This window comes from Melitaea cinxia, chromosome Z (assembly GCF_905220565.1).
Source record: "Melitaea cinxia chromosome Z, ilMelCinx1.1, whole genome shotgun sequence".
Taxonomy (NCBI): domain Eukaryota; kingdom Metazoa; phylum Arthropoda; class Insecta; order Lepidoptera; family Nymphalidae; genus Melitaea; species Melitaea cinxia.
The window spans coordinates 17,632,723-17,749,051 of NC_059424.1; the positions used below are offsets into that span (position 1 = coordinate 17,632,723).

At 31.7% G+C, this 116,329-nt stretch overlaps 2 protein-coding genes across 2 annotated transcripts; both read right to left on the reverse strand.

Annotated features, from left to right (window-relative positions):
- Positions 1–19,756: 19,756 nt before the first annotated feature.
- LOC123668394 lies at positions 19,757–63,029 on the reverse strand. Its single transcript, XM_045602126.1, has 6 exons — positions 62,394–63,029; positions 40,983–41,136; positions 31,894–32,033; positions 25,223–25,459; positions 22,069–22,207; positions 19,757–20,759 (listed from the first exon to the last, which is right to left on the reverse strand). Exons 1-6 carry the CDS (start codon positions 63,027–63,029, stop codon positions 19,945–19,947), a joined length of 2,121 nt encoding a protein of 706 aa, XP_045458082.1. The 3' UTR covers positions 19,757–19,944.
- A 3,910-nt stretch (positions 63,030–66,939) lies between these two features.
- On the reverse strand, positions 66,940–83,728 carry LOC123668890 (carboxyl-terminal PDZ ligand of neuronal nitric oxide synthase protein-like). The gene is made up of 4 exons (XM_045602581.1): positions 83,669–83,728; positions 79,839–79,940; positions 73,563–73,748; positions 66,940–66,993 (listed from the first exon to the last, which is right to left on the reverse strand). The coding sequence occupies exons 1-4, from the start codon at positions 83,726–83,728 to the stop codon at positions 66,940–66,942; spliced, it is 402 nt and encodes a 133-aa protein (XP_045458537.1).
- Positions 83,729–116,329: the final 32,601 nt, after the last annotated feature.

Below are 116,329 nucleotides of genomic sequence, written 5' to 3' on the forward strand. Positions count from 1 at the left end.
GTGTTGGTGGGTTGGTCTGTTGGCGTGTTGATGGGTTGGCATGTTGGAGTGTTGCCGTGTTGGTCTGTTGGCGCATTAGCATGTTGGCGTGTTGGCGGATTGGCGGATTGGCGTGTTGGCGGGTTGGTGGGTTGGTCTGTTGGCGTGTTGGCGTGCTGGCGTGTTGGCCTGTTGGCGTGTTGGCGGATTGGCGTGTTGGTGGGTTGGCGTGTTGGCCTGTTGGTGGGTTGGCGTGTTGGCCTGTTGGCGGATTGGTGTGTTGGCGAGTTGGCGTGTTGGCGTGTTGGCAGATTGGCTTGTTGGCGTGCTGGCGGGTTGGTCTGTTGACGTGTTGGCGTGCTGGCGGGTTGGTCTGTTAGCGTGTTGGTGGGTTGGCATGTTGAGGTGTGTGCGTGTTGGTATGTTGGCATGTTGGCGTATTAGCGTGTTGGCCTGTTGGGGTGGTCGCGAATTGGCGTGTTAGTGGGTTGGCGTGTTGGCGTGTTGGCGTGCTGGCGGGTTGGTCTGTTGGCGTGTTGGTGGGTTGGTCTGTTGACGTGTTCCGGGTTGGCATGTTGGGGTGTTGGCGCGTTGGCATATTGGCGTGTCAGCGTGTTGGCATGTTGGTCTGTTGGCGTCTTGTTGTGACAGAGAATTGAGATGACACAAAACTTGGATAGAACAGAGCCTGATGAAATAACTAACGAAGCCCTCAAAGTAGGAGCTCCCTATTTAGCGGGACCTCTAACACAGCTTTTCAACTTGGTGGAAAAATCAGCAACTATACCAAAATAATGGACAGAGTCGGATATTATCCTACTATATAAAAAGGGTGACCCAAATGATATTAATAACTATCGACCAATAAATCTATTTTCTTCTATATATAAATTATTTTCATCGATTCTAGAAAAGAGAATCAGGAGCACAATTGAAACGCACCAAACCATAGAGCAAGCCGGTTTTAGGAGAGGTTTCTCTACTGTCGACCACACCCACTCTAATGAATCGCTTATAGATAAATATCAAGAATTCCATAGGTCCTTTTACTTAGCATTTATCGATTATCGAAAAGTTTTTGACTCTCTATATCATCACTCAATATGGCAGTCTCTACAATGGCAAAATATTGTTTCAAATTATCAGAAAGTTTTACAAAATATATATCAAAAGTGTAAGTAACAACAGAATTAGACTCGAAACACCCGGTCCTTCTATACCTATTAGAAGATTAGTAAGGCGTAAGGAGTAGGGAGTCATATTCCCAACAATATTCATAGCGAAATTACAACAAGTTATTGGACAATTAAATTGGGAGAAAGTCAGCTTAATTAAAAATGATCGATATATAAGTCACTTGAGATTCGCCGACGACATTGTGTTACTGTCAGAGAAAACAACCGAGCTACAGTCAATGATAAACCTAGAATATGGGCCTAGAATGAATGTATCGTAGTAAAACTAACATTATGACCAACTTATTAGACATCCAGTATAACATAGTTTTAGAGTATGTCGATACCTATATATATTTAGGAAAACAAATTTCGTTCCACAAACAGAGAAATGAACACGAAGTAGATAGAAGAATTAATAATTAAATAAATCTTTGGAGCCATTTCCGAGATTCAGATTATATATATATATTTATATATATATATATATACAAGAATTTTTTAATATAATACACTAACGGATCTAAAAAGTACTTAGTCATTGGTTACCATAACTGTTTCGTAAATTACATTTACAAAAGGGTTCCTTTTCAGCACTAAATCAAGAAGATACCTAAATACTCGTAGAATTATGTGGTTTTATAAAAATAGGTGGCCTAGAATTATGTAAAGAGACTCTCCATCACCGCGGCAGTCTCTTGACTCGCTCCCTGAAGTCAGTTTCATTCCTCATATATTTTTCATACATGGAGCCTTATATGAAAATCGATTCTTAAAGAATAAACTCCAAAATAACTGTGTTTGGTAACATACGAAAAAACCGACTTCAATTGCATCGACAAGTAATACACATAAGTAGACGAAAAAATAGTCAAGTAAATACGCGCTATCAAAGATTACTCAATAGGTCCTAGTGGATAATACAGCTACGTTATAGTAGATGCATCCTTGGATCGATTCTTCACTGAAGTAGTTTTAATGAAGTCAGATAGATGGCGTTGAGATGGCGTGGCGTTGCGCCGTCTCATAAATACGCGTCATTAAAGATTACTAAAAAAGTGCTCATTATATCTCGATCACATTTGAATAAGATCACATGACAAGTACGTGTATTAGCTTTAAAAGAAACATCAAAATCGGTGCTCCCAATCGAATTTAGAGCCCCCTCCTTTTTTGGAAGTCGGTTTAAAATACGATTCCATCATAGAAACTTCGGCGTCTCGTGTTAATTTTTCGGCGTCGTAAGCAATTGACTAAATCAGTACTTGACATCATATGCGACTCAGTTCTATATTTTAGTTTGGTGTTTTACCCACAGTTCATAATTATTTAAGAAGAGATGGCATTGATGTGGATGAGGTGAAAAAGTGAAAAAACAAAAGTTGCCTCCCCCCACCCTCATACATACATAAATCAAATTTGTAACATACGGAGCTATTAGACTATGGTATATATTTTTGTAAGGTGAGGCAAACCAATCCGCTAGTTTTTGCGTTGTTATTAAAACATAACGGACACACAATGTTGAACTTTGACAAAGGAGTGTTGTTGTAATTGTTGTGGAAAATATAAAAACTAAAAGTGTCTTTCAGTGATGATTACTTTGTAAAAGTATCCTCTTATAGAGATGATCTTATTGCCTAAAAATGGCAGTATAAAGGAGGCGCTTATAAGTAGACAACTCTATCCTCAGTAATCGTTTAATAAAAATCCTATTTCTGTACTCTTATTCAAGCGCCAGGACGTAACCATCTTGATATTAAAAATGTATCTGAAAAATATATTTTGTAAAGTCATTTTTCAAAATTAATCAGACAATTTATATATTTTATCTACACTAATGTTGTAACATTCTACTTATGTTTCCAATACTTGACTTATAATTACTACTGTTATAGCGCAGACAACAAAACACTCAATTTAAGCAATTTCACATGATGGTATAATATCCACATCGATATCGTAAAATCTCATTATAACATCGCGCGCATGCGCGCAGCTGCGCTCTCATTTGTTAGATTTTAATGGCGGCAAAATCACTGTGACAATACACGTACGCGTGAATTTAATTTAATAAATTAAAAGTTAAAAATGGATAGCGACGATGATATTTGTACGCCTCCGGATATTCTAGAATTGGCAACAAAATTAACTCACAATCTTTTGCCAGAAAAATCTAGAAAATTATATGAAAAAGAATATAATAACTTATTCCGACTCCGTCTACGAGCTCTACTGCTTGCCCCGCGACCGCTACAGCTGCTGGATCAATAATTAACATTAACTTTCAAAATTGTACCATCCAAAATTTGAACAATTATTATAAATAAACTATTGTCAGCTTTTACTCTTGTTGTTTGATTAATTGCATTAGTGAAGATAAAGTAGTGTATGCAACTGCATATAACACGGGTATTAAAACACTCGTTACTATTATGAAACTCGCTGCGCTCGTTTCATAAACTCACACTCGTGTTTTAATACCCTTCATTATATGACAGTTGCATAAACTACTATTATTCTATTCCGTACTAGCTGCCCGGACAGACTTTGTTCTGTCAATAGTTGATAGTAAAATAAATGTTAGTAACGTTTTCCGAGTGATGACATTTTTAGTTGTTTTTTTTTATAAAAACTATCTTTGGGACTTATAAAACATACATAAGAATAAATTAGCCGAATCGGTCGAGCCATTTTCGAGTTAAGCGCCTAGCAACATTCATTTATATACCTATATGTCATATTATGTCATGAGCAATATCAATTTCTAATCCTGAAAAGGCATCTGAGTTGTATTTTTTTGTGTTGTAATTCATATTATTGACTTCAAAATTGACATAAATCTAGTCTTACTTATTTATTCAACCGCTATTGAAAGCTATTAATCCAAATGAATGAATGAAGCTAAAGGATATATTTAGAAGAAAATAAAACAAAATATATCCGAATCAAATATATTTATACCTCGCTACATTCTTACACAATATCAAAGAACACAAAAATTATCATTTTAATATGTTATATAATCAGTCATTTGAAACAATCACTCAATTTAAAAATAACTTAATGTAGTTTAATTAATGATATAATATTAGAAACAATTGAATAGAAAAACTTACTTTAATTGTTAAAAAAAATACCATCGATGCTACTACGCATGATATGTTTCTAGACTTAACTCATAAAGAAAATGTGTTTTAAATTATTGCTATTGTATTAGCATTCATTGAGATCTAAGAAAATAATATTCTTTAGCGTTTTGAAAGCGATTATGAGGCTAAACAAAGCTGTTAATATCACCGCATCAGTTAAGTGCTAAATAAAAATTGTTGGTTTTCAAATGTTTGTAAAATGCATTGAAACATACAATATTGCAACTGTCACAAAAATCTGTTGAAAGACTTAGTTTCGAAATACGAAATTTTAATTGTAAACAATTATTTCAACCATGGTAAATATTAGTTACTTTTTCAACAGGAAGAGGGTTTTACTTGTGTTTCCATATTGATCTCATACACACTAAAACTGTGGCAATGATCAAGTTCTGTGTAACCTTAGTGTAATGAGGTATAGTTGCTACTGTATCACTGCTTAGGAATAATGAAATAATGATGAAAATAATATATCAGCACCGAATTTTAGTTAAATGAAATATGGCACCGTTTTTTTTTAATTATTCGATCACACGTTGTAATATTTTTAAATAACTAAATTATTAGTAATTTATTATAAAAATTAGTAAAATGTTTCAGTTACGCATTCTTATGTCGTCACGAGATTTTGATATTGACTTAAATATGATCATCTATTACATAAAAATACTGGGGATTGATAACAATTAATGATCTCACGAATCGAAGACATACTATACTTACTGATATTTCTTTTACTGATTCAGCATAAGTAGCGGTCAGAATTTTGATTACATCCCAGCATTTTCGAATGTCTAACAATAAAATGAAAGAAAAAGATTGTTCAACTCAGCAAACGTCAGTCTCGTGTGACCGGTGATTTAAGAGTAAGCTTACCAACGTTTGCGTACTTCGAGATTTTTTTTCTAGAATGACTAAAGTTTAAAGATTATGATTTCATGTCTTGATTTTTTTTAATATGCACTTTTAGTCATATTGTTCACAGTTTTACACCCTCGGATTAGGATATAATTTTTTCTGAACTCAAAACTTTTGAATGGAAATCCATGTATTGTATCTAAGTATGTTCATTAGGCGTTGATACGTTCCCTTAAATTTACTATCAATTAGTTATTTAAATATTACTTTTATTTATTTCGTTAATCTTAGCAAGTATGTCAGTATTACATATAACAATTAGATTTGACAATTTCTTTTAAAATATTTGGTCGCTGTATGCCATATATCTTAAAATACTCTTATAATTCTAATTACTTATAATATAACCTAGTAAATGTTATTCTAGAAATGCATTTTTCACATGGGCCGTGAATTTTAGATCAAGAATCTAGCTGACCCGACAGCTGTCTGAACTGTCATCATACACGCGAAAATTTAGCCGTTAACTTTTCTTGTAATCTTTAATTTTCATTTCATAAAAACCTTCTTCAAAGTATTAGAAAATTAAAAAAAAAGATGAATGTAATCAGTAAAGTCGTTCTCAAGTTATGCCGTGAACAAGGCAAATGGGGATTCATATTTATATAAAATTATTATTTGCATATAGATTATATTCGTCAATAAAGCCAAAGATATTAAACTTAATTTTTTTTAAATAAACTATAAACTTACAATAAACTATTGGAATACTTAATGTTATGAAATATTAACTCACAACATCATCATCTTATCTTTTTTAATGCGCACGGCCAAGGAGTGGAATTCCCTGTCCGTCTGTATTTCCGTGTTCATGCAACCTGAATATGTTTAAAGCGCGAGTGAACAGGCTTCTTTTGGGCAAGCTCGCTCCATCTTCGACCTCGTTTCTGCACTATTACGAGACTGGGGTCAAGAATAAGCCCAAAATAAAATTTAAAAAAAAACAACAACCAATAACCTCGTTTCTTATTCAGCAGTAAAGAAATATCGAAATCAGTGTAAAAAAATTGTAACTACAGTAATATTTAAACGTTACAATACGGAATGTAAAATAAAGCTTAATTACTAAAATATTATAGTGAATTAAATTATTTTTAACCAATTTAGGGTTATTTTAATATTCAGAAATTATTTAACAATACTTCATACTTAAAATAACGAAGGGTTCTATCTATTGACATAATTTTCACTGTTCTATATTTTAGTAGGTATTTCAAACAGTTTGACACATTCCACGTTCTGGCTATAATTTTCGCTTTCTGTTCTCCTTGTGTTTTCAGAATTATCTTTAAATATCTAATACAATTAATTATTAAAGATAAGAAACTAAAAAATTATATTGCAATATTAATTTAATATATATTTATATATTATTTTAGTTTTGATATAATTATCGGAGCTAATAATATTTTGGAAAAACGCGAAAACAAAAATTTGTATATCTAAATTTGTTCATTTAAAAATAACTTGGAAAGTATTTTTGTGAACCAATTTTGTATACAATTTTGGTGCACATGGTACATATGACATACCATCATAACGTAATGATTATTAAATTACAGATTGTTGTTAAAAGCATAGCATTTCTAATTGTGAAAATATTTTAACATGAATTTATATAATAGGTACTAAGAGCTTGTTCGATAAATAAAAATAATATTTGCTGTCATAAACCGATGTTTAAATTTATTAGACATGTCCCAGATGCATCTGAGCCCACTATGTTATTTGTAGCCGTTAATTTACAGAAGTTAATTTTATGATTGTAAAATTTTAGTTAGATTTATGCGAATAATCCCGTGTAAATTGTAGATAAATTGTCATTATATTGGTTTGTTTATTGACCTGCATTAAATAATACTTTTGTTAATATAATATAACGAGATTTTCTTGAATATTGATATTAATAATCGTTGTCGATCCGATAAAACATATGCTTAATTTTCTACATTTGTAGTAACATACCAATTAAAGAAAATAATAAAATTAGATACTAATTTATATATATCATCAACCAGCTAATTAAATCGTAAGACTTATTGGGCTTTGCTCTTTTGCATTCTTGTTACAAGTACAGAAGAGACTCGATTACCCGAACTAAGCGTTGCTCTTTAGTCATTTGGATAACTAAACGTTGATAAATTATACCCAACAATAATTTAATTTACTTTTATAAAAGAGAACATATTTAAACTTTCTTATCTTTATGTAGATTTGTATTATTATATTTATGGAGTATTGCTAAAATATATAAGTTTTGTACTTTTACTTTAAAATGTCAACATTTTATAAATTTTAACCTATTTTTTTTATTGTTATAAAATAAAATATTAGTTATTTTGATTGCGATTTAATCATAAATGTCGTATAATCGAGTCTCTATTCTAATATTACACATAAATTAAATTTTAAAGTACTTTAATTTCAAACAGTCTTTCACACTTTCTAGTCATATTACTAGTCATATACGTCAAAAAATTGCGAACACTTTCCGGTCGTAATACAAAAGTACATCAAACAGTTCCGAACATTATCTGATAGTAATATTAAAGCACTTTAATTACCACAAACAGTTCCGAACACTTCCTAGTCATATCATTAAAGTACTTTAAATACTTCAAACAATTTCAAACACTTTATAGTAACATCAAACAAATTGAACACTTTCTGGTTGTAATACTAAAATACATTGAAATACGTCAAAAAGTGTCGCATACTTTTTAGACGTAATATCAAAGTATTTTAAATCACGGCAAACAATTTCGAGCACATTCTCGTCGTAATATTAAAGTACTTTAAAGTACGTCGAACAGTTGTAAACATTTTGCATTGATAATATTAAAGCAATGTATGTCTATTAACTAAAATCTTCCTCCGCGTAAAACGCGGTATGAGTCGACGTTTTTTCTTTACTCCTAATTGAAGAAGAAGACTTTTCGCCTCAGCCAGCGCTGTATCCGCGCCATCTTCTACTCCGGAGACAAAACCGCTCTCGGGTCTGGACAGAGTTGGAGCGTTTGGCAGCAAAGAGAACCATCTGTCTATTTTCGCAGTCGAAGACAACTGGAATAAAATATCATGATACATAAAAAAAATGTTTAGTATTTATGAATTTCCTATATTATTTCTTGCAAATTTGCTAACAACTTTTTTCTTTCATTTTGATCGTTTAATGTTTTTTTTAAGTATAGCAATATATAAGTTTTACGCGTGGATTACATGATTTTGTCTGTTCTATTGTCTTTCGTTAAAATAGAGCCTACTACAACTCATTGGCCTTAATCCGTCTATTGCAGACGATTTAGACAGTCTCAGACAGACACTGTGTCACCTAGGACGCTCTTCAGGAAAACACAGAGTTGCCTAAGCTCTGCGCCACCCTCTCGACCTCACTGGCTAGGCCCACAGCCAGTTCGGCTGCAGGAGTCTTTCGCATTTTGAGCTATGCCACAAATGGTTGACGGAGACCCCTTCCAGGTTTTAAATGAAGTTTTCCTTCTCCAGGACCCTGATGATTTTGAGCCAGGTTTTATTCCTCGGTCGCCTTTTATGACCCTCACGGAAAGAAAGGGGGTGGTGCTATTCTACTCGGCCGAAACCACACGGCATCTGCTACAACTAGTTAAAATATATTCTACTGGTAAAGGAGTTTATAAAATTGATAAAGTGTGAGTTTATCCATTAAAAATACTCCAATAAAGATAAATATTATCGTGAATAGATCATCTTGTCGAAGGATGGATGGAGGATGGCACAAAAAACAGACTGAAAAGTCTGTTTACGTACGGATTTTTGTAATTTTTTTTATAGTCCTATATGTGCGTGTTTGCTATTTAAAAAGTGTCAAGTGTAAGTTATTTATAAAAAGTGTCAAAATACAACAATATACCTATATTGTTCGGAGTTATATCTCAAAGTTACGAGAGAAAATGCGATTAAATATAAGATGAAAGGATTAAAAGCTCAATTAGAGTACTCGATACGATAATATCGTGTTTCGGATCTTCGTCACCCCATGCAAATAAGTGATACGAAATTAATGGGTTTCTTTACATTTTTTAAGATGTATGACGTTAACGCTTCAGCCTGTAATAACGAATCGAATTGAAATTGTGATTCAACAAAGAAACTTCTATACCATTATTATTAATATTTATCTAAAACCTAATAGTATAGTAATTGTCTTGTAAACTTCGAAATTTTAAATAGTTTTAAATATTTGTCTCGTGTGAGTATGTAAATGTTAGATCTCCAATAAGTAAAATAATATTAAATTTTTTAATGTAAGTGTATTTCATTAAAGTATCGAAAAACTAACAAATGTAAGTTTGACACATTGTACACGCTTTAGCCTGTAATATTTGACTGATGGTCATAGGCCTCTTTCCCCATGTTGGAGAAGGATCAAAGCTTAATCCGCCACGCTGCTCCAATGCGGATTGGTGGATATATTATCTACTATGAGTAACGATCGCTATCAGGTGTCACACTGGGATAACAACTGGGACCGACAGCTTAACGTACTCTTCGATGCACGGTGGGGAGACCCACAAAGACTGCGCAAACACTCAGACCATGGCAAATATCTGTATGGCCAATACAAATATTTGTCAAGTGCGGGAATCGAACCCGCAACCGCCAGCGCAACAGCCACAAACTAGTTCTGTGACCGTTGCACCGATGCGTGTCACGTTGTGACGTTAACGCCCAGTCAATATAGATATCAAAGTCCATATATACAAATTCTGAATTACACTCCATGTAATATTATATAACAACACACATATGTTTATCATTCGTACAGGAAAAACTAGAAACGCAATTCTCTAATGAGGTGGTAAACTCATTACATCAACTAGGGCCCACAAGCTCGGTAACGGATAAGTTTGGAAATAGAACAGAAATAACTACTAATGATTTTGAGGCTTTGTGTCAATACTGTGGATTTAATAAGTCTTACGATTTTCTTGGTGATTCTTTTTTCTATTGTTAATATTATCATATTTACAGTTTTCGAAAACATTTAATTTCTGATTTTTAAAAATTAATTGCACCAGCAATAGCTTTATATTATGATAGTAATTAGCCTGGTAAACGTCCTGTTTTAAAAGCTAAAATACATTATATTCTAGAAGATTTTCAAAGTACTTCGTATTAGTACTGACTTCAGTTTTTCCAAATAACTATAACTTGGGTATCTTTAAATCAAGAGTGAATAGGCAACTTCTAGGCAAGCGCGCACCATCTTAGGCTGCATCTTCACTTATCATCAGGTGAGATCGCAATCAATATTAAAAAAAAAAACTTATATTTTCACTACAAACTTATAACGTTAGCCATAAGTTTAGTGTGACCAGTGTGAACTTGATTTACCATACGGTTTTACCTTCATTAAGTTTTGATACACCATTCTTATGCAGAATAGTACGTTATAGTATTGGATACACGAGGAAGGAGTGTAAAATAATAACTTCATTAGATTTGATTATTTATCGTAGAGTTCCACTCTTATAGTAGTACGGAAACTTTGCGAATGAAAAATAAAAAAATTGTTTATCAGCAGAATAACTCTTCGATATTATCATTTTATTTATTTAATATTTTCATCACGTACTTCATGTCCATTTAGTTACTGTCCTATGTCAAAGGACAACCTGTAAAAGGAACTGTTTACTAAAATAATTATAAATTGTAATTGCGTAGTGGTACTTCTAATTTTGTTTAGGTACTTTATATTTCATTTCACTACTGTAATAATTATGTCAAAACAAAATGGTCAGTAAATAAAGACTTTATTCATTTATTTATTTACTGTCATCATTGATTTATTTTAGTGATGTTTTAAAAAAATAATAAAAAGGGAAAATAAAAAGGAGACAATATTCCGCCTGAAGCATAACCAGGAACTACGTCGTACTAATCTGGTTTACAATGGAACAAATAGACTGCCCACGAATGAAGTTAGGGGCAATAAAACCAGTAATAGATTGTAGTCGATAGGCGTTAAGTGCATTAATAAAGTCTAATATAACAATTAGGTTCATATAATAGTTACTAGTGCCTAAAAAATAGGTACAACTGGGTTGTCTGGAAGAAATGGCTAATTAGCCATAAGTCCGCCCATTGTACTTCACTGTCTGTAACTATCTTTATGCTTTGTTTGTAATATATTTGTGGTGTACAATAAAGTATATAATAAATAAAATAAATACAACTGACGGTGTGACGGTTCAATAATTTTGGGTAAATAAAGTAATATATATAATACATAGCGATCGTTGCTCGTAGTAGGGAATATATCCGCCAACCCGCATTGGAGCAGCGTGGTGGATTAAGCTCTGATGCTTCCCCTACACGGAGAAAGAGGCCTATGCCCAGTAGTGGGATATTACAGGCTGAAGCGATAAAGTAACATAAAAACAGGATAGCAATTAATTGATAAAGATGAAAAACCTTGCCTCAATTATCGTGGTATCAAGATGGTGGCAGAGAGGTGTTTGTAATATAGATGTCACCTATACATGATTAGACCAATAAGTTAAAAATTATTTTAGACAATTGAAACATACAATAGTTAAACGTATTGTATCACTTACGATTCATCTCTCAAAGTAACACTGGTCTAGGAGATAAAGCGTAATTTTTTGACATAATGGTTTTAGCTGGTCATGACAATGAGTCAGAGAGTAATTGAAATTTTACTGTATTAGCTATTATTATTATTTTACTGTATTATTAGCTAGTAAGCTCTACCTCTCCGTATCGCTTTGTGATTTTAATCGTCGAAAATTTTATTAATAGACACGCTTTGTAATAAAAATATTAATTTCGAAAACAATATCTGTGTTTACAAACTAATACAAACATTTTTTTTTTCATTATTATTTCAGAATATAGAATAAAATATCAAAAAAATATTGTATGTTTATATGAGACTGCATGATTTGTTGGCAGTAAAGATCTATTGGGATTTAGGAGGCGACCAGGCGACTGTGTAAAGAAATAAAGCGAATATCAACACATTTAAAGCTTCAGTATATATTTAAAGCGGGTATATTGCTATTCGAGGAACAGTCCTTCGATAAAGTAGTAGATCATCCCTTCATATAAGTAATATAGGAATACGTAATAAGAGAATAACACTTATTTATTTTATTGTGTTAGTATCTAAGTACACAAAATATTTTTTTTTGTACGCAGTTACAAAATGCAAATAATTTATTAAATTAACTAAAATATAAAAATCTCGTATCTTGGTTTATAGTCGCACTTATCCGAAATGGTTCGGTTGATTTTTATGATATACTAGCTGTGCCCGCGACTTCGTTCGCGTGGAATTTAACAAAAAAGTTATTGCTCAGTTCACAGTTATTAAATAAATAAATTTGTAAATTAAAAGTAGCCTAAGTTACTCCCCATTACATATTAAAAACGACTATTAATCTGGCCAACATGGTCAAATTTAAATTATTTATATCCAAAAAAAATGGATTGATGATGATGTTTTTGAAATCTCATAGAATGCGCTGCTTTAAAATTGTCTTGATATTACTTATATTCAAGGTTAAGGTTAAAGAACTTTATTCTCAAAAAGACAATTTCACTTACATGAGAACAACACACTACAATAAAAGTAAAACATACATATCGTCGTCTTATAAATCCTAGTGCTCAGTTAACGAATATTTTAAATGGTTTTTTCTAACGATAAAGTATTATTGAGAATATATTGCGAAAGCCGAGATTTAAATTCGTTAACTGAGTTTATATTTTTATTAGACATAATGATTTGTTATAAAATTGTGCTCCTTTGAATGTGATATCCCTTTTGGCAAATTTCGTCCTAGTTTTAAGCAGAACCAACCGTCGATTGCTGCGCTTCGTGATACGTTTTATAAAGGACAAATTTGAACGCATAGAGTTACTGATAATTTTTTATTAAAATACATGAATTATACTATATATAAAGTTTTCGTAGGTTCGTGATTTTAGTTATAAATTAGTTGTAGATGTGTAATATGCATATCGAAATAGTATTTTTAGTATTTTATTTTGTTTTCTTTGAAGCTCTTGTAATTTCCTTTTGGAGAAATTACCCCATACTTCAATCAAATATAAATGCGAATGCGACTTAACCAACGAGTTGTATATAGAATGGCGCAATGTTTGAGGGATGCACTGAGAGATATTTTTTAGGCATATGATTAATGAGGACATTTTTTTTAACATGATCTATATGGCTATTAAAACTTAACTGGTTATCTAATCTTAGGCCAAGGTACTTTTCACAGGTTTTTTCTTCGATTGGAGTATTATGAACTGTTAGTGAATTGTGTTGTGAAATAATTTTATTTTTGGTTTAAATATAATATAACACGTTTTGGAAGCATTTATAGTTAATAAATAATTGTGTTTGCTCGCAAACGAAAAAAAAACCGACTTCAATTACATCAACGAGTAATACAACGTAGATCGACGCAAAAATAGTCAAGTAACTACGCGTTATCAAAGATTACTCAAAAAGTAGTTGTCAGATCTCAATAAAATTTATATGTGACCTGTGTGTGACATGACAAATATCAGCTATCGATTAAATTAAAAATTATCAAAATCGGTACACCCAGTAAAAAGTTATTGCGGATTTTCAAGAAGTTCTCTCGATTTCTCTGGGATCCCATCATCAGATCCTGGTTTCCTTATCATGGTACTAAATTTGGGATATCTCCTTTCCAACAAAAAAAAAGAATTATCAAAATCGGTTTAGTTATTAATAATACAACGTAGGTCGACGAAAAAAGCGTCAAGTAAAAACGCATTATTAGATATAACTCGAAAAGTAGTTGTTAGATCTCAAATAAATTCAAATGGGACCAATAGGCACACACCACCTTTCGATTAAAATAAAATTTGCCGAAATCGGTCCACACAGTCAAAAGTTCTGATATAACATACATTAAAAAAAAAAAAAAATAAAGAAAAAAATACAGTCGAATTGAGAACCTCCTCCTTTTTTGGAAGTCGGTTAATTATGTGAAACCAATCATTTAAAAGATCCAGATCATCCTGTGCGTGACTGATAATGTCATTTATTCTGTTTCCAAAACAAAATAAACATGTATCATCTGCATATAACGTTAGATGACCATGTAGTTTTAAATTTGCGATACCATTCATATATATTAGGAAGAGAAGTATGTTATGTGATTACGGCATCAAAGAATATAGCCACCCCCTCTCTTCCTGTGGGTGTCGTAAGAGGCGACTAAGGGATAACACAGTTCCACTACTACCTTGGAACTTAAAAAGCCGACCGATGGCGGGATAACCATTCAACTGATGGCTTTGAAATACACAGGCCGAAAACGGGCAGCAGCGTCTTTGGTGCGACAAAGCCAGACCCACGGTTACCAACTCGCCTGCCCAGCGTGGTGACGATGGGCAAAACACATGAGTTCACACCATTTTTGGCTCGAACTTGTGGAGGCCTATGTCCAGTAGTGAACTGCGAAAGGCTGCTGTGATGATGACTGTGATGAGGAAGAGAAGTGGTCCCAAAATTGAGCTCTGTGGGACTCCACAACTAATAGGTAAAGCACCACTTTCTTAGTTACTAATAATATTATAAAGCTGAAGAGCTCAGAAACTACTAGTCCGATTTGAAAAAATATTTTTGTGTTAGATAGCCATTATCGAGGAAGGTTATAGTCTATATATCACCACGCTAAGACCAAAAGAAGCGGAGCACAAATGAAGAATGTTTCGAATCGGGGGTTCTTTTTTCCTTTTGAGAGCTTTCGCTGCGTGCGCTGTGAAAACGGTTAAAGTTTTGCAAAAATCATGTATCACAGAATTGATCCTCCTTAAAAGTTCAAAAAAAAAGTTCGCGACAGTATATATCTATCTTTTAAGGTTGGCTCACTATAACCTTTTTTATGCTAACCAAGTTTGTTCTAAAATAATGCATTATTTGCGAAGATGTTTTTATAAACATGATATTAATCCTTAACAGGTTATTCATTACAAGTATATAATTTAAAACAAAATAGCCATTTAGATAATTAGATTTTAATGAGTATCTCAGGAGATATCGCAGTTTTAAAATAACATCGCAGCAAAATAATGATCAAGTATTGCGCGCGCCTCTGTTCCACGAGGACGAAGTTGCGCGGAAGAAGTAGTTTTTAATATTTGCAGTCGATCTGTCAGATAAGATTTTACAATTTTGAGATCACTACTTTTGATACCGATGTTTTCTAGTTTTCGTAATAAAAGTTTGTGACTAATGGTATCAAGGGCTTTTTTCAAGTCAATAAACAAACCGACTACAGTGTGTTTTTTATCTATATTTTGTCTTATTGTTGTTATCAGATCTACGATTGCAGTAGTGGTATTGCTTTTAGGCTTGAAACCGCATTGCCGCTCGGATAAGAAAATGAAAGAGTCTAAGTGTGTAGTTAAGCGGTTGTAAATTAATTTTTCCAATATTTTTGAGAGGACCGGTAGTACAAAGATTGGACGATATTCATTTATTTGTGTTTTGCCTAAATTAATTGTACTGCGTGATTTTTATAGTGTGAAGCTAGTTTATAGCATGGTTATTAACATAATAACAACAACATTCAAATATGCGTCGTTAGATTACACGTTGTTACAGAATGCGTTGAAGAAATAAAGGTTCACTGCTCGTTCCCCGTAGGTGATGGCATGATAATATGTAGCCTATGTGTTTACCCGATTTCTTAATAATTCGTGCCAAATTTGAAGTAAATTCATGCAGCACTTTTTGAGTTTATTTCGGACATACATACAGACAAAAGAAAAAACAGACAAACCGACAAAAATTCTAAAAACTATATTTTTGGCTTCGGTATCGATTGTAGATTACACCCCAAGTATACTTAAAAAAAAATATTTAATGTACAGTTTTGTCATTTTATTATTGTACGTATGTATAGATTTTTTATACCTGTATGGAAGATATGAGAATATGTTGTGAGGTATAATTCCTATCTCAAGATAATTAGGGTGTACTTATCCAGTATTTTTTTTTATTAGTAATAATTTATATGGCAGAAAAACGTTAGCCGGGTCAATTAGTACTCCTACAATCAATTATCTTTTTTAACACATTTTTTATTTTCTAAAATATTTATATAATTTTATTTAATTTAACGTTTGTCTTAAAGAGTAAACGTAGAATGTTTTAAAAACAGAACGTAATAAGAACGTATTTATACTCCAACAGAAAATAATCGTCTTCAATTTGATTCTAAGGACTTTCAAAATTAATTCCGTTATGTTTCAAATTACAGGGAAAATGGTTTTCAGAATTTAATATTAGACTTTGTATAAAAGACAAAGGTCTTCTAAATAAATAACAAATTTACAATATTATCTGTTAATTATAAAACGAAATAAAAATATAGTGTTTGTGTATGTACACTTTCGTTATTTTAAATTAATATTAATTGAAATCAATTTCAACTAAATATTACTTTACACTGTCCCAATACGTATTTGTATCTTTTGGTTGACCTCTTTTGAAAACTAGTAGCGTATCTTTTATAAAATATGTTTCGAAATTTTTTTGATGAAGCAAGTGTCAATGAATATATCACATTTAATAAAATCTATTTGGCGCTATTATTCTGATAAAAAGTTTCAAAAAAAAAATGTTTACTTGAGTTACAGACAATAGTGAGTAAGACCAGCATATATATATTTTTTCTATTAAATTGATTTGTTATTGGGTATTCCATGAACGTTTGTTGAGAACAGCGTTCATATATTATTTTTTTTTATTAATTATATATTTTAAGTAGATATATATATATAGTTTTTAAATAATAGATGCATATTTTTTAATATCAAAATAAATCATTCCAAGAACACTTTAACGCTCTTTTATAGACAAACTGACGAGTTTTACGAGAATTCAGCACACTCGGACTCCGAGTACGAGGCGAGTAAGTAATAGTAACAGTGCTGTATAATTAGTAGCATTGTGATTCGAAACTAGAACTAATACTCTATGTGGTTGTTGCACCGTATATGGCACAAATTTTTATGTCCCGTCGTCCTGCAGCACAAACAATCGAAATACAACCACGGCGTGTCACAGCTCCGAACTTTCGTGAAAGCTAACGCAAAAATAATGATTTTCTGTTTAAATCAAGTGTAATAACTTGTGTGTTAAATAGTTCTCAGACGATCAAATCGTTTTCTGCAAAATAATGTGATGGGTTCGCACTTTTTTGTTATCTTATCTTCTCGTTGTAGTCCACGTCAATTAATGATATTCTCTTCCTGTTTATTAATAAATACCCGATACGGGTACCTCTAGAAACTTGTGCCTACTTAGCTGAAATTCAATAATAAATACTGTATATAAATAACCGTAAGGACAATATAATATTTAAAGGGTTACCTGTTATCCTTATGTACAAAGGGTATATGTATGTATTAGTCTATAAGTGCCCGAGGCATTCGAAGAGATAAATATGATTGTGCTTGTATGTACTTGTAATCTTGTCTATATTAAATGGATAGTCTGAAATTTAATATTGTCCATTTCTGACATGTACTTGTAAGTTAAACGTGATGTTACCCGTAGGCTGTAGCTGGTAGCCATCACGTTAGGTTTTGCTATTTTGTTTCACCATTTACGAATGAATTCTATGTTAACTTAAGTTTCAAGGAACTTACATTTGCAAGCTATTTCGAAGTACTAGTAGTGATTTAAATATATAATTATTTAATTTTATTAATATACGTTTAATAGTTAGAGTCACAATTGTTTTAAGTCTCTATATTAGGTTCTTTGAAAATAAAATTAAAACAAAATAAAGGTACCACAATAAACATCATATGTCTAGTTTTATTTATTTTTTTAATATCCATTTATATGTTTGCTTTAACACTTGGACTAAAACATTTATATTGGTTGATTAATGATTGACATTTTTTCTGACAATTATATATATGTGAGTGTACATTTGTTTGTTTTTTTTTAATAGACATTAACAGACTTACAAACAAAACTTTTACACTGTCTTACGTTGTTTATAAACTTTTATTATTACAACTTTATAAGTTATACAGCTCGAGTCTACATTAACACATTAATACTTTATATTTTAATTTTGAAAATTACATTCATAAAGGAAACTTAAGTGTATTGTCGGATATTTTAATATTGTGACATCAAGAATACAGAAAATTTATATAATTTAATATGTACGATTAACATGAAATATGCTTATACCCTTATATAATAATATCTATTTGTACCAAAACACTGAATGATGATATAGTTATTTAATGTGCTATGAAATGGGTTTGAAGTTTTTAAATAGTTTTGCAAAAATGTTCATACATTTATAAATCGACTATGGTATACAATATTAGTATAATACCAATTTGATCGACTAAATTTCCTAACAAGGAAAGCTCAAATTAAATCAGTTCGTAATTCGTTTTATATAAAAAAAAATGTAAAACTTCAGTCCGAGACGCGAAAACTATTAGAACTGATTTCTATAAATCATCTATTTGATGTTTTATACACAAGAGATACAAATTTGATAAACACTTTACGTGAACTTCAAAAACAGTCAAGATTATACCACTAATAAACACAAAACCGCAGATAGATAAAATATTGAAATTGGCCATTAATCGTGCAATGGTCCATCCATCATTTTAAAATTTATTCTCAAGTAAACTGAATCAGTACGTCAAAGATTATTTAGATTTTTATTTAGGTTATACTATAAAAGTTTCCCATTTTTGAAATCCACCCTTCAAGAACACTTAGATTTGAGCTCACCTTCAGGCTTAAATTTCGGTAACATTAAATTCTATTTCTATATAATTAATATGTAATTATTTGTTAAACATCGCCTACTGAAAGATATATTTGGATGTATTTATGACATATACAGACACGTAATCTACACACTGATATTTTTTGATTGATCAACACAGTTCGAAATATTTATTAAGATGTTGGTTAAATATGATAGCTTATGATTATTAATAAATATGAATTATAGTATCTTCTAAAATAGTTTTTTCTATTTGATACGAAGATATATTTGTAAAATTTTTATAAAACTTTGGCACATTTTGTTAAAGTAACGGCAATAAGTTTCTTATTACCATCCATCATTGGCGAAGAAAAATTACTACATTGGTTAAATTCTTTTTTTACTAATAAATACTATGATAAGACTATGTTTATTTTGAAATTAAGATATTTTTTCGCTGGGTTCAATTTTAAAAAATAAAACTTGCTTTTTACATTAAAAATAGGATAACACTTAACAGTTTAAAACTGAGAGTATTGTCTTTCTTAAAGACTCATTGGTTACTATTAAATATTTTATAGCCTCGTAAAAATTACTATCGACGTGGCTCCAATAATATTCTAAATAACATTGCTCATAAAAAATAAGTTATATTTGATTTCGATATGATGAAGATATGTAATGGATACAAGTGTATTCAAATAAGATTTGGACTAGATTAAATTTGATATGTAAACTGGGTTACAACCTGTTCTTACGTACGACCACGAATATATTCTGTGTGCTATGTGGTGTATTCGTAATTTTGAGCTTTACAAACAAAATAATTGAATAATGGTGTGATAATTAGTTGACAAACTTAAGGTAACTTAAAATTAGCATAGGTAACTGGAATTTGCTAAGATAATATGTCTACTTGGTGGTATGCCGGGTCCATTGAGATCGCAAGGCCGTCATCATTTCACTCCTGTTCGGTACTTTTTCGCTGGTCGAACGGGTGATCGGTGCTGCTGGTGCCAGAGACTGTTCCATTCCAGGCACCTTGAGAGTCGCTCCTAGATTTCCCTTAGCTTCGTTCTGTGGCTCTCCAATATCCGATGTACTGTCTGATGGGCTCACAGGCACGATGAGCCTCACGCGGCCATCATTTCCTGTTGCAGTTAGTGTTCCATTATGCGAAAGCGGCATTATAAATGGAATACCATCATCAGAACTCGTGCCGTCAGGAGAAGAGTCTTTGGATGTTGTGTGGCTATACAATGAATTCTGGGATTGTCCGATACTCATGGCTTGAGCTATAACGCCCATTTCGTCGCCGGAACTAAGTTTGTCATTATAAGCCTGGTGATTTAACAGGCTCGCCAGATCAGAGTTACTATAATGGTTAGTCAGTGGTGGTATGTGAGGAAATGCATTAGAATTTTGGTAAAATTGTTTGCCCTGATTCGTTTTCGTTTCATTACCGTTGGTGAAGGCCATATCTTGAAATTTCGATATCAAGTAATTCTGAATCTGATCATTAGTCATGCTACCAAAGTTTGGCGCCGAGTTGGGTCCATTTGGCTTGTCCGCTGCGGTCGGGGTGAGACAGAAAGGTGATAGATTTACGTTGTTATTTTCAACATTCTGAGTTATTTTGTTATTCGGTGTGAAGAAATTGATCAGAGCGTCGTTGCTACATGGCTGACAGTTTCCATTGCACATGGCCGAATTTATCGCCTCGTTGCCTCCAGATTTCTGCGTGTATTGTTAATATTATTATTTTTTCTAAATTATTTTACTGCTTATATTGTATAAGAAAATAACAATATCAATACGAAACTTAACAAAAAATTCATGCCCAATGAAAAAGTAAAAAACAACATCGAAAAAGCATTAACATGACGTATTAGCAGATCATAAGTTTATGAGTTTGTAATTGTTATAATAATATTGACAAAAACAATACTTAGACTCTAGTTTTTCTATGTATATGTTATCAGTAACAATTAAGATTGTGTTACTGTATAAAAAAAATCAATTATATCTACTATTATAGCGATAGAAGCGGTATTACCGATATGTAAAAATAATTTTTATTCTAAATGAAAACTGTGATTTTTAACAGTTGTTACGGCTAAAAGTAGAAGCTGGTGAGATTTTTAAATTTATACATACACAACAAAAAAAAAACAAAAAAAAAAAACGATACCGTTAAATCTATTAAAAAATACATTAAAAGTAAATTTATATGTCAAGGCGAAATAGTTATACATACATCATATTAATATTGATGGTCTTAATGGGTTTAACGGTATCATTTCTGTTAAATATATCTGTCTGAAAAAAAAATACGCAAACAATGAAATAAGTTAGAGCATATAAAACAAAATCAATTTCGTTAGCAAAACAAAAGTTATATAAGCAAACACATAAATGAAAACTAAATATCGACTGTCCATCAAAGTTACTCATTAAAATTAATTGTATTTTCAAATATACGATTATTATTAAAAAATAATTGCGAGACAAATAATTAAATGTTTTTTATTGAACATAGAAAAGAGAAAAAGTCCACTACTGGTCAATGCAGCGCAGAGTTTCGTAGTTGCCTAAAAATATGCTATGGTCAGTTTAATCGTCCAAATATATTCATACTAAATTTTATTCGTAAATTGTCAACCTCGTGTCGTGATTTTTTTTCTCTGTGATTTCGTTCACTCAAACATTCTCAATTTATTTTTACATACTCTGTCGATATCCTGAAAATATTTTTAGGATGTTGTTTCACCGTCATCTCATACTGAAAAGCTTATTTGTTATCATACATAAAAGATTACTAAAAAAAACAATGTTATGTTTTTAAACGTAACAGAAAAAATGTGTGTATGTGTGTGTGTAATAAAGATGTTTCATGTTATCGTCATACAAGTTTTAATCTTTTTAGCAAAATGTAAAATGAAACAGCTGCGTGCAACGAACATGCAACTAAAAGGTAAAAATAAACTCCATAAATGCAATTTCGTATAAAAAATTAAAACGTTTACAAGTCTGTACGCACCTGCGGCAAAAGTGTCAGTTGTTGAGCGCTGATTGGCCGACTGCTACCCTTCTCTTTCTCTTGCAGGTGAGCGACGAGTGCAGCGATATGTTCCAACAGTTCTTTGTTGTGAACCAATAGCTGGTGAGTACGGGCCTGGAAGACAATTACATTTCATTGCTTACGTTAAATACTTGAAGGTGCTCGATTAAATGGTAATTTTTAAATGTTTTAACTTTTATAGTCATGTATCCCTCTTATATAATTTTTATCGTGATTTTAAAAAACTTACAATTTGACAAATTAGAGGAATTCTAACATTTTTTATTTTACTGTGATGAATGATGATTTTATTGTTTAAAAGGTAAGAAAGAAATAGACGGTGAAAATATTCAAAAGAAGAAAAGACATCCACATTATCCAGAACTAAGACAGGTTGCAAAATAGCAGGTTACAAATAACTTTTATCGTATGGTTTATTTTGCACTGTGTTCATATATGGTAAAAGTGAAAAATATGATACGAAGTATTTTACTTCTTCAACCTTAGAAAGAATTAAAAACTATACGTATTATTAGATTCGTTCGTTTAATCTATTCCAAAGTAATCTTTATTGTTCTCATTTTTATGACGTACATTACGAAACAACGAATTAGTACAGTTGTCACGCAAAGTAGCAGTTGGTACTAATGTTGGTTTCACAGAATAGCCTTTTCTTTAACGTACACATTAATATATTTAAGATTATTTGTGCCGTTTGTAAGTATAATAAGTTAAAATTTAGTTGAGACACATTTTAGTTTCAATCATAAGTTCTCGTATTACATTTATTTTGTCGTTTTTATATTTGACATAATTATATGTATTTATTTAACGGTATTTTTGATATTAATCAGTTTTGTATACTATAAGGTACAGAAAATACAAAAATATTTATTTACCAATATCGAATGATATCGAAAATGCGTTTGACCCCTTTTTTGTAAACCACACATTATTTTGGTTAGTAAACTCATTAGACAGAATAGAAAAACCATGTTTATTACGGTTATCTTTAAAGTTTATGCTTAGTTATTTATCCTTACGTAGATTATTTATTTATTTATTTTATTTATTCTTAATGTACACCAAAATACAGACACATATAAAGAAAGATACAATACAAGATGTACAAAGGCGATCTTATCGCTAAATAGCGATTTCTTCCAGATAACCTTTGGGGACTGGACACGATACAGTAGCAGCGGTTAGAAGTGTGCACAAATTAAGGAGGAAAAATCAATAATAAATAGATAAAACTACGATATGATAGACTTACTTACACGATTATTAAAGAAAAAAAATATATATATATATATATAAATACGTAAATATTTTAGTGTATACTATATAATATACATATACACACACATAAACATACATACACACATACATACATACATACACATATAAAAATATATACATATATACACACACACACATAAATATATACATATATGTACACTTAAAGTAAACTACAAATCGCGACAGTTATGACTTAATGAGCGACATATAATGCTTTTTAAGGCGTTGCTTGAAGCAAGCTTGTGTTGGAGCTTGTTTTATTGAAAGCGGAAGAGAGTTCCACAGACGGGCAGCATTAACAGTAAATGAATTGGAGTAGAAGGAGGTAGAATGGGGAGGAATTTTCAGAAGCAAATTGGATTCAGATCTAAGGGACCGCTCATGGGAATCGCAAAGAAACGTAAACCGTTCTTTAAGGTAATGAGGGGCATTAGGATTAAAAAGAACACAGTAGAGTAGAGTAAGTACATGTGTATTCCTGCGAAGGCGGATTGGGAGCCACTTGAGTTTACTGCGAAAATCGGAGACGTGGTCATATTTGCGAAGACCAAATATGAACCTTATACAGAGATTTTGAAGGCGCTCAAGCTTATTTAGTTGCTCCTCTTTGAGATCCAGAAAACACGTATCTGCATAGTCAAGGATTGGTAAAAGTAGTGATTGTGCCAGCGCAATTTTGGTAGGCAAGGGAAGAAAGTACTGGAGTCGACGGAGTGAACCGACGGCTGCAAACAATTTCCGGCTTAGCTCAGTTAATTGAGGTGACCAAGAGAGATGACGATCGAAAGTTATTCCTAGATTGTTCACTTTATCACTGACGTTCAAAACAACTTTGTTGAAGAGTACAGGAGGTAAAAGTAACCAATCAATGCTACTGACTAGTTTTGGACTACCCACGATAATCACTTGAGACTTAGCAGGATTAACTTTTAACCCGTACGCATTACTCCATTTAAAAATAAGGTCCAGGTCATTATTTAGTTGCTGGATACTCGTGGGTAGATCAGCCAGCTTAGAGTGAGTGTATATTTGAAGATCGTCTGCATACAGGTGATAGAGAGAAGATAAGTTGGTAGTTACTGAATTTATAAATAAAGAAAAAAGAAGAGGAGACAACACGCCACCTTGCGGTACGCCAGCAAATACGTTAGCCCAGTCAGAGAAAGTATCTTGAACTTGCAAACGCTGCCGACGCCCATACAAGTAACTTTGAAACCAGTCAATTACTGGTGGAGATATGTTAAAGGAACCTAACACAGACAACAGTATATCGAAGTCCACAGTATTAAAGGCATTACTAAAATCAAGTAAAGCCAGAACCGTAAGTTTTCGATCGTCCATTATTCCATCCATTACAATATACCCGATGTTTTATTAAGTAGGCTTGTCTTTTTATTTCAATTACATACATCAATCAGCCTATCACAGTCCACGGCTGGATGTAGGCCACAACATTTTCGCGCCAAACATTCCTCCTCCACCGGTTTGGCTGCTGGGAACTAAAGTCTAAAATGAGTTTTGCTCATAGCACCACGCTGGACAGGCGGGTTGGTGACTTCAGTGCTGCCTATATTGCACCGAAGACGCCGCTGTCCCTCTTTGGTCTGTACATTTGAAAGCCGGCAGTTGGAAGGTTATCTCACCATCGGTCGGCTTCACCAGTTCCAAGATGGTATTGAAACTTTGATATCCCTTAATCGCCTCTTACGACACCAATGGGAAGAGAGGGGTGGTTATATTCTAAACTACCGTAGCCACACAGCATTCCAAATAACATTAAGAGAATGCTTCCTTTTACATGGAAAAAATAGGAACATGGATACTCACTTGGGCCTCGCAACGCGCTGCTTGTTCCGCGGCGAGCTGGTCACGCAACAGAAGCAGTTGCGCGACCGCTGCCCGTGTTTGTTGTGCTTGTTGCTCGAGCCGCTCGCGCAGGAGTTGCAACTGATGTTGTGCGCTGAGAGGTGTTGCAACATCTCCCTCCGGAACACTTGCCATCTCCACTTTCGTTACGCATTCAGGTAACTCTGGTAGATTGATACTCGGCACTGGAGTTGAGCGCTGAAACAAATATTATTTTATAGATTTATCGTTGCAATACGCCACAATAACAGGTTTTTTTATGACCGCGTTCCGTTTTAAAAGTTTATTAAAAATATATTATATATGGCTGGGAATTGTGCTTAAAAGCATGTTCAAACCTCAGAAGATTCAAATTTAAAGTTTTATTATTTGGGTTATAATTTTAAATAAGCTGTTCGTAGAGAAGTATTTTCATGTGCCTGAAGGTGTTAGTATGTCATATATTTATAAAAATAAGAAGTCGCATGCACTTAAAAGTTATAATTAATTAATGTTAAAAACATACAAGCCTAATATTTAAATTTGCTGTATAAAAGAACATATAATAAAATAATAAATGATTTCGCTATTGCGTTCTTCATTCGATTTTTTAATCGAAGCTCATTCAACACACATGTACAAACTAAATTTCGTAAAATCATTCAAAGTCAAAAAGCGTTTGAGAGAAATCTCTGTTTCAGCTAATCCGCTTACGTCGACATGGACTGACGTCAGTGTCGCAATCGCTTCAGCTACACTTTGTTGCTTAGATATTCGTACCTATGTGGTAGAATCTAAAGCCTAATATCAAATTAAACTTTATGTTCCTACACAAAGTATATAATGTTTATAAATTTAATGCCATTTAATATATAGTAAAAAATTTAAACTCTAAGTGAGTATAAATACAATACAATTCCGGGTTACTTTTATTAAACATCGAAAGATGTTATGCAATGAAATACAAGAAATTCATAAAATTCAATTGTCAAAAAAGGGCATGGATTATATTTAACTAGCTATACCCGTGTATACAAGTATAATAATTATCACTTTACAAAATTACAAAAAATATTTATATGTGAGTTGATTTGAAATTGAACAAAAAATTTACCGACCGTCAATCATATGGACGTTGTTTCAAAATTAAAGCCGGCATTATTAAAATTATATAGATATATATCTATATAATTTTAATAATTAATTAATTTAAAAAATCAAAAGCAATAACAAATTTTTCGGTTGTATATGCTGGTAGAGCAAGCAATTATCTATGGTTTATTCTAGAAAGGGAGGTAAATATTTTAACCTTAGTGTATTAATATAATATATGATTTATTTTCAAAGAACGTCTGGTATGTCATCTGCAAGCACCTAAATTTTTTGTGCAAATAATTAGAAACAGAAAAATATACTAAACACAATTTTCGCTTCTAATTTCTTAATTGCAAATCATCTAACTGTGTAAGTATTGTCAGAAAGTTTTCTTTGTGGAGTCACGAGAGTGGAACTGTTTCTGTAATTTGATGGTTTTATGCAAAATTTAGATTTAAATTTAATGCATGTGTAACAGGCATTACAGTTGAAACAGTTCGTGTATCATACGTAATTAAAATGGGTATTATACTCGTATGACACACGAGTAAAAAGGGCATCATTAGTTCGTAATACGTTGTAATTATGTTTTAATAACGATACTATAATTGTAACATTAATATTACCATTTATTATTATTTATACATAATTTAAATAATCCTGGTTAAATTATTTCAATTCCAAATATAAATTATGTAACAAATTATAGAATAACGATTAGTCCATTCCCAAACATAAATATATATTTTTAATTTTAAGCTTTACTACACTGTTGATAGGATCTGAAACAGGATGTATACTATATTTGTCGTTAATTGTGCTAATTCATATATCTGATATTTTGGCACTACAAGTATCGCAGATACAGTGTGATAGTGATAATGATAGTGTTTTCAAAAATTCATAGCGTCCACTCTCTGTGTGTATAATATGCTCCTGTGTGAGTGTGTATTATCAAAGCAAATTTCAACATATTAAAAAAATCAGATACAAAGTTTCATTTCTATCAACATTTACGGTAATATCAATTTCAGCGAACTCACTATTTTGCCGACTACTACAACATACGTCAATAATGCGTCAAGAGTAAGAGCACGTAGTATTATTACCGGGTCGATGATATTATTATAGTTTTGATTTATCTTCACGATTCTCGGATTCGATGTGAGTGAGAGATCATTACGAGTATTCTATTTCCACAACTGATATTGTCTCTATTTTTATTCTATTTTGCATCATGTCGTAACTTTTGCGTGAATTGGACTCCTGTTGGTAGCAGAGATTTAAAACTTTGGTATAGATTATCCGGTTATGATAATTTTTATTTGAATTATATATAATTATTATTCATCTACATCATAAGAGAAGTTTTCTATTGTTATATTTAATAAGTCCTATCCTAAAAATCCCGATTAAATCAAGAACACGGGACACATAAATAGATAAAACAATAACAACAAAAAATATATTCTATATATACTTGTTACTCTTATATTATCCTATAAATAATTTATTATTTGATAAAAATTCTCAATACAATACACTCACTGCTAATACCAAGTTCATTATTTGCAAAATTTATAGTTAGAAACACAAGCTCCTCGCCCTAAACGAAGTCCAATTTTCCGTCCTAATCAGTAGCAAAAGTTTAACAAATAGGAGGAAGAGAGGAGAAAATAAAAGTGACTTTATCATTATTTTCTACGGAATATTGCTACACTTTTTTCTGAAAAAATATAGCGAAAATGAGGAAGCGTTTATCGAATGAATACCATTAGGCTTACTGATTGTTTTTATCATCCATCTATGTATATAAAAAGTTGCCTACACGATATTTCGAAAAATTACATATCAAAAACGGACAGGTACAGGCTTTAGTACCATTAGTGTCTCGCCCTATGGTAATATCACAAAAGGTATTTGTCTCTAATTGACAATGTAACGAAGAATTAATGCCATCAATTAATGGAATTAATGCTCTTCTAATGAAGAACAGAACTGTATTAATAACTTCGAAACTTAAATAAAGAGCATAATATTTAGTATTCTAATATAAATATATCCCGGGTAAAATGGAGCTAAAAATACTAGCAGCATTTTCTGTCGAGTGGCAATTATATGAATTACAATCCTAAGTTAAAAATGAACCAGCCCTGCTGTCATAGTAGGTGACAGTGAGAGGCGACGATATATCACGTTGCAATTTCTGTAGCGCTTCAGTAACACTTCTACTAATATATGAATATGTATCCTATATAATGACTAATTAAACCTTAAATATATGTATAACTCTATTTGTTTAGACTACAGGTAAAATGGGAAAGAATTCCACACACACACACATTCTGTGCACATTCTGTTCCAACTGTTCCTTTTTTGTTAGTTGTTGGTCAATAAAGAGTTTAAATAAGTAAATACATATAATAAATGTATTTCAGAATCCAGACCTTTACCGGTTCTTAAAATATCCGTTTCGTAAATTACATTAATATTCGTGAATGTTTCACTTACTCTTTTTAGTAAATTTGCAGATATGTCGCTTAGGTAGTTTTCTCTTTTCAACGTTAAAATATATCGCTTTGCGAAAGTATCGTAAAATTAAAACATCTTTTGCAAGTTCATTAATAAACGTGAGTGTCGATATCGTAAATCTTTCGTATCGATGTTAGGTGTTGATTTCAAGATTGTTCTTCGTTTTATTATTTGTTGATATTATTAAGAAATCATATTTAATATATTTTTGTGCTTTTTATCATTTATTTAACTAATTGAATGAAACAAAACACTAACTAAACTTCTGCCTTGTATTCAATAAACCGATATAATTATTATTAAAATACGGTAAATATTAAAACCAAACATAAACATGTAATGGTACATCGTTGTTTGTTAGAGTCTAATCTCGGGATCTTCCCGTTATTACGCCTATAATATAATAGGTAATTAATACATATATAAACGATTGTAGTAACATAAATAATTGTGTTTGCAGGCAAACACAATTATTGCTGTGTGTGTGGCTACGGCACTAAAGAATTTAGCCACCCCCTCTCTTCCCGTGGGTGTCGTAAGAGGCGACTAAGGGATAACAAGGTTCCACAACCACCTTGGAACTTAAGAAGCCGACCGATGGCGGGATAACCATCCAACTGCTGGCTTTGAAATACACAGGCCGAAGACGGGCAGCAGCGTCTTCGGTGCGACAAAGCCAGTACTGCGGTCACCAACCCGCCTGCCCAGCGTGGTGACTATGGGCAAAACACATGAGTTCACGTTATTTTTGGCGTAAACTTGTGGAGGCCTATGTCCAGCAGTGGACTGTATAGGCTGTAATGATGACATGATAATATATATATGGTAAATATATTGAGATGATTTTTTTTGTATCTTAAAAAGTAATATTATATATCGTAGGTGTCTAGACGTGATACGTTTATTATAAATGAATGTGTTTATTATGATGTGGTCATCAAATTACATCACACTTGAAAATTTATACGTTCTGAGAACCATATAAATACACTTAAGAGTCTATAAAGATAACTTACTTTGTATTAATTTATGAATTAATATATAATCGACTTCAATGTAACTTCGTGATATTTTAATATGCTTTGTTTACTGGAGAGATGTTTTTATTGTGAAATCAAGAAATTTGCTAATACCGCACTATCTACACGCGGTCTCCCAGTATTGTAAACAATATTAGGAGCCAACACATGATACCGTATTAGGTCTTTTATCGTTTTTCTATCCATAAAACTACGTAGGTAATTGTTTTTTATTTATTTAACGACAGATAAACGTGTAGACTTTGTACATGTTTTTGGGAAAAGGATGACTATGTATAATGTATATTTGTTATATGTATTTACGAGCTGACCTGGCGAACTTTGTATTGCCTTATTTTTTTACATATAATAATTACATGACCCTATCATGCTCGGCGAGTGGTTTAAGAAATGAAGAATCGAAGTAAATCCCGAAAATAGTGCAGCAGTGCACTTTGTTAAACATACCAAGCGCGTCTTCTGGACGAAAGGTCGACCCGGAACCATAACCCTATTCGGCCCTCCGATTTCTTGGCTAAAGGAAACAAAGTACCTAGGCGTCATACTTGACAATAAACTTACGTTCAAAGCCCACATAGACCAAGTCCGAAACAGAACAGCGTTCGTACTAGGTCGATTGCACACGCTGCTATGCGGGGGGAGTAAAATGTCTCTTAGAAATAAGACGATATTATACAAGGCCTGCGTACGACCTATTATGACCTACGCGTGCCTTGTCTTCGCTCATGTAAAGCCGACGCTCATCCATAGGCTTCAAATCATTCAGAACAAGTTTTTACGCACTGCCACGTACTGGCTGTGGTACGTGTGTAATGTCGACTTACATCGCGACCTTAAAATCGATTCGATCGCAAAGCACCTCAAAATACTCGCTACGGCGTATTTTGAGAAGGCACGCTGTCACCCAAACCCTCTTGTAGCAGAGGCTTGCAACTACGTAGGTAGAGGAAACGTACAGACAGTACAAAGACGTCCCATGCACATCTTAACCGACCCTGACGATATGATCACGGTGCTTAACGCCATATACACCACCACACACACACATCGCCTCCGCCGGCGAGGCCGAGGTCCCCGCATTCTGACGGCTCGCACGCGCCTAGGCGCGTAGCGGACCGTCCGTAAGCCACCTCAGCGCTCCGTATAGCGCCTCCTTCACTCCGACGACGCTCTAAGCCGAGGTACGATCTCGCTAGGAGACACCCTAAGGGCGTGCGTTTTCCCCGAGCCCTCCCAGAGAGCTCCTCTTCTCCCTTCGCGGCCGGTGTCTATAGTACCCGGCCCTTCTCACCGGTGACGCTGTAAAGGCCGATAGGGCCAACAGCAATTCGAAAAAAAATAATTGTGTTTGCAGGCAAACGAAGAAAAACCGACTTCTGCAGCCCAATAAGTCTAGTAGATTTATTGGGCTACTCCAAATTTTGAGCAGAGTATTTCCTGTTATATCCTACTTCAATAAATGTTATTCTAAGCAATATAAATTATACATTCTCTGTTTTTTTCCTTAAAATATTGATTTTAAAGATTGATTACTATCCAACTACTTACTGAAGTATCAAACCTATTTACAGAACTTGAAAGACATTTTTGAAGTAAAACTTATTTAGGCATGCTTGACTAGGGGAGTAAACTGGTGAATGCGTGACGATAGCGTTACGAAAAGCGTGATCAGCTCAGGCGAACGAAAGTTGAGAGGAAGATATAAGTTAGATTGTGCTAATGTAGTTTCACTTCAGTCGTGTGGTCTTAAGTACTCTCGTTTTTTTTTTACTTTTTAAGCATTTAGAAGATTAGGAAAGGCTAAAATTTGTTTTTATTTTATTATTGTAAAAAAAAACGCTTCGTATTCAGTCTTAAAAACAAATATGACACACTAATGTAGTTTTTTTTAATCTTTCATCCTTCTGTAATTTCGTGCACATTTTCAAAACGAAGAATATAATGTTATGGCATATAAATCAGAAGAGAGCAAGAGCAATGCATTACCTGAGATGTACGTTTCCCCTCCTTTCTGGGCGGCGGCGGCAGGAGATCCAAGTGATTTGGTCTATTTTGAGCAGGCTTCGGCTCCTCCTTGGAAGTGGAAGCAGCACCCGATTCCGATGCACCACATTCTGAGACTGGCTCTGATGATCAGATAGCACTTACATCGAATAAATTATTATCCGTTTGATAACCCTTTTAAGGTTATAATGTAAAATTGTTGTAGTGATAAATGCTGAACTTCAATATGTGGTAACGGGTCAAAAATCATTTACACCATTTATTTACTATCAATTTTATAGAGAAATAAAAAAATATATTTTAATACTGAACAAGATTTTTCAGTTGTTCAATGTACCTCAACAAAGTTATTGATGCCAGCTCCATCATAGTCTATAAGGTGAACTAGAAAGTATAAGTTGATGTTAACTACGATACAACTCTTTCCTCCACTTATATAAAAAAAAATCGTATTTTATGAAGCTAAACATTGCTTAAAATTTTATTTAATACTGGCTGTGTGGACTCTGTCTCTATCTTGGAAAAGTTACCGAAAGTATTATATAGGAGGTATAAACAAGGAAAGGATCTTACTTATAACATTATCTTTATGAATAATAAATTAAATCTTCGTAAAACTAAAATTATAAAATAAAGAAACTATAATGTAATAAGGTACTTTTAAAAATAGGATACACTTATTAAAATATCGAAAGTGAAGTACTTTGCAAAGGTTTCTATCTCTCGGAGTCTTTGATATTCAAGTCGTTATAGACATAGTGGTCACATAACATGTCATCATGTGCTAAGTTATTTAAATGGTTTTTGTTTTTGATAGAAAACTTTACCAATACTACTTTATTAATATGAGACGACAATTATGTTTAATTGATATTTTTAAACTTTGATTCAATGCCTTTATTTGTTACATGGGCCTTTATTTTCGTATTTGTGGTTACTACTTTTTTAAGGACCCAGCTCAACTTTGATCGCTATTAAATCGTTGTTAAACATTTAAGACTCCTGATCTGTTAAATACTATTATAACATTGTTTTTAAGAAAAAAAAACATCCAACAGTAAGGTATTTTCATATTTTTATAAAAATATAGAACTCAACTTAAAGTTAGGGATAAAAATACCAAAAGACGTCCTTATGTGTTCCTTAAATTACATTATTTCTTCCAAACGAATGAAATAGCACAAACGCGAAAGACATAAAAGTTGCACTTTGCAAGAACTCCTTTGAACGTCAAAGAATAAATTCGTATACATACGTGACCAATTGGTAATTTAAGTCAGCAACTAAAGCGAAACATGACAAGAAACGGGATTTTTGTTTTGAAAAAAGAATTCCTCTAAACTGGCAAATTTGCACTTTTAAAATCATAGAACACTGTAGCTGTGGTTAAGCTGTGTATTGTAATAAGAAATTGTGGATAAAAAAATGCATGTACCTACGCACAACATCAGAACGACTGCACCAAACTGGATAATTCTTTTTTTTTGTATTAGTTAACTTTTTTCTCAAATATATTTTGATACGAATAAGATGCGTTGGTAAAGGGCTCCAGATAATAGTTTTTGTCATTGTTTTTTAGATTTATTTATTAAGAAAAAAGGAACTAAATAACTGGGAAAAAACAATCGCTTATAATTTATGATGTATGAAAAATAGATGATGGCCGATTCTTAGACCTACCCGGCATGCACACAAAATTTCTTAAAAATCGGTCCAGCCGTTTCGGAGGAGTATGTTAACTAACATTGTGACACGGGAATTTTATATATAATATTACGACATTGAGTTTAACCTGATTTAAATATTAATAAAATAAATTTTTACATGTAAAACGTATTTATGGCATATAACTTATCGAAAAACGTTCTGTATTGTGCAGGTGGGCTATTATTCATTTGGCGGATTTTTTTAAAGACGAATTAGGCTATTTTGTACAAAATTAAACAATGGACTATACATACTTACAGTAGTCTGTCAGTCAGTCAGTTCAGCCTGTTGCAGTCCACTGCTGGACATAGGCCTTTCCAAGTTCGCGCCAGATATTCCGGTTTTCCGCAATCCTCGTCCAGCCTACACCGGCAATCTTACTTAGATCGTCGGTCCAACGGGCAGAAGGACGTCCCACACTGCCCTTGCCAAGATGCGGTCTCCCCTCCAGGACCCGTCTGCTCCAACGGCCTTCGGTCCTGCGACACTGATGACCAGCCCACTGCCACTTCAACTTGCTAATTTTGTGAGCTATGTTGGTTACTTTCGTTCTCTCGTGGATAGTCTCATTTCTAATCCTATCTTTGAGAGAAACCCCAAGCATAGCCCGTTCCATTGCACGTTGAGCGACTTTAAACTTGTGGACTAGTCCCTTCATCAGCGTCCACGTCTTGGCTCCGATGTTAAGTGTTAATACATGCAGGGCGTATTGCTCGAAGACTTTTGTCTTCAAGCATTGCGGAAGCTTCGAAGTTAAGACTCGACAAAGCCTGCCAAATGCCGCCCAGCCCAACCGAATCCTCCTATCAAAGTTGTTGCGACCTAGTTGGATAATATGGCCTAGGTAAATATAATCCTGAACAGCTTCGTGAAGAGAACCATCGACCGACACCGATCTCGGTATCACTTGGTTGTTAAACATAACTTCGTTTTGTCCAAGTTCATACCGAGACCGATACTTCGGGAGGACTCGTTTAGGCCGGCCAGCATTTAGCCGAGCTCATCCAACGTCTCCGCAAAGATGATGATATCGTCGGCGAAACGTAGGTGGGAGATGTATTCGCCGTTGACGTTGATGCTTCGTTCCCCCAATCCAAGGTCTTAAGGACATTCTCCAGCGCAGTGGTAAACAGTTTCGGTGATATTACATCGCCCTGTTTTACAGCAGTATCAGTTTTAAACGTTTTCACAAGCTGCTTCATTATATCAAAGCTAAGTATGAGATTATCGTTATGATTATTATAATTAATTTTAAATAGTAATTTTTTAAATGTAACTAGATCGCCAAACATGTGTACGGATCACCTGATAGTAAGTGATTACCGTAACTTATAGACTCCTGCAACACCAGAAGCATCGCAAACGCGTTGCCGACCCAATCTCCGATTCTCCCAAGGAGCTCTGGTCACCTTACTCACCAACGAGAACACAACACTGGTTGAAAACAGCATTATTTAGCTGTAATCTTCTGTAAGGGCGAAGTCCCTAGTCGGACTGCTCCATATTTTGAGCAGGAAATTTACTGTTGTGCACTACCTCAGTTAAAACAAATTTGCTTGTATTTTCTTTTTCTTAAGTAAATAATGAATATTTGTTATATAGGTTTTATTGACTAATACAGTACAATGAAGTTTCTTTTTAAATATTATAATATTAAAATGAAAGTTACTCATTTTATTTTTCGCCATTTTTACATTTCGCCTAAATAGTAAATTCATACATAGAAATAGTGTATATGATTATTTCTTGTGTTCATTAAAAAAGCCTACAAAGCGTTGGTAAAATTGGTAAAATTAGTTTTAAAATATTCTCTAATTATTTGCAGTAATTTTAGTTACTCCACTATGATTTTACCGTAAGATGTAACAATGTTTTAATTACGTATATTAATTTTTATTCAAACGAAGACAAAAATTATAGTCACATATCGATGTGAAATTTATTACAAACACTTTTCAATAAAGATGTACATTTGCTGTTTTTACTAAACTCTATCCGATTAATACATACATACAGTAAAGCGGGTAATACAGCGCGGGTAGCAATATTATAAAAAAATTCAAAACTAATCCATCTTCTCTGATTTAAAACGTGGTTAAAAGTTTGTACCCAATTCAGACATTTTTCTGCATTGCAGTATGAATAAAAATGAATTTTACATAACACTTGTGTCGTCACGTTGTCTTTGTAATATTTCATATACGCTTCAGCCTGTAATATCCCACTACTGGCATGGCTTCATGCAAAGGCCTCTTTCCCCATGTAGGAGAAGGATCAGGGCTTAATCCACCATGCTGCTCCAATGCGGGTTGGCGGATATATGAGTAACTCTACTATGAGTAACGATCGCTATCAGGTGTACATGATAACAACCAGGACCGAAGGGTTAACGTGCTCTCCGAGGCACAGTGGGGAGATCCACAAGGACTGCACAAACACCCAGACCACGGCAAACACCTGTATGGCCAATACAAATGTTTGTCATGTGCGGGGATCGAACCCGCAACCGCCAGCGCAACAGGTACAATCCATGGCTGTAACCGTTGCGCCAACGCGGCGTCGCGTTTCATATGGCATTGTAAATATTTGCAGACCATTATTTCGGAAATTGAAACAAGATACGATTGCACGTGGCATATTAACAGCCTTCTATTTATACGCGTGCTCTTGTGCATAGAATTGAAACGTCTTTCTTTGTATTTTTTAATTTTAAGTATACACTGCGTGCAGTATCAACACGTTTGATCAAATACGTATTACGAAATTATCTAGTCTTTTAATGTATCTCAGAGTTTATTTGAGCATTTATTTTCTTTTCAGTAAAAAATGAACCACATATATATTATTAAACATAGCTATATATTTTCCACGCGGACATGATTTGTACTAAAACTATCTTAAATATTTAGTTCTTAAGTTGTGCATTTTAAATATGTATAACGGTCACATAGGTAAAAATATTTATACGTAATGAAAAATATAAAACTTACGTTTTATATTTTAATTTCTATAATTGGTAATTACGTATCTTCGTTCTAAAAGGGAAACATAATCCCAGCGTACGTGCTCTACCTGCATCGACTTCGGTACATAATATAACTACACCTAGAGACGAACAATGTTTTAAATATAAAATGCACTAGTAATTAATATAAATCTCAGTGGTTTTTATTCTACTGTATTTATTACTAGCGACCCGCCCCGGCTTCGCACGGATGTAATGCTGATACTAAATATACTACAGAATGTCTTTATTTATAGTATGTAGCTAGCTTATAGCATGGTTATTAACATAATAACAACATTCAAATATGCGTCGTTAGATTACACGTTGTTACAGAATGCGTTGAAGAAATAAAGGTTCACTGCTCGTTCCCCGTAGGTGATAGCGTGATAACTTGTAGCCTATATGTTGACCCGACTTCTTAATAATATTTGTGCTAAATTTGAAGTAAATCCATGCAGAACTTTTTGAGTTTATCCCGGACATACATACAGACAAACAGACAAAAATTCTCAAAACTATATTTTTGGCTTCGGTATCGACTGTAGATCACAACTCCCCAAGTATTCTTTAAAAAAAGTGAACAATCATCGATTTTTTAACTACTGTATATCGTAAAATTTGCTATGCATAATAAGTATATAGTTCTTATTTATAATAACATTTATGACTTTTTGTAATACCGTTGTCAATAAAATCTCTAATTGAGTTAGGATATAGCAGCATATATCCTGCGCCAAACCTGGAGCAGCCCGACTGGGAAAGTACATCGACCTTACAGAAGATCACAGCTAAATAATACTGCTCTCAAGCATTGCTGTGTTGCTCTGGTGAGTAAGGTGAGCAGAGCTCCTGGTGGTGGGGGGAGTATTTGGGGGTATCGTCGGCAATAAGCTTATGATGCTTGTAGTATTGCACGCGTGTATAGACTACGATAATCGCTTATCATCAGGTGAGCGAACTGGTAGTATAAAAATTGTGTAAATAAGTCAAATCTCTCTCAGTTTCTTATTTTTTATCTTCGGAGTAGTCATTAATAGTACACGTCTATTGTTTTCATTAAAACGTTAGCGCATATTTATAGCATATGCGATAATAACATTAAAGATTCTCTACCTGGCTTTAAAATTATGACGTTCGTCACACCAGCTGTTATATTCACGTCGGATGTAATAAAACAGGACGTTAAACTAATTATAACACGCCCACGTGTGTAAAAGAATAGATCTTAGTTAAGATGCGGGTTTTGTGTAAACAATAGTTCAGGTGTTGGAAACCGCTGTGAATTTTTTTTAGTGTTTCGTATTTTGACGCGGAAAACTTATTGGGCATTCTTAACTGCTTAGTATCTTTTTATAAAATACACACACACACACACACACACACACGCGCGCGTGCATGCAAAGTCACACACAGGCTCATAAAATTATTTAACACGATTCCTATACAAACAAATAAAAAAGTTTATAGATGCTGCATTGAAAATAATCTTGTAAAAATACTAAGACTATCACTAATTGTAACTCTGCCTCAGATGAATTAATGTTCACACTTGTTTATTTAATGAGCACTTCACAAAAATATCCCCCGTGAAGTAAATTTGTATGTAACATTTCGCAGTAATTTTCTTTTTCAAATGTAACATGCCGTTTCATATTTGTGCAAATGTCACTGAATACTGTGTAATCTCCTCAGTACAATGGCCTGTCAACAGAAGGAGAATATACGGAGAAAATTTTCGGAGTAACATCATAATAAATTGTCTCTTATTTACAAGTATGATTATTTAGATGAAAACTGTCATATTTCAAGAAACAATATTGAGAACAAAATTGTTTTTTTTTTTGTTTAGACAAATATTATTAGGTACTACGAAATATGGAATTGTTAGACGTAAATAGACATTACTAGCTGGTACCCGCGACTTCGTCTGCGCAGGATTAGTAAGTACTTCGAATAGATTATTATCTTCTAAATATCTATCTTTATAACAAAATTCATCAAAATTGGTTCTGCGTTATAAAAACCAATTTGTTACTGTATTTATGGTTCACTGTTTTGGCGATAATGGCTTACTCATAAAAGATAGATGCTATTGCGGACTTTTTTGTGGGACTAATTAAGAAAAACATTTCTCTTGTACATTATATACGTGTAAACTCCACAGTTTTTGCAGCGTACGCCAGAATAGCTCGCAGATGGCAGATTTTTTTCCGATTTACTTGAAAATTATCGTTATATATTGGACAGTTTATACACTATTATTAAAAATTATAGCCTATGTGTTATTTTAATGTATAAGTTATACTATTTTTTTTTTTTTTAAATTTTAACATCCATAGGCTCTTGAGTGCCCATGCCTTTTTTTATTTAAATTTTAATTTTCAAGTATTGAGGCGTATTATTTTCAACATTGCAGTGTTCGTAGTGAGTCCAAAACCGACCGTGAGAGATATATATAATTATATAATAATAATAATTAGAATAATTATTAGAATTAAATCAGTTAATTAAAAAAAAGTTATACTATTGTAAACTTTCACTAAAATCCATTCGGTAGTTTTTGCGTGAAAGATGAACAAACATCCATACATCCATACGTACAAACTTTCGCGTTTATAATGTTACTAGGATTAAGTTTGACTCTCTAATTTGACAGGTAAAGCCTATAATAATTATAACAAATTAATAAAGAACGAATTCTGTGTTTGTGTATTTTATAATATTTATAACAAAATCAGCCACAACTAGACATGTATATAATTATTTCCAGTTGTGACAGATTTAAGAGCGTCTGGACAAAGACGTCATGCAACAAAACGCGTGGGCTTCCACCAAATAAAATTACGTATCTAGTTTTTTTTCCTTACAACAAAGAAAAATGTTAATTCAATTTGTATTCGCTTTTATTATCTGTTCCAAAAATAAAATTCGATATGGTTGATGCAAAGCGTCATTTCAACAGGTTTTATTCGTATGATACGAAATATATGTACGCGAAGACAGTAACATTTGCTTTGGTTACAGTCTGTAAAAATGTTCACGCCTTAAACTATTTTTACACAAAACGAATTATGTGGAAGTAAATGTCTACCTGAAATTTCTGTTACATAAAATAATTAAATAATTCATGTTCAATCGCCGTATGTTTTGTAAACAGAGTCTTCTGCTTTGTCTCAAAATGTTTGATTTTTTTTTCAAATTTCATAATCGTGTAATACAAATTACTACTATTTATAATGAATATTTATACCAGTGGATATGAAATCATAACTTTGACGGCAAAAAATAAATGAAAAACAAAAAACAAATCTCACGTATAGTCAGCATTGATCACAGCAACGAAGACATTTTAATGAAATATAAAATATTCAAAACGAGCATTGACCAAACTCACGAAGAATTAAACTAACATCGCACTTGATGATGTCTTTCCATAATTACATTTGAATAGTTGGCACAAATAAGTATCGGTTTTATGACGGTACGCTCATTGACCTGCATACGAGTGTGCGGTGTGAAAACGCTAAATGGAGCTTCAAACATTGAAAGCGATGCAGGGTATGCTTATGACCGTTCGCCTAAGATCTTAATAAAGGCCAATATTAAACTTAGAAGTCAATCGATGTGATTGCTTAGTAGCTTTCTATGTTTGTTGCTCTTTAGAGTGAACAGCTGAAAAAAGAGCGTGAGCGTAAAATTCGCGAACAGCAACGGACTTGTGTTCTTAAGAAGTATTGCATTCCTTAATTATTGTGACTATGCCGAGCAAAGTCAAACGCGAATTTTGTGTAAAACTTGATGTCTCTCTTTTATATTATTCATGGCATCATTTTGTGCTAACATTTCTATATTTCACGTACACGTCAGTAACACCGAGCGTTATCTGTCCCAAACAGCATATGTCATACAAACTATATGTCAAATTCAATATATCGTTAAAACTGTCGCAGTGGCGTTTATGTAAGCGGCGCAGCGGATGTACACATATCGCTTCTGAAATTCACAATGCAGATACATATATCTTATAAATGAATTTTTACCGCTAGCTCACAAATTGAAATGGATTAACCGTTAATAGATTTGAATGACAGTAGACTGCAGACGAAATGACACGGCAGTAATTGGAGTGTCTACTGGACGGTCTGTTGTCAACGTTTCGAGGGGGAATCAATTCGGATCTATTTCTCCTTGAAACGAGAACATTTAAAAATATTGTTCCATATTGGAATTTTGTGATCATTCTTTTCACTAGATTGGTGAAATATCGCTAGCATTTGTTAAAAAAAAAATACACAGAAAATAGATGTACAAACAGGTAATGTATACACATGGAATTATTTATCATTTACAAACAGACCTTTAGACGCTGGGACTTCGCTAGTGTGTTCAACTTGTACAATGTCAGCTGCGGAGGAGGTAGAAGGTACAGGGTTATCAGGAGTGTTTTCCTGCATCTTGTGGCAAACTTCGAAAGCTTGACCGACCGTGCGCACAATCCTCATCGCTTGACTCTGAAAAATAAATAAACAATGATTATGGGAATATCGACGCCGCGTTGGCGCAGCGGTCACAGCCATGGATTGTACCCGTTGTGCTGGCGGTTGCGGGTTCGATCCCCGCACATGACAAACCTTTGTTTTGCCCATACAGGTGTTTGCCGTGGTCTGGGTGTTTGTGCAGTCCTTGTGGGTCTCCCCACCGTGCCTCGGAGAGAACGTTAAGCCGTCGGTCCCGGTTGTTATCATATACACCTGATAGCGATCGTTACTCATAGTAGGAAATATATCCGCCAACCCGCATTGGAGCAGCGTGGTGGATTAAGCTCTGATCCTTCTCCTACATGGGGAAAGAGGCCTATGCCCAACAGTGGGATATTACAGGCTGAAGCGCTATGGGAACATCAAAAGTGTATCTTTACCATGTGTGAAGTGATATTTATGATTCATTGTTTCAAAATGTATTGATTGGTGGATTTGAAGATAAAATCACAAAGTCTCGAGCAGCATAAAACAAATAACATTGTCATACGTCCCGTACCACTTCATTTTCTTGAAAGACATAAACAACGTTTAGCCTTGCTGTTTGTCAAGTTGGCTGATATTTGCTTTTATGAACGGAACCAATAAACCTCCATTGACATATTGTGTTGTTGTACAAAACTTAAAAATTCTGTATAAACATTTATTCCATATATCCAAACTTTGTGTGTGTTCGAACGACAATATATTAAAGAATTTTGAATGAAACTGTAGGCCATTAGTTAGAGGGACTAACATTAATAACACAATTACAGTAATATGCATATCAATGTTTAACCGCTGAACTTTCTTGAAGAAGTTTGGTTGCTTTAGAATTATAAAAAAAATTGGAAAAATATTTTATATAATCGCAATATATATAAAAAACTGTGCATATTATTATTTTGGCATAAAATTAGCGTAGGTGGATAATGCGATCACTTCCATGATGTCTAGAATGAGTAATGAATACGTCGGTTATGAAACATGGTAATTATATTACTAAATATAGATTTAATATCTTTCCGCCTAATGTAATACTTGAATGCCATATTATTCAAGAAATAGTGCACATTCAAATAGCAGAACTATTTGTGATAGTGATTTTTTCAGTCTTCAAGAATTTATTTGATGTTTTATAGAATTCTGGGTTAGTGTCCGCTTATGATGTCAACATTTGAGTATGAGTTCAATGAACATTTAAATCTAGCGAGTTTATTTTACTACATACAATTTTTACACGTATTTATATTATAACTTTAAAAATTTTATTTTGCACATGTAATATAACCTATGCTTTTAGGGATATGGTGTCAGCATCCGTGCTTCGTCGAAGCTAGTAAAACCGCAGTGATTTTAAAACACAAATTAAAACGACGAATGACATCTTATACAGGGGTCAGTGTCAAGGTTTATTAGATTTCGAGCTTGACGGGTTTAATTTAAGTCCTCGTTACCATCTGACAGTTGACTAATTCTAAATACGTACCAGAATATATATATATATATATATATATATTCTGGTACGACAAACATTATGTTTCTATATATATATATATATATATATATATATAGAAACATAATGTTTGTCTGTATGTCATTTATAGAATCGTAAGCTATTTATTTATTGCATTGATCTATGCATTTTATCATGTCATAATCTTCAGCATAGTGTTTTTCATGAGCCCACAAAGGTTTCTGAGTTGGTACGACCAAAAAAAAAGTTTTGCAGCGCGCGCAGGGTATACAGCTAGTAAAATTTGATGAAGTGGTCGAGTGTATTTGTTTGACACAATCTTTTCGTTATTCATTCATTATTCGTTTAGTCAGTACCTGGATGCTTTGCTCGTTTTTTTATTTTTGATAAATCGTGTTTCTTTGGAAATTCTATTTAAATACGAATTACGTATTGATGAAATATGAATAATATTTTTCAATCTTATCGACATAATAATAAAAATATATTAACAGATTATTTATTTAAAAAGTCACGAGTGCGATTAGAAAAAAATGGAAAAATAATGATCAGGAGAATTGTGGATTCGAACCGTTTCTCATCATCTCGTTTCGGGACCGCCCGATTTATCACATGAGCTGTCATAACTTTATAGATAACGGCGAATTACTCTCACATTCTAATGACATTGTAACAGTTTTTTCTTGCCTGAAAACGCGGATAAAACGATATTTCCTAAAAATGAATCCTAGCTAGATCGATTTATCGCTCCCTAAACACCCTGCATACTAAATTTCATGAACATCGTTGGAGCTGTTTCCCAGATTCAGATTATATATATTAACTGAACCCGCAAACGTTGTTTTGCCATATGCTATTAACTCCATCAATATTTAGGGGTATAAAAAATAGATTTTGGCCGATTCTCAGACTTATCCAATATGCAGAGAAATATTCAAAAAAATCGGTCCAGCCGTTTCGTAGGAGTATTGTAACTAACACTGTGACACGAGAATTTTATATATAAGATATTCAAGAATTGATCGATTAAAGGTGATTAATAGAATATGCTCCACATTACATTATAAACGATAGGAGAGAGTAACTCCAATGTTAAATGTAGCTGAAATCACATGATTAATCTAACTATACATAGGCTATAAATATAAGTAATAATACTATGTTTTTAAAAAGTCTGACCCAGAAAGAGAGACATTGCTCAGTCTAATTGGAGTTAAAATGCAGTGTTATTTTTTAATAGTTTTCATCTTTCTAGAATTTTAAGGTTATGATATTTTGTACATACGTTCAAGTTAATGTATAGTAATTTATAAAATAAAGAAATGTATTTATTTGTATTTGGAGCATAAACTTCGGGGCCAATAAGAATTATTTTAACCTTTGAAAGGTATGTTGTTCAAGATAGATACAAATACAATATTTAATACACATAGTTACTCGCATTTACTCAAAAACCACGAGGAATTATTAAAATCTCACAATACCATACACGCTATTTTATCTCGAAATTTATATGAGATCGAAAGTTACGTTGAGGAGAAAATTTTATTTTTCTTTCTCTTTTCTTTTTTTTTCCTGCGAAATCTACTTTAGTTCTTTGCGATAATGCAAAACTTTGTAGTCACATCATCTCTGAAAAACTCCTTCCGATTGAAGTGGCAATACTCAGAAAGGATTTTTTTTTAAATAGAACAATGTTTAGAATTACAAATTTGTGTAAAACCGCAGTTGCAAAGTTCGCTATTTTCATTTTCGCGTTTCTTTGTATGACAGATTCGATATTCTATACAATTTCCAATACAAATATCTCGTATTTTATTCGATTTATTACATGAGTCTTATCATTTATCCGGTCATCGAACTTTACAGATTTTTCTCGATATAATAAATATTAATATACACGATATTAATAGATATATATTCTTGTGATTCCTTTTAAGGTAAAAGTATTTACCTTTTAGTAAAATTGTATAAGTAATTTGTGATGTAACCAGATGTTGGAATGAATAAATTTTGATTAATATTTAGTTGCAATAGACAATTATATATGTAATATATAGTCGCGAGTCATATTATAAGTTATTCTTGTTTAGAAAACTATTATTTTAACTTTTATGTAATGAATTTTGATTGTTTTATTTCAATTATTTGTATTTTTTTTTAACTTTCTTCTTATACTAGTCAATATACAACTCGTTTATTACTATAGATGCTCTAATTTCTTATTATTACATGAACAATTAAGCGATACTCACAATCAAATTTGCATTGTAGAATTAAGGTGCTGTAACTTATGTCGATAAATAAATATAAAAAATAGAGGGTTTTAAACGTACATTTTTGTGGAATATCGAAAGCATTAATCCGAACTACTTAATCAGCATTGTCAAGCGAATTATGTTAATTATAAAAATCTATTCTGTACTCAAAAAAGATTTCTAACAATTTCGTATAAATTTTTAAACGTTTCAAAATGCTTAGTGTAGTCTAATCATATGATTAAAACGTAACCTTTCAAAGATTTCGTGTTATATTTTAAAATTAATAAGCTTATAACAATATAGAAATGATTGCAAATAAAAGGGGACGTGTTAAATAGGATCAGTCATCCATAATTGATTCAACAGTCTTCGGAGAGCACAATGTTTTAATTGGATAAAAGCATTCAAGTTCAAAAGAGAGTTAACGATGCTACATCGCTCATTAACTGAGGTAAAGCACAGCAGGAATTTCCTGCTCAAAATATGGAGCAGCCCGACTGGGGTAGTACCTCGACCTTACAGAAGATCACAGCAAAATAATACTGTTTTCAATCAGGATTTTGTTCCTGTTGGTGAGTAAGGTGACCAGAGTTCCTGGGGGGATTGGGGATTGGGTCGGCAACGCGCTTGCGATGCTTCTGGTGTTGCAGGTGTCTATAAGCTACGGTAATCGCTTACCATCAGGTGAGCCGTACGCTTGTTTACCGACCTAGTGACATAAAAAAAAAACATCGATTATTCGTTTTGCTAAGGGGGCGTTCATAAAATACGTAAGATGTTTAAGGGGGGGGACAGAAAATTTAAAAAACACCTCACGTAATTTATGGCCGCCCCCTAAATTAAACACTATTTATTTACTTCATTATAATTATTTAAATTTTATTGTACTGAAATGTCTTCATGCGTGTTGTTTTAATTAATAACAAAAAGCCTTTTTTCTATGCATAAAAAACACTATATACTCTATACTATATATATATACACTTTTTTTATTATTATAGTCTATTAAGTCTTTGACAAGAGAACCTTAATAATGTTCAAACTTATAATTTCAATTAATTTTAGTCGAATTTCGACCACTGGGCAACCACTAGTTAGGATTAATGTCGGTACAAAAAGCACATTTGCATTGTATAATGACTTCGTTAAGATTGATACGTTTTTTTCCATAAATCTGTTTTATTATTTGTTTGTATTTATAATATGTTACCAATATTTTCTATATAAACAGGGTTTGTCTATAAGTCGCTATCATTAGTAAGAGCGCCTCTGCACTATTTATAACGCTCGTTTCTTTTTTTTTTACTACTGTGTAAGAAAGTATTAAAATAAATTATCATTAAATATTCGCTGATTTCGATTTTTAACGTGAATATGAATGTGACTACGTATATCGACGTAATTAAAAAGCAACATAAATCATACAGTGTGTTTAGTGTTAGCTTCGATGCTTTAAATCTTTTATAGGATTAACATATGATAACGAAAATCATTTACTGCTAATAATGATTCACGTTAATTACTTCCGGAAGTTTTTAAGTATCGTCAGTATAAAAAATTTAATTTGAAAGTCATGTTTTAATTAATTATTAAAAATTAATCACGGACACGGAAATTATATAAAGTTAAAAATCGCGTGTAGAGACTACAAGTCTTGGTACCTATATATGTATATGATATTCATTTATTTTGTATATTATTCGTTCTAGATATAAGATTTTCATTGTTTTTTTTTTGTTTTTTTTTATTGTTATGATAATTATAACAAAACGATACATTCACGTAGCACACATATACACGAATACACACACACACACACACACACACACACACAGGTGTGTGTGTTTACATCGAATAGAGACACGAAAAGCGTCATAAACATAAAGACAAATCTTTAAAAAGTGTTATAGAGAGGACATCGTAAAATAAACACGTACAGTGACCCGCACTTTTGGCTACTCTATTCTAAAACATTTCCCTTACTATAGAGTATAGAAGGATAAAAGCATTCGTACGTTGGGGAGGTTCGATAAAAGCGCAGGCGTGTTTACGATCTGCACTTCGTGTAATAAATTAAACTATACATAAAGGAAATAGCTTTGAAATCTTTACATCAAAAAGGTGTTCAACGAAGCGATGAAAAATGTCCAGATATATGGGATAAAAGATACAGCATTAGTCATAGCAATATTTAAGACACCTTTGCATTCTTTCTTTACGATCTTGCAAAGGATTATCGAACTTGATGATATGATAAATGAAGTATTTTCAGAAATGCAAGCAAATCGCACGTAAATCGAAATATACGTTTTTGCATTTGTTATGTATTAAATACAGAAGATATTCTGTTTAACGTTCAGACAATAAGTACACATCGATGTAATTGTATATTTTCAGAAGTTCAAATCGGATATATAACAGCTGCATATTGTAAACGAATTTACACACGCCGTTCTCAGTTCTATAATCCAAATCCGCGCACGTTTGATTAGTATCAAAAATAAATACGACGGTACCCGATCATAATCGATAGCCTTCATCGAATAAAATATTATTCTTAAGAACGCCTCTATTTTATACGTATTTCAAGATTTTAAAACAGCTGGAGTCTTTAGGAGAGGGTGAATAATGTAGGAATCATGAATAAGCGATTTAAAACTCGATCGAAAGCACGGAATGGTAGTGAATATTCGTTACAGAGCATCTGTTTATTTAGTTAAGAACGAACAATTGATTTACGAAACAGTTATAAAGTAAATTGAATATGGCACAAAACAACGCGTTTTGTTATATAATACGCAGTTACATAGTGTATTAAAATAAACTTGTTTACAAAAAGTTATTTTTAAATAAAGAAGATCTAAATCTAACTCTTATAACAGGCTTTGCAACCCATCAAAACATATTTAGCCTATATTAAAAATATTAAACCTACCTTAGTAAAAAATCATGTGTGAGTTTATAAATAAATGTTATTGACACGTGCTCTTAATATAAATACTTATTTTTTTCGAGAGAATTATTAACGGTACATATATATCTTAGATAATATAAGACCCGTGTAATGTACTTGTATAACTTAAAATTGCCACGCTCACCAACGAGCTGAATAAAGTATAACTTGTCTAAGATTTAATGGAAGCTTAAACAAATAACTATTAGACAGTGATAATTAGTTTTGTAGGTGTTTATTATCTTTAAATGAGCAAACAATTTGACAAATTATAAGTATAATATTTATACGTTTATAAGTGTGTCAAAAATCAGTTTGTCGAAAATTTGTTTCGTTATGTTTGTTATACTGAAAGAATGAACGATCATCACAACTATTTGAAGTTTTGGTTTTTATTAATTAAATTAGTTTTTAAAATGCGTAATGCAGTTCAACAAACATTTTATAAGTCTTTTTTTTTAAACGAAAGCAATAGAATAATTTAAAAGACCAAGATATAAAAACATTTCAATAGGAGGGAAAAATTAGAAAATTTCAGTATAACTTATTAAAAAATTTAAAGCCGGTCAAACAAATATTAAAAAAAGTAAACAGAATTTTATTATTTCACATTTCAATCAAATTCAGAGTTTATGACAGTTTAAATTGAAATCGAGTCGTTTATTATCCAGTAGGTTAGCGTTAGAACGGTACATTTAACTTTGACAATTTTTGTAGTCCGTGTCCAAATACCGCAAACGGAAGTTTAATTTTTAGATTCTATCTTTCTGTCATTTCAACGTTATGTCCCTCTCATGACGTCCGTTAGCTCACCGATATACCTGTCGCACGAATCTTTGGAACCGAAATAGGCGAACATGTTCAAATTAACACAGAGTTCAAATTACAAAATAAATGTATTTCTCATCCAAGAAACAGTTCATTTTTTTTTTGCATTTTTGTACGATTTAAAAATTAATGAGTGTTAAACGCTTGTACCATTGCACGAAAAATTTGGTACGTATAGTCTGATGTTAAGCAGATTAGCTCACAATTGAGAAACCAGCTCACCTCTATATTTCAGATAATTACTTTACAACAATTACTCAAATACTGTCAATATTGTCAAATTTATTGTTATTTAAAAATATTAAATACTGACAATAATTTGATATCAACGTGTTGAGACGGTAAAATATATTCCCACATAAAAATAAGCATACCAGAATATATTGATATATTAAATATACCCATAAACTGTATTTTAATATTTAAGGAAAGCGTCCTACACGAGTATATTACAGTGTGTCGAGATTGCCTGTTTAGTTTCTGAGGCTACACTTCGTACATATGTAATCCACATCTGCGCCGAGAGTTTGGAAAATAAAAATATTTTATGTCGAATAATATATGTATATACAAGTTCATACAAGTTACAATACGCGGAATATAATTTAAATACGAAAGATGATGTTATTAAAATAATACCGCTAGGATAATATTCAACTTAAATATTTAGTATAAGTATTTAAGTATATTATACAGGTAATATATATACTAAAAAAATACTGTAAATAACATATAAATATAAATATTTAATGCACTATTTTGATTTTACTTTCAAAACATCAATCCATGAAATAAATTTCTTTGTTAAAGAAAATTTAATAAAGCCTAGTACATGCTTGTGCTGTGTGGCTACGGCACTAAAGAATTTAGCCACCCCCTCTCTTCCCGTGGGTGTCGTAAGAGGCGACTGAGGGATAACAAGGTTCCACAACCACCTTGGAACTTAAGAAGCCGACCGATGGCGGGATAACCATCCAACTGCTGGCTTTGAAATACACAGGCCGAAGACGGGCAGCAGCGTCTTCGGTGCGACAAAGCCAGTACTGCGGTCACCAACCCGCCTGCCCAGCGTGGTGACTATGGGCAAAACACATGAGTTCGCGTTGTTTTTGGCGTAGACTTGTGGAGGCCTGTGTCCAGCAGTGGACTGTATAGACTGTAATGATAGTACATATATGTTTTGTATTTACGTTTAGATTTGTTAAGTTTCTAACACTTCGGAGACTGACAAACATCACCCGTATGTGTCATGATAGTGCGCTGAAATAGAGAGGTGGTGCCAACTTCTTTTAAATCTTCTAAAAATATTTTTGTATCATAAATACACGATTAAATATTAGAATTTTTAAAATTTTTAAATGTTTTCTACGTTGACAACAGAGCCAACGTCCTGACTTCTTCTCCCGCGATTTTATCGAAGAGTGAAAAGTAATTTACATATAAAAAATTGTAATAAGTGTTTTATAATACATTTTTTTAAAGATTTTTCTTCGACAGCCAACTTCTCGGATATCATTAACATTGGCTATAAGTAATTTATTTTATCCTTTTAACTTTTTTAGTATTATTTTATGATATGTAATGTTATATTATATTATTTGTTCTATGTTTTTTTTTATTGTACACCTACATACTATACTTTCTTGCACATACCAAGGTTGGCTGGTAGGAAATGCATTAGCGTTAAGCCCGACATTTGTACACACTTGTATTAGTGTATTTAAACATTTTTGAATATCATATCAAAAATTGACCGCTCCAGCGGGATTCGAACCCGCGTCTCCGACTGACCGTGTCGGCGCTCTAGCCAATTAAGCTATGGAACGATGTACCCGCTAGAGCGAAATTCTTGATATGATGATTTTTATTTTCGGTTTAAGCGAACCGTGGCGCCGTCTATAGTGAGTTCTTTACAGAGACCCGTAACTATTCAAAGTTTCATATTACAATGAAAATCTTTGACAGGAGACGACACCATGCTATTTTTAATATGTACGATTTTATTTTTGTGTTACCCACACATTAGGAATTCTAAACATTTTTGAATATCATATCAAAAATTGACCGCTCCAGCGGGATTCGAACCCGCGTCTCCGACTGACCGTGTCAGCGCTCTAGCCAATTAAGCTATGGAACGATGTACAACGCGAGACGCGGGTTCGAATCCCGCTGGAGCGGTCAATTTTTGATATGATATTCAAAAATGTTTAGAATTCCTAATGTGTGGGTAACACAAAAATAAAATCGTACATATTAAAAATAGCATGGTGTCGTCTCCTGTCAAAGATTTTCATTGTAATATGAAACTTTGAATAGTTATGGGTCTCTGTAAAGAACTCACTATAGACGGCGCCACGGTTCGCTTAAACCGAAAATAAAAATCATCATATCAAGAATTTCGCTCTAGCGGGTACATCGTTCCATAGCTTAATTGGCTAGAGCGCCGACACGGTCAGTCGGAGACGCGGGTTCGAATCCCGCTGGAGCGGTCAATTTTTGATATGATATTCAAAAATGTTTAGAATTCCTAATGTGTGGGTAACACAAAAATAAAATCGTACATATTAAAAATAGCATGGTGTCGTCTCCTGTCAAAGATTTTCATTGTAATATGAAACTTTGAATAGTTACGGGTCTCTGTAAAGAACTCACTATAGACGGCGCCACGGTTCGCTTAAACCGAAAATAAAAATCATCATATCAAGAATTTCGCTCTAGCGGGTACATCGTTCCATAGCTTAATTGGCTAGAGCGCCGACACGGTCAGTCGGAGACGCGGGTTCGAATCCCGCTGGAGCGGTCAATTTTTGATATGATATTCAAAAATGTTTAGAATTCCTAATGTGTGGGTAACACAAAAATAAAATCGTACATATTAAAAATAGCATGGTGTCGTCTCCTGTCAAAGATTTTCATTGTAATATGAAACTTTGAATAGTTACGGGTCTCTGTAAAGAACTCACTATAGACGGCGCCACGGTTCGCTTAAACCGAAAATAAAAATCATCATATCAAGAATTTCGCTCTAGCGGGTACATCGTTCCATAGCTTAATTGGCTAGAGCGCCGACACGGTCAGTCGGAGACGCGGGTTCGAATCCCGCTGGAGCGGTCAATTTTTGATATGATATTCAAAAATGTTAAGAATTCCTAATGTGTGGGTAACACAAAAATAAAATCGTACATATTAGTGTATTTATTTTGCAATGAAGAATTTAAATAAATAAATAAACTTTTTTTGTTCATAAGAAGATTAGATAGATAAGAGGTAAATGGGGTAAGTGTGAGTTTGAATTTATAAACGACAAACTTATTCGATTTAATATTATTTTATTTATTACCATAGGATCCAATGCATTGCAGTGTATCCATCTGTTAACCTGTAAGACTGCTACGTAAGGTTTCCTTTAGATCGTAATAAATGGCACTTTAATTATAACTGACTACGTATACGTTGCTATAGCAACGTCAGTAACTAACAACAACATAAATAATACCTCAATGAGGGTACCTTCTCCATGCATAAAAACTTACTCAACATTAATTCCTCGATTAAAAAATATAGTTTTTAATATTATTTAAACAGACTTTCTACATTTAATTTTTTATTTAATAAATGAAAATAAGGGGTGCGTTTGGACAGCTAATTACAGAAAAAAATGGGATAGTTAGTAATAAAATTAGTGTGATATAATTAAATGTAAATCTGACATTTATCTATTACATTTCACAAAAAGTTAATACTTGTAAACGTAAGCTACACCTACGTCACAACTACTCGAATTACGGTGTAGGTGATACTGAACCCGAAGGTATTGAGAGGTACAGGACGGATGAATGCCGGGAGCAGAACAAACTATCAGATTCAGAACCGCAGCTGTCTGTGTATCCGCAGTAAAAGGTTAAAAAATAAAAGCGATAGATAGGATTTTTTTCTCTTTCAATTGCTTCCTCTGATAAATCTGATAGGACAAGAAAAAAAATCAAAACAATCCTTTTGCTTATTACGAAAAAAAAAACATTCAGTTTTATTGCTCGTGCATCTGTACAACTATCATCCTATTAGTGAAATAACAAATATCACACAATATCACATTTATTAATAAATGAAACACACTAATATGATAAATAGATCTTTTAATGATTCTTTAGTACAATATTTACGCAGTTTCAGTTCAGCAGCACATTCAGTTGCTGGCGCCAGTTTTACTGACTCACTCCTATTGTGGTATTAGTGCAAGTTTGATTTTACTGCTGTCAACAAGTGTCATAACTATTAAATCTTGTGTACACACATACACATAGCTAAATCTTCATGTACTATATACTATAAGTTATGTAAAATTTTAAGTAATAGCACTATAATTTAATCGAGGTTTTGTGTATTTTTTTTTAAATACAGCATAATTATTTCGAAATACTTGTGCCTAACGAATTTAATTTGAAATTAAAATCGGTTAAATATTAATTATTTCGAATTCATATTTAGAATTAATAGCAGTATCACTGTCGTAACAAAGATATGCATTAAAAATGTTCCATTACAAATGATTACAATTTTTAACAAAATGTATGCAAATGTCTATATGAAATCCGCACATCGTGTCCGACAATAACTGTAGTTTTGTTGATTACACACATGTCGAGTTGAATATTTATGCGTGCGATTTAACTCAATATTTTATTATTTTTTAATATGATATTTTATTATTTTATCATTAAAAATATTTAAATAACCTATACATTAATACGTGAAGCAAAAACTTTTTATCCTTTTTTACAAAAATAGCGAACGGAGGAGTATGAAATTTCGTACACTTATAGTTTACTACCGAACCCGGCAGACGTTGTCCTACCCGAAAACAGCTACCAAATTTGATAGCTTACATACCGATAACAGCGCTACTACCGGGTCCAATTGAGATAAAAATTACTCTATCTTCTAAGTTGGACCAAATTACAGTTTCGGAGTTAATCGGTATAATTCAAATTAATAATGGTCGAAATTCGACTGATGAATAAAATTCGACTGATGATTCGATATATAATCTGAATCTCGGAAACGGCTGCAACGATTTTCATGAAATTTAGTACGCAGGGAATTTCGGGGGAGATAAATAAATCTAGCTAGGATTTATTTTTAGGAAATGTTGTTTTAAAAGAATTGTCGTTTCGAAAATATCGTTAGAAAGTTCTAGGACTAAAAAAAATATTATTCATATTTTATACATAATGATTTCCAAGGAACACGATTTACTAAAAATACCGAGCTAGGCTCGGTCACACAGGTAAAAACTGTCGCTCACTACTTTTAAGATATTTAATTATTTATAGCAAAAAGGAAAGGGTATTTGTAGGAAAGGGTATTGTTGTACCTAAGCATATTATGCTTACAATCTCACAAGAATTATGGAACATATTTTTAAGTAATAATTAGTCTTCACAATATACGTAAATCGAATTACTCTTACGGCAATTATTGTAATTGTAATTGACATACGCAAAATAATACGCAAGATAACGCTACTCACAGTCCCACTTCATAATAAAAGTTTACCTATATTTACAGAGGATCATACGCTTCATTTCACTCCATTAGCACTTGTGTGTTGATCGGATCGTAAACTAACTCCGAGTGAATAATGATAGCACGTCTCGATTTCAATGGTCACTCAGTACGTAATTCACACGTTGGCCGTTCCAAAATACCTCGCAAACATTATCGGCAAAGTTTTCTAAATAACAAATGGTTTCGGCGACGGCGAGGCATTGCCCTTGACGTAAGACTATCACGAGTCAAAATAGTACGTAGAAATGTCATAGTTGATTTATAAAACACTTCCGCGTTTAAATTTAAATTACCGTGAATCGTTTTGATTCGATTGGAGTTAGAACTATCGCTATAACTTAAGAGTTTACGCTGTACAAAATTCTTTATTTTTTGTGTATACTTTATTTTGTTAAATAAAACAGTTTGTCACGCTATTTTTGGAATCACATATACAGACATTCATATATTCGTTTGAGGTACAACTTTTCAATAGTATATCCGTTATTACTTTTCTGACAACAAAATTTGTACAAAGTTATCTTTACAGTTGATACATTTTAATAAAAAAAAAATATATGTTTGTTTGCGGATAATTAAGATACAAATAAAGAATTAGACTCTCTTTCAAAAAACAGCGTGAGGGGTCTGTGGGTAAGTCCCCGGTCGGAACGAAGTCCGTTTCGCTTTTTGGTAGTAGTTTGTATATAACAAATTAAGCACAGTATGGATGGAGGATAAATACGTTAATAAAAAATAAAAATTTAGGATCTGTATAAAATTAATTTGATTAATTATAATTTTTTTATTTTAGAAATAAATGTTTATATTATTTACTTTAAAAATAAATTTAATTTAAAATATATTTAATCATAATTTTCAATCACAGTAATATCTACACACAGTAATATAGTTCTGGTAACTAAAATAAACATATGTTGGGTGCAAAATGTGTCGAGAAAAAGTCTTGTTACCCTTTTTTCGATCTCGCTCTCATCCCACTCAGAGCGTGTATCGCGTTATAAGGAACTTCGTTCTAAAAGAGTACGAAAAATTATTGTCTTTATCCATTACCATGAATATTTTTGTAATTAAAATTTGATTACCCTTATACTCGCTCTAGCTTCTACCTGCGACTTCGTCCGCGTAGAATAGGAACAATTCTGTTATACATGATTTTTGCTACACTTTTACTGTTTACCCAGGCACGCAGTAGAAGCTCTCAAAGGAAAAAAAAAGTTTTTGAAACAGTCTTCATTTGTGCTCCGTTCCTATTCGTCTTAGCGTTATGATATATAGCCTATAGCCTTCCACGATTAATGGGCTATCTAACACTGAAATAATTTTTCAAATCGGACCAGTAATTGCTGAGATTAGCGCATTCAAACAAACAAAAAAAACAAATTCTTCAGCTTTATAATATTAGTATAGATTTAAAAATTATTAAAATATATATTATAAATAATATTAAAATGACTCCGTGAAACGTCTCCTGTTCATGACTTAAAATAACATTTTTCAATGTTTTTAAGTTTATTTTGTAGTGAAAATAATATATAAAAACATTACAACGGTTCTACAGCAATAAATCGAACGCAGTTTACACACTCGTATGCGGCAAATTGCCAAGGAAACTGAGCTGCTCTGTCAGCCACTAATCAGCTGCCAGGTGCGATATCCTCTTATATTTTATAAAGGATTTTATATAAACTGCACAAATAATAATACAAGCACAAAGAATATCTTTTATGCAGGTATGAGAAGAGCGAAAATCGAGGAAATGAAAAATAAATAGAAAGGTTGTTTTATCTATTGCAAAAAAATTATGGATATTTCGTTTCGAAGATTGATAGATATCAATTTAGTTTTATTGTTTCTACCAATCGACACTATAAAAACTATATTTTTTTTTTATTTAATATAAGTATTATATTATTATTTTATATTATTATATTGTTGATTTAGGTATGTAGAAAATTGCAAAACTAGACTTTTTTACAATTAATTTTTTTAATACCATTCAGCCATTAATTTTTTTTCATAGTTTTAATACATATAACGAATTATTGATCATGACACGAGTCAGGGATATGAATCTTTACGAATGAAAAATACTTCATGAATAAGGCAATTTTATGGACATAAACTTTGTCTTTTATAGTGTTTAATTTGGAAGCAAAATTTTAGAAGATAACTAACGTAAAATCAAATGAAACTAAGCCGCGTCGCGCCGTTATGTAATAATGGTATGTAATATGGTAAGTAAATAATGGTAAATAATTATTGGGCTAAAAATATTTTAAACCGTGGAATACAGCCGGTATTTTTAGTCAACTCCAAAATTACCCTCAAAAATAACATATTATCGATTTATATGCCTTTTAAAAGAATTTAACTCCTTTTGTAAGAATATTTATTATAAATCTTAAGAGGATTACGGCTTCTGTCTAACTTTTCGTTGATATGAAGCGTTTATTTATTTGTATTAGTGTAGCATTCGAACATTCACGGCAAACGAATATAACAAAAAATCCTAATGACTTTCTGGTAATAACTATAATAAAACAACAAGTTACATAAATTTTAGGTATCAGAAAATGTTGCCGTAATATGTTTTTCGTCTAATAATTTAATATTTGCTTTTCATATAATTTTTCTGTCAACTCCAGTTCTTATTAAAGCCAGATACTTTTTGACAGTAATGAAAATTAACGATATCGTCGAGGTCATATATTCTTCAAAGTTATTTATTTGGTTTAAAATATACAAAAATATTTTTAGTTTTTAAGTGACACCATTATTCTATTGCCCTAAAAAAAAAGTTCGTTCATTTAGCGCGTGTCTCATGTCGTTTTGATTCGCGGTATTTGTGTTTTGATGTGTGTATTAATGTATATGTTTTTATTCTCTAAAGTTTCATTTGCATCGTGGTTTCATAAAACCACATAATTTTAAAAGGTTAATTAAATAAAAGCTTTTTGTAACGGGATTATCAAGCGATATATATATATATATATATATATATACTGTTTTAATTTAACTAGCTTGGCAAACAAGCGTACTGCTCACCTAATGTTAAGCGATTACCGTAGCTTATAGACGTCTGCAACATCAGAAGCATCGCAAACGCGTTGTCGACCCTATTCCTAATTCCCCCCAGGAGCTCTGGTTACCTTACTCACCAACAAGAACACAACACTGCTGCACAAAACAGCCCTATTTAGCTGTGATCTTCAGTAAAGTCGAGGTGCTACCCCAGGTGGGCTGCTCCATATTTAAGAGCACGAAATTTCCTGTTATACCCTACCCCAGTTTAAACAAAAAGCTGTTTTTTTTTTAATCAATCACAATTAAGTCATTGAATTAAATATGTTTCTTCCTTTTGCTATAAATAATATAATATATTATAATAATAATAATAGCTATAAGGAATAATTATAAAATTGTACATTAAGGTACAAGGTTAAATAGTGGACTAAGGAAGTTTTCCTCACATGTCTTTATTAAACTTTTAGTTGTTTAATCTCAGGATTACTAATGTATTTTTGTTATAAATATTTTTTTTTATTTTTTATTTTTTTATTTATTTATTAAGAAAACCAATATTTAAAGAATAAATTAATGTGTAATTAGTTTAGAAAGTTTATTAACTAGCATAATTATGTTCGATCGAATAATGAATAATGAACTGTTTTCAGAATAATTTACTAGAATAATATTTAAACTATAACATAATTAGTATTTTCCAGCGATCCGTTTACACAAAAGTTGATCACTTAATATCTTATATACCTACATGAAAATCCCTCGTATAATATAATATAACAGTATGATATAATATCTAAATATGTATATATATCTAGATATTGTTGTATAATATGACGAGTTTTTAAGTATAACATTTACAACAAAGAATTCTTGAAACAGTCAATATTTTTTTAACATTTTTTGAGTCTACATTTACATTGAAAATAAAAAATAAAAGTTTAAGAATTAAATTTTATAATACGAAATAATACGCGATAATGATATTGCTTAAAAGAAAACACATAGAAATGCTTTAGTGAAGAAGTTAAAAAACATATATTTTTATTTATTTTGTGAGCACAAATTTACAATTAGATTTAGTATGTAGTAAATAATATAATTATACATTTTTAACTACGAATACCTCACTGTGTGTTCTTATTTCCGTTTTTATTTTATTTTAACGTAATATTAATATAATATAACCATTTGATTATATCAGCATAATTCGATTTTCAAAAACTAACAGCTAATTACTGCTAAAAGTTAGTCTTAAAAATTTAGCAAAATTATAAAAAAGTTGATAATTGTAAACCGTCTTTTATGTTATTTATTATTATATATCAAGAGATATATTGCAATGTTCTTCTTCTGATTAGAACTAATTTGGCACTACGAGTACTTTAGATGTCTCTATGTTTGAAAACATCTTAAAATCGAAAACATATAGGTAAACTAAATTATAGTCTTGTCACGTCTTGTCTATTCGCATCACACGAATGCATTGAAGATATCAAGACGTAACCTTTATCAAGGCTAACATTTTTTTTTAAATAAAATCGACCAAGTCAAAAGTTAAAGTGAACGAAAAAAAATCTAATTTTATTGGAACGAAGTTCCTTAAGGCAGGCAAAAAGCAATTTCAACATTTGGCTGGGCGACCGAACTGAAAAAAATGTGATACTAAAACCGCAAGAAAAATATATAACGGAAGTGACGTAATATCAGTCACACGACTGTATAAAATGACGTTTGTAAAACTAAAATATTACTAGTAAACTTTGTTTAAATTATTTACGTTATTTTATACTGTCGCCAAAAATGAATAAAGACATATGTTTTTTTATTTTACTTAGTCGTTTGAATTATTATTGTTGTTATTATTTTCTTTTATTTATTTTATTTTACGGTATTTGTTATTTTCTAAAATACTAAATGTCCTAAATACTTTTATGTAGGTACTTAATTAAAAACCGATCAACGAAATTAAAAAAAATCAATAACTAGAAAATATATATAAAATTCAACATTTTTAACCGACTTCCAAAAAAGGAGGATGTTCTCAATTCGACTGTATTTTTTTATGTATGTTACATCAGAACTTTTGACGGGGTGGACCGATTTCGACAATTTTTTTTTAATTGAAAGGTGGTGTGTGGGTTCCATTTAAATTTATTTGAGATCTAACAACTACTTTTCGAGTTATATCTAATAATGCGTTTTTACTTGACGCTTTTTTCGTTGACCTACGTTGTATTATACCGCATAACTTTCTACTGGATGTACCGGTTTTGATAATTCTTTTTTTGTTCGAAAGGGGATATCCCTAGTTTGGTACCATGATAAGGAAACCAGGATCCAGAGAAATCGAGGGAAACTCTCGAAAATCCGCAATAACTTTTTACTGGGTGTACTGGTTTTAATAATTTTTAATTTAATCGAAAGCTGATGTTTGTCATGTGGTCACATCTAAATTTTATTGAGATCTGATAACTACTTTTTGAGCAATCTTTGATAGCGCGTAGTTACTTGACTATTTTTTCGTCGATCTACGTTGTATTTACTCTTCGATGTAATTGAAGTCGGTTTTTTTTTTCGTTTGCGAGCAAACACAATTATTTTTTGTCAAATTGTGTTGCTTCTATACTATCCGAAGGAACTTGGTTCCATGACACCACATAATTTTATTATTTATGTATAAAAAGTATTTTCCATTCCTAATTTTACAAAATTAATATTTCTCTATAATTAATTTGTTACACTTAATGTAATATACTCGTACCAATCTAAAATAGAGATTCTGTTGAGAATAACCGGCGCGGAAACGGCGAACACATTGCTCGAGCATTATAAATTCAGTCATATGTCCTGCATGAAAGTCAACGTTACAAAACCGGAACATCTTTAAAAATGTAAGAGACGCGACATGCACCTCACACTAAAGTTTTATCTAGAATACAGAGACACATTTCGAGAAACATTAAATGAAATCTCAAGAACCAGTTATTAACAGTTGAAGAAGAAATTATAGATTTTTATATGAAAACTAGCTGTGCCCGCGGCTTCGCCCGCGTTGAAATTAGTGTGTCACAAAGTTTTCCCGGCAAAATTATAGTGAAACTCTCATCAAAATCCGCTTAGCCGTTCCGTTAACCTTCCTCTTAGCCCTCTCTCCAATGGTGAAACCGCATGAAAATCCGTTCAGTAGATTTTGAGCGAATCGATCACATACACTTTTGGGGACTTGGTTTTATAATACACTAACTGTTGCCCGCGATTACGTCCGCGTGGTTATAAAGATATACATTACCATTAAGTTGTTTAACGCAAATTATTTTTTTTATTTCAGTCACTTGAAATGCTTATCAAACTGAGTAACTTTTTAAAAGGCACAATTTAGTATTGTTTAATAGTTATTTTTATAAAACCTCTCTATACACCACATTTTTAGTTTTATTTTTTATTTTTTTAACTCCAAAAGAGAGTTGATTTCTAAAGATACATTATCTGGTCACCTTTCTATCTATAGAGCATACATCATTTGAACACCTCCTCACCATCTATAGAGCGTACATTTTAAATTTCAAGTATCTGACTTCAAAAACATAGGACTTTCATACAAACTTCCAACCCCCGTTTTACCCCTTTAAGGGTCGAGTTTCGTAAAATCAGTTCTTAGAGAATGTCTACGCCCTATAAGAAACATACCTGCCAAATTTCAAGCTTGTAGGTGTTATAATTTTGGAGATTTCGTGATGAGTAAGTAAACCTACCATCCCCCGTTTTAACCCCAAAAGGAAGTAGATTTCTAAAGATATATTATTTGGACACCTTTTCATCACCTATAGAGCATACATTTTAAATTTCAAGTCTCTTACTTCTAAAACATAGGACTTTCATACAAACTTCCAACCTCCGTTTTACCCCCTTAAGGGCCGAGTTTCGTAAAATCCGTTCTTAGCGGATTCCTACGTCTTATAAGGAGCTTACTTGCTAAATTTCAAGTTTGTAAGTGTTATAGTTTCGGATATTTCGTGATCATTGAGTAAACCTACGATCCCCCGTTTTAACCCCAAAATGGAGTTAATTTCTAAAGATACATTATTCGGACACCTTTTCACCATCTATAGAGCTTAAATTTCAAATTTCAAGTCTCTTACTTCAAAAACATAGGACTTTCATACAAACTTCCAACCCCCGTTTTACCCCCTTAGGGATCGAGTTTCGTAAAATCCGTTCTTAGCGGATTCCTACGTCTTATAAGGAGCCTACTTGCCAAATTTCAAGTTTGTAGGTGTTATAGTTTCGGAGATTTCGTGATGAATGACCTTTCGATTTTATATATATAGAGATAATCGTACATTTTTTTTTAAATCTAGCTGTGCGTGGCCGTAATAAAACTTTGCAATATAGGTAATACAAAAAAAAAACTTTTTATTTGTGTTTTTTGTTTGCTCTTAGTGAAAGTTTATGGAACACAATTTGTTTGTATCATACGTAATTTACAAAATGTTTTTGAAGTAAAACCTCTTTACGCATGCTTGATACAACAATTAAATAGAATATGTATTAATTATCTTTTTATAACTCTTTTTCAACATACTTGTAATAAGAGATATTTGTAAGGTGTAAAAATATTTTCCAGATGTTCAAGCTCTGATATATCTAGTACTATAATTTGTTTTAGTATAAATATATATAAAAAAAAAATAAACACGTTTGAAATATTTTTATAACGTTGTTATTTATGTAAATCCACATATCTTATCGAATTAACTCAAAAGTAGATTTTGTACTTATGTATCAAATTGTAATAATGGTAATAAATATTTTTATATAGTAATAAATATTCTCATCAATAGTAATAAATATTTTAGTAGTGATAGGCTTAATTAAATACTCTATTTATAAAAAAAAAGATTATAACTTTTCGTAGTATTTTAATCGTTACATTCACATGTTTAAATAATCAAACAATAACTTTAACGTCAACGAGATGTCACGCTCGAGCAGTATTTATTTTATTATTATTATTATATTCTTAGCGAGAAATACGTTTAAGCTAACACAATGTATTTTATTATAATATTAACTTTGGAGCTAAAGTGATATATTGTTGCAAACTCTTCCAGATTGCTCATAAAATATAATTACTCACCTCGAGATCAGAATCCAAACCGTCCAAGTTCGAATGTGTATCGGATCGTAACGATATTCTATTAGGTCTTCTCGTAAGACTGTTAACACCCATTAGTTTACTAGAACGACCTAATGTAGCGCTGCCACCACCAATTATTTCAGGTTCACGAAAGGAAAGTTTTTTACGCGGTCTTTCATTAACATCTTGCATATGAACATCTTGGCCAAATCTTTCGATAATCGGAATCACAAGTCGCGATTGCACACATACGTCATCTGTAGAATCGAATTGCCGCGCTAAAGGTACGTCTTTTGGGAAACTTCCACAGTGAAATTCCACGTCGTCTTCGTAGCGTTTCATCGCCCCCACGGAGAGAGGTCTGGGTCTTGTCCCCACATACTCGCGCGGGAGATCATCGATGCGACTCCTGTGCTTAACTTTACGGATGTCGCTAAACTCCGGCTCCGACCTACAGCTCTTCAATCGCTCCTGATTTTTCTTACTCTTCGCTTCTTGCTTTGAATGTTTCCTTTGCGGCTCCTGCCTAGACTTCAGGGCACCACCGAGCGCGAAAAGTGTACTTCGCGCCTTTAACAAAACCTCGGACGGTAAACTTTTTGGTTTATGCTTATCGTGATCCTTACTGTTAGACATGTTCGACAATTTATCAAGTACATGTGATTTATTATCCGTTCGATCGTTTCGCGTTGTAAATGAAATCGGCTAATATGTGACGCGCTCTTCCGCACGGGTACCCACGAAACAACTGAAGTAGCAGCGGCATGGTCGGCGCGTGCGTCGCGCGTCGCTACAAACACCGCAAATAAACACATTCATGTATTTCCACCGGTTCTCGCCGTATCGTATATGTCTGCAGCGGACAAGATATCATTATATTACATATACATAATATTATCGATCTACAATGAATTTTTTTTTCGAAAGATTTAGTACCAAAACTTTCGATTCGCTTCTAAAACGAATTTATTCGGTACAAATATTCGCACAGTAAATGTTGAAGTGAATGAGGTGCGAGGAAGAGGTGTCGAGTGCAGTCATTAATCCTAGTGCGGGCGTCGAGGTTTTTTACGACCGAATGAATCTTTTCGAATGAAATTAAAGTCGAAATAAATTTATTCCTGGTAACACAATGGAGTCGATATATCAATTGTTCTGTTATTATTATTGCCTCACTGATCATCAATAGAGACATCTATAGATCGAATATAATAGAATATATCCATTCGTAAACAATACTACTGATTTCTCCGAACAGTAACTTGAGCTTCAAGCACTTAATTAAAGTGCAAGATTTCTGTTGAAATGTTTCTACCGAGAAAACTGAAGCAAAGCTAAGTTGTCTACTTCTCAGTGATACATTATTTATCTTTCGTACAATTTATATTTTATCTAATTATTAAAAAAGCAATACAGTGCATAACTACAAAACAGTTCAAAAATTATTACCATTACACAGAATTGCCTCGTTTTTAAACGTACCTTTTTTGACTTTTTGTTTTTAAATATATGTATTGAAATCTTTCTAATTTCTTCATAATAACATCTATTACAAAAATATAATAGGCAGACTATATAAGTATCATGATACTATACACGATATACCTTGCATGCAAAGTAGAGTAAGTAAAATCAAGGTAGAGTAAGTAAAATCGCCATTCTCTCACGTAGAGTACTGTATTTATTGTACAGATCGACGAATAATGTCAAAAATATGCTACTCCTTCGCTGAGTACACTGCCTTATTTTAATGTTTTTATATGCTCCCGTATCTCTAGAAAAATGTGGTGAGATCTAGTTTTGTATATTCGTAAGTTGGTTAATACTTGCTGTAAAAGAATCTCTATCATAAATTTTAAATTACTAACTAAATGAGTATATCCAGTATTTCTAATAATTTTCAGACGCGATAGTTAAATTACAACAAACGAGTCAATACAAACAGAACTCCTCGAAACATTAATACCGTAACCATTTACGAGTGATCGTAATAGTAATTGATTATAAAAGTCGAGTAGGTAGCGAAATACTAGATTTATAATGTGCGTAAACGCGGAGTGCGTCCGTGCACCTCGACAGCCAGCGACTCCAGCTGACAGATTTAGAACAAAACTATAAACAAACGCCTCCAATGGATGACTTTTAGATATCTATCGTTCGCATTATTTACGATTCTCGTTAACCGCTGTTGGCATTTTTATATCGACCTATTATCCAACTACAAAGGTGCGTCTAAACGATATTTCTCGCTTTAGTATTCTTAAGATTATTATTCACTACAATATCTAACTATTAAAAAGAATAATTTTCTCTAATATTTTAATTTAGTATCTTTAAATATTGCTAGAATACTTGTTTGCGTGTCCATATTAAAATATAAAGGTACTCATATTTTATATAATAATTTATTTATTTGATTTTATTTTACTCATATTTAATTTTTTATAGGTATGAGTTCTCGAGACACAGAAGATCTACGTGCCCTATTGTTCCGTCATTTTTCGGAAGACATCCTGGATATTGAAGTCGACGAGATTAGTGCGGCGCTCGAGCAGCTTAAACACAGAAGGGCCCCGGGGGGACGACTTACGACTGAGCTCCTTAAGGCCGCAGAGCATCTTGACCTAAAAGCCTTGACGAGACTCTTTAACGCAGTCATCAACTGGGATTCCACGGAGGCGTGGCCCAGGAGTGTGACGGTGCTATTTTACAAAAGAGGCGATAAGACTCTCTAGAATAATGTAGACTAATCTCACTTCTGAGTCACTCCTATAAGCTGTTTTCGAGGGTCGTTACAAATCGTCTCACAACAAGACTCGACGAACTCCCAGCACCAAAGCAGGCTGCGTTTCGAAATGGTTGCAACACCGTAGACCACATTCAGACTATTTGGCAGATTATAAAAAATACTGAAGAGTATAATCAACCGCTAATTATGGTATTTGTGGATTACGAGAAAGCTTTTGACTCTATTGAGACCTGAGCTGTCCTGGATTCTCTACAGAGATGTCATCGATTGGGGCTAAATCGAGACACAGGTGCTACGTACATACGTACGACGCGGCGATAGCCGTGGCACATGCAAGACCAGCGGACGAGACCCATTTTACTTTGGTTGGGTGTAATGCCGCGGAAACTGTTTGTCAATACGCTAGAGGATGTCTTAAAGACGTTGGATTGGGAGGGACGAAGCATCAAAGTCAACAGCGAATACATCTCGCACTTTCGCCGATGATATCGTCTTCTTTGTGGAGATGTTGGATGAGCTAAGATAAATGCTGGGCGGCTTACGTAAGATTTTCGAGGTAGGTTAGATGAGGATTGCGGAAAACTGGGATATTTGGCACGATCTTGAGGGGGCTTATGTTTACCAATGGACTGCAATAGACTAAGTTCATTTGAGTTCAATCATACAAAAACGATTGATGATATAAATAAAAATCCAATACATCAAAATATAAAACAAAGTAAAAGGCAGAGAAAGATTAAAGAGATTAATGTACCGTGTTCACAGAGTCATACATAAGTCTGTATAATTTATGTGTATCTATAAAAACGTTTCACCGATACGTAAGCTGTGTGTAGAAATTGACTAATTTAAATCACGCCGTCATACCTCTTTGATCCATACTTTATTATCTTCCACATGACTAGTAAATAAATACACTCGTAAGATCCTTTACACGTAAGCGTCATTGGCGTTTCATGATGAAAAATTATGACGCAATAACCTTCTGCGCACTTTAATTAGAAAAACACACGCTTGTCCAAGACGCTTACGAATTATATTTGAAACTTCTGGTAATTAATTTATTAGGTATAAATAATAAGTAATAAACAAATTAAGTAAAACCAAACTTCAGAGAGATCAATAATTAAGACAGTATAATTACAAAAACAATCATTACTAATTTGATATATTTAAGCTAATTAAATATGTATAGTACATTATTTAATATGTACAATATGCGAAAAATAATAAAGTTACATCCAAAATTTGCTTGTTGTGAAATTGTCCATATTTAAAGGAGGCCTCACTTGGCGATTACACTTAGCTAACGCTGAAATTCAAAAACATTCCTTTGCGCTATTTAGCGTTTGTAATCGAATATTTCGTTTTTTTTCCTTTTGTTTCATGCTAATTACGTAGCCAAAAAATTAACAAATATTTTATTCCTGCAAATTCTTATCTTTTCTTTTAATCTCCTATCTATTGGTGTTTTTTTTTTAATTATCTGGATGAATAAACTTAAAGTGATGTTAATTATATTTTAAGACACGGTCGCTTAGAAACGAATATAAAATCATCATATCAAAAATTTCGATCTAGCGGGTACATCGTTCCATAGCTTGATAGGCTAGAGCACCGACACCGGTAAGTCGAAGATGTAGGTTCGATCCCCGCTATAACGGTCGATTTTTGATATGATATTTAAAAAAAAGTTTATATTTTAAGACCTCAACCCAAAATTTAATATAATGTTCATTGCTGGTGATGAAAGAAAAGTTCGAATTAGAAAAAAATGGTACTAGTCACCATTTAGATTTACAATGTTTGATTTCCCAAAACTGCTAAGCGCGCCATTATGACGTCAATGATCTAGAATCGCAATACAATTCCAATAGTATATTGGGTGAGAATTCAAAAATATTCGTTATTGTATTATTATTATTGTAATTCTTCGTTATTCTCGTTGTGACGAAATTTGTGTGTTAAAAACGAAGCGCTAATTCAAAGCTTGTCGGTCACATTCAAATATGTTATATAATTTTAAAATTATATTTTCGTTGAGTAAATTATATTTTGTTACGTTTTGTTTTTTACCTGAAATCGAGCGCCGCGTTTTGGTCGACCGTGATAACTTCCGTAGTTAAGATAGCATCGCAATCCTAGAAGACGACTGAGGCTTATTAAATTTTTTAATATCTTCCAATATATTTTGGTTGGTCGTAATACAATAACTATTTTTTTCATAAATTATGCTTAACGTTTACTGTTTTGCTCCCATTTATCGTAAGCCTATAAACCATAATCGATAAACATGTTTCCCTAATGCGACAACAATTTCTAAAATCGGATCGTTTTGGTTCGTCAGTCTTTAGCGTGTTTAAACAAACAAACAAACTCAACCTCCATAACAAACCGTACCTAAGTATAGTCTATAAAGTTTAGGAGTCAGAATTTATATACATACAATATATTCGATACTTAAGAATATTTAGTTTAAAAAGAGAACAAATTTTTTCTTTATATTACAAAAGCCAATGTACGTTTCATTTTAAAATAGATCAGATATCTTTTAATACGAATATTACGGTAAACAAATGTCGCGTCAAATAATTTATTTTGTCGCATATATGATTGTCACAGCGTTAACATTTATTATTATTTTTCCTCGAAAAATGTTTTTGATATTCGAATACTGAAACGTTTTTCCGGAAATTTTATTTTTGTTTTACTTTTGTGATTTTTTGGGACTTTGCACTATGATTCAAGAAACGGTAAAATTAAAATAGAAATTCGATTTTTTTTTCGTCACTAGTTTAACATATTATTTTTCAATTTTAAAATTCTATTTTGATAAGGTTTAGTTGTATTTTAGTTTTAATTTTACTCAACTGCCGTAATGGCTGCCTAAGCATATAATTATAATGTATACATTTCCTTACAAATCTTGGAACGCTCGGTGGGCGTTCAATATTTTGACGGATTTCGCGAAACGTGAGTGACATATGATATGTAGACTCGAGTTTAAAAATATTATTATTTTCATTTTAGAGAGTATATGATACCTATTTTATCATTTATTTTATTTTATTTATTTAACGGACTACAAAAAACTTTCGCTTTTTGAAGTAGCCCAAATAATTATTTCTGACTTTAAAATACTGAATAAAAAAATCCGTAGGGACACTTATTCCAATATCCATTATGTAAATACCATCAACCATTTTATTTATCTTTATACGTGAATGTGTGGTATCGGTGGGATCTAAAAATAGAAAGTAGGATATTACTGCATTATCTCTGGTGACCTATATGATCCGGCGACCGATGTGAGGTGAGGAGAATTTTTTATTATCCGCTTAACATGTGCTTTGAATGATCTCTAAATACTTATGTTACAAGTCCTTAAAGAAAATATCAAAAAAAAAAACATTTCTATAAGGACTCTACAAAAATAAAAAAATAATAATTATCGCACGTAACAAAATATAATATAAAATGGGTTTATAATACATATACGAAATTCAATTATATCTATAATATAAAATAATTTTTAAAAAAAAAACAGCCTTTTTAAAACGAAACTAAAAAGTGAAAAATAAATTTACTTAGTACAAAGTAATTCGTATTTTGATTTAGTTAATCAGAAATGATTAAATAAATATTTTATAATTTTTAAGTCGGTGCCAAGTAAAACAATACCTAACTACTCTAGTATCTACTCGTAAGTTGTATTCAGTTTTCTTTCATAATTTGTTTCATTGACTATTAGGTTGAATACTTTTATTATTCTGTTATTGTTTTGACATATCTAATAATATTTTTTGTACTTGTTTGTTGTGTGTGTGTTGTTTGTATTTGTTATTGTAGCCAGGTTGTTGTAGTATTTACTTGGCACCAACTTCAAAATTATAAAATATTTATTTAATCATTTCTGATTAACTAAATCAAAATACGAATTACTTTGTACTAAGTAAATTTATTTTTCACTTTTTAGTTTCGTTTTTGAAGTCGGTTTTTTTTTTGTTAAAAATTATTTTATTTTACAATTTTTAGTGATGGGTAGACCTAACAAGGATGCTTTTTCTCTTATGTCGGGGGTTCCGAAACATACACAATACACAAGCACAAACACCCAGATCATGACAAACATCTATATGGCCAATACAAATGTCTGTCGTGCGCGGGGATCGAACCCACTAACGCCAGCGCAACAGCCGGTGCTGTGGCCGCTGCGCTAACGCGTCGACATACTGTGAGTAAAGTTCGCTATCAGGTGTACATAATAACAACCGGGACTGACAGCCTAGCGTGTTCTCTGAGGCTAGGTTGGGAGAACCACAAGGATTAACAACTAGACCGAAATTAATATTTGTATAAACATAAATATCCACTCCGAGCGGGAATAGAACCCGCGACCGTCGGTGTTTAGGCGCCGCCGACAGGGCATATGCACCATTATATCAAAGCGGTCGTAAAACAGCAAAAGGTAACTGCTGTAAATTGTTGAGAAATTCCCTCGAGTGTTTATGGGCTCCATCATCAAACCTGGTCCTGCAACACAGATGACCACACAGCAGGTAATTGCTTTAAATCGTTGAAAAGTTCCCTCGACTATCTTTCGTCTCCATCATCAGACTGTAATGGCACTTGTAACTCACATAGGTGCAAAGTTCTCATCAATAGAAACGAATTAAGTTCAAACACCAAGTAATTGCTATAATTCGTTGAAGAGTTCCCTCGACTATCTTTCGTCTTCATCATCAGACTTTAATGGCACTTGTAACTCATATAGGTGCAAAGTTCTCATCAATAGAAACGAATTAAGTTCAAACAGCAGGTAATTGCTATAAGTCGTTGAAAAGTACCCTCGACTATCTTTCGTCTCCATCATCAGATTGAAATGGCACTTATAACTCATATATATGCAAAGTTCTCATCAATAGAAACGAATTAAGTTCAAACAGCAGGTAATTGCTATAAATTGTTGAAAAGTTCCCTCGACTATCTTTCGTCTCCATCATCAGACTTTAATGGCACTTGTAACTCATATAGGTGCAAAGTTCTCATTAATAGAAACGAATTAAGTTCAAACAGCAGGTAATTGCTATAAGTCGTTGAAGAGTACCCTCGACTATATTTCGTCTCCATCATCAGACTGAAATGGCACTTATAACTCATATATATGCAAAGTTCTCATCAATAGAAACGAATTAAGTTCAAACAGCAGGTAATTGCTATAAATCGTTAAAGAGTTCCCTCGACTAACTCTTGTCTCCATCATCAGACTGTAATGACACTTATAACTCATACAAGTGCAAAGTTCTCATCAACAAAAACGAATTAAGTTCAAAAAGCAGGTAACTGCTATAAATTGTTGAAGAGTTCCCTCAACTATCTTTCTTCTCCATCATCAGATCGACTCCAGACCTTTATTAAATAGTAGTGCTTTATAGTACTTAATGAAAACATGATTAAATTTACTAGTCACCCTTACGATTTTTGAAAGTTGCCCTCGATTTCTCTGGGATCCCATCATCAGATCCTGGTTTCCTTATCATGGTACCAAACTATGAATATCTCCTTTCCAACAAAAAAAGAATTATCCAAATCGGTTCATAAACGAATAAGTTATCTCCGAACATACATAAAAAAAAAAATATATATATATATATACGGTCGAATTGAGTAACCTCCTCCTTTTTTTGAAGTCGGTTAAATAACCTCCTCCTTTTTTTTGAAGTCGGTTAAAAAATGAGTCGCTGAATGTGTTGCTAAGCGCAAAACTCGAGAACGGTTGGACCGATTTCGCTAATTCTTTTTTTAAAATATTCCTTGAAGTACGAGGATGGTTCTTACGGAGAGAAAAATTCAAAAAAAAAAAAAATTAAAATTTCCTGAAAAAGTCTAAAATCAACACTTTTCTATACACCCATACAAAAGATTTGTGATAATACTTAAAAGTCAATTTGAACTTTAATACCATACGATTAAGTTTGTGTTAGGCGATACGAAGTTCGCCGGATCAGCTAGTATATAATATAAATATTATGTACATTATTAAAAAAATCTTTTTATAAGAAAAACTAGAAAAATTATCAACGCGTTACTTTATCTAGAATAATTTTGATAAAATACTAAACACTTGGTCGAAAGCAAACTTGATTAAAATCGGCTTTTATCTTCTACAGGAAAATGTAGCACACAGTAGTGGTGAAAATCACGTTCTGAAATCAACAGAATTTTTATACCAAGAAATACTCGCCAGATAGGAAAAATCGGACGTTAAAAAAGTTTTTTTTTTTCTTTTTGTTCTTTTCACTTTAAATCAATGATTTTTGGATTATAAATTCACAGACAACATATTATAAAAAGAATCAGATCAAAAATTACTGCCTGACAATTTAATTGATTGATTGCTTGTACCAGCTACAAAGTACACAGCTACGTTTAGGCCTATTTATTCATGGAGAGAAACGGTCGGAGCATAATCCACCAAAGTTTGTATTGTAATCATAATACTTTCTAAAAGGAATAGATGAAAGAGTTTGACGTATCAATATTTTACATTTTTACTGCATTACAAAAGTGTATAAACAATTATGGCTATATTAGATTTCATATGTACATTGTATATGCAAGTATAATGAGTAAAAAAATATATATTGAACTAATTTACTTACTGGATGTCTTTTGTACATACGAATAAATCTACAAACAGATTTGTTTATTTTTTCTAGCCAAGCGAATCTTCCTTTAAGAAAAACGTCAACCTTTTGTCTTGCCCTTGGAACACGTCAAGCGAAAAATGTGATTAAACCTCTTTGAATCCTATTTTCTAAAAACTTGTCTTAAACAGATGAATGCTTATATTTGGGTAAAATATCTAAAGAAATATTGTGAATGTGTTTTTTATAAAAAAAAAATAAGCAAGCAGCAAAGGAACAATAGCTAATTTATGGTGTGCTCATATTTATAAAATTATTTTCGTAGTACGCACCAAAATAAAAACGTTTTTAAAATGGAGTGATTTAATTTTCCGCTAAGCACTTCATTAAAAAGGAACTATGAAAAGATATGGATCGTACTTAATTATGAAATAAAATTATCCTGTGCTATTTCTTGCAGTAGCGCTAATAATTAAAAAAAAAAGTGTACTCACAGTGTCTTATTGTGTCTGGAGGCCTGGTAAATTTTTTGTTTATTAAAATGTAAGTACAATACTTAATGATGATAGTCAATACGTTAGAGCTGGTATTTTTTAAGCCGTTCTTTATTAATAATATCAACACTAGTATTGATATATTTAGCATTATCACAGCATAAATTATTGGGAAGTAATGAATATGATGTCATGTATTAGAGTTTTTGGAATAGGAAAGTCTTGCGTCATTTTTATTTAAATAACTGCCAGAAGGTCAAGCGATTCGTGCTTTAGTGCTGGAATTGTTTTAAATCTAATTTTCTTATACTATATAACTAACCGAGTAGTGCAGCGTTATAAAGCAATACTAATGCTTTGACGTCCGAAATTACGCACTCTATATAATCAATGTGCAAGGGATTTATATTGGCAGAAAATTGTATAACATTTCAGTTACAAACACTTCTGTTATTTACTGGACGCCAAATATCTCTAACGGAAAATTAATGATAGCGTGCAGATAATCAAATCAATTAATGGAGAAAGCTTTCCGTTTCATGTGACTTTTTACCGACCGATTTTGACCGACTAACAAAAAAGGAGGAGGTTCTCAATTTGACTGTATTTTTTTTATTTTTTATTTATTTTTTATTTTTTTATGTATGTTACATCAGAACTTTTGACCGGGTGGACCGATTTCGACAATTTTTTTTTAATCGAAAGGTGGTGTGTGTCAATTGGTTCCATTTAAATTTATTTGAGATCTAACAACTACTTTTCGAGTTATATCTAATAACGCATTTTTACTTGACGCTTTTTTCGTCGACCTACGTTGTATTATACCGCATAACTTTCTACTGGATGTACCGATTTGGATAATTCTTTTTTTGTTAGAAAGAAGATATCCCTAGTTTGGTACCGTAATAAGGAAACCAGGATCTGATGATGGGATCCCAGAGAAATCGAGGGAAACTCTTGAAAATCCGCAATAACTGTTTACTGGGTGTACCGATTTTGATAATTTTTAATTTAATGAAAAGCTGATGTTCATCATGTGGTCACATTTAAATCTTTGATAACGCGTAGTTACTTGACTATTTTTTCGTCAGTCTACGTTGTATTACTTGTCGATGTAATTGAAGTCGGTTTTTTTTTTCGTTTTCCGGATTAAAATTCAATGGAAAATTTATTGATTGGTTTTTAATATCATTAAGTATATTTTAAGATTGTTCGAATTTTATACTAAACTTACTAAGCTATGCTTAATAAACAAATCAAATAAAATAATACAACTTACCTTGCGGCTGCTCTTGAAAACGTTGCACTTGAAAACGTTAGTGGCGCCATCTCTTGCGATGTAGGAGAAAATCTTCAGGTCGGAACTATCGTGTGAAACGTAGAATATGCGATAAATCGGGTGGTGCATAATTTCGATGCACTCATTAGTCGTGTTTCTGTTGCGGCTGAAGAACTTCGAACCCTTCTGTGAAAGATAAATAATATCAATTTCGACAAAGTCTTGTCTTGGCGTTCCAGATTTAAATAGTCTTATAGTTTACTGGGTGACTGTAGTAAATGAACTATGTATGCACACACAAGAGACAAGCATAAACGCCCAGACCAGGACAAATATCTATATGGCCAATTCAAATGTTTGTCATGTGCGGAGATCGAACCCGCGACTGCAAGCACCAATAGCCAGTGCTGTACCACTGCGCCAACGCGTTGCCATGTAATTTGTTGACATAGATTTATATATCAAAAATAATGTAGCAAAGGCGTACATGAATTCGTAGTCTCAAATACTCGTACGCACTCTGTGGTCATCTAAACGACTACATATGACTGTAGGTTACAAAAAAAAAATGGTAAACTTGCAATGGAGCCCGCAAACAAGTGCTCATTTTATCTCACGATAAATGGATACCTGCATTACAGGAATAAAAAAACTATAACAATTTTAAAATCGTACAAAAAGTAATAAAAAAATTACCTATTTTTGTTTGGGCTGGAAAATAAAATAAATTTTAAATTCGTATATGACGATAAAGAAGAGTCTAAGTGACCTAGTAAGTACCTTTTTCAACTAAAAGGTTATCGGGTTAAATCAAGGGTGACACATGAGCGAAATTCACATCCGCCAATCACAGGCGAAAAACGTTGTAGTTTAAGCCATGACATATCATGTGATATGTCATGAAGGATCAGGAATCTCGTGAAAAGTAAAAAAGAGATTGTTATCATGGAAATATTCCATTTTATATTTAGTTTTTATTTTTATTTTTATTAATATATGTATGTGCTTATGTGAGCTGTCTGTAAAGCAAATAGGTTTTATGACCTAGACTTACTTTGTTGATATTTACTAGTCTGAATTATTGAAAGCCGTTAATCTACATTAATGAACGTCGATATTTGACACCTATCGGTTTGATTGCCAATTAAAATATTACATTATCGTTATTCTTTATTATTGTTCTATTATCATAGCGACATCAAAAAGCCCAATAAATTCAATAAAATATCTATATGTATAAGTTTATTTCCCTAACTTTTTTTCATATATTTTAATGGCTACGTACCTACTATCTGTCTAATAGTTTTTAATTTTGAGTTAACTAGTAATCCAATTAATGGTTTTGGCAAATATTTTTTTTTAATTAACAACATATTTTAATAACATATTTCAGTTTTAGTATAAGACAAACTATCGCTTTTGTGAGCACGTGCACGCATTAGTTGGAAAATGAATACAGTTTGGTAGTTAACATGTAGAATGATATTTACTACTACTTAATCAAAATAATAAATCTAAATAAAAAACTATATATACTTGATTTTATTACTATATATACTTGATTTTATTCTATTGCAAAATTGTTTAAGAATATCATCGATCGAACGATAACGTCGAAAATGAACAATTTATTTTTCGTGTGCACGTGTGTTTAAATTATAAGCAAATAATTGAAGGCGAGAATTATTCGATGTAACGATTTATAAATCACAATATTTATTTAGTTTTTCACTAGCACTCTTTGTCAAATGTATGGAGTACTTACTTTAGTGTGGCTATTTTATGTAATTAATCATTAAAAGTAATATGTTCGATTTTCAAATAAACAATTTGATACTGGATTGAAACAACAGTTAATTATCGCTGTACCGAGAATTCGATTACGTCGTTTAAAATTCGAAATTCGAATTGCTTTGACGTAGTAAAACTAACCACGAAATTTTAATCAGGATCTGGTTAATTAGAATTCAAACACACTTGAACTAAATATCACAAATTAATTTAATATTAAATGATGTCTATATATTTTTTTATTATTATGTGATAGTAGTTGTACATCGCGGTTTTACTCGTGTTTTTGTTAATTCCGCAGAAAATCTGAATAGAAATAGACCTCGAATTATACGTACAAGTTTCATTACAATGCATCCTCACCAACTTTCGCATTTATAATAGTAGTACGATTAGTATGACATCCACGTGCTCTAGTTCTAGTGCCTTTGTAATAACGCACATTTTTCTTTTAAATCTACATTTAAATTAATTCTCCGATCGTTCTGGTGGGTGAAGCGAAAGTTGGAGCAAATATTTTTATTTGTACAAATATTTGTTTTTGGTCTGGGCCTTTGTGATTGCGGATAGCACTTGAGTTATTAGTTTTGTAGAGTACGTTAGGTCGTTGTTCCCTTTCATTATCATAAAACATCTGATAAGGATGCTTACTTTTAGTAGATAAAATATCACCACAGAAAGAGAAAGATTATGGCAACACTTGTATTATATATGTGTTTTTTTTTTCAAGGCGTAATAATATGGTTCAAATATTATAATATTGAGATTACGCACTCAAACAAATATAAAATCTTTAATTTTCACATTATAGCTATAATCTATACTGATATTATAATACTAAAGAGTTCGTTTATTTTGTTTAAACGCGCTAATCTCAGAAACATCTAATATTTTTATGTTGAATAGCCTATTTACTGAGTAAGGCTATATTTACCCTCAAATTAACGTGGATGAAACCACGCGACTCAGCTAGTATTGTCTTATATTTAGTATGATATATTTTATTTTAGGAGTTCATCATCATCATCATCATCATCGTCATCATCATCATCATTTCAGCCTATTGCAGTCAACTGCTGGACATAGGTCTCAATAGGTTCGAACTAAAATGGCGCGAACTCATCTGTGATGCCTATAGTCACCACGCTGGGCAGGCGCACCGCCTGCCCAGCGCAAATACTAGAAGTATATATATTTTATTTTAGGAGTTAATTTAATTTAACCTTTTCTTTATATATGAAACTAAAATTTTACCAATTTATTTGGAAGTGTTATGTTTTTCACATTTTAAAACTAACATTTTCAACCTTTTGAGAAGAAATATATAGGTAAGAAGAAGTATAAGGTAGTCCGAAACTAAATTTACCTAATCATAACATAAGTTTATTTTCAACTAGGAATTATCATAAAAGCACTATATAACAAAACTATGACAAAATAAAACCAATTCCTTTGTAAGTAATTTAATTAAGTTCATAAAGGAGACTTAATTCTATCTTTTTAATTATAAATCTAGCAAGCGTTATCAGGAAGAGGACATCGTAAATAATGGAGACTTACCCTCGCAAAGATAGCAGCTTTCTATGTACGTAATTTCAAGATCTTCAACGTATTTTGAATAATTTATTCATGATGTACTTAAATACATTTTGTTTTTATAAAGGAAATTAAAATTTTATAAAGTATAAATTTTTTAAATGTTAAGTTTTAGTAATAAGCAATGTTCGGCATTAACCAGGACCACAAAACTACACATTTTCATTTTTACTATCTTAAATAATAAAAAAAAATGTGCTTACTTTTCGTAATCAAGTAGCTGCCTATTTGGACGTTGTGCGACCGTTCGTAGCAAAGATTAAAAGGTTAAAGCTTTTTATATAATAAACAAACAATCAGAAAACGCTTTTTTCGTATTGCATTTATTTTCCCGAAATTCTCTCGAATTGGAGTTACGTAAATTTCGTATAGATTTTTTTATCGTTAAACGTTGGTACTTATACAAAATATTTACTCCTTTTGAACAAATGAGACGAAAACTTTAGTAGAGGCTATTCTTATTAATTACACGAATCTTACTAAGAACTAGCTATGTCCTACGGTTACACATAATTTTCAAATAAAACTACTCCTTTACGATTTGACTACTCGTATAATTGTTTGTATAATAATTTGTAGAGTAAACTTCGTGTTAATACGGTGTATCAAGAATGAAATCTCAACCAAGTTTTAAATTAGACCAACAAAATCATATTTTTTTGTCATAACTGAATATCTATCTTTCCCAACAATTCTTAAAAATATTTTTTTTTTCGTCTCGTAAATAATGCTTATATGTTTTGCACACTTCTCATATATTAAATGTATCAATTAATTGCATTTTTACTATACAATGCTTGACAAAATATGTTACTATTGTAAATGAAAAGTTATTCACGTATACGAAAAATAAGTAAAAAATAAATGAATTTTTTTTTTAAATAAATAATTTACACTCACATCGAATCGACCTCATTCATATTAATAACATAGTAGTGATTATTCAATGAACATCACAACAAATTATACACATCTCACTCACTCGTATCAATGCAGATTATAAAAATCTTTCGATTTTGAATTTCAAATATAACCACATAAGGTTTAAAATACAAAATAGATATCACTTTTAACACCTGCAAACTTTATTCTGCTTATATGGGTCAATCTCACCGTGTAACTCATGAAACTATTTCCAATACGACACATTGCATATATTGGTTATGCGAAAACTCTATGTAGAGACGATAATAGGTAAAATTTTTAAAGCTATAGAAGATAAAAATACTACTTCAAAAACATATTTTTATTTGTTGAATAATGTCTTGCAAAAATATTATTTAGCGTGTTGCTAACACTAGTAATTTTAACTCTGATTTAAGTAGTGTAACGAATAAAAAGCAATCTTTATTCACAATTAGCTGACCCGGCGAACTTCGTATCGCCTAACAGTCGATTCTTTAATTTTATTATTATTTTTTTTTTAGAATTTTTCTCTCCGTAAGAACCATCCTCGTACTTCAAGGAATATTTTAAAAAAAGAATTAGCGAAATCGGTCCAACCGTTCTCGAGTTTTGCGCTTAGCAACACATTCAGCGACTCATTTTTATATTATAGATATAAAAAAGCCGATGTTCGGTAGTGGACTTTGATACTTAACTTTGAATTTTTTGCATAATAATTTTAAAAATATTATTTCGTGACAAACTAAGAATCAATGAAGAATTATAAAAAGTAAAGTAGGATATATTTGTTTTATTTAAGAACTTATTATTATATTTCATGCGTTATTCAAACATTCGAAATATGAAAAAAAAAAAGACAATCCAAATCGTAATAACAGGTATAAGTTTATATTGTATATCTTTAGAAATAAGAACAGTTAAACTTTTTCATGTAGTTACAGAGAAAATCGTCAATCCAGGGAAACTTTTGCTACAAACTTCGGTCAAACTATAACAGATATGAAAACTTTGAGTCGAGAACTTCCAGTTGAGAAAGTCTGCAAAATCTCATAAGTCACCGTAACCACTTTGAAGTTAAAAAACACGGTGGAAAGTAATAGTTATTGTAGCTCTTTTAATTTTTACGTCATTTGCCAATATCAAAACAACTTCGTGTGATTTAAAACCTTTTTGTCTATCAAAGTTACGAGACTCTATAAGTAATTTTATTGAAAAAAATCTTAGTTAAAGAATTACAACAAGTTACAAATGACATATCATCATTATATCAGTATCATTGACTACAATAGTAAAGCAGAGGAAATAATGGATATAGCAATATATTAAGCAATAAGACAATATTTTTTTCGTATTATTTAAGTTCATAAATTTACGAACAAGTATGACATAGGCGAATGAATTCAACTAGAAAATAGAAAAAGAAAACGTACGTGGATAACTAATGTTTTATAAAAAAAAACACCTTACCTTACCTACCTTAAGCTTGATCAACCCCCCTCCTTTAAAGGTCTACCTTTAAGTGGAAAGTTACAGGAAAACTAACGAGTTTAATGGATTTCAACTACTTTCTATCTACTTACTATTATTTTATTTATTCGTTTTTTTTTTATGATAAAGGTTTTTAAAAAGAAATACTAGCCCAAAAATTAAAACATAATCAAATATATTATATTATATTATATTATATTCTTTATTGCACTTTAAAAAAAATCACAATTACAGGTCATTTTTACAAAAAATGTTGGCAAGGGCGAACTTATCTCTGTAAGAGATCTCTACCAGTCTACCCATGGTGGTGAGAGAAGATGTTATCGCGGGACTCATAAGTGCATTTGTGATAAAGTGAAAAAAAAAAAAACTGAACAAAAAGTTAAAAATAATAATAAAATGCATATATAGGTATGTAAAAAATAATAATAATAAAATGTATATATAGGTATATACGGACGAAATAAAGGTGCTTTTTTTGTAATTGTTGCTTACCTTATTCTTGGTGTGTTTGGTACGCGTAGTTACGCGCACGCCATCTATCGATACATCAACTGTAACTTTGCGCTTCTTAACTCCTTTCGCCTTAAATTCATACTGAAACAAAAATATAACATTTATATATTATACTTAGACCTTAGTTCGTGTATACTGTATATAATACTATTTTTTTTTAAAAGAATTGAATTTGCTTTTATTGTGGTTTTAAATATTATCGATTGTTTTATTACTAGTTACAATTTAACTAACCATATAGAAATAACTTAAACCTACATAACCTATATATAACAAGGTTAAGTAAAAGCATCTGAAAATATCAGCGAATTCGATAAATTCACTTGTTAATCTGGTAAACGTCAAAAAGCTCAGACTAAAAACGGAAATTAACGTTAATAAATAATCAGTGAAGAATTAAGTAGAGATGAGACTACGAGTAAGTCCGGTGGATTTCTGTGAGGGGAAATTACGTAATAATTGTTGATCAAAATAGCAGTTTTTAGGAGCTGTAATTTTTTTATTATAGCAATTATTTATACTTTTTTAATAAATGTAATATAATAAACTGTTAAAGCTAAATTTACTACGTCACTACACTCTCGATGAAGAAATTATTAGAATATACCTCTTAAAATGAAACAGATGCTTGTTTCAAACACAAATATTATCACGATAGCAGTTTAAATAAAACTTCTATCACCATTTTTCCCGAACAATCGTCAAAATGTAAGGGGAGGAAGTGCGACGTACAAGAGCTCCTTGAAATCGAAAGAATTTAAAAGACTGCGAACTTTGTTGACGAGGTTCTTAAACCACTCTGGAATTTATTTTAGTATGTTATATATCGCGAGTTCATTTAACCGAATAAATAAATGTCCCTTACACATTTTTTTTAGCCCCGACATTTATTCATTCACATTTCTTCGGCAACGGCACGAGCTCACATTCATTTGACGACACGTTTGGCGCGTCTAGTTTGTGGCTGTTACGCTGGCGGTTGCGGGTTCGTTCCATGCACATGACAAACATTTGGACTGACCATATAAGTGTTTGTCGTGCTCTTGGTGTTTGCTCTTGTGTATAATGTATTTCCGGCCCCCGAAACAGGAAAAAATCTTACTGGGGCCCATTGAGTGTTAAGTGTTTATAAAAATAGTTTAATGTTACAACAACCGTTACATCCCGGCTGTAATAAAGTACACTAACTTGAAATATTATCGTTTTTATATACAATGATAAAACAAACTACCTGAAAATATTTGATTAGCGCGTTTAAACAAACAAACAAACTTTGATTGAACAACTTGGACTATTTAAACACAAAACCGATATCTATGCTTATAATTTATATAAGGAACTTTGTAATAAGAACAATAGAAACGCTGTCTTAAACGTTGAATAGAATTATTAATTAATTATTATTAAAATTAGAACTAAGGTTAGCATGTTCTTTTCTAAACAATGTTTAGCAATTTTTTTTTCCAATTTAGACAAGATAACGACAATTCAACAAGAGTTGTGTAGTATTTTGATAGTTAGGAAGAGAAATGTAGTGATGGAATTGAAAATAGAATACATAATTAATAACATGTATAAAAACCAAGGTGTAAAAATGTATTTTATGTAGTAATGGAATTGAAAATACATAGAATACATAATTATTTACATGTATAAAATCTAAGCTAATTAACTAGCTTATTTAGCAGAATACGTAAAGACGTATTCTGCTAAATAAATTATCGACATCTACACGATTTAGTTTTACAAATACTTTATTAGTTGCTTAACAAATCATTATAATGTAAGTCGAGACTCAATGTTAGCAAAAATAACGATATAAGCCTAAACGTTTAATTTGATGTGACGTAGAAACAAAAGATTATTTTAGATTTGAGTACAGTAAAAATCAAGTGGTCTTTGGTATGACCAAGTTCAATCAGATTTCAAAGTTCAAAAGCTCAGTTTTTTTGTGTAACAAATCTCAATAATAATGCTAAATTAATTCATTCGCGTTTTAATTTTATTCGCGTAACTACATTGCGAGCGTCAAGATAATGCTATTAGTGCCCCATTATCTAATCGCGTTATAGTAATGAAGCGACGCCTTGAAAATTTGCCTGGAGGACATAAAAATAATTTTGTTGATTAGACTTAGTATTTTTTGGTTTAAACTTCTCAGTAATGATCTCGAAAGGTTTCAGCGATTTTGATAGTTCTATTCACTGATCTGCTTTTAAGGTTCAGAACGCGATAAGTCTATTAATTAAAAGAAATACATTTTTTTAATTTATAATATACTTTAAAGATTTTAGATCGAAACCTTGGCTGTGACCGTTGCGCCAACGCGGCGTCGTCGTTTGATACTTATATTTTTGATAGTAAAAAAAGACGGCCGTTCTTGGATAGTAATGACAAAAGTTCCATTAAATCCTATCGATTTCCGACCCGTTCGTATCTTTGTATTTGTAGAAGTATATCTGTTTCTGATCTGAGTTGTTCTTGCGGGTCTCTTTGTCATATCTACAGAGTATTTTAAGCCCTTCTTTCCATTTATTAACATAAGATGTTACATTTTGTGTAATTATTTGCTAAATCTGCAAATAAACATCCTGGAAAATTATACTGCAACCTTTATTTAGCTTTTTGTTATATATATATATACATATATATATATATTTAGCCCTGCGGTCACCAACCCGCCTGCCCAACATGGTGACTGTGGGCAAAACATATGGGTTCACGCTATGTTTGGTATGAACTTGAGGAGGCCTATGTCCAGCATTGGACTATATCGGGCTGAAGTGAACCTTTATAGAGCAGTGAGAGATTTTATGCAACAATGGACTTTAAAGTTCTTCATTTTATTTGTATACTAAGAGAATAGCATAATGTAGATATAGCTAGCGTACACACCTAAAAGTAAGCAGATACCGTAGCTTATGGACGCCTGCAATACTAGGAACATTGCAAGGGCGTTACAGACCACCCAAATCATTTACCCTCCCATAGAGCTCTGTCTATCTTCCTCACCACAGGAACACAACTCTACTTGAGAGTAGTAATATATGTGATCGTCTGTAAGGCTGAGCTACTTCCCCAGTCAGTCTACTCAAAATTTCGACTAAGATATTTCCTGGCGTATCCTATCTAAATAAAATTAACAATTAATTATTTTATTTGAATAAATGTATAACTTAATGACAAGAGTAACGAAATTTATTACTTTGAAATAGGCATGCTACTCAGAATAAAAATTGGCGTGTCGTCAGTTTCATTGCAGATTGGTGAATATACGTTGATTATTGCGCGATATTTTTCTTCATCCCTAAGACGATTACGATATCCGCTTACAATGCCAGTATTTTAATTATTGTACATTTTTTTTATTAAACTGTTTATATTTCACGCCATACTAAATCGACAAACCTAATTGGTTAAAGTGAATTTTTAGAAGGCAAAAGATAGGGAAGAAAAGAACACGATATTATTTTCTGCTACTACGCATTATCACTTGTAAAATAAGCATCCAACATGAACGCTAGATGTTAATAGCAAGTTTAAACTATGTAATATTTGAGATTCAAGCCGTGAAATTTGTAAATGTACTGTTCCGTATTTTAAGCTAGATGTGAATTCAGTTTGTTAAGTAAGTACTTGAATTTTAAACTCGTTCAGTCAAGCAATTTTCGATTACTTCCACAGCGTATTATAGTAGATTTTATTTAAATTAGTTAATTTTTTCTGTTATTTGACGGGATCTTATAAAACACGTTTGCGGTGTCTTTTGGTATGTAGTAGAATAAATCTGGAGTTGTTAAAACACTTACACGAACGCGGCGCATTGCTGCTACAATTTCGACTCGGCTGGTCGGGCGAGGCACATCCATGGTCCCGATGTACTGTAATAAAAAAAAAACATTGAAAAGAAACCATTTTTAGCAAAAAATAAATGTAAATTGTGTGAAAAAAGTGTCTTAGCCAAAGATTAACAAACATCGTTATTGTAACTAAAATAAACTGGTAATCGAAGGGATTAAAATAAAATTTATATTCTTGATCGCTTAGAAAATATTGTTAATTTTTTTATAGCGAATTGATTTATATGCAAAACATGTGTTCAGTTTTTGCAATTTAAACTGAACGCATTATTATTCAAGGTATTTATTCGTAAACAAGGAACAAAAATAAAAATATTTTATTAATACAAAGTAAGATGAAAAAAAAACGAAAATATTTCAACGTCTACCCACGAATACATTAAAACAAAAACTAAAAAAAGAGAGTGCACTCATAAAAGAATATTATTATTATATATTAATTATGGTAATTTCTACCATGTACCCATATAATGCGCCGTAGGCGCAACGGTTACAGCCATGGATTGTACCTGTTGCGCTGGCGGTTGCGGGTTCGATCCCCGCACATGACAAACATTTGTATTGGCCATACAGGTGTTTGTCGTGGTCTGGGTGTTTGTGCAGTCCTTGTGGATCTCTCCACCGGAGAACACGTTAAGCTGTCGGTCCCGGTTGCTATCATGAACACCTAATAGCGATTGTTACTCATAGTAGGGAATATATCCGCCAACCCGCATTGGAGCAGCGTGGTGGATTAAGCTCTGATCCTTCTCCTACATGGGGAAAGAGGGCTATGCCCAGTAGTGGGATATTACAGGCTGAAGCGTATATCCATATAATACTTTCGGATGATTTCGCTAACATCCCATAAATTTTTTTTTTTTTTTTTTTTTTTTTTATGACAAATAGGCAGGCATTTGACCACAATCTCACCTGATGTTAAGTGACGATGCGGTCGAAGGTGGAGCATGTCTGCCTAATAACAGCCTATTCACTCTGGCCTTGAAGGCACCCAGATTGTATCGTTCGGGAAACACAGACGCGGGCAACGAGTTCCATTCCTTAGCTGTGCGCATCAGAAAAGTAGAGCCAAAGCGTTTTGTGCGCGTAGGTGGCATATCGACGACATAAGGATGGAACGATCGACCGCGCCTAGTGTCCCGATGGCGGAAGGTTGTTGGGGGAATTAGATCGTGTAATTCCTTCGCACACTCACCGAAATATATTTTGTAGAACACCGACAGACGAGCTACCCTACGCCGATGATCGAGACTCTGCAACTTGGTGTCTGTCAGAGTAGGGTCACCTATGAGTATGTAATAGTATCTCCAGTTGGTGATTGATAATAGATGCGTTTGAGAAAATGATTGGGAGTTTGGTATGTACGTAATGCCTGATTTGTGACGCCTATAATTTGATAACGTACACATTATTTTTATTACGATTTAATATTTATTTATATACTAACCAAACTATTTATACTAAAGTATACTAATTACATTTTGTTTAAAAGAAAAATACAATAATAAAAACTATGCAAATATCATAAAGCTTAAGCGTCTTTTTTTTTTGTTAGTTGAAATGCACTAAACTCAGAACCTAATGGTTCGAATTGAAAAATTACTTTTGTGTTGGATAGTTGATACCGATAAAAGCTGCCATTATATAATATTATATTACATTTTATTCCTCAGATTAACGGAGGTTTAATCGCTGGACACAGGCACAATATTAATTAAATTATAGTTTAGAATTTATTTTAAAGTTAAAATGTTAGCGTAATATAAGTGACTTTGTGCTATCTCCTTTCAGTTACAAAGAATTTATTATACAGTTAGAGTAAATCTGGTGTCTTACTAAGGCACCTGAGATAGTGCACCGTAGGTCTCGAAACTTGAGCACCGGCCGTATTGAATTAATACTCAGATTTTAAGCTCTTATTTTTGTTACATAAATCCTTTTTATACTGTTATTGAATTTTATGTAAATTATACTTAAAATAATGCTTATACACCAATTATTATTTGTATAATAGAAAACTTGAAGTTAATAAAAATGCGATTAGTCAGTTAAAGTAACTAATCTATAAATTGCTCTATTTCAGGGTAATTTTTGCTCTAATTTGTAAAACACAACTGAGAACACTCAACGAAACACTTATTTCTCAATTCAAATCGATAGTGATTTATTCACAGTACACAGTTTTAACTACATTGAATTCGTTATCACACTAATCAATTATACGCCACTTATCGAGTAGCAACGTTAGCCGCACAATAATTAAACAATAATTGCCTATTTACCTACAAATTATCATATTTATAGGACAACAATCCCAAAATCAGAAAATTCTTATTAACTAGTCGGAAGATGGTGTCACCATCTTTATGCTCTTCCGGTACTTCAACAAATAGCAATTACAGCAACAACACTACAATTTTATAAATATACAATCAATACAATCTTAGAAGCATAAATTTTATTGATAACAGTATTTATTTGAGAACTACCCTGCAAAACAGATAATAAAGATGGCGACTAATTGTAAAATAAGAGTAATATCAATATAAAATCCAATATTTTAATGATTGCTAGAATTCCGAATTTAAATGCCAGCAAATTAGATTAGTCAAGATTTTTGCAATGAAAGCTTTGCCTTTATTTGTTTATAAAGATTGATTTTCTAGATTGTAACACAACTTAAACAGAGAAATTATTCTTCTAGAAAAAAAATAACGAATATATATATATATATATATATATATATATATATATATATATATATATATATATATTTTTTTTTTTTTAAATCAGGTACCTAAGGGAATCGCTTTTTTCTGAGTTCTTGTGTTCTTACCGATAATCTGAACTTATTCAAAAGTATTAATGATAGAAGTAGGGTATTGTACATTTCCGATAATTCGCCCGAATAATCGGTCTTTTTAAATGATGTACTTACTAGCTGACCCGCAAACGTTTTTTTTTGCCATAACACAAAATTTCAAATATTTTTCTCAATTTGATCGCAGTACCAACTGTCGGGACAAACTGATATTAAAATAGAATAATATTTAATATTTGATGCTGCAATGGTAGCGCAGTCTACCGGATCCAATGTAAAACATTCCAAAATTAACAACTACTTATAAATGAAAAATTAGTTATACAATAAAAGTCGCCATTCCAGCATCCTGCCATTACATCCTCGTGAACCATTGAGCTATAACGTTTTATCATCGGATTTACTCCTTTATTTCATTTGATCGCATAAATTCCTTATTACATTAAGTGATATATCGTGACACATCTTATCGAAGCTTACAAACCTATTCATGTGGCAGCTAATTCATCCACATGGATGCCTCCTGTAAGGATATATTGTTATGTCTATTGAAGGTTAGTCAGTGATAATAATTCGATGTTTATTTCATGTTAAAAATAATTTTCTACGATTCATATTGTGAATTGTGTTGAATTTAATCAAATTCATAAATCCAATAAATATTTACACGATCACGTAAATTTTAAAGGGAAAAGTATTTGTGAATATTAAAAACGTAACAATATCTGAAAAACGTTACATAAGGAAGCGCTTACAACAACAATTTCAGTAAACTCATATTTGCTTTTTCATTTAAATTATTATTATTATTATTTTGTTGAACCATAATACACTTATTTATTTTAGAAGACTTATCTTCAAGACACATCACAAGCAATAAGTAAGGAAACTTGGCCAATTTGATAGACGTTAACATTCTTGCCGTGGTCTCGAGAGTCAGAACTTTGATTTTTAAAGTTTAGTTCATTCTGCTTTCTCCTAGTTGCATCAGCAGTGATGTTTATTTTACTTAAACTGTATAATTGTCAGTTATATATTTATGATTAAGTCTAACTTTTTCTGTATAATCTTGATTCATTATGGATATGATAAATTACTAATATATTTTGGTAGTATTAGTATTGTTATAAACAAAAAAATTGTAACATTAACATAATATTCCACCAATCAACTAATACAGACCATAAAGTTTATACGTTTATATAATAAATTGTTTCTAAATAAAAGACACATTAGTTTCAAATCTTAATCTGAAGATACTTTCAACTAAAATACTTTTGATTTCCGGCATAGATCAAGTAAAAAAAGGTAGATAACGCACCTAGAACAGAAAACTGAAGCCACTTTTTTAAAGATGTGTGAGTGAGTGAAGTGTTGACACTTTTTAAAAAAAGTCCCTAAATTTTTTATTAAGCAATTAATTTAATGTAGGTAAAATGGGTATGTGAAAATAAAAACCTGTTTATAGTTTTAAATAAATTTACTAAAAATAAAACAAAAAATCGGTAGAATAATAAAAAAATATATTCGTAAGATAATCGTATGAATGGACACTTCCTATCCCCTCTGTTTATCTCTTTTCAGTTTGCAGTCGGTTTTTTTTTAACTATTTTTCTTAAACCTAGAATCCTTTATGTTGTATAAGTTTTTTAAATTTTTGTCGCTTAGAACTCAGAGTCATCGTCATTGTTTGCATTTTACTAATATAATGTAGTCTTATGTTCAAATATTTTTCAATCACTAATCGTATTAAATTGACTTTATGCGCATGGCCAGCATAATCGTGGTCATTTTCTCAGTCTTACAGCCGCTACCCATTCACCTTTTATTAAAATATTCGTTGGAAACCTAAAACCATGAAATTTGATAGTAAAATATGGGTACCTAGTTTACTCAAAAATTGTAAAAAGTTAAAACATAAAACAAACGAGTTAATAATTCATAAATATATTTTGATTTTTTTATTTTCAATTTATGTAACATAAAATAACACGAGAAAAAAAACAATAACTATGTCTACTTTTTACTTAATTATTTTTCTGATTGCGTACAATTTACTTACCCACACTTTGGGGTATTGAAAAAAGAACTACTGGCAACACTCCCGTGGTACGTCTTTCGTGACATTGAAATTATAAGTTCCGAATAACCTCAATATTATTTTGGAATAACAATAAATTTAAAGTTTTATATGTACTTACGTGTGAAACGATATTCCTTCAGATTTTTTGTTTACTTTGGTATTGTTTTTGCACCATTTAATCACACAAGACGGCATTTTATAAGCAAAGTTACTGTATGAAGCCTCGTGACATATTAACGAAAATGAGCGTAATTTGATGCATATGTGTGCGTGAGCGCGTGTATTTACTTGAAGGGGCCGAGTTTTGTGGCTTCACTAACAACAAAGGCCGCGCATTATCTACTTTTTTTACTATATCTATGATTTCCGGCTAAAAAGTTTTATTACATTACGGAATCTGGCTATCATTCAGCTGGCTGGAGAAAGACATTAAAACATTAATCGTGCTAAAGTATTTAATAAGGTAAATTTATGAATTAATTGCGTGTATTTTCTATCATACATAATAAAAAGAAAATGAATCACCCCATTATAAGTATGCGTATAACCTTTGAACGATTGCACCAAATTGCATAATTCTTTTTTTTTTCTTTCTTCATTTTTGTCATAATAAGGTTTTATATGATAAAAGAAAATGATCGGATCGATATGTTTACGAAAAAAAGTATACCGATACGCTGTAGAACCGAGAAAGCTAGTTTCATTTTTATATTTGGAAGATTATGATATGGAATAATGAACTCTCAATTGAGCTTTGAACGAGACTGTTCAAACAGTGACCTTTGAAGTAATGATTTGCTGGTATTGTATGGAATCGTTTCAGGGCGCTTTTTGGCCTATCACGTTTTATATACCTTTGCAGAAGCTAACTATGCAAACAATTAGAGAATGATCGGTGGGTAAGTCATACTTTAATAAATAATTTTATAACTTTTTTTTGCATATGATTGTTTTAGGGAAACTTTTTATTAAGTAAGGCTTTAAAAAAAGCTCAAATAATAAAAAAGGCTTATATGACAAATGAGGAGAGTTGAACCACGGAAGAAACTATATAAATTCAAACTATTCAATAGTTAACATCAAAGTTTTAAATAAATTAAAATTATTTTATTTATTTTTAATTTATAAATTAGGCACTAGTATATTACGTATTATACGCGCATAATAAAAAAGATTGATTGATTGTATGAATAAAAAAGAGAGCGTAAATTTAAAAGAGATTATTTGATACATTTAGAAAAAAAAACGTTATTTAGATTTTAACGACAACATTTCTTTTTATATGCTAAAAAATTAAATAAGAACTAGAAAAAATTTTAAGTACATATATTTCAAGTGGTTACACTTATTTAATTCACGCGTTTGATATCAATATAAAAGTATCAAAATTATTTTTGATATTTATATCATAAAGTCTAAGTTTGGTGAGTTTGAAGCATAAGCAATAGGGGTTACGAGATTGATTTGTATAATGCTTTTTTAACTTGGAAGCCTGCTTGTTGAAGACTGTTATAAAAAAGAAAATTATTGACATTATACGCAAACAATCAAATTTTTCATACCAGGCTTATATGGTTATATATTTTAATAATAAAACGTTATGTACTTAGTCGATCTACATTAAAAAAAATATTACCTTGTTTTTTTTCTTAAAAATACTTAAATTTTTCCGATTTTTGAAACAAATGATCTTATTTTCGTGTCCTTTATTTGTAAGTCTCCTTTCCAAAGCGATACATCTATTATTGCCAATGCACTATTACTTCTTGGAATGGATATCGGTTTTCTTTGAATATAGCTCGTGAAGAGAATTTTGAAAATATCTTCTGAAATGATTTTAAGAAACGAGCGTATTGATGTTATATTTGAGGATATTTTGAGTTATTATTTTTAATATAATTTTTTTAGACATAACAAAATATTAATAAAGTTATTTACGTATATACGAATTACAGTAATGCAGTAAAGTTATGAAACTTTTTTACAGATACAAATAGTTTATTTCAAAATAAATGGCTTAAAATAAAATTACAAATATATGTTAAGTTTTGATGTTTAAAAATAATTTTATAACAAATTTGCATTTGTTTAAATCTTTGTTTCTTTTTTTATTTATTTTTTTTCACTGGATTTTTATGCTTTACCTGATTTACTTGTAAACTTTTCCTTTTTCATTCAAATATATTTCGCACAAATGGTATTATTGACACCATCAATAATAATAAATCCTAATTATTGTATTTAGGTAGTAAAATAAAATTTGCTGTGAACATACATACGCGACATTTTGTAAACATTTCAATGATATATTATTTTTTATTTGATCAAATTAGTTACCTAAAAGTTCTATCACAAATATTAAATAGATTCTAAGGGAAAAATTAAAATTTATAAAAGCTAACTAATAAATACGTATATAAAATAATTCTGTTTTTTTATTGTCTCGGTCATTTATTTAATTATATACATTGAAACATCGTAAACGTAAGAAAAACTGAGTTTAGCCAATTAATATTATTCTTTTTTCGCCATCTATCTTTTGTATTATGCTTTGAACACCTGAAAAAATACTGATTTCCCCAATGTTATACGGAAATTTGAGCGGCGAAAATTAGTAGGTCACTTTTTTAAACTAAATGTAAAATTCGAATTGTAAAACGCAAATTTTAATTATTATTATTTTTTCTAATGTAAATACCGTATTTACACTTAAAAATACTTATTTAAATAAAAGGAAAAACTAATACGCGACCAAAAGCAGATGCAACATTAATATAAATATTCAGTGCTTCCAATTTGATTTAATACTAAGCAATTTGACTTATGAAAACTTTCATTAAGATTTTCGAAACACTTATATTTTTGAATACAGTAAAATTCACTTTTTATTTACATAAACTACCTTGAACACCATATTTTATCAGGTCGAAATTTCATTTAAACCGAGTATTTTAATTATTTGGTCCTAAAACATTAACATTTACAAAAGCAGGTCAACCTTTAGTCCACAGTCACTCAATATGAATTTTGAAATTAAATATAAAAAATAACTGATACTTGAATAAAATTTTAACTAAATATGTAATTAAAATTAAATAACTCACCTATTATTTGCAAACTACCATGAAATGAAATTAAAATGTTGTACAGATAAACATAACTAATATAATCATCATTTAGAGATATTAATTACACAACATTATTAATTGAACCTAAATCCTAATTAGTTACTTTAAATAGTTGTTTCGTCAAGCAATGAGAGTTGTATAAATAAGTCGTTCAAAGTTGATAACAACTTCGCCCCTTCTGTCGAATTCCCTTAAATTATCTTAGACTGATGTAACAAGCAGATGACGCCACCAACTGAGGTACGTCATCAAATTCATTAAGGGTGGGAACTGTTGTTTTGACGGTACTATTCAGTACTGTTTTACTATATATTGCGTTGTAAGAGCACGTCTTATTGTTTATCCTTTCGTTACTCGACACAATGCCGTGTTTATTACAAAGAAGACGAACTGTACGGTTGGGCTTGTAATATATTTTGACAATTTTATTCACTGTTAATACTCTAGTTTAGTAAATTAAATCTAGGGTTTGATCATATTGTTGTAGTTGTATTTATACAAATTTTATAGTTATAGATAAAATTCAAGAATCGTTACCTTCATAAAAATTAAATTGAAAAAGTATTTATAAAAACGTAGGAATAGCATACCTATTTATTGCTTCCATTGGTTTATAGCTCTACTAAAATGCTATGCAATAAAGTTTATTTGATATAGACACAATAATAATGTAAATCGCAAGTCTAGTATTCTATATTCATAAAATCATAAATAAAATAAATATTATTTCAATACAACGTGGCACGAAATCAAATGGAATAAAAGCTTTGAAAGGAGAAGGCTGAGCTGCGTCAAGGACGCGACGCGCTGTGTTCAAGCAAGTAACGTTTGAAGTGTACCTCACCAGGTATTACTATGACAAACATAATATGCATTAGAGTATATGTAAACAGAAGCAATAGTTTATCGTTCACTCGTTTATAATTGAGCTGAAGCAAACATCTTAACCTTAGCGTATTAATATATATTATGATTAGTTTATAGCGTCGGTTTAATCAGCTATTTTATTTTATAAATATAACCTTTTTTGTCCAAGCAAAAAGACTAATTCCAAAATTAAAAAACACAAATGCGAAATTTAAAATTTAAAAATGTATGTTTAATAAACCAAGAAATATATGATTGTTGACTGTTATAAAACAACAGTCAACGCGCTTAAGAACATAATATATACATTGATTTAAAAAGTAGTCTACAAGTAATCTATTTCCTTTACAAATTTACAAATAATTTTTATCCGACTGCGTAGTCATATTTTCCTATCATCCAAATTTTCGCTCATTATATAAGATAAATGCTGACCGTGACACCAACACAAAATGTATAAAAAACGGGATAAGTGCCAAGATTAAGCGTGACAATTTTGCCACGTTTGAGAGTTATTATACAATTTTTTCCTATCATCGAAAAATTATCACTTTAAATTTTGCCCGCCAACCCGCATTGGAGCAGCGTGGTGAATTAAGCTCTGATTCGTCTCCTACATGGGGAAAGAGGCCTATGTCCAGTGGTGGGATATTACAGGCTGAAGCGAAATTTTAATACGTCATTTGTCAAAAATACGAGTAAATCTATAGAAATAAATAAATTTGGAGTGTCTGTTTGTAATATTAAAAAAAAAACCTGGATGTATACATGGTACATATACCAAAATAACATTTTTTACAATTTTCGTCTGTCTGTCTGTCTGTCTCTCTGTTTATTCTGACTAATCTCTGAAACTGCTGGACTGATTTTGACAGGACTTTCACTGGTAGATAGCGAATGTAGCAAGGAGTAACTTAGGTTACTTACACTACTATAGACTACTATTTAAGAAATTTATTTATTTTCTAACTGTGGAATTGAATATTAACTTTTTTGTTAAATTCCACGTGGACGAACGTGGGCACAGCTAGTAATAGTTCGTTTTTTAACTGTCTTACTTTTCAGTTTTATGCGCAATAGTTTTATAATGTTCGGTAATTTATTTTAAAAATGTAATTAATTTAATAACTAACTGAAGTATCTTTACTATTTCCGTCTTCATGGCTCCTATGAACCTCATGACGTAAAATAATGAAATTATGAAAATAATAAAAAAATAATGAAATTTTAAAGAATTCTAGTCCTCTGTTAATTAATTACTGCGTTAGTATAATAGTAAGTAGCCCGTGGTATATTGCTAGATTTACTAAATTTCGTAGACAATAACCTCGATGAGTTAAATATTTATTTATTAATGCAATTAGATTATTTTTTTTTTACTTTAGTATAGTTTATACATATTTTTGTTTACTTATTTATAGTTTTTGTATTATTGTGGACATAATGTTTTTTTTTTTATAATTAAAGGAGGAAATGTCATGAGAAATTTAAATTGTGATACGACTTTATGTAGATGCAATAATCCAATAGCATGTTAAGCACACACATAACAGCGTTGAATGTCTAATTAAGGCGTAGAAAGACTAGTAAAATATTCTAAGACGGCGTATATACACAAAAATTTAACTTTTTTACCAAGCGGCGAAATAATCTGATACAGATTATTTAGGTAGCGCGATAACGTGGCGAAAAAACAGACATTAATCATAATTGAGCAAACTTATTCAAATTTTGTTTTGAAGATTGATGCTGTTAAAGAAAATAATTTGTAAATAATCTTGATTAAATGTAGATACTTCAAAATATATAACAATTTATAATAAAACGTTAATTCTAATGAACTTACTGATTTCTTGCATTCTAAAGGTTAAAATTAAATTTTGTAAATCATGACATAGTTTTACTTGAGCGAGACCACCGAATCAACATAAAAGTGTAAACCAAAAACTTATATATCATTTTTATATATATTATTATACATAACCTAGTTTTAGAATCATCTTATAATTCTCGATTAATATTTATCGAATACCTAACATTATATGTAATAATAACAGAAAATAATACTCCAACAAAAAATAAATACAAAGAAAAATTGGAAAATTAAATTAAATTTGTTCATAATGGAAGATCAAACGAACATATAAAACTTTGATATTGTACTAAGTACCAGATAACGGTAAAATAATTCATTTGTATATAAAACACGATTACATTGATTTTTGTTCATAAAAAACTTTATTATCAATAACGTATTTGTAATTTCCTGTATTTAACTGCAACTAAACCAATTTATTGCTCACAGATCCTCATTTCTATCTTATTATTTGATAATTTAAATTCCCACTAGGTTATTTTTCCCAAGGTAATAAAAATGTTTTTTTTTTTTCGCCTCTATTTTATGTTCTATATGTATTTATATATAAATAAAAATAGGTAAAAAAACTTTTTAAGTTAAACGGTTTTATGTTAAACATACATTGCAATGTTTAAGATAAATGTACTAAAAACCAAAAAATAATAAAATAAATACAGTCGTGGGAATTATAAACATATGCATAGACTAGACTAAAATAAAACCGTGGGGCACGTCAATTGTCTACAATCGTTGATTAAAATGTTTGTTTTGTAATGTTACACTATAATTAGGCAGTTGTTCAACCGACAACGATGGACGTGTGATAAGTAGGGCTAGAATGTGGAAACAAGCTAGCAAGCTCGATTATAAGCGAGTTTTAGGGTTTCATAGTGGTGAGCGAGTAGTACTTTTATCATATGTTTTGTCGATTAAAGACAAACTACGAGCAGTGAAACGATTCCTCGCCAGCCAGCAGTGTGAATGTCCAACGATAAACTAGTTGAAACATCTCTTTTATTTACATGGAGTGTATAACTATTGGAATTTCCATGAGCAAGAAAATAGTAAGTAATTTCCTCACCGTCTGCGGGCCAACTGCCTATTTTAACGACAAATTAAACGATTCTTCTATCGCACATTAAGTCGATAATTTGTAGACAATTGACGTGCCCCACGGTTTTATTTTAGTCTAGTCTATGCATATGTTTATAATTCCCACGACTGTATTTATTTTATTATTTTTTGGTTTTTAGTACATTTATCTTAAACATTGCAATGTATGTTTAACATAAAACCGTTTAACTTAAAAAGTTTTTTTACCTATTTTTATTTTCTAGTTTTTAGTTTTTATTTCGCATTCTGTTTAATTCATTTAGTGCTTCATTATTGCAAGGCCCATCTTAAATATTGAGGTTGTATAGTGCACTGTACTCTTCTTGTCAAGCCCTTTTATTTGATACCCATATTGGTGGGATTGACAAAAAATTGTTATCAGACATTTGGTAGCGGCGGCCAGCTTAGATTTCAATTTTGCATAGTAAATTGTATTCTACTTGTTGAGACCTTTCATTTGATACCCATGTTGATGGGATTGATAAAACCTAAGTTATCCGCCATTTTGTAGAGGCCGCCATCTTGGATTTTAATTTTATATAGTACATTGATTATACTGGTTGAGCACTTTCATTTGATACCCATATTGATGGGATCGATAAAACCTACGTTATCCGCCATTTTGTAGCGGCCGCCATCTTGTATTTCAATTTTTTATAGTATATTGTATTCTGCTTGTTGAGCCCTTTCATTTGATACCCATATTGATGGGATTGATAAAACCTACGTTATCCGCCATTTTGTAGCGGCCGCCATCTTGGATTTCAATTTTTTATAGTATATTGTATTCTGCTTGTTGAGCCCTTTCATTTGATACCCATATTGATGGGATTAATAAAACATAAATTATCCGCCATTTTGTAGCGGCGGCCATCTTGAATTTATAATGATAATGAATAAACATAATTGTATTGTCACCAAAATCCAAAGTGTATACAAAATTTCAGATTAATCGGTTGACAGGAAGAGGGTGAAATTTGAATTACTAAATTTGACCCAAGAATAAATAATAAAAAATAAATAAAATAAATAAAACAAACGGGCTGAGCTAAATAAAACCGTTTAATAACCTTGTTTAATCAAAAAGAAAAAATATATAGTGAATCTATATATATCGTTAGGTTATTGAATCATCACGAAACCTCAAAAACCGCTGGACGCCAAAGATGAAATTTGACAGGGAGATAGTTTGTAGTTAGTAGACGTAATGACACTAAGAACGGATTTTAAAAATACCATCATGGGCGTCAAATAGGGGTTCAATGTTTGTATTTGTCATACAATCCGTCCGTCCGTCATTTTTTTTTACGTTTGAGATTTGATTAAAAATAAAAAAATATGCATTCAGCATTAATGGACAATCTACCATATTAAAAGTCTTCGGGGAATGCGTCCTGCCTGTGTTAACATACGGAGCCGAAACGTGCTTAAAGTTGCTCAGCGCAATGGAACGGGTTATGTTTGGGATTTCTCTCAAAGATAGAATTAGAAATGAGACTATTCGCAAGAGAACTAAAGTAACCGACATAGCCCACAGAATTAGCAAGTTGAAGTGGCAGTGGGCTAGTCATCTGTGTCGCAGGATCGATGGCAGGAGTCCTGGAGGATGGTCCTGGAGTGGAGACCACGTCTTGGCAAACGCAATGTAGGACGTCCTGCGGCCCACTGAATCGACGATCTATATTATATTACCGGTGTAGGCTGGATAAGGATTGCGGAAAACCGGGATCTCTGTCACGAAGTTGGGAAGGTCTAAATTGTATAGAATTATGCAGATTTTTTTTTGTCATCTGTCCAAATTTTTATAAGCTTTTATGCGTGATAAATATCCCGAAAGTAAAAATTTTATGACTGATGTACTAAAAGGTTAATATATACATACATGCAATCAAAGACGGCTCATCCTAAAGAAATCTGGTGAAGTGCACTCCCACGAAAATTACATAGGTTAAATCTATATATTTCTTTATCATACATACCATCCTTACATGAAATTATTTCTCTTCTACTATTATTATTTCCATTCCTATACAATAGTCTCTTATATAACCTACAGTTACGCGTACATTTGACGTCTAGTTGTATCAAGTGGAGTGATAGCGATTGCGATCTTATAAAACGAACTTTAGTACGATTCCGACACGTATTCAATGAGTGCAAAAAATAAACATCGAAACTGGCTGACGCGTAAAACAAAAGATTTCGAATAAGAAATGAGCCTAATCTGGAGCACTGCTTAAGCGCGACGTTGCCATACCGAGGGTGACACGTGTGGCGTGCGGGGCGTGCCACGCGCCGCGGGGATAACTTGCCTATGCGCTGTTGCCGTTCTTATGTGTATACATATAGTTTGTATATGTATAAACAAACGTGTCGGCTTTGTCAGCTATTTAACAGTTTTTCTTTTAAATAAATAATTGAAATATTTTTTGCACGACATGTTGTGTTATAAATGGAACGATGTAGTGTATATTTTTTAAATAGTGTGAAAAGACTCTTGAAATGCGCTTCAAACTAAAAGCTAAAATATCATGATGTTCTAAATTTGTACTCACTCAAAAATGTAGTACGAAAACTCACGAACGACATTTCAAAATACCTTGATTGTGTGAATGTGGAGAAAGCAATAACCTATTTTATTTTCCGTGTCTGATGTTTGGAGCTAGCACCGACAGTGGTGGTGAATCTGCATGAACGGAATGGAATTTTTGTACAAATAAAATAAATGGTAAGCTCTAGTTTTTCATTTGTTTTTTGTGAACCTCTACCAAAAAATATCACGAGCTATCCCTGCATGCAATAAAATTATAGAAAGAACAATTCTGTGCATATTTTTTTTAACAAACTTAATATCGTATATTAGTCGTGCTACCTCAATCAATAACAATAATTACAATTTGGGATGTTTGTAAGTTGAAATACCGTAGAAATTTTAGCACACAAAATATTATAGTCTACATTAACACGTATCTGTCCTTTTTTTAATTTCAAACAACTAAAGGGAAAAAATCTGAATAAATCTAGTCTCTGATCTAGTCTAAAGTTTTAAAGACAATACACGATTTCAAAGGCACGTTTCTGCTTTAGTAATTTAATTTTACAAATACCTAGAAGCTGTCTCCAAGTCCGCTTCGAGATAAAAGATAAAACGCAGTGTGACTAATTTATATTCATTTATAATTATGTTAATCACTTTGTTTTTAATTCAAGTTTAAACCAATTTATAGTATTTTGAATAACACTATTGAAATATTGCTTAAAAAAATAAAAGAATAAAATTATTTTCCACCAACACATTTTTAACAGACACACCTTTTCAATTAATATAAATACCCATTTTACAATCAAACAACATAGTGCATGCATTTTAACGCAAATCATCATGCTAACTCTCGTTGTCATTAAATATTTTGTACTTATTTCTACATTAAAGTCTTATTGAACGTAATGTAACAGTAACGTAGATGTGGAATGTTTTACGCTAACATAATCAATGCGACGCTACATGATCAAGGCTTTTATACAACGTCCGTTAGTATCTAGCAATATTTTACGACACAACTCAAACGTGACAGATTTATGAGAACGACACGTATACAACGAGACGTGTCACGTTGGAAACATTCAAAGTCATTTTCCAGCGTACAAAGAGGGAATGTTGCATTAAAAATGCGTTAGTGTTCAGCTTTGACTAACGCTTGAACTATGAATCACTGACGGTGTTCGACACACGGTTTAAGAATGTATATTCCATACAATAAAATTGTATGCTATGTATCATTGAATACGTATTGTGTTCGTTTATTTAAGCTAAAGGATATGGAATATGTCATGTCAATGTCATGAGATGGGAGAGTATAGAACAGAAACATATATTTTACCTGAAAAACAGTTAGTTACTTGGGTGTTACTTCTCTGCATATATTAAATTTTTTAAGGAAGACAATTTTTTTTTAATTACTTATTTTTAAAAATGCCTATCTTTTTAATACTTCGTTTTGTTAAACAGTATATTGATAAATATTTTCTTTAAACCTTTATAACATTTAATTTGTGGTTAATCTCGAATTAAATATTTGCCTGAAATGGAAAAGTAGGAATAAATATCAACTCATCTTCTTTTTCCTTGAGTGAGGGCGATCCGAATATTGCTATATTTGCCTGTCACTGAACGTCCATTCTTGAATAAAGTACAGAGTCATTCTTTAGGATTTCTAATGACCGTTTTCTAGCACGGCCAGTAACCAGTTTCATGTGACTTCTTTAAGGTTGTTCACCTCATCGAGAGACTGCCTAAAATGCGCTTTAGGTGCGCTATTTTACCATTTTGAGGCTTCGATGACAAGCTATAGTAGCGATTTCAAGGCCAGAATAAAAGCAAGGTTGGCATGGGTTCCTATGTCCGACATCGACTAGTAACCTACCTACATTAATTCACAATCAACCTTATTAAGTAATCGGTTAGAAGTGCCACAAGGGAGGTTGACTTTTGTCAACTATCCATATAGATAGCCAACTTTATCAAGGTCGATGTAACGACAAATTAATTGATCATATTTAAATTCATCACATCTCTAGTCACGATTACTTTCCTAAACCTAAATAATGTTAAATTTATTCAATGAGATTACTCACCGATTTACACCGCTTAATTCAAAAGAACCGCACGTTACCTCAAAATGTTGCGATTAGAATAATAATGAAATGATAAATAAAGCCATAAAGCCTATTTAAGGATATATTTAAAATTATTAAAATATCGTTAAGGTTACTCTTATCGCAAAATAAATTTTAAAGATGAAATTTCTGTATAAAATAAAGTTTATACATTTGACACAAAATTAAATATTTCTGTAACATTTTTTCTGAAATGAATATACAAATTAAAATCCAACCGAACTGCATGCATCTCCTTTTTGTGTATGTAACGTTTTAAAAATATAAATTATTCATGTTCATTTCATTTTATAAAAAGTAACGTTCGAAATTAAATCAATTAACAACGAATTTCATGTTTCTTGCGAATTTTCTAAATGAGAACGCAGTAAACGAAACATTGCGATTTGAATGTAGTGGTAATATAATTAAAAAAAAAATATGTTCCTTCAAAATTTTTTTTTGCTAGACTCCAGTAATTTTTGATTATAAAATCTACTCATTCGTTTTGATTCCTCTTAGATTCCTTCTACTTCCCTGTATTTCTTTAAGTCAGAGTTATTTCGCCGTGAATTATTGTTTAACATAAATTTTTCCAAGTGATATTTATTGAAATTAATAGATTATAGTATGGAAATGATGTCGGCTTCTATTACTAGTTATTTTCATGAGATTACGGTTCTCTTACCCTGATCACCTTATGCCTTTATATTCGCAGATCGATTAAGATCAAAGTAAAGTATAAGATTCACTTTAGTCTTAATGGCACTGTCATAAGCATTCTCATAATTTTAAACGCAGAAGATTTACGATAAACATTAATTGCCTCTTTGACTTTATTTTTCAATTTATTTATAAAACGTATACGTTATACGTTATCTATGAGAAACGAATATGTATGGGTAAATTTGTTCTTGTTTAATAACTACAATTATTTATTTATTTATACAAAAATCCACAGCTACATTTTATGTTTCTTAAACCAATACAGAACATCCAAACAAAAGCCAATTTTGGATTTTACATTATTAAAATTACACTGTTAAGGTAGACAAAGATGAGTTGAGGTAGTAATACACGGTTACAATAAAAATGAAAATGAGATTAGGGTAAGATAAGGTAAAAAAAGTTAACTATTATAATTGAGTTTTTGCTAGCAAACGAAAAAAAACGACTTTATACATCAACAAGTAACACAACGTAAGTAGACGAAAAAAAATTAACAAATGCACTAGTCGCCATTACGATTTTCAAGGGCTTCATCAAATCCTGGTTTCATCATAGTCCACTCTTGGGATATCTCCTTTCCAACAAAAAAGAATAATCAAAATCGGTTCATAAAGGAAGTTATCCTCGAACATACATTAAAAAAAAAACGTGAACTATCACGTGACGGCTATGGCTGATATTGCTCTGTACACAAAAAAAAAAAATTGAATTTCTTTAAAATCGCGACAACTCAATTATTATATAGTATAGTACATATATTCCATGATATAATATGGTGCTGCGTCGCTATGACCTGTATCGCCAAGCGAACAATCAGTTCTACCCTCGCCTATAGATGTTTCACATAAAAAATATAATTATGTACACGGTTTAATTGAGAAACCCCCCCCCCCCTTCTGAAGTTGGTTAAAAAGACAATTATACTAAATCACAAAAAGACTATGAGTCTACAAAGTTTATATTTTAGACACATACACCTTTATACTCAAAACAATTGAAAACTTTTTCGTTCTCAGACACACATAAGTACATGTTATTACAGTTCTTAACGAAAATTCAATGAGCATGAAATCTTATTAACATTAAGTAAAAAAGGGATTTATTATAAACAAATAATTAAATTTCTTGTAAATAAAATCACGAGGCATACTTTGTACAAGAAGTAGATGTTATAAAAAGCAATGTACTGTGATGTGAATCTTTGTGGACAGTTAGCTCTTAATGGATTGTGAAATATCAACTACATAACGCTTAATAGACTGGAAAATCTTTAATAATACGTATGTAGTCTAGGATTAATTTATCATAATATAAATGCTCAAAAAATATAAAAATAGTTATGTATATATATAATTTACACTAGATCTGGAATTACCTTGTGGTAAATAATATACGATGGCTGATTTAGATCAAATTAACTAATTAAAGAGTAAGAGAAGTTTTGTCTCGTTGCAATAAATATATAAATATTAATATATAAGTATAAAAAATATGTACTTTTTATGATATTTATCAATAAGACCAATGGTTCTTTGTTAAGGAATTCTGAATATTTCAAACATGTTTATTGTATTTCAAAAGTAAAAAGAAAATACCTACAATATTAATACATAAAATTGTAATGAATTTAGTAAATTATGGCTAAACTTTGAGCGTTTTCAAACACAAACAGTAAAATTTTCACTTTAAATTTTAATGTATAAAATTATATAAAATTGTAAGGCCAATGATTCATCACCAAATCACAAAAACCGCTGGACGCATAAAGATGAAGTTTGGCAGAGAGGTAGTTTGTAGTTAGAAGACGTCCGATAAGAACAGATTTTTCGATAGTGGTTTGTATGAAAGTAATTCATTACCTGTGCTAAAAGTTTGATATTTAATAGAACTATTTTACAGTCAGTAGAGATGCTCTAAGAACGGATCTCGCGACTAGGGCGATTTTTTTTATAAAAGTCTGTAATTTTTGTGCTATTAACTTACAATTTGACAAAGATAGTTAATAATTTGTAGACGTTCACCAATTACCGCAATTACCGCAATGAACAATAACCGCATTGGAGAGATCTTAGGCCTCTCAACAATTTTTTTTTTTCATAGCTCATCTGGTACTATTTAATGCTAAGGAACAAAGAGGAAAAAATAAAGAATCAAATGTAATTATTTTAGTCTTTATGTAATTTAACGTATCAATATAATTATCTTAATAGTTTTCCTGTCATATAGGAAGTGGAAACTTTAGACGCATGAACTTGTATTCTTAGGGTTTTGATTTCATATAATATAAATAAGTATCCCAGCGTTTGCGGAAATTCTGTAAACAAGGCGATTAGTTCATATTACTGAAATTACCTTAAAATGGCTAGAAACCTTAGGAAAAACTGTTTTTCGCAAGGACTATTCTATAGTTAGTCTGGTAGATCTAACGACCGAAGGGTGAATCATAAATGTGGTATAAAGAGCTAATGAATTTTTGTAGCATAATCGCTATACACTATTTTAGCCCCTCTGTGTAAATATTACCAACTTTATAATTATATTCTTTAATAATAGAAAACGAGTTAAATAAAAACATTTCGAATTATATAAATCATTCGCAAAGTAAAACAAAAACATAAAGTAAAACGAAAACGTTAATTGAAAACTTCAACAGAAGAAATATTTGTATTCGTCTGGTTTTCCCAATCCAAAGTTATTTAATATATTTCTGATAAGCGGTGACGTAAATAATAAATTTTATGAAATAAAATTTTTAAAGAACTTTATTTTTAATAGTTAATAACATAAATATATTGATCTATACAAATAAATAAAATTGGAGTGTCTGTTTGTAATATTAAAATAACCACATTTTACTAAACGCATATGAATACACGGTACATATACCAAAATAACATTTTTACGATTATTGTCTCTCTGTCTGTCTATATGTTTGTTTCGGCTAATCTCTGAAACGGCTGGACCGATTTTGACGAGACTTTCACTGGCAGATAGCTGATGTAGTAAGGAGTAACATAGGCATAACATATATCTTAAAAAATTATTTTATAACTTTGTGAACTGAACAATTTTTTTTTGTTAATTTTCACGCGGATGAAGTCGCGGGCGCAGCTAGTTGATAATAAACATATTCAAAATGAAAAAGGGACTTTCACCTAGGCCTTAGTGATATATCAGACACTCCAGTAGCTCTACTCATATTCCAGTAGCTCTGGCGCTGATTACATACACACTATTCTGCGGCAAATTCTTCATTAACATTACTTTCGATTAGTTTTAGCATCCTAAAGCTGTCAAATCATTTAGTTTTTTTATAGCAAAAACAAAGAAAATTCGCAAGCAAAAAAATAAATTAATAATTGTATTATAGCTTAAAAAAAATAAATTATTTATGAATATACTTCCATTTTTAATGATATTTTTAGTCCTAGGTAAGCAAAGTCATGCATTGTAACGAGAAAAACTTCAAGTGACGATAACGTACCACATTTTTTAAGAATAATAATTATTATACATTATTGCGTCGAGTCGCGTCGCGTAGGATTTGTCGCTCACATAGGGTCACGGGTAAGCGACGAAACGATAAGAAGCGACGACACAATGCGACCAATTCATTACGTGACTTGAATAAAACGACATAGAAAAAATTATAATTCAACGATACCTCGATATGTTAACAGCGCGACTTGTTATCACATTTTTTACTCACCTACGATTACGCATTATATTCAAAATTTCAGCATCATTATAATCATTACAGCCTATACAGTCCACTGCTGGACATAGGCCTCCACAAGTTTACGCTAAAAATAAGGTGAACTCATATGTTTTGCCTATAGTCACCACGCTGGGCAGGCGGGTTGGTGACCGCAGTACTGGCTTTGTCGCACCGAAGACGCTGCTGCCCGTCTTCGGCGCGACAAAGAAAAAAGTTGGATGGTTATCCTGCCATCGGTCGGCTTCCTTAGTTCCAAGGTAGCTGTGGAACCTTGTTATCCCTTAGTCGCCTCTTACGACACCCACGGGAAGAGAGGGGGTGGCTATATTATTTAGTAACGTAGCGACATAGTACGTATTCAAAATTTAAGTAATGCAAAAACTATGTAGGGGTGCGTGTTCCGTATAGGCACCTAAATGTCAGCGGTTGCGTGTTCGATTCTCCCCTCTCAGGATGGGTGTTTGTATTTGTACAAATATTTGTTTCCGGTCATGGTGTCTGTCCTTGTGGGTCTTCTAACCGTGTTTTGGGGAGCACGAAAATCTGTCGGTTCCGCTTGTTATCGTAGACACTTGATAGCGATCGTTACTCACGTTAGGAAAAATAGCCCCCAATAAGCAGTGGAACAGCGTGGTGGATTTAGTTCCGACCTGGAGAATGAAGCCTATGTCTAATATTTTTCCCGATTTTCTATGTAATGAATAATCGAAAACCAAAATTGTTCTGTTGCTTGTCACAAAGCATATTCGTTCATTATTAAGCATTCGAAAAAACACGTTTGATAAATAAGTAAAATTTGTAGAATCAATTTAACATTCGCAAGGCTGTTACGTAAATGAAAATGATTAAGAAATAAAAAAATAAATAAAATAAGTACGAAATTTTTTATGTAATATGTTATCATAAAATTTAAGGCTTTTAATTTATATATTCCGCAAAAGCAATTAAGCGTTTTGTCAGTTGTCAAGTCTAATAATACTACCGATAAAGTTATAAACAAGTAACTAAAAAGTTTCTTTGCACGAGTGTCTTTGAAAAGTTGTCGAATGATTATTAATAACGAAAGCAAACGCATTTTCGGAAAAGAAAAACTCATCAAAACTGCTGTGAAATAAAGGATAGGCAACTATTTTGTAACAAAGAAGAAAAGATTGGAAGCTGCAAAGCTATAAGTTTGTTTAGATAAATGCAAACTAATGTTCTATAAAGAGTTATGATGCTATGTGTATACGGTAAAAAAAAACCTACACTTTAGCCTGTAATATCCCACTACTGGGCATAGGTCTCTTTCCCCATGTAGGAGAAGGATCAGATCAGATTGGTTCTAACCGTCCTAAAATACATTTTTTGAATTATGGCCCTTTTGTATTCAAGGAGCGACATTTTAATATATATTAATATTTGACTTACGAAATATTATTATACAAACGGTTTGATACTAGACCTAGTTATCCTAGTTGACCATAGGATGTAGATGTTTAAATTTAAAGGCCCTACACTCTACTACCTTCGTCTCGAAGAATTGTTACCTGAAAATAAAAACAGAATAATTATAAAATGTCCTATAAAAAACGAAAAAGTCTAATGTTTCAGATGCAAAAATTTCTGTGATATATATATATATATGGAGCGTTTAACAGATAAATCATATTCATGTTGAAAGCAAATCAGCTTTTTATATGTAGCAGCCAAATAAGTTTCTTTGACAATTCAAGATAAAAAACTTTAAAATTTTAACTTCGGTGGGGCAAGAGTTTTTATATTTACTTTTATTAGATATTATTTGTTTTCTATTGAAAACACATTAAATTGAAATTTAATATAAACATAAACAATTTAATGATTGCTAACTATAGTGTCGAATGATATAATAATTCTTGACAGTTCTTCTTTATCCAACCCATTTCAAATATAGGGAAACGAAACGATTAGGTCATCTTAATATATATAAATCTCGTGTCACAATGTTTGTCCTGAATGGACTCCTAAACTACTTAACCGATTTTAGTCAAATTTGCACACCGTGTGCAGTTTGATCCAACTTAAAAGATAGGCTATATTTTATTTTGATATATTATGTTATTATTATATTTCAGAAAAAAATAAGGTGATACGAAGTTCGCCAGGTCAGCTAGTTACACTATAAGGAGAATTAATTTTAATTGTCATTTGTGCTCCAGGGTAAAATCCATTTATAAATGAACGGGGTATAGGTACGATTATTAGTTTATGTATCTGGCACTATTAAATTTTAAGTTAACTTGGCAACACTCACCAAAGGGATGGCCACTGACCTGAGAGATCGAATGCATAAACGGATTCTGACGTTCCCCAGAGGCTCTTTAAGCAATTGTGAGCTACGGACGCTATCAGTGATGTAGTCCCTTGCAACATTATTGTACTAGAGTACGTGTGGAGGATAACCCTTATAAGAAAGTTCCCTAGAATATTAATCACATGTGCCGAAGTAAAAGGGTTGTTATATTTTTTCAACATCAATAAGATTATATGTACCTAATCATCAATGCTTATTTTTGTGCAGTTTGTATACATACGCGTTTTCTCGATGTTATAATGAGCTCTTATGTTTAGACTCAATTATTAATTAAACTAAATATCAATTATTTGAGTCTTTTGGTTGGAATGTCCTTCTGCAGATTTAGGGAGTTATTCGAGTGCGTCAGAATAACATAATGGGGGTAGCCTTGTACCTTGTGAAGTACTCCAACCATACTTGAACCCTTTATATGTCGAATGTCTAGTGCAAACGATCGAATTACTAAAAAATAATAATATTCAGAATAATTCCAGAGCGTCAGATTAATATGTTGTACAGACGCTTCATCCTGATGTTCTTGTCGTAAAGAGCTAAAATGTGACAGTTATGTGGAGGAAATACCTTAAGGATTTGAATAAAGAAAATTCTATTCCTTCTTACGGTCACCGAACCGACTCAAACCGACAGATAAATATTGTTTCGTAATCATAAAAAACGTTAGACGCATTAACTATTAATATCTGATTCATTGTGAAGTATTTTTTTTTTTTGTGATTGGCTAAAAGCTCTCATCATCGCTAAAAGAACATGTATCATATAACCTTTTTTTTACATGTAATCTTCATAATCCTGTAGGTCTCTATTTTGACTTTTTTTACCATATACCACGAAAAAAAATTGTTTATAACTCCTAAATGGTTTTTAGTGTTAGCGATGATTCCAAAATAAAGACATATAAATAACACGTGTATAATGCTGATAAATAAAGATAAATAAATGACGCACGGCTTCCAATAACTTTCAATAGGATTTTAACTAAGTGACAAAATGACGAGGGGACGGGTTAGTGACCCTCTTTCTAATCGAGATGGTTATATGTTGGGTTACTAAAATGTATGTACATTTTTGGCAAACGGAAAGATTTTTTTTTTGGATAAATTTTTACCGAATGAGATATTTAACGGATGACGTATTTATTGATAGAATCTCCGATATCTCCATTGACTTTTTACTAAAGCAAAATAATAATATAAAATAATCACGTAGAAAAATATATAATAGCTAATTATGCTGATAAAAAAGTATGTTTATGTGTGGATACGCCACAAATTCAAACTGGTCCTACTATATTTAATTTTGCTGTCGTTAATAATTGTGAGAATTTAACGTATTTAATCATAAAGAAAATTAGACTTAATATTTTTAAATAAGCTTGTCATCAACAAAGTATTATAACAAAAGATAAGTCAGAACACATAAGAGCCTTCAATGACAAACAAGTATTCTATATTGGTCTAAGTTCCTAACCTAAATCGATGAGGTTTGGTTATAAATATAAATATGTAATTAAGAGAGAGTGGTGTTTGTAATTTTAAACGGTTTTATTTAGCTCACCCCGTTTGTTTTATTTATTTTTTATTCTTTATTCTTGGGTCAAATTTAGTAACTCAAATTTCACCCTCTTCCTGTCAACCGATTAATCTGAAATTTTGTATACACTTTGGATTTTGGTGACAATACAATTATGTTTATTCATTATCATTATAAATTCAAGATGGCCGCCGCTACAAAATGGCGGATAATTTATGTTTTATTAATCCCATCAATATTGGTATCAAATGAAAGGTCTCAACAAGCAGAATACAATATAGTATAAAAAATTGAAATCCAAGATGGCGGCCGCTACAAAATGGCGGATAACGTAGGTTTTATCAATCCCATCAATATGGGTATCAAATGAAAGGGCTCAACAAGCAGAATACAATATACTATAAAAAATTGAAATACAAGATGGCGGCCGCTACAAAATGGCGGATAACGTAGGTTTTATCGATCCCATCAATATGGGTATCAAATGAAAGTGCTCAACCAGTATAATCAATGTACTATATAAAATTAAAATCCAAGATGGCGGCCTCTACAAAATGGCGGATAACTTAGGTTTTATCAATCCCATCAACATGGGTATCAAATGAAAGGTCTCAACAAGTAGAATACAATTTACTATGCAAAATTGAAATCTAAGCTGGCCGCCGCTACCAAATGTCTGATAACAATTTTTTATCAATCCCACCAATATGGGTATCAAATAAAAGGGCTTGACAAGAAGAATACAGTGCACTATAAAACCTCAATATTTAAGATGGGCCTTGCAATAATGAAGCACTAAATGAATTAAACAGAATGCGAAATAAAAACTAAAAACTAGAAAATAAAAATAGGTAAAAAAACTTTTTAAGTTAAACGGTTTTATGTTAAACATACATTGCAATGTTTAAGATAAATGTACTAAAAACCAAAAAATAATAAAATAGATACAGTCGTGGGAATTATAAACATATGCATAGACTAGACTAAAATAAAACCGTGGGGCACGTCAATTGTCTACAAATTATCGACTTAATGTGCGATAGAAGAATCGTTTAATGCGTCGTTAAAATAGGCAGTTGGCCCGCAGACGGTGAAGAAATTACTTACTATTTTCTTGCTCATGGAAATTCCAATAGTTATACACTCCATGTAAATAAAAGAGATGTTTCAACTAGTTTATCGTTGGACATTCACACTGCTGGCTGGCGAGGAATCGTTTCACTGCTCGTAGTTTGTCTTTAATCGACAAAACATATGATAAAAGTACTACTCGCTCACCACTATGAAACCCTAAAACTCGCTTATAATCGAGCTTGCTAGCTTGTTTCCACATTCTAGCCCTACTTATCACACGTCCATCGTTGTCGGTTGAACAACTGCCTAATTATAGTGTAACATTACAAAACAAACATTTTAATCAACGATTGTAGACAATTGACGTGCCCCACGGTTTTATTTTAGTCTAGTCTATGCATATGTTTATAATTCCCACGACTGTATCTATTTTATTATTTTTTGGTTTTTAGTACATTTATCTTAAACATTGCAATGTATGTTTAACATAAAACCGTTTAACTTAAAAAGTTTTTTTACCTATTTTTATAGTAAAGCTTAATAGTTTGCCGTATTAGGGAAGTCAATATCAAAGAGACCACTGTTGAATACAATTAAAGCTGACAACAAGTTTAATTTTAATTGACAAAAATAAACAACTGGAAATTAGTCTACTTTTGTACATAATATAATTTCAGGCAAGTTTAATCATCACATTATCGACCAAATTCTCACGAACACAAAAACCTTTGACAAAAACCCAACGTTTCTCATAGGTCGCATTCACATTTCGCTTCATAGCCGGTAGCGATATTTTTTTACAACCACTTTATCTAGACTTGCGACAAAGCTTCTAGAATTAATGGCGAGCTGTAAAACTTTTCTTAATTCACTTTTACGAAACGAAATTTCAAAATTTTGCACTGTAAAGAAAAGCAAAGTACTACGTGGTTACTACTATGTTATAGCTTTGTATGTATAATTTAATACAGAGTATAACGTATTAGTTAAGAATACTATTTAGAGGTTATCTTTCTTCAGCAGAAAACAAAGATAGCCTTTGTACAGCAGTTGATGTTTCAAACGTCGAACAAAATACTAGTACGATCGATTATATAGATATGTATTTTTCTACATAATATTAACTATCATATTAACATCGTACGTTGAATTGTAAGCGTTTATATTATTATAAATTTATAATTGTTCAAGGTTAAGAAAAAATTGCAGTGTTTTATTTACCATTATATTATATTATAAGTATCACATGCACTATTGTTTACATTATACGTAATTGTCAGGAATAACTTGCGAGTGACGTCACAATACTATTATCTAGAATATCACCAATTATATTGTCTAATAGTTTAAGTCAATACATCGATAGCTACTATTTGTTACTACTAAGTAGATATTACTATTTCTTTTAACATTTGAAAGCTATACCCCGATTACTTTATACTGACAAATGTTTAGATATAGTGTTGCAAATTCCAGTGGTGGTGAATTCGATACCCAATCAATTAAATATTTTGTAGTTATAAAAACTTTTATTTCTTTTTATACAACTTGGTCGGCAAACAAGCGTACGGCTCACCTGATGGTAAGCGATTACTGTACCTTATAGACATCTATAACACTAGAAATATCGCAAGCGCTTCTATAACTCCTATTTGCTCCAGGAGCTCTGGTCATCTTATTCACCAGCAAGAACACAAAACTACTTGAAAAAAGTATTATTTAGCTGTGATCTTCTGCGAGGTCGAGATACTACCCAAGTTGGGCTGCTCCATATTTTGAGCAGGAAATTTCCTTGTGTGTCTTGTACTTCAGTTGAATTTTTCATATCTTAGGCTTATTGTAGGCTTATCTTTTTGTCTTATATTTTATTTTTGTTTATAGAAAAGCGTGACAGAATGTACTGTACGCACTAATAAAGCTTTTTTTTTTAATTTAAACTAATAGTGTTTCACCTGGTAGGGAAATTATTCACCAACTGGCTCCAATGGATTAAACTTCAAATCTTCCTTTGAATTTTTACAGTCTGATTAAATTATTTAATACTTTTTATGTTGTATATTACTATAAGACCCATAGCAAAATAGTAACCATAAGATAGAAGATAAAACCGCAAAGGAAGCGAAATATACTATGAAAGAAAAATGATTGAAAGGTGACGAGATGTTCGATACGGTTTTACAACCGAGACCCGAGTGAATTTTTATGTTAAACTCGACGACTCAATAAACTTTCGACCACCTAAGTATAAGATCTTTGTACGTATCTTTAACTTTTCTTACATATAGAAGTGGAGCAATTTTAGTATTTTTTCGAGACTAACGTACAGTTTTAATATATATTCTTATATAGATTACTAAAAATAGTCAAGAAGTATGAAATCTGACAAAAGCGTTGTTACGGCATCAATAAGTATAGATATAATCAATGTCATTTGTTGAAAATAGTTATATTTTGAGTTGGGCAACTGAACTGGGTACTGGATAGTTTTATTCGCAAAATTTATTAATAAAGGTAGACTCTATTCTCAGAACATTATATGAAGTATCGTTACTGTTATATCGAAAGAAACAAAAAATAAAACTTTATTTCTCTATTAAAACCTATTACTATAACAAAAGTTGTTGGGACCTTTTTTGTGAGTATAGCAACACTCATGTCAGTTTAAAAACCAAAGTTCGTACAATTGTTTTGGTACTTTGACAGTATTGCCTTATAAATAAGCAAAAAATTACAATGGGCTTTTCAAGAACGGTACTAATGGAAATGCTAAGAGCCTGTTAACCTATTTTTGCACGACATAAAGGTAGTAATTAAAACTTAAACATTATTTATGGATAGTACTTATTCTAAAAAAGGGTAACGTTTTTTGTTTTAGCCCTATTAAGTTCTCGCTATGAAAAGTGAAAAAATTTACTGAAAAATATAATATAAGAATATTATTTTTATTTAAATTACATTGAATTTATTCTTAATTTACTTTATGTGCGTAAATATTAATCTTTTAAAATATTTATACTAAAACATTGACCAAAAAGTATGATTACTATTATTTAAATGAGAAGAGGAATGTTTCACCCGACTAAATGAAATAGCACAAAAGTAATACAATCAAAAAGTGTATCTGTAATCTGAACTAGGAAAAAAACTTACTTCAAGAATTTCTCCAAGAAATTACTGAAGTTATGTGAAACAACAATTATGACTTTTTTTTAATAACATACACACACGGTCGTCTGTTCCTATGGTAAGCAACTAAATGCTTGTGTTACAGGTAGCAGCCGACTGCTGTAACTATTTTTTTTTTGATAAATACTCAGAAGTAATATATATACAAAAATTACACCCAGACTCAGGCGGGATTTGAAACCGCAACCCGCGGAACAGAAAGAAGGACCACTACAAACTGTGCCAACGGGCTAGTCAAAATAAATGAAGTAAATGTTACTTTAGTAATTATATAGTATTAGCATGTAAAAAGAAATAGTTAGTGTATGTTAGTAGGCATTCGTATACTGTGTAAGAAAATTTTGGAACACGTATATGTTTCAAACTAATTGATATTATACGAGTACTTTCGACTTTAGCTGAAGCGAAATTGATATTAATCTCTAAATAAAAAACTCAACTAAAAAAGTATTTTTAGAAAAGTTCTTATTTGAACTCGAATATATTGCTTAAAGTATTATTAAGGATAAAGCTGAAGAAATCGAGCCCCAAAAATCACTGTCCATCACGCACGACTTGTCCTCTTAATTGTGCTCTTCCAAAAGCCTTTTTGTTCAAAGTTGATCCCATCAATCAAACGACGAGAAGTTTTTTCAATGTACGACAAGATACCATTAGTCATTATTTCCTCTTCGTCGATGAAATGAGATATTTTGTATGAAATAATTTTGCTTCTTAATGAGTTTCAATATAATTCCTTTTAAATTTTTTAAAATCGTTTTCATTGAAATTTCTGTACTTTTTCATTGAATGTATATTATATGTATTTGTTTATAGGATTTTAAAAAACTAACTTAATTATACTTAACTGGTCTTTGTAATTAAAAAAAAAACAATTGACATATAAAGGTGGACACATCGATAAGGAGAGGTAGGAGGAGTATTCTAGACTTGGGGTATCGGAGTCGACGTAGAAAATGCGGAAATTTATACTCTAGCATTACCTTCGGCTTATCGTTTATTAAAAGTTGATTACAATATTTAAAGGGGGCGTATAGTTCTTAAAAGAAATCCTTCTCGTAATATTGGTATTCATATGATACAAACGGTTTTGTCTCCGTCGAACATCGATGTTTTTCATATCGGTTTACGCTTACGCTAAATGATCCGATCCTGTGAGCCGTAGCATAATTTAGTTTTATGGTTTATAACATTTCCCAATACAAAGCCTTTTAACCGTTTTTTTTTTAACTTCAACTCTATATACGATTTAATACATGCGTCTCCTTATACAACCCAAGTACAATGACACATACAGTACATAATGATTAAAAAAATAACCAATAAACGTTATATTTTTAATATATATTTTATTTGTGTATCATTTATAATTCACCATAACGAATTTTTAAATAGAAACATCGTTTCTAATACTGGTTAATTGCTAATATAAAACGTGAACGCAAGCCTGTACAAAATGATACAACAATAGCGTAAACGTTGGAATCGTAATTAAAATTTTCCGTGAGTACGCACATTTATCATGGGTTGGAACCGATCGGAAACGGCCATCCTACTTATAAAGGTAGATTCATACCGAACGCGGCGCAGTTCAAACGTATTTGTATCTACACAACTCCACCTTGTAATTCTAAGATACCAATGCAAGTTTCGATCTTTTATTTAATACGACACGGTAAATGATAAATGAAAGGATTGGTTTGTATGAATTTTGAAATTGGAATTTAAATACAAACATGCAATAACAACAATACTTTACAATATATACCGAACTTTTCTAGTTCAAAACATTCGTAAAAATTAACATCAAAATCGCACGACTTTGCATTTAGTGTCAAAAGTACTAATAAATACCGACCGTCCAGGCACCCCGCATTTAAATATGTCGACGAGCATTCCCTGGCATTCCAATGTCCTTGATCGAAATGTTATATGTTATACGTATTCACTAAATATTCATCCTAATTCCGTTCGAATACTATTTTACGATATTAAAAATATTTTAAACTTTTGAGATTTTGTTATTAGTATAAATATATTTTCGTCTATGTATTATATTTATTATATATATTATATTGGTTATTTAGACATGAGAAATGCATTGCCAAAATAAAATTAATATTATAGTTAAAAATAGCTTATCTGCCTTAACAATGGAAAGTACGACTAAAATATTAATTTTAATTCAAACTATTATTTACTAAGTTATTCTCGCAAACAAATAAAGTGATTTTAGGTTTTTGGTTTGTATACATATGTGTTTAGAATACAGGTAACTTAGTAGAAATTATATAGTTCTTATTTATATTAATTCGACTTGGCTCTTACGAGAGGGTAGTGAAAGAAGTCGATAAATACCCTAAGTTTAAGGATGTGGTCTTATTATTTGTGTGGGGCAAAAACAACTAAATACTGACCTCATCTTATTACCAGCCTTTTAATTAAGTTAATTTAATAAGTAATTAACATTAAAATAATATTTCCTCATATTTTGAGACATAACTGAGTAAGTTTAATAATTAAATGAATATAAACATTGTAAGGTCTTCGCTTGGTCATCATACTTTAAATTTTAAATCCTAAATGTACTCGTATAAGAAAATATTGTTATAACGTCTTTTTGATAACAAAAAGTTAATGTTCAACTACACGCAGATTTGCACACGTTTACGGTCTGGCTAACTGTTATATACCTAATTCTATCAAGGCACTCGAGACATATTAAACCATTGTTTCACTTCTCGAGTAAGAACTAATTACGAACGTAACTCGGTCCTCTGTCGTATTGTCAATACATATAATACTCGGTATTCGAACCTTGGCCTTTTTTACTTAAGAACGAAGACATCACTAAAGAATGGAATTAAAAAGATGCATTTTTACTAGCAATAACAAAAATACTCAAAACGAGGACTTACATATCTATGAACATATCCGCACGAGTAGACATTCTCCTTTCATTCACACACCTCTGATAACAATGGATAAGATTGAATATAACCGTTTACTATTTAACATAATGATTAAAACTAACTATTTATGTTTTAATAATAACCAAGCTGTTCATATCCGTGCTAAGCCGTCGTTCCCGGCTGTTATCATGTATACCCGATAGCAATATTTACTCATAGTAGGGACTATATCCGCCAACCGGTATTGGAGCAGCGTGATGTACCTATTAAGTGCAGGGAAATGATCAGAGGATCATTATCCTGCATCGGGAAAGAGGCCCTTGCCCAGCAGTGGATATTACAGGCTGAAGCATTATATCCGTGTAACCCTTTTCTGACCATATTCATACTACGTATTGTAGTACGCTATTGTATCATAACGATGTTGCATTACAAATACTTATATTATGGACTGACTGAATATTTGATACCACCAAAATTGGTTAAAAGATTAATTGATATATTTAGGTGTATCTAATATGGAAATACTTGAAACAGTAACGTGGCATAATTAAACAATAAATTGTTTTATGTACTCAATTACTAATATTCTCATGC

Coding starts and splice junctions, on each gene's coding strand:
- LOC123668890 (XM_045602581.1), bottom strand. CDS start 83,728: ATGGATGTGCCTCGCCCGACCAGCCGAGTCGAAATTGTAGCAGCAATG. Junction 73,749..79,838: donor CCAAACACACCAAGAATAAG/GTAAGCAACAAT, acceptor TATCTTTCACAG/AAGGGTTCGAAGTTCTTCAG. Junction 66,994..73,562: donor TTTTCAAGAGCAGCCGCAAG/GTAAGTTGTATT, acceptor TTGCGATTCTAG/ATCATTGACGTCATAATGGC.
- LOC123668394 (XM_045602126.1), bottom strand. CDS start 63,029: ATGTCTAACAGTAAGGATCACGATAAGCATAAACCAAAAAGTTTACCG. Junction 25,460..31,893: donor AGGGGAAACGTACATCTCAG/GTAATGCATTGC, acceptor TATTTGTTTCAG/CGCTCAACTCCAGTGCCGAG. Junction 20,760..22,068: donor GACACTTTTGCCGCAGGTGC/GTACAGACTTGT, acceptor AGAAATCTGGAG/GCAACGAGGCGATAAATTCG.